This window comes from Capricornis sumatraensis, chromosome 15 (genome assembly GCF_032405125.1).
Source record: "Capricornis sumatraensis isolate serow.1 chromosome 15, serow.2, whole genome shotgun sequence".
In the NCBI taxonomy this organism is placed as follows: domain Eukaryota; kingdom Metazoa; phylum Chordata; class Mammalia; order Artiodactyla; family Bovidae; genus Capricornis; species Capricornis sumatraensis.
Window position 1 is genome coordinate 67,825,014 of NC_091083.1, and position 121,368 is coordinate 67,946,381.

Here is a 121,368-nt window from a genome sequence, read left to right on the forward strand (position 1 = left end):
TCGATCCCTGAGGGAGGAAGATCCCACATGTCGCAGAGGAACTAAGCCCATGCGCCACAACTATCGAGCCTGTGCTCGGCAGCCCGTGCTCTGCAAGGAGAGAAGCCACCGCAAGGAGAAGCCCACACACCTCCACGAAGAGCAGCCCCCACTCGCCGCAGCTAGAGAAAAGCCGGCGCGACAACGAAGACCCAGCGCAGCCCAAAATAAATAAATACAGAAAAAGAAATACTGCTAAAGGCACCGTTTTGTCTTTGAATGAAAGACAAATCATTCCCCTTCTCTGCGGAGGGTGGAGCCAGTGAGGATTCCGCAGTGGTCCTCTCACACTTCGCCTCCAGGAGAGGGGGTTTGGGAGTTCTCTCCCTTGAAGGAAACATGAATGAGGACAGGTGGGATGGGATATGTGGACAGATGGGTAGAGGGGGTGGAGGAAGGGACGTGCGGAAAGGCTGAGACCCCATCATCACAACATCCACAGTCTCGACCCAGACACAACCACCTTTCTAAAACAGAATGCCTCCAAATAAGAGGCACCTCCACCTCTTATTTCTCCAAAAAGAAATATTATCTATTAATCTCTTAAGTCTTCAACTTTTTTTTTTGCCCAACCCCACATCTTGTGGGATCTTAGTTCTTAGATCAGAGATTCAAAGCAGAGCCCTAACCACTGGACGGCTAGGGATTCCCTGCCACCTTGCCCCAACATCATTGGTCCAGCCACCTCTCCCTCCCCAGCCCAGCCCATCCCCTCACCCTCTGCCTATCCGGTCTGCCCAACACGTATTTAATGCCTACTTTAGGCCAGCACTGTGGTCCCAAAGATGAATAAGGCATGGTCTGTGCCCTGAAGGAACTGTTTGGCAAGGAAGGCAGACTCATAGGTAATTATAAGCCACAGAGTAAGCCAAGGTATGAACCCATTGCTTGGGGTTTATAGCTCATGAGCCACTCTGGAAACTGAGACGAACTACGTCCTATCCTCCATCCCCAATTAGAGTACAGCCCTCTGGCTGACTCTTTCTCGGATGGTGACTGGGAAGTGAAGGAGCTGTGTCTGGCTGCAGGGCAAGAGAAAAAGAGGGAAGAAGCAAGCCCGCACAGGTCAGGGGTTTGGTTCTTGACTGTGGAACCCTGAGTGAGCCTCTCCAGGCCCCGGCCTCCCATCTATAGAGCCAGAGGAGGCTGGGCTGGAGGTCTCCAAGTCCCTTCTAGTGCTCACATTGTGTTCTATCACTGTTTGACATTACAGGTCAGCACTTGAAGATTCTCTTCCTGGAAATTCCCCAGCCAGGATCTCTTTTCTCCCTTCAATAGAGGTACAGAGGCCCTTGACCTGGGCAGGCTCTGGGCCTGGGCTTAGCAGCGTGGCTCAAGGGAAGTCCCTTGGAAGCCACAGAAAACTTGTGAGGGGTGGTCAACACCCGGGTGGAGTGAGGGAGCAGATGATCATGCTGCTGCTGCTAAGTCGCTCCAGTCGTGTCCGATGATCATGACTAGGGCTCGTTTCACACACTAGCAAGGTGATACTCAAAATCCTTCAAACTGGGCTTCAACAGTACATGAACCGAGAACGTCCAGATGTACAAGCTGGATTTAGAACAGGCAGAGGAATCAAATCGTCGACATCCATTTGATCATAGAAAAAGCCAGGGGGTTAAAAAAAAATATCTACATATACTTCTGGTTCACAACTGTGGAAACTTCTTAAAGAGATGGGAATACCAGACCACCTTACCTGCCTCCTGAGAAACCTGTATTCAGGAGAAGAAGCAACAGTTAGAACCAGACATGGAACCACTGACTGACTGGTTCAAAATTGGGAAAGGAGTATGTCCAGGCTGTATATTGTCACCCTGCTTATGTAACTTCTATGCAGAGTACATCATGCGAAATGCCAGGCTGAATGACTCACAAACGGGGAAACAAGACTGCCTGAAGAAACATCAACAGCCTCAGATACGTAGATGATACCACTCAAATGGCAGAAAGTAAAGAGGAACTAAAGAGCCTCTTGGTGACGGTAAAAGAGAACAGTGAAGAAGCTAGCTTAAAACTCAATCTTCAAAAAACGAAGATCATGGCATCCAGATCATGGCAAAGAGATGGGGAAAAAGTGGAAACAGTGACAGATTTTTATTTCCTTGGGCTCCAAAATCACCGTGGATGATGACTGCAGCCATGAAATTAAAAGTGGGCAAGGCACGGTGGGATACAGTGGGAGAAGGCTGAAGCAGGCAGAACCAGAGCAGCGAGCAGAAGGCTGCTCCCAAGGGAAGAGCTCAAACACTTTGGGACTGTCCACAGACCTGCCTGCTCCCCTCCCTTCCCCACCCCAGCCCCAAGGGCTGATTAACTCTACGTTTCCTGGGCATCAGGAGCTCCTTTCCCTCTTGGCCCTCATCACAGACATCACTTGCCCCCCATGCGTCTTCCGGTCTCTGGTCTCAAGAAAGGGCTCCCTCCTCCTCTCCAAAGCCAGGCCCTTATTCTCAAGATCAGGCTTCCACTTTCAGAGGGATCTAACAATAATTCCTCACACTTGTGAGAAGTTTCCTACCATACTCATTGCTTCACACTTGATCAGGCTCCTCCCCAGCCCCACGCACATCTTCAGTCCTTTCCTGTCCTGAAAACACCTGCCCAATCTCCCTCCATTTCTTCTCATCAAGAGCACCTCCCAATATTTCACAACTATTGCCATAACCTGCTCCCGGAAGCCCTGACCCTGGAACAGTATAAAGCACTTAAGCTTCACCCACTTTCTCCCAGCCCCTAGGCTCTGCAACCTGCTCCATTAAGAGGCTCCTCCCTAGGGAAGCTGCCCATCCCCAACCCCCCAACCCCCCACAGCCCCATCTCAGGCTTCACCTGCCACACTGGTTCCTCCTCTTCCTACCACAGCCCCCACCCAACCTGCATCACTGTGAATGCTTTCTCCCACGCCCACCCCAGGGCCTGGTCTACCCTCATTTCATTCCTGGAAACACATCCAGTTTCATAAAGTGTCCCTTCTATATCCAAGACAAGGCCAAAGTCCTTGGCACTGAGGCCTTAACCACCCCCACCCTGAGATCCAAGCCTGCCCTATGCCCTCGCCCTCCTGTGGCATCTTCCGCAGCCCAACTCCTCTGCTAACATTTGCACCAAAGCAGCGGGGTGGGGCTCGGAAGACACAGAGGCTGTTAGCTTCACTCTGATTTCTCCTCAGTAGACCTCCCTGGCCTGTCTCATAGGATAATGTAATTAGCACTTGTAAAAAACACACACACACAAACAAAGAGGATTCAAGTTCCCCTCTTCTGCCAGGCATTGCCATCTGCCCGCTCCCAGGAAAGCTCTGGACGGCTCTTCAGGCTCCAGTTCGGTCAGGCATGAAGTCCTGACGATTTTATTCTGTGCATCTTTGGAGTTTGAACTCCTTTACGTTTCTACCATTGCCCCCAGGCCCTCAAGCCTAGATGGCCGGAATCCTTGCTGACTATGTCTGCGCACCCGGCACACTGCTGCGCATCCTCACTCCCACCAGGTCACAGTCCTGACGCAGTTACCAGGCTTTGACTCGTGGCCCCACCTGGATCTCTGCGACCTTCTCTTCCCTTAACCACCAACTCGGCTGGTCCATTCAGTCTGAAAGTTCCCAGCTCTGTGCCACAGACCCTCGCTTCCTGTTTTCCTTTCCACCTGCCTAAACCTTGCCCATCCTTTATGTCCCAACTCCCTTCAAGGCTTTCTGACTCTGGAGCCTGAACACTGTACTGACTTTTCCTGTTAATTCGCCCACAGAAACCCAAGAAGCTGGAATACTGCTCTAGGTTTCCTTTCGCTTTTCAACGGAGCACAACTGGCCTTCCCCATGCCATGTTCCTTTTCTAGAACTAAAAGCATTGCACTTGAGTGTCAGACTGCCTGAGTCCACATGCAGGATAAACTTGGACCTCTCCAAGCTGCAGTCCTCCTCAGCAGTTAAGACGAACTTATAGGTAATACTTACCTCATAGAAATGTCAGAGGATTAAATGAGATACTAAGTGAAAATACCAAGCAGCGTCTGGCGCAGAACCGAAACAGGAAAAATACTGGCTGAAGGGTGGGCTGGGCTTTAATCACAGCTTGATGTAAGAAGAGTTGACTCACTGGAAAAGACTCTGATGCTGGGAGGGATTGGGGGCAGGAGGAGAAGGGGACGACAGAGGATGAGATGGCTGGATGGCATCACGGACTCGATGGACGTGAGTCTGAGTGAACTCCAGGAGTTGGTGATGGACAGGGAGGCCTGGCGTGCTGCAATTCATGGGGTCGCAAAGAGTTGGACACGACTGAGCGACTGAACTGATGTAAGAAAGCAATACTTGCAATGTTTAAAATTTTAGGCAATACTGAAAGCTTAGGGGTACTATTTGCTACACTGTTCAGGGTTTCTCATTTTAAAACCCTACACTGTTCTCTGAGATTAAGGAAAACATTTGTTTCTTCTGATTAGTAAGCGTAATTCCTTTTATGTGACAGTGGGAACTATACAACCTTCGGCCGGCCTCATTTCTGCTGTTGGCTTCTAGGGAGCCCAGAGCAAGGTTTTTGTGTTTCTTTTAAAATTTATTTTTGGTTGTGCTTGGTCTTCACTGCTGCACGCAGACTTTCCCTGGTTGCAGTGAGGTGGGTTACTCGTTGTTGGCGGTACCCGGGCTTCTCCCTGAGGTGGCTTCTCTTATTGCAGAACACAGGCTCAGTAGTTGTGACACACAGGCTTAAGTTGCCCACCGCATGTGGGAACTTCACGGATCAGGGATCGACCCCGTGTCTCCAGCATTGGCAGGCGGATTCTTAACCACTGGACAACCAGAAGTCCCAGAGCAAGGTTTTATCCTCAATTGCAGGTTTCCTCACTGACCTGCGGGAGGCAGTGTTGGGTGGGAAGAGAGCGAGAGCCCCGGGGCTGAAGATGAAGGCTGGGTAGCCTTCCAGGCTTCCCTGAGCCATAGTCCCCTCTCTTGCGTAAAGGGAAGAAAGACCAGGAGGAAGAAAGACCTATTTAACAAGACTGCTTGAGACAACTGATAGGCTGCCCCCAAAGTCATGTGATAACATGATTATTTTCCCTCCTGATATTTGTATCTTATCTTGTAAACTTTGTTTTGCAGTTTTTACACCTGTTATCTCTTAATCTGTTGTTATCTTTTCTGGAAGTATGCAAAAGTGTTAAGTCACTCAGTCGTGTGAGGCTCTTCTGTCCATGGAATTCTCCAAGCAAGAACACTGGAATTGGTTGCCATTCCCTTCTCCAAGGATTCTTCCCAACCCAGGGCTGGAAGTATGTAGAATACAAATAAAAGACAAAATTATTCCTAGAGAGCAATATCCCTGATGGCAAGAAACCACATCTCTCACTTGTTCTGTATAACAATTTGCAATAGAAAAGCATTTAGCTATAGAAAGAATGTTTGGCTTTCATTCTTATTTGAAGGCCAAGGGAGGCACTTCATACTGAACTGTTACACAATAAGCTGTAGTACAGACTGAGAACAGTCCAGAAAGGGGCTCCTGGTTGGTGATTTGGTCATTCATTCCTTCTTTCATTTATCAAAGATCACCCGGATGCCTACCGAGGTCCAGGCATGCTGTTAGATGCTGGAGAAACAAAGTGGACTGATGCAAACCCCAGCGCCCACTCTCAAGGGGCTCACAGTGCAGGATGGAGGGCGGATATGTAAAAAAACAGTTCCACTGGAGGATACTGCCTGGGGTGGACAGGAGAGGTGGCATGGGGAATATGTGGATTTCTATAGACAGAAGAGGGGAGAGGATTCCAGGTAGAGAAAACATACAGGGTTGCCCCAAGTGGTTCAGTTTGCTCAGAGAAGAAATGGGCTAGAGACTCACAAAAATAAGAAGAGCCTGGCAGCCTCCAAGATGCCCATGGCCAGGAAGCGAGGGCTTTGGAAACATCAGAGACGTGACAGACTGACCTGGCTTTTTGAAACACGGCTCTGAATTACAAGTTGCAGTGTTTAATGATTACTCATCTTGTGGATACAGGACTTGGCCCTGCAGGTGGAGACCATCTGCTGCTGGAGGTATTCACAGAGGGCCCGTGTGGGCACAGGCCAACAGGGATGTTGAGAAAGGGAGTCCAGTTGTGGACCAGGGCTGGACTAAATGACCACTAATGTTCCTTCCAAATCAGAGATTCCATGATTCTAAAGCAAGCCCGGTAGCTGAACCAGGGCTGTGGGCTGGGCTCTGTGGTTAGGGAGCTGCCCTGGGCAGCAAATGGGTTAAGGCTCAAATAACTTTTATATATAAATTAATGTGTAGAGTTGGGAGCCAAAATCTGTTCCATTAATTTTTCCATCCATTCCAGGAGCAGTTAGGTACACACAGTAAAGTTTATTTTGGTGCATGGTATACTTCACTCCATTAAAAATAAATTAATCAGCAAATTCCTGCCTGGCTCAGCTCTGGTTTATGTAAATAGTGCCCAGCTGTAATGAGTTACAAGGTGTTATTATCTAACACACACAGAGGAGGCTTCACTCTGGAGCTCCGCGTGCAACAAAAGCATCTTAAATAAACTCAGAGAAGGCCGTTTGATTTGTAATGTTTTCACAGAAGTGGGATATACCTCATCCATATAGAGTTTCTTTATATGACTCATTTTATAGCAAGTTAAATGAAGGAAGTTTGACTGGGAGGGGGGAGGGAGGGGCGATATAGTTCTCCACCCCCTTCTTCAATTTAAAGAAAATCCCCCAAAAGATGACCCACACTCAGGGGGAGGAGACTAGTCCTCAGGGGCTCAGACCACGGGGGCTCTGCAGCACGTGCTCCAGAAGCTAGGAAGCGGGCGGAAAGCTGAGCACGGAGCGGGGCCCTGGGGTGGTGCGATGAAGCCAGGAAGCGTTCTCTTCCCCACAGTATCTCATGTAAGGGGAGCCGAGGGAGGAAAGACAGCATGACTCTACCCCAGTCCAGTGGGGGCGTGTGTGACAAAGGGAACTGTCTTGAGGCCTCAGGATGTGACAAGCCCCCTGGCCAGACAGGCCTCCTGCGTCCCCGAGGACGGGGTCAGCAGGAGACGCCTTGGCCAGAACAGTGACATCTCTGTGAACTGGAGACAGAAGCAGCAGCAGAGACCCCACCCCACCCGAACCTCCTCTGCTCCTGTCTCTAACTGAGCTGGCACTGCTTCTCAACTCATGGCCTCCACCACCTCAGGTGTGTTTCTAAAAGACCCGGGAATAAAGAAGAACCATGGCAGAGAGATGTCTCTGGGTCTTTTAATGGCCAACTCAAGCCCACGGCTCAAAGCTGGAGGACAGCGTGTGGTTACCCAGCCTGATTCAGCAGCATTACTCACTGCTTCTAGGCCACGGTGGGTCCTTGAGGGGAGGCAGCTGTCCCCTATTGAACCTACCCCCTTTCCCTTCTGTGGTCAATCACATGGTTTCTGGAGGGCACTTGGGGAGCGTGTGCAGGGAGCTCCTGCTCAGGGCTTCTCTTGACGGAGAGGACACCTTAGAAGGGCTAAGGGTTCTCCCAGCACTGTACCCCACCCGATCAGACTCCTGGGCGTACTAAAAGGAAAATCAACACAAATGGGGCCAGGTATTTGACAGATGCTGTTCAAAGGTCAGTTCAGGCCACTTCCTGCAGGATCCTGAGCCAAACAGGCACCTCTCTTCTGGCAGTTCCTCAAAGCTAGCTGTCCAGCTGTTCGGAGGGACCAGCCCATCAAAGACCCTCGTCGTTATAAGTTGGGGAATGAGGCTTCAGGACGCTCTGAGGATTCTTCTCCACTAGAGGGCGCCAGCTCACCTCCCCTGTCAGAAGCAGATCCTCACCGTTCATGGAGTCCAGGTACTGTATCTGCAACCAGACAAGAAAGTCACAAGAGCAGGACAGACGTGAAGTGGCGCGTGAGGTGGTGGAAGGAACGAGCCTCCCAAATGAGAGGACCGGAGTGGGGAATGGGGAGCGAGGGGCAGGAGGGGCTTCTGACCATCCCAGCTCCCAAGCCCAGGGATGAAGGGTGGTCTCTGATTGCCCAGATTATTTCATTTAAGGGGGTTTGAAGAAACAAGTCATTAAGGAAGCTTTCTCAGGCCTTAGGGAATTCCCTGCTGTACTTCTGAATGGACACATGTCTGACACACAAGCACTGACTTTCTGAACTGCAGGAACTTTCCATGGAGTGTGTGCTGGAGGAGACATGTCCTTGGTGTGTTTGTGTATGTGTCTGTTAATTTAAGTTCTCTTGTCTGAGAAAGGGACCCATAAATAGTGATGTGTGTGTGTCTTTTAATTTAAGTTCCCTTGTCTGAGAAAGGGACACATAAATAGTGATGTGTACCCCATAGGTCTTAATAAGCACACTGCTAGTTTGTTCTTTAGTTGCTAGGCTGTGTCTGACTCTTTTGTGACCCCATGGATTGCAGCCTGCCAGGTTCCTCTGTCCATGGGATTTCCCAGGCAAGAATACTTGAGTGGGTTGCCATTTCCTCCTCCTCCAGAGGATCTTCTCGACCCAGGATTGAACCCACATCTCCTGCATTGGTAGGCAGATTCTTTACCGCTGAGCCACCAGGGAAGTCAATAACTGCTAGTCACTAGAACTTAAAAAAAAAGGATGCTTCTACCCTCCTCTAGTAGGCTCTGACCCCAGGGTTAGTGGGCGCCAGCTTCACCCCTCTAGGATAGCTCAGGTTTATCCCTCTGAACAATGTGGAGATGGGACACTGACAGAGAACATGTGCAGCTGCAGGGAGGGGTGGTCAGGCAGTTGGCAAGAGGCAGGAGCTCTAATGAGTGGCCAGGCCTTAGGCGATAGAGGCCTCCTCTGGGAGGATTCCCAAGCTCCTGCTAGTAAGGAGAGGAGAAATGCTTTACAGGAGACAGGCAAACTCCAGGGCAAGAGCTGGATCAGGGCAGGAGTCAGCACTGGATTCAAAAGATGAGGTTCCACTGCGAGGGTGAGAAGGCAACTGGGGGGCAAGGAGAGGCGGCAGGAGTCAAGAGCCTCACCTTAGGCCTCAGATCCAACTCCCTATCCCAAGAGACCCTCCACTCCTGCTGCTTCTTATTCAGCCTTCGGACCCTCGTCCTCACCCCGTCTGTCACATATACCTCGGGCCTGGATCTCCAAATCTCCAGATATGCTCTGCTGTCTTCCAGGGCAAGAGATCAACCGACATTATTATCTTCCCTAAAACCCTGGCTCAGACGGTAAAGCATCTGTCTACAATGCAGGAGACCTGGGTTCAATCCCTGGGTCAGGAAGATTCCCTGGAGAAGGAAGCGGCAACCCACTCCAGTACTCTTGCCTAGAAAATCCCATGGATGGAGGAGCTTGGTGCAGGCTACTGTCCATGGGGTCGCAAAGAGTCGGGCACGAATGAGCCACTTCACAACCCACTCTTCTTTTCAATCACTCCATTCTGTGCCTAATGCCACCACTTTGCCCATCTCCTGGGTAGAAACTCTCAATTTAATCTCTGGTTCTTGGGTGATCTAGCAGACTAACTGGCATCACGGCCAGGACAGCCTCCTGGTCTTCCCTGATTCACTCGCTCGGACTTAGTCCCGCCTTTCTTCAGCCTTCCACAGTACTCTGTTCCTGCCTGCGCACATCGAAGACTGACTTATTCCAGGGGAGCCTTGTGCCTGACTGGCTTCCTTGTCAAATCATAAGCTGGATCCTTGAGGGCAGGACTGGGTCTTAATAATTTCTGCGCTCTCAACAGGACGGCTGGCACAATAGGTGCTCAAAAGGTTTGCTGACAGAACTGCGTCCCCAACAAAGCTCACTGCTTGCCTAAGAGCTCCCTCACTACTCTCCTATTGCCTTCTTCTCATCAGGGCACTAGGGGACTTCTTACGGGGGTACTGGTGTGGCAGTCCCTTCCTTCAGGGCCCTCAGAGAGGTCCCAGCTGTGCCCTTGTTGTGGCCCCTGGCACAAGCCCACCGCAGCCAATGGAAAAGTTGGGCTGGTCTCTCAGAAAACATAGCATTTGCTTTGCCAATTGCTGCTCCTGTCTGAGGGCGGGTCCAGTCAACAGTGTGAGCCTCAGAGTTCTCTGTGGGTGGGGTCCTCTGGCCACATTGCCTTCTTCCCGGCTCTGGCAGATTTGAAGAACGGTCAAACAGAAGTCCTGGCTTCTGGGGTTCTCTACCCTCTGGGTCTGAAGAGCCCTAGTATATAGTTTTTCCAGTGATCACCCAGCTGGGCCTGCTGGCCCTGTCTTCTCCTCGGGGCCAGAGCCTGGCATTCCCTTTCCCGGCTGTTAGAGGCTTGAAGGCCGTGGACACAGGTGAATAAGGGAATGACTGTGAGGTGAGGCTCCTTCAGGTCCAGGGGCCAGGCCCACAAAGCAAAGGTGTGACTCATGGGACAGGCTGAGCTGATGAGCTGTCTGGAGCAGCTGAGCCTCTAGTGGCCGCATGAATCACCCAGCTGTGCAGCCTGACTCACTGGGCGACCCTGGAAAAGCCTGCATGTGCCTCTTGCTTGCCACTCAGCTCCCTCGTCTCTAACATATGGATTTCTCATCAATACAGAATTAGGGGGCAGAGAGAACAGGAGTGAATTCTCCCTGGACTCAAGGGAAACTATGTAGTTAAGCAGTCCTCACTCGAGAGCTCTCTCTTAGAAGCTTTGGGAGCCCTGGGCAGCCAGAGGAGTGAGGGATGAAGCGGGGGAACCCTGCTTGACGACAGGTGGCAGCACCCAGTGGGGAGAGGATCATGGGATGCTGTCTGGAGCCCAATTCTGCTAGAAGCCAGGGGTTCAAAGTGGGCCCAGGAGGACTGCTGGGACAGAGGAGCTGCTCTGCACCCCCGGCTGTGGCTTTACAAGCAGACTGTGTGCGCCCAGGATCCAGCACAGCCCTGGGCACACGGCAGACAGCCGAGTGTGTGGTGAATGAACACCTGCAGGTTTATGAAAGCAGCAGGCCACTCTGCCCTTGTTCTTCTGTTCCTACTCCCCGCCCCCTGACCTGGCTCATGACTGGATCCAAAGAAGGGGCTCTTTTTTTTTCTGGGGAGGGGGTCAGTGAAGTAGAAAAGGAGAGCTTTATTGCTTTGCCAGGCAAAGAGAGACACGTCAGGCTTCCGCCTCGAAAACCTGTGTCTCCCAGAAGATGCTCTTTGTCCGTGCCTGCTGCTGACATGATTTGGTCAGAATTCCCTCAGACTGGAGTCTGGGAACTCAGCCTCTCATGACCCTCTGAAGTCCAGCACCCACAGACCTCAGGAAGGACCTGCTGTCCGGGAGACTCTGGAGGGGAGGGGAGGGGCTGCTCACCTGTTTCCTCACATACTCTACCAACAATTCAAGTTGCCGAGGGTCTTCACATTTCTGGTTGAAGAAGGTTCTCCAGAGGGCGGCCGCCAGCCCACGGTCATCTGAAAGGATTCCCTGGAACACACAGCACAACTGGTCTTTTGGGGTGAATGGCAGAGCCAGGAGACAGAAGCTGGGGATATCGCAAACATGCGAGCAACCCTAGGACCGGCTCAGAAGAAACAGGGCAAGTGCGTGGCAGAGCTGGGAGGGGCCTGAGAGGGCATGTGGCCTCCCCCTTCATTCAATACAGAGGAAGAATGCAGGACCCAGAGGGGCCAAGCGGCTGGATAAAAAGGTGGAGGCAGAGACGGGGTCGCGTCTGACGGGCCCTCCTGGGCCACAGCTGCCTACAGCACTGCCAGGCCCAGCCAACACCCGCAAGGAGAGGTGGGAGCAGCAGCAGTTCTAGCGCCGTCCACAAGGAATGGATTCACCGTATTGTGAGTGTACGCTTCCTCCTAAGAACAGAGTGTTACAGGTTTTCCTCTCCTGGTCCAAGGACACACATCTGCACAGCAACTAGGTCTTTGGGGATGGGAGCCCGGCACCTTGGCCTCCCTGTCACCCAGCTCTGGGGTGGCCCGGCCTCCTCCACAGCAGAGGAACAGGCTGTTCGGCAGGACTGCCACGGGCCACAGGGGAGTGCTCAGAACCTGTGTGTGCCTACCATCGGCTGTCCTGGCACAGCAGAGAGCACGCTGTTGGGAAGCCCAAATATCACAGAGGCCTGCATCATGGACTAGGGCCATGTTCTAGCTTGGAGCTCTGAGGAAGGAGAGGGGAGGGTCCTTCTTCCTGAGCAAGGGTGACTGAGGGACAGGCCCTGAGAAGTTGCTCTGTCCAGGTGCCAAGGCAGCATGTGGAACCAGAGGAAGTGCTGACTGGGCCTTGGAAGTCAGCTAGAAGGCCAGATCTTATCCTGGCCCTGTCAGTCCCCAGCTCAGAGATGGTGGGCAATTTATTAAACCCAAGTCTCAACCTTCCCATCTGTTTAAACAGAGACTAAAATCCCTGCCCTCCTTATAGCATCTTTGAATTATAAGAGAGAACATAAAGGTGTTTTGTGCAGTGTGACATGAAGATTAGGCTTCGGCGTGCAGCTGTGAACAGAACTGAAGCAACAGTGGCATCTGGGGATCGGACCGCCTGAATTCAAATGGCAGCTCCGTCACTTGGCAGCTGTGTGCCCTTTGGAAAGCCACTAGCTCTTCCTGAGCCCTGGTTTCTCATAACCTGAATGACCAAAATAACACCTGTGCCACAAATTAAGAGACAATGGTCATGAAAGGCTCTATAAGTGGTAAGGACATTACACAAAAGAGCCAGGATCACTTATTCGATGTTCTGCTGTGGTCAGGCCCCCGGGGCACTGTGGTACCTGAGGTTTGGCCTTAGGTCTGCTGCCAGAAAGGCCATGTCCAGTAGGGGGTATGGGCAGTTTGAAGGAAAGACTGTTCACCTGTCTCAAATGCCCCCTTGCTAAACACCCCTACAATTCCACAGCTTAAAAGACTGTCCTGGCACAATGGCTGAGTCGGGAAAACCAACTTCTTTTGGCAGATGGGGACAGGAGCCAAGAACAAGCTCGGGCACATCACCGTTCTCCAAGCTATTTGCTAACACAACAACCTGCCTGTGTCTGAAGTGCCCTGGGCACATGCCGGAGTGCTGCTGGCAGCAACTCATATGTGCTACACGAGAGGGAACAGGAGTGGGAGCGAGTATTATGAGGACTTAGAAAACGAGCCCAGAGCACAGGACAGCAAAAGCCCCAGGAGCCAGGGCCTGCCGCAGACAGCCTCGGCGATGGGCGAGATGGCTGGGAAGGGGCAAGTCTATAATCAACTAGGAGGAAAAGGATGACTCAGAACTCAGATTAACAATGATAGCAACGTGACTGGTCCAGACTGTCAAGAGTTTCTTGCCACACCTGGCTCTGATGACCAGGTGGAAACTGTTACCCTGGCTGGGAAGATAAGTGCACTCAGAGGTTCTTGAGCGAAGGTGGTTGATGTGAGGTCACGGGATGGCACTGACCAGCTCGAGTCAGGACGTGGTGGCTGGCACAGAGCAGGAGCACAATACAAGCAGCTGAATAGCTCAGCGAGCCCCACTTCAACCCTCTTCCCACCACAATGCTAGTAAGCTGAAGACAAATGGGAGACTGGTCTGAGGGAGGAAGCAGGAAAAAAATGGGTGCCTAGAAGGCAAAAATTAGTTTGCATAACAGTTTTCCCACAGTCTACTAGGATATCGACTTATTTTCCCTCACGACACAAAAAAAGCATCCTTCCAGAAATTGAGATGCCTAGGTCTAGAGGAACTGAGAGGAAGCCAACGGCCCTGGAGGACCCTGGAAGTAGGCTAGTGGCCCAGGGGCTGGGAGGAGCGGAGAATAGAATAGTATTTATTATTTACTAGGCACAGAGTTTCAATTTGGGAAGATCAGAGAAAGTTCTGGAGACGGCTGGTGGTCATGGCTGCTCAACAACATGAATATACTCAACGCCACTAAAATGTACACTTTAAATGGTAAATTTTATGTTATGTAAATTTTGCAATAAAAAATGAGACAGATCTAAATGTCATTAGGTAGGACATCCAAGATATATTGCTCAGTTAAAAAAAGCAAGTTACAGAATGGTGAGCGCAGAATAACTTTCATTTGCATAAAGAAAACAAATCCATAGGTGCTTGTGTATGTACAGGTAACATCTGTAAGGACACCCAATAAACTATTAACAAGGTTTTCCTCTGGGGCAGGGAGCTGGGCAGGCGAGAAAGGGGGCCTTCTATTTTCTATTTCAACCATTTAGGCAGAGTTTCATGAATTTTCAAATGAATGCGTACTGCTTTTATAACTGAAGCCCCCAAAAGTGTGTGACTTGTCTGGCAGACTGTGCTGCTGATATGGGCGTGCCTTCCTCTCTCTGGAGCATCTGGGGCTGAGATATTGACCAATCTGCCTGTGTCCCTCCATCCAGCACCCCACAGGCACTCAATAAATGCCAGCTAGTTGAATGATCTGACCATACTACGTAGTGCTTTCTTTCTCAAGTATTAGACAAACTTCTGGGCACACTCATTCTGGTTGCTGAGTCAATGAAGGTGAGGAAATAGTAAAATATGAAGTGAAACAGTAAAATAGTGGCAGGCAGTGATGACGGGCCCTGAAGCTTCTTTCAGAAGTTCTCATCAACAGCCTTTGTTGGGGGAAGGCCACTGTTCTGTCTGAGGCTTGGTAAACCATCTTACCTCATCATATCCTAAGATTGCGGCATAGAAATTATTTGTCATAAGCATCATGTTCTTCTTCAGGATATAGGAATTAACCTACAGAAACAAAATGGCAAAAACAAAAGTATAAAATAAAGGAAAAAAACTATAAAGTATGGTTTTTGGCTCCTGACTGACACAGACAGCAGAACTGAGAAAGAAGGCTCCTAACAGGTCAAACTCCTGCCCCATCCTCCTATTTCCCTGCTCTGTTGGGATTCTCCCCAATTTGACAACTTCTTTTAGACTTTGGTCCTGAATTATACAAAGCAGTACTCAGTTTTATGAACTAAGCCCCGACTATGTGTCAGGCTCTGTGCTGGATCCTATGAACACAAAGAAAAAGAAACGGCTTCTTGACTGGAGAAGCACATCGTCTATTAAAAACAGACCTGTATTAATAAAAAAAAAATAATCACACTGCAACATGTTACCTCAAATTCTATCCCCAAAGTGGGGAGTGATAAGTAAATTTTAGTACAAATGGTCTCTGCTTGGGGTAGCGGACGGGGGTGGTGCTGCTGGGAAGTTCTCTAAGGAGGTGATGTTTAACTGGACCTCAGAGGAAGAGTCTGACGAGAGAGCTAGGGGGTAGGAAAGAGGACATTCGAGACACGGGGAATAAGCTGTACAAGGTGCAGGGGCAGGAAAGAAAATGAGGAAGGGTGAACGGGCAGGAACAGAAAGGAGTCTGCTACAGCAAAAGCACAAGCAAAGTGGCCAGAGGTGGGAAGAGGAGGAAGAGAGGCCGGGCTGTGCGTGAGATGCTGAGGAGAAAGGCGAGCCCCTGAGGCTGTGAAGAGTCGGGGAGAACAGGATGGGCTGAACTAGTGAGACTGTTCATGTGAACGGACTGTTCCAGAAACGCAATGTCAGTGAGACTGTGGAGCCTCAGGTAGAATTCCTCTCAGAGAACAGCCAGGTGAGCCTGCGGAACCCAGAGTGCAGTTCACGAAACCTCTTCTACAGGAGGACACTTTGACTCCAGGAATCTGACCTCCAGGAATATGCTTAAAGAAAGGGGTCCATGTTTTACTCCTCTCTGGCATCCCAGCAGAAAACCTGGTGTCAAACGTAATACACAGAAAGGACTTGCTGACTATTTAAATTCACAAGTTTAAGAAACAACCCAGTCATTTGGAACTTTATATGGAGAATAAAATTTGTGCTTAACAACCATGACTGTTGCCCACCATCATCTTCTCCATTTACTGAGCACCTGTTATGGGCCATGTGCTTTATGGACATCATCTCTTCTGCCACTGGAGCCCAGAGAGATAGATATGCTATCATCATGCTTTTATAGACACAGAAAACTGAGACTCAGATAGGTGAGGTGATGAGCTCTAGGTCCCACAGCAAAGTAGTGATGAAGTATCCAGGTCAGTCTGAATCCCAAGTCCATGTTCCTGACATTCCAGCAGGTTCCTGCCTCCGGGAAGATGATTTTACTTTGGGTCATAAATCAAATACTGAATGATTTCATCCTGTGGTTTATCACTGGTCTCTGAAGAAGGACAGAAAGGAGTACTGAAAGGATCTGGATTTAGTCAGAAAACTTGGGTTCAAGTCATAATTCTGCTGTATACCTAGGATGTGATCTTGGGCAAGTCAAGTAACCTATCTAAGTCTATGTCCTTGTCTTTGAAATGCCCTACACAGAGGACTGGTTTGTACAGCAAATGAATTAGCATGTACTTCATTCATCTGTTCACTCATTCATTTATTCCACGATGTATGCTGAAAGCCTTGGTAAGCTGCAAAGTGCTCTGCAAATGCAAGGAATTATGAGTAATACCTTCTGGTTTGTTTATATAAAACTAAAACCAGCTCCAATACTTTATAGTCATGGACAATTTTCAAAAAGAGAGAGAGAATTGTGAGACTCAAGACTGGAAAATGTGAGACTGGATGCAGACAGTGGTGCAATCCATGACCTTTCCCACCCCACCTTCACCCCAGGCCAAAACAGCCATTCGTCTTTTGTGTTCCCAGAGCTCTCTTGTCCACACTTCTCCTGGGGACACAACACCTGTCCCACAGTTTTCGAGCAGCTGAAAGGCCATGAGGAACTCCGTCTGATGAATCTTAACGCCCCAACACCTAGGCTAGTGCCTGGCCAGAGCAGGGTTTAGGGCTGGCATGCTGAGGACTGAATCCTCACAAGGGTTGAGTGCCACACAGAGCGTGTTCTATCCAGTCACATCCTTCTGTCTGCTTCCGTTTATTGCTCCTTCCCGTTTATTGCTTCTGTTTATTGTACCTTCCGTGTTTCAGAAATTTCAGAACTGCCGAACTTCTTACTGTGCCATCTTCCAGTATGGGCTAAGGTAGCGTTGAGAAACAGGCCAGAATTGAGTTACTTCCTTCTGCAAGAAGACGGTGGGACTACCACCCATCCTCCTGCTGAGGGGCTCCTCTTCCTCCTCCCCTATGAGTCATTCTAACTGTGCAAGAAGAACCAGAGTGGGACATCCCTGAGGGTCCAGTGGTTAAGACTTTGCCTTCCAATGCAGGGGGTGCGGGTTTGATCCCCGGTTGGGGAGCTAAGATCCCACAAGCCTCGCAGCCAGAAACCAAAACATAAGACAGAAGCCAATGTTGTAACAAAGTCAATAAAGACTTTAAAAATGGTCCATATCAAAAAAAAAATCTTAAAAAAAAAAAAAAAGAATCAGGGCCACAAAGGGATGATGTCAGAGATGTCGAGCACAAAGGCAGCAACTGTCCGAGGTAAACATTCACTGAACCTGCTCAGCAGAGCTAGCTTGTGTGCTACATCAAACCAGTCAGCTTTAGAGCTGGAAGGGCCCTCGGATGTCACCTTGCTCATCCCTTTGAGGAAATGGTGAACTGAGACCCCAAAGGGGAAGGGACTCTGCCCCCCAGGTCCCACATCAACTTAGTCTCAGAGCCAAGATTAGAACTGATTTCACCATGTGCAAGGCATTTCCAGAGGTCACCAACATATTAACATACAAATTTCAATTCCTGCTTTCCAATAAAGCTCATTTACATACAGACATCCTTTCTCCTCTTGGGATGCACACCTGAGTTCTGGCCCACTATTGCCCAGAAGGAATGGAGAGGAGGAGTCCAGTTCCTTATGAGCAAGGATCCTCTACCTCCTGGTTCTCTATTCTAACTCTGGTGACCTATGAGCTGCCTCTCCCCTCACCTCCAGCTGAGAGGTGGCAAGCTGCCACAGCTAGGAATTGTTTTTAGATCTCATCACTGAAGCAGGATTAGATCATGAAAAGGGCCCTTCCTGGAAGAGGGTGGAAGCTCCATCAATGCAGACACATGATCTGCAGGCAACAGGTGAGGCTAAGTGACAGCAGCTTCTTGAACTATTGGAATCGCCCTGCAGGGCTCTTCTAACCAGCCCAGCAGCTCAAGGGGGCTGGATATTCCCTCTGGTGAACCTCTGCTGAGGCTTCTCAGGCGGCTCAGTAGTGACGACTCCACCTGCCAACGCAGATGTGGATTCAATCCCTGGGTCGGGAAGATTCCCTGGAGAAGGCAATAGCAACCCACTCCAGTATTCTTGCCTGGAGAATCCCATGGAAAGAGGAGCCTGGCGGGCTACAGTCCATGGGGTCACAGAGAGTCAGACCTGAGTGAGTGACTGAGCACAGACAACACACAGAACCTCTGCTGGGATCTTATTCCCTCACTTAAGCTTTTGTCTGCTGGTGTGCAGGTCCTCACTGCCAGATAATTCCATATGGAGCACCCTGCCCATGCATAGACAAATCAGATGAGAAACTCTCTCCAGCTAATGCTGGGTCATTGTCTTATTAAACTCTTCTCCTTTCTATAATGCTTTGCTTTTTTATAAAAACCCATACATATAGCACCACCACAAGGAAAAGGTTCCTTTTATATCAGTTACTCATATTTTCCCATTTATTTAAGCTATTAAAATTCATGCAGATATTTTATAAGCCATCAGGATTTGGTGACTGCTATTACTGAATGTTTAATAATAAACGAAACAGAAGAAATCAGAGGGTTAAATGATGACTGCAATTCCTGTAATGACTTAATTAAATTTTTATTGAGTACATAAACTATGATGTCACTTCTAGCCAACCATGGGTCTGCTTTCCTAGCATGTCACAGGGTGGGAGCACTCGATAGGAGGCTAGGCTAAATGAGCAGCAAGTCTCAGCTGAAATGGGGAGGGGAGCGAGGCTCATGTAACACACTCAATAAATTATCCGTTCATTTTTAAACAAAGTCCATGAGTTATAATATATTTGCCATGCACTTTTTATGACATAATAAAAATGTTACCTTAAGGATTACTTAACACATACTACAAATGTTACAGCAGAGGCAAGCACAAGGGGCAAAGAAAACAAACACGAGCAGGCCAGGGACGGGTCCTGGAGTTTACGTCCCGGGGGAACAGCACAGTATATTAAAAAGGCAATGCAAAAATGGTGGTGGGGCATGGGGGACAAGAGTTCAGGGTTACTAATCAGCAGATTAATGAATGAGACAACCAACAGGGAACACAAGTAAAGCAATAATGAATCTTGCAAGGCACATGCTTAATTAATGTAGTATTCTCAAGGAGGAATATTTGCTTTAAAGAGATGCCAGTTCGTCTGAGGCCAGTTTGCTGCCCTCTTTCCCCTTTTCCCTGTCGCTGCTCTTAAAGACATTTATGTGGCTGCTTAACAGAGGAACTGATGATGGAGGGACTGACGGAAGATCAAGTTGAAACTCTTCCGTGAGCTCTGTAAGGTTCCTAGTGATCTGTTCTTGGTCGTCTTTCCTCCCTCACCTCCCGTCTCCCTACTTCTATCTCACCCTCCGTCAGAGTAAACGATGTGCAATTTCCACAAACATGTCATGTTCTCTCCTGGGTCTCAAATATACTGCTGCCAGGAATCCTCCTTTCTTTATCCACAGGGATGCTAACTCCTTCTTATCTTCTAAGACTTAGCTTACAAATGATGTCTTCTAAAAAGCCTCCTCACTCCCCAGTCTACAGGTGCTACAAAAGCATCTCAGAAACAGTCCCCATAATTCACTGTTTACCACGTGCCAAGAACCACGATAAGAGCTTTATACACATAAGCTCACTAAGTCTTTCCCAGTGACTGAGATAGGTGCTATTAACTATCCCCACTTTAGAGAAGAGGAAACTGTTATCTGGGAAGGTTAAGGTTATACAGCTAGGAAACAGTGGGTCAGGATTAGAATACAGGGCAGTTCGACTTCAATGCTTACCTATGTTGGAACAAATGCCATAAATAAAGCGGCTGCCCTCCCATGTGCCCTACATCTCGGGTTATCAGTAGACGCGGGGCTAAAAGCTACCACGTGTGCGTGCTGTGTGTGCTCAGTCACTTATTGTGTCCGACTCTGCAACCCCATGGTGTGTAGCCTGCCGGGCTCCTCTTGTCCACTGAATTTTTCAACCAAAATACTGGAGCGGGTTTGCCATTTTAAATCCTCTTCCAGAGGATCTTCTTGCCCCAGGAATAAATCCCATGTCTCGTGTCTCCTGCACTGGCAAGCAAGTTCTTTACCACTAGTGCCGCTGTGGTTGTGGGTAAAAACAACTCAGATATTCCCAATTACAAAGGTAGCTAGGAGTGGGCTACCAGATGGGTGATCAGTGGCCAATTACTAATATTAATACATCAGACATCTCCAGTAAAAGCTAAGCCCCATTCCTGGGTAAACTAGGGGGAAAGGTATAATTATGGTGCAGGAGAAGAGAATGAAACAAAGTTAGCAAGGGCAACACAAGAACTGATGAGCATGAAGGTAGTAAGAAATGTTAAGGCTACTGAGGCAAAGCTGCTAACAGTAGCAGGGTAATAACAATTTATTAGAATGGAAGAATGATAAAGGGTGCCCAAAATTGCTGACTGAAGCGTAAATAACATATCAAATTCAATGTAAGGCTATAATGCAGCACAAAGGATGGCAAGTTTCAGTTGTCTTTCTAGGGATTAGTAATGACAACAGCAACACTTGGCAATGTCAACACCACAGCTATAGTCATTGCGTGGCAATAGGCTAATATGCACTGAACATCAGCCTATCTAATGTTAGAAATGAGTTCACTGTTCAATATTATAAGAAATACACAGAAACAGTGAAAACAAGGGCACATGGAGAGACCAAATACACGTGTGCATGTAACTCACTTGCATTATAAATGAAAGATCTACTGAAGATCTTTTAGCAATGATCACAAAACCCAACAAAACAACTCTGTGTGGTATGTGTGCATTCAGTAGGTCCAGAGAAAACTGTGTTAAGACCAAGAAGAAAAGGAAAAATAATAAAAGATGGACATTTTCTTTTCCTTTTTTTTAAAAGAAAATGTGAACATTTGAGTACAGCTGTGCCAGTTGTGATGAAAAACCAACCTAAACATGGCATGAGGTAATCCTTACATCTCATCTTAATAAAATTTCAAATGTTTAATGTACAAAGAGAAGCTTGCTACACTGAAATGCCTTTAAAAATATTTTTCCTTATTATTTATTTGTATGTTTTGAAAGTCCCAGTTTTACTGCTTGGGATCTGAATATTCAAGATCTGTATAGCTTGATAATGTTCTAAAAAACAAAGCTGTGAATTTCTCAATATTAAATTCTGAATGGTTACAAAGTACAGGAGCCTTTTCCTCAGACATGGAAAACAGCAAAGCAAGAGATGGCTGTCTGTGGAAGTTATAGTCATTTACTCTCTTGACAAGGCATTCAAACATATCCACAAGCCCATAATCACCCTGAAAAGAAGCTGATAAGGTACAGTAAGGTCCTGGGAAGATCAAACTATCATGCCAAGTTAATTTTCTTCCATGTCAAGACACACAAGGTGAGAGGAAGATAGCCATAATCTCTAATTTCTGAAGTTTCTGAACACGTCTCATGCATACTGATAGAGGTATCAACACTGGCTTCAAAGAGTGGCTCTTTTAACAACTGATAGCACGACATCCTAAAGGAAACAATTCGGGGGCAGGGGGTGGGCCCTCTCTGTACTGCTCATAATTATGATAGTGGAGGCAGCAATGATGAACATACATCACATTTGAACTGACAATGTTTTCATGTGTGTGATCTTATTTGCGCCTCACAACCATAATAACCTTGCCCTCCAAGATCTCAGCCTGATTGTTATCCTCAATCTATAAACAAGGAAACAGAAGCTCAAAGATGTTAAGTAACTTGCCCCAAAGTCACACCCTGCTTGTGTGTTAGCAGTCAGGGCTGGAACTTTTATCTCAGACAGCTGGTACCTAAATCTAGCATCTTCTCTCCAATTATCACACCTTTCTGCATCTGATGAGTCATATCGGAAATGGAGAATCACATAAGCACAAAGCTCCAACTGCTAATTTCAGTACTTTGGAAAACAAAAGTAAAATGGAAATGCCTCTGAAGTGTTGAAAAATCATCTTAGAAACAAGACGAGACTCAACAAGGTCAAATGCACAGGATCATATCTAGGACAAAATAACAGGATGAAGGAGGGTCTGACTATGGAGTCATAATTAAGACCCAGAACAAATTCCTGATCACGAGCTGAGAAGTGTGATAGGGATAATCATAACTGAATATATCAAAAGAAATGCAGTCTACAAAGCTCCGAAAGTTTTCCTTCCTCTATTATTGAAATAGTCGAGTCTTTTGTTTTAGCTACAGTACTTAAGAATAAACATGAGGAAACCAGATAAATTTCAATGAAGAATGTCAGATAGGAATGATCACACTGCGTTGGCACCAGTCACAAGGCAGGACAGTCGATTCTATGGCCAACAGAAATACTCAAGAGGCTATTCCGTGGGTTGGCCTCATGGCTTATATCATCAGCCTCAATGGATCAGCACATCTTGGAAGTATCTGATACTACCTGAATGAACATCACTCATTCTTTCTGTATCCCTTCCTGGAGCCTTCCTACTCCTCTCCTACTCCATGAGCTAGTAGGCTGCTGATCCTAGAACTCTGTTTCCTCATCACAGAGACGGGCCCAGAATCTAAGCTAATCTAATCAGACTGTTGTTTCTGATTAGAAACATCCAAAGATAAAAAGACAGCTAAAGCTGGATCATCCCAAAGTGAAAGTGAAGTCGCTCAGTCGTGTCTGACTCTTTGCAACCCCATGGACTGTAGCCCACCAGGCTCCTCCTTCCATGGGATTCTCCAGGCAAGAGTACTGGAGTGGGTTGCCATTTCCTTCTCCAGGGGATCTTCCTGACGCAGGGATCGAAACCGGGTCTCCTGCATTCCAGGCAGACACTTTAACCTCTGAGCCACCAGGGAAGCCCAAAGAGGATACTAACTTTCTATTGCTAACACTAGGATCCCTGAGCTCCCTTGTATCTTTCCTACCTGAGGCCTGTTGTTAAACCGTCCTTTCCATCCTGTCAGCCTCAGTTAGCCCCCAATAAGCCTTTGTTTGTTTAAATTAGCTGTGGTCTCTGTTGCGTGCAATCAATAGATATACTGTCAATCATCAACTCAATAAAACCTCTCCATAATGATAACATTTGGAAAACTCAGCAGTGGCCACAGGACTGGAAAAGATCAGTTTTCATTCCAATCCCAAAGAAAGGCAATGCCAAAGAATGCTCATACTACCGCACAATTGCACTCATCTCACACGCTAGTAAAGTATTGCTCAAAATTCTCCAAGCCAGGCTTCAGCAATACATGAACCGTGAACTCCCTGATGTTCAAGCTGGTTTTAGAAAAGGCAGAGGAACCTGAGATCAAACTGCCAACATCTGCTGGATCATCGAAAAAGCAAGAGAGTTCCAGAAAAACATCTATTTCTGCTTTATTGACTATGCCAAAGCCTTTGACTGTGTGGATCACAATAAACTGTGGAAAATTCTGAAAGAGATGGGAATACCAGACCACTTAACCTGCCTCTTGAGAAATCTGTATGCAGGTCAGGAAGCAACAGTTAGAATTGGACATGGAACAACAGACTGGTTCCAAATAGGAAAAGGAGTATGTCAAGGCTGTATATTGTCACCCTGCTTATTTAACTTATATGCAGAGTACATCATGAGAAACTCTGGACTGGAAGAAACACAAGCTGGAATCAAGATTGCCGGGAGAAATATCAATAACCTCAGATATGCAGATGACACCACCCTTATGGCACAAAGTGAAGAGGAGCTAAAGAGCCTCTTGATGAAAGTGAAAGAGGAGAGTGAAAAAGTTGGCTTAAAGCTCAACATTCAGAAAACAAAGATCATGGCATCTGGTCCCATCATTTCATGGCAAATAGATGGGGAAACAGTGGAAACAGTGTCAGACTTTTATTTCTTTGGGCTCCAAAATCACTGCAGATGGTGATTGCAGCCATGAAATTAAAAGACGCTTACTCCTTGGAAGAAAAGTTATGACCAACCTAGATAGCATATTCAAAATCAGAGACATTACTTTGCCGACTAAAGTCCGTCTAGTCAAGGCTATGGTTTTTCCTGTGGTCATGTATGGATGCGAGAGTTGGACTGTGAAGAAGGCTGAGTGCTGAAGAATTGATGCTTTTGAACTGTGGTGCTGGAGAAGACTTGAGAGTCCCTTGGACTGCAAGGAGATCCAACCAGTCCATTCTGAAGGAGATCAACCCTGCGATTTCTTTGGAAGGAATGATGCTAAAGCTGAACCTCCAGTACTTTGGCCACCTCATGAGAAGAGTTGACTCATTGGAAAAGACTCTGATGCTGGGAGGGATTGGGGGCAGGAGGAGAAGGGGATGACCGAGGATGAGATGGCTAGATGGCATCATGGACTCGATGGACGTGAGTCTGAGTGAACTCCGGTAGTTGGTGATGGACAGGGAGGCCTGGCGTGCTGCAATTCATGGGGTCGCAAAGAGTCGGACATTCTGACTGTATCTAATGCCACTGAATTGTATACCTATCTATGAGTGGTTAAAATGATAAACAACATGTGTATTTCACCACAATAAAAGATAATTCTAGTTAGAAGTGGTTCTTCCCACACAAGTATTTCAATCTGTGACTTAACCATGTATATGTATTTATTAAAACCTCTCATGGTATTTCTCGATTCTGAGCTGTAGTGTCATGAAGCAATTTATATTCCTTGCTAGACCATAAGCTGTCTGAATGCAGAATTCTTCATTGCCTTCAACATGTTTGACAAGTATATACTGAGTGCCTACCATATTTTAGGCATGCTGGGTATAGAAGATGAAACCAGGTAAAACCCAGTTACCTGTCCTCAAAAAATTCGTGATCTCCTGTGAAAGACCTGTGACAGACAGCGAACGACTGGAACAGCATACCGTCGGTTAAAAGTGGCAGTGGGGAGTCTGGGGACTCAAAGGCTTCGGAGGCAAAAGAATATTTATCACACTGGGTATTACAGCATGAAGAGGGATCTGTACTTTTCAGACAGAAAGAATAGCATGTGTAAAGTCACAGAGAGCTGAACAACTACAGCATCCTCAGAGGAAAATCTGTAACAAAGAGCTCATGATGGGAAGAAGAAGGCAGAGCTGGAAAGGCACTTTATGTCTGACTGTAAATGGCCTTGAATGGCAAATGAAGAAAAGACAAAGAGTTCTAAGCACAGGGAAGCTGCATGGAGAGATCTGTTGTTATTGTTGTTTTATTGAAGTATAGTTGATTTACAAAGCTGTGTTAGTTTCCGGTGTACAGCAAAGTGACTCATACATATATAAATATGGATAATTATATTTAATTATTTTTCGGATTCTTTTTCCATTTTATGTTATTACAAGATATCGAATATAGTTCTCTGTGCTATTGGATAGATTGGGGTTTCCTTGTTCTTTTTTGTGTTTTTAATTAATTTATTTTTATTTTTGGCTGCACTTCGTCTTTGTTGTGCGCAGGCTTTCTCTAGCTGCGGGGAGTGGGGGCTACTCTTCATGGCGGTGCACGGGCTTCTTGCAGTGGCTTCACTTGTGGCGGAGTGTGGGCTCTAGGTGGTCAGGCTTCAGTAGTTGCAGCTTGGGGGCTCAGTACTTGTGGCATACAAGGCATGTGAGATCTTCCTGCACCAGGGATCAAAACAGTGTTCCCTGTGCTGGCAGGCAGATTCTTAACCACTGGACCACCAGGGAAGCCCCTGCATAGATTTGTTTTTGAGAAGTAACCTGGCAAGTACGAACCATATACCTGGGAGAAGGATTGGAAGCAGGAATACCAGGAGGCTGCTGCAATGGCTCAGGTGAAAGCTGGCAAGAAACTAAATTAATATAAGTGACAAAGGGAATAAAGAGGAAAAAGTCCAGCAAGATCAACAGGATTTGATTATCAAGTGAATGTGGAGCAGAAGGTGAGACTTGCACAGAATCAGACCTCACTGAGTGCCAGCTGAGAAAAAGAATGCAACCATTACATGCAATCCTCAGCTGCTGACTCGGTGACCATGGCGGCACTAAGCACAGACAACCAGTCTTGCAGGGTTTTAGCAGTCACGGTGCCCTCAACGTCTCTTATGTTGTGGTAATGGAAAATCTTACTTGGACAAGATGTAATATGAGCAAGATGTGTATTTAGCTTGAGCCTGCAGGCGTCTCCAACGGAGCAGCAGTATAGCACACCAGGGCGGAGGAGCCTGGGCCCCTTTCTCCCACTAATCTGTCACTATGTGTCAGTGATTGTCATTCCTCTGGGTTCTCTTCATTCTACCTGCAGCCATGAGATCTGATTTTAGTCAGCAAGAAGATATGGACACATGGAGGTTTCCAGAGACACTTGCAGGCTCCCAATTGCCCCCTGGACCTCATGACTGCATCTGTAAGTGCAGAAAAGCTGCAGGCACAACTTAGCTTTTTTAATGTTTTTCTATTAAATTTAGGCAGACTGGGGACAGTGGAAAACTAGAGGATGCTTGTTCCCTATCAATGCTGGCCATCTCAAGTGCTTAGACATACAAGCCAAACAGCTGAAAATGAATACTTAAAAAGTTCAAGAGCTCTTTGCGAACAGAGCCTGGGCACTCTTCACTTGTCCTGGGTACTGAGGATCTAAACAAATAGAGGACCTAAAGGCAACACTGGCCCCAGCCAGAGGCCATTCCCACTCAGCGGCTCCAAGACAGACATCATGTTACCTGGACCGCCGTGGTTTTTCAGAAGATCCAAAATCTAGTCCCTTCCTGATGTTGAGATTCCTATCCCTTTTATCAGTCATGAATTCTCCTTCTCTGCAGGAATGGAGAGTGAGAGACAGGCAACCCTAATTAACTGAATCATACATGTTAACTGGTGACCCAAGCAGGGCAGAGGAAGTCAGACCGAAGTCCACAGCCCCAAACAGAAAAGCGGACATTTCCATTGTTCTGTTTGGATCACAGAATGCTTATCTGTCACTGTTCTTTCCTTACTGCTTACTGTTCAGCACCATACAACTTCCGAAATACTGACTCTGTGGTAATCTGAGAAAGTTGTTCCCTGTTGTAGAGATGAGGAAACAAAGGCTAAGAGAGGTCAGATGACTTGCCTAATTATCGCTCAGCTCATAAACGCTCAAGATGTTCACAGAAACAAGGTATTCTGACTCCTAGTCCAACATTTTGTTAAGGCTCAAAACAGATGTGCCATTCATCTGGTAGCTTATAGAACCTTGACTTCCCTGGTGGCTCAGACCGTAAAGCGTCTGTCTACAATGCGGGAGACCCAGGTTCAATCCCTGGGTTGGGAAGAGCTCGTGAAGAAGGAAATGGTAATCCACTCCAGGACTATTGCCTGGAAAATCCCATGGACAGAGGAGCCTGGTAGGCTACAGTCCATGGGGTCGCAAAGAGTCAGACACGACTGAGCGAATAATTTCATTAATTTCAGGAGTAAACTGGGAATGGCTGAGCCTGGATTCTGAGGAGGAGTGATATGATTAATCCTGCTCAAGTAATGAGGAATCCAAGGGTGAGGCAAGGAATGACATCCAAATACCCCCTGACAATAGAAAGACACTTAGCCTTATGAGCTCTGCAACCTTATCTCTTACGGTAATTCTTTTTCCTCTTTTTCCCATACAACATTCTTAAAAGGATAGGCATTTTATAAAAGAAAAACAAATACTGGAATGCTATTATCTGTTAAAGAGATGCTCTCTCTCTAGTATTCAGGCCCCACTCAAACTGAAGAAATGCTCTGAAGTCTGAGTAAATTCTGGGCCCAAGGAGCTCCATTTCCCTCCTTGTGACTCGGAAAGACAGATCTCTGGGTCTCTGTTTTTCCATTCAAACTATGCAAAATTGCCTTTCTGTTTTCTTTTTAGATTATTGCATGAGAAAAAAAATGCTTAACAGCTAAGTAATAGAGCTTATAGCATCAAACACCTATCTCAGTTCAGAGAGTCTCCCATGTGGTGACTCATTCACCCTCCACAGTGCTGGAAGGTGAGGCAGGTAACACAGCTACTCCTATTTTACAGAGAAAACGGAGGCACACAGATGAAGACCGTGCCCAGGGACACAAGCAGGGGTAGGACCTGAGCCCAAGTGCTCTCAAACTCCATGACACTGCCTTGGAAAGGAGGTGACAAGCCCGACCCACTCCGCCACGAGCCCAGGGCCTGACAGTCTCCGTCCCTCCCCTCGGCACTGGGGGCTGCCCAGTTTCCTGCACCGTCCTGTCAGCACGCTCGGCCCTGCCCTGGGCCAGCTTCTCCAGGCAACGTCCATGGCAAAAACAGCACATAAGGCAACACAGACCAGGTGAGCTCTATCTTACTTGTTCATCTATTGAGTTTGGGAATTAACCTACGAAAGATTCAACTTCATTTCTCTTCTTGGCAGAGACTAGATTGTAAACCCTGTAAGATCATTTCTCTATAATATACTCTCTACCAACAGCATTTAGGGATTAGCATGTGGTTAAAGACCAAATAAATGAATGAGCAGATAAATGAGTACTATGTGAAAACAATCTTTAACAGAGCCATACAAATTAATAATGTTGCTGGACCTCAAGGAAAAAAAAGTCAACAATACCTTCATCATTCAATAAATGTATATTTGTGCTAACCATGTACCAACCACTGTTCTAGGAGCTGAGGCGACAGCAATAAATGAGACACGACTTCTGAACTCCTGGAGCTTACATTCTAGGAAGGGAGGAGGGCTCACAATAAGCACAATAAAACACACAGGATGCTAGACAGTAATTTAGTGTTATTACTCCAATCCTGTCATTCCAGATCCCTAAGATGAGAAGCGCCTTGTGTGTGGTGTACAGATATAGGGATGGGGTGGGAGCCTGCTGTTGCTAACAGCTGGCCAGCACTGATGTGAAGAACTACTCAAGGACAGAACCCGGGATGGTTGATGGAAGCTCCATTGCAAACTCCTGGAGGATAAGGCCACGTGGTCCCAACACAGAGCAGGCACTGAGAGAACACCTGATGGTGCAGAGATCTGGGCACTGTCAGAAGGGAGAATGGGAGGCCCCAGGCCTCCATGTGTATCATGGTTACAACCCTGCCAGATGGGGAGGGGTCAGGGGAATAGCTGAGGAAAATTAATCAAGAAAATGTTATTCAGAACATACTTTACTTAGCACAGATATCTCAATACACATGTTAGTTTTTAAAAGGATTATCTTTACTTCATTCTTTTCTTCCCCTTGAAGCCCCTTACCATGCAACAAAATTACTTGTTAAATTAAATCAAATCAAGAAGCATTTCCTGTGTACTTACAATGTACCATGCTCTGCACTGTGCACTAAGGAGGTTATTTAAGGATGCCTGTGATCCTAGTACTTAAAAAATTTATAGGGCTTCCCAACTGGTCCAGTCATTAAGAATCCGCCTGCCAATGCAGGGGACACGGGTCTTCCCTGGTCCAGGAAGATCCCACATGCCCCGGAGCAATTAAGCCCATGGGCCACAATTACTGGAGCCCTACACAGCCTAGAAACCATGCTCTACAACGAGAGAAGCCACAGCAATGATACGCCCACACAACAATGAAGACCCAGTGCAGCCCAAAATAAGTAAACTCAAAAAAGAAAGGAAAAGAAATTTATAATCTCACTGGTAGAATAAGACACAAATGTAAATCTGGATGAGTTAGGAAAGATTTCAGGAGAAGACAGGAAGAGACTGGAAGAAAAGTGGGGCAGGCAGGAAAGACAGAAAAATGATGGTGAATCACAAGGAGCCTGAAGACAGGGTGAGGGGTTCGGTGCACATCTAGCAGGCCCTGAGGAGCCACTGGGCGTTGCTGTGTGATGAGTATTTGACATAAGTAGTGTTTAGGAAGAGGAACTAGGCTGTTAAATGATTTGCAGGATGGATCTGAGATGAAGAGAGTTGAGAGGCAGGGGAACCGGTGAAGCCGGCGACAGCGAATTTAGGTGAGTGTGAGGCAACGGAAGTCTGGCTAGTGGTTGTTTTTAAGAAGCACTCCTTGTAGTTCTTCCTGCTCCTCTGAGCAGATGTCACGGTTGTGGCATGTATCGCGAACATTCAAAATCAGCTCAATAGATTGCAATCGACATGGAGAAAGAAGGCCCTGCTTCCCAGCTGGGCCCCTTCAGCTCTAACCAACCCCACAGGACCATTCAGCAGGCACTTTAGGGAAGCAATCAAGAGGAGGAGTATTATATTACTAGCTGTCTCACCAAAGGATCCACAAATATTCACAGCACATCCAGGGCAGCTACAATCAATGTACAGCTCTCATGTATCCTGGGTCTGACCTCTTGGCTTCCAGAACTGTTCTCACATAGGTACCCCCATCTTAGCAGAGCCAGTGCCCTCTGGCAGTGCCCAGTGAAGGGTTAAACTCATAGGAGAAAAGAGAAGGTGGCCACCTACTCTGTGGTGTGACACGGAGTGAGGAGCACCATCCACTTGCCTGACCCAAGAGCTCCCTCCCCAGCGCTGCTGCCACCACCCCTCCAGAAGACACACGCACAGAGAGTCCCCGGGGACCAGTAAGACACCTCTGTATTAGCATTTAGGGTCAGTTAATGAGTTAGGAAGACTTGGGTAAGTTCACTCACTCATCCACTAACATCTGATAAAGGCCTATTACATGCGAGGCACTGCCCTGGACATAGAAACACTGACTTTAAAAGAATAACCAATGAGGTCTGTAAGATAGGAAGACAAAAATGGAGGGTGTGTATGGTAGTTCTAGGGATGGTAAAGGTAGCAGGATGATGGCAAAGGTGACAGGATGATGTAATGAAAAGAGCAACTGAGGGAATCAGCAGTGAGTTTTAATCTCTGCCCTGCTACTAATATGTACTGAAGAAGCCATTTTCCTGGCCAGGACTAAGTATCCTCAACTGGAAAAGGCTGAATTTGGGATTATCCCTGTGGCTGACAAGCATCTAGGAGACTGGCAGTCACTGAACCTGCACAAAATCAGTGACTGCTTTGCAAATCTGATCAGCTAGGGCTAGCCCTGACTGGGGCTTCCTACCCCCGCTAGAGCAGTCTGGACTTCCTTTACACAGTTCCTGGAGCGGGGCACTGCGGGGTGGGGGTGGGGGGTGGGTGTCACTGCCAAGTGGGAGGATTCTTCTGACATCCACATTTACCCACTGCTTCAGACCAGACAGCTCTAGCGTGTCTAAAACCCACATCTGTTCTCAAACCACTCTGGTCTCTCATGAGCCTTTGAGTTGAGGCTATTAAGAACAGGGCCAGTTCTTCCAGGGTTACAGGGCAAGAGAGGCTTAGCAAACACGCAGGAATTGTTGCAAACTACTTACTGTCCATTCTTGTAAATTCTCCCCTGGGTTGGAAAATTCTTATCTCACAGATTTTTTTTTCCCCCAAGCTGGAAAGATCTTTAGAAATGATTTGGTCCAGGGACTCTTGCTGGTGGTTCAGTGGCTAATAAGACTCTGCACTCCCAATGCAATGGGTCCAGGTTCGATCCTTGGTTAGGGAACTAGATCCCACACACCACAACTAAGCGTTCACAATACCATAAACAATATCCTGCATATTGCAACTAAGACCTGGTGCAGCCAAATAACTAAATAAAATAAGTACTAAAAACAGAAGAAAAAAATATCCTTGTCCAAGTTCTGCATCTGCTAACTAATGGTAGAACCAGGTTTAGTTCCCTGCCCTTCTAGCTCCAAGACTAGTGAATGGTTTTTCCCCTCTCCCATCCCGTTTCCTCTATAGAGAGAGGATCCTCTCTGCTAGGCAGCTCAGCTGGGGACCTAAAGTAGAGCAGATGATAAACATCTTCTGTCTTTGAAAGAGAAGAGGTACAGCCATACACAAATGTGCTCACAATCCCCAGAAAACAGAGTTCATGTGAAAACTGAAGACCCTTAGCAAAAGGGCACAGGACGCAAAGGAATGGGATTCGGGGAGACACTTAGAATACCACTGAGCTCTTAATGGGAATGGCCTCCTACTTGCCCTGTAACCAGGTACAAACCACAAGCCCGCTGATTCTTAACCCCAGAGGCTGAGCTACCCCAGGCCCAGAAAAAGGGCAACACACACAGTTTACACCTTTTATTATTTTGATAGAAATTTCTCCCCTGGGAGCAGAAAGGGGTCAAAAGTCCAAAACCAAAATTATATATCTTTATAAGTTGCAGCAAAAAAGCATTACAGCAGACAGTTATTATTATTATTTTTAAAAAGCCTCAGTGAACAGAGCAGAATAGGAGGTGTTAGAAAACTCACTCCAAGTAATTTATTCTCTGGGAACCACAAAGGGCTTTCCCAAGAACAGCAAAAACACCATTAATTTCCCCACTACCTTCCTTTCAAAGGACTCCAAACACTTCACACATATTGTTTTAAATTGTCCTCAAAGGCTCCAAAATAAGAGGTTACTATTTCCCCAGGTTCAGATGGAGAAACTAAAACAGTCATGCTGGCCCTGTCTGTTCAAGACATCCTAACAGATTCAGCTAGCAGTGACTGAGTGTCTGCTATGCCCGTGACCCAAGCCAGGCAGACATGTGATACAAAGACAAAAGATACAATCTCTATCCTCTAGCAATCAGAATCCAGCGGGGAGTGACAGGTATGTACACAAATCCTCATGAAACAAGGCAGCCCATGCCAGGTGCTATAGAAAAGGTCCGAACACAGTGACTTTATCCTATCAAGTGATTAAAATGTGCCAAGTACTGTGCTAAGTCTTTACCAGATCATACTGTTTAAATCACACACTGTGTGATACACAGAGAAAGAAATGTGAGGTTAAGTGACTTTCTCAGGGTCTCAAGGCCACACTACGGCTGAGCAGGAATTAGCACCCAGGTCTGTCTGGCTCCAAAGCCCACATGACGGGAGGTAACTGCTTGGGAAAATGGTTTCTGGACAGTTAAGCACAAAGTGCCCATACCTTACAGGGGGAGAGCAGGACACAGGGGCCCTCACGAGGTTGTTAGGAAAAGACCTGTTTCCTCTGCCCGAAATTGCATGTGACGTACTCCTCTGGATTCTCCATCATAGGCACTGCTCTTGTGGGTCAAGAAGCCAAAGGCAGTGTTTTCCAAAAGGGAAAAGAGCTCACTGAACCAAGAAGGACTGCAAGGTCCTGAGCACTTCATCTGCTGTTGGTGGGCACTGCAAGCTGATCTGGGCTAGAGGGTGCGGGATCCCTGGCTGACTGTGACAGAAAGTCTACAGCCTGTGGGAGCAGGGCATGACGGTTGTGGTACCCATGCTAGTGGAGCATCCTCTTCTTGGAGCTGGAGTGGAACTCCTGGAGAAGGAGCCGCCTGCTGCAGTTCCCTGGAGAAGGCCCTGGCCTGGAGACAGGTAGGCAGAGCTCACCTGGTGGGGGTAACCTCTGCTTCTTCTGCCAAGGCTCCAACGTGGAGGCCAAGGAACAAGGTGTCAGATTTCGAGGAAGAAAAGCTTAGGGACAGCAGGCCAGTGTTCCCAGCCCAGACAGGTTACAAAGAGCATCACCAGCCCTGGGGAACCCTGGGTCTCAGCAAGGGCCAGGCTAATACATAGCTCTATTTTAAGCCCTCAGGACACAAAGAAGATGGGGGAAGAAGAAGGTCCTCCAAACTCCGGGAGCAAAGTTGGACCTGGACCTCAGGAAGCCCAGTCACCAGTCTAGCAGTCTTCCCATCTCATATGTGGGATCCTTCTGCAGTTATTTTCAAATCTTAATTTCAACCTAACAAGACAACAACAAAAATCCTTTGATGGATAAAAGTAAAAGAAAAGAGTTAAGTAACAAAGTGTGTGTGAGAGAAAGGGGATAATGAACAATTATATCAAAATATCCAAATAAGGGAAGTGCTATACTTTCTGGCAGCCACGGCAACAGGAAAGCGGGATTGTTACACCCTTCTCATTGTTAAATAAAGGGAGGCACAGAAGTTCATCAGGGCAGACAAAGTTCTTAATTCTCAATGCAGAGAGGCTCATATATACACAAGTGAGTGTGTATCTGCACACCCACACGTATGCAGATTACACCATTTCTCTTTCCAACAGGAATGGGGCAAACGGCTCTCCAGAGTCCAGCTGCCACTCTGACACCACACCACCACTGCATGCAATGAAGCACTTCAACAGTTAAAACATTTTTGTGCCAATATTTTAAGAGTGCAGAAGGTTCCAAATTACATGTAAAATAAACAATGCCAGACTGTGAAAACTCTTGGCTGCAACGTTCTCTGATGTTAACAAGAGTTTCTTTATTACTGTAACCTTTCAGAAGTGAATAAAAATTATTTCTCTGCCCTAGTTTTGCCCTCCAGTAAAAAGGAAGAGAACAGTGACCATGGAAAGAGCTGTACAATGACCTCTCCTGAAGGCTAGGAGGCTGGGAAGGGGGCAGCTTAAAGCACAAAGCCTTCCATATATATGTTTCTAGTCAAAGGTGAGAAATTTAGTTTGTGCTACGCTGATCATATTGTAAAATTTTATGCACCTAATATTTTTATGTAGCTAAAGCCCTTAGGGGGATGAAAGGGCATTTTCAAGAGCAAACTAAGCTGGTAGGATGGAGAAAACCCAAATCTTGATCAAAGTTCCTTACCCACTCAGTGAATCTCCTGACTCAGAAATTGAGTCTGAAGTGCTCTTAGGAAAAAGGGAAGAAGACCTATAGGTGGCCAGGACTTAGACAAAATATGTTCTTCTGCAGGCCACTGAGTTGATGAGTCTGTGGATATTAGACACACAGAAGGATCTCAAAACGGAGCTAGTCTGAACAGTTTGTTTTCACCACTTCAGGAAAAGAAGGAAAAAAGCCATCTAACAAAGGCAAACATGCTCTCGTCCTCTCACACCACTCTACCTTTACCTATACCATTGCTCTAACCAAAATGTTCTTGTCTAGCAAACACTCATCCGAAAAAATACAATGCAAATGTCATCTACCCAAACTTTTCTACTCTGGCAGAGCAATTTTAAAATATCATCATCTCTTAACATTGTAATCACCTGTTTATATGTTTGTCTTCTCCTACTAGACTGGGGATTCAGGGACAATATCTTTGTCATCTTTGTATATCCAGTGCCTAGCATAGTACCTGGAAGCTAGCAGACCACAATAAAATGGATGGATGGATGGGTAAAACTTTGTTTGTGTCTGGGAACAGAAATCAGACAGAGAATGATGAACTGCTAAAAAAACAGAACATAAGCTCTGGGATTTAACACAAGGCTAGCTTTTCAGACTTTCACAGAGTTGCAAATGTTAAGTCTGGAAGAGAATTTAGAAATCATCTAGCCCTCCTCCCCAGAGAGGTGAGGTGATCTGACGTACTCAAGCTCACCCAGAGAACAGCCGGGCAGGCCAGAACTCCTTCCATTATACCACACCATCCTTTCTCTTTACTGTCAAAAACACGTAGGTATAAATATTTATTTGGCAATTAGATAAGAAATATGATTAAGATTACAGATTATGAGAATATTACTTCATTATGAACAAATGAACAATGTCACTCTAGGAACTCAAATAACCTGATATGAAATACAATACCTGAGTTGCTCAAAAAGCTAAACATAGCATACTGTATGACCCAGCAATTCCACTCTTAGATATATACCCAAGTGAACTGAAAACATATGTTCAGTTACATGAATGTTCACAGCAGCATTATTCAAATAAGCCAAAAGTGGGAACAGCCCAAATGTCAATCAACTGATGAATGGATAATAAAATGTGGTATATCCATACAATAGATTATCCATAAAAATTAATGTACTGAAACATGCTGCAACATGGATGAACCGTTGAAACATTATGCTAAGTCAAAGACACTAAAGACCACATATTATGATTCCATTTATATGGAATGCCTAGAATAGGTCAGTTCATAGAGACAGAAAGCAGTGGTTGCCAAGGGCTGAGAAAAAGGAGAGTAACTGCTAACAGGCACAGTGTTTCTTTTTGAAGTGATGAAAATGTCCTGGAATTAGACAGTGGTGATGGTTGCATAACATTGTGAATTTACAAAAAAACACATTCAAAATGGTGAATTTTATGATATATGAATTATTATTATATCTCCCTTTTTTAAAATGTGTGTGTGGGGGGTGGGAACACAAGCTCTGCCCTCTAGTAACTGAACTGAAGGAGTCAGGGCCAGAGCTGCTCAAGGATGCAGAGGTTCAGAGTTACGTGACAAGTAATATTATGCAAGTTTGGGGAAGAAGGAAACATTAAAAAAAATCTAAAGCTAATGCTAGAACCATAGTTTTTAGCAGTGACCTTTTCAGGCAGTACAGAGTAATGATTAAGAGCATGGGCTCTAGAGTCTGGCAGGCTTGGGTTTCAATCTAGGCTCTTATATTTACTGTGTTAAGTCTGGTTAAGTCACCTAACCAGTAGGCTGAATACTGGTCTCCTAAAAGATAGCTACATCCTAATTCCTAGAACCTGTGAATGTTACCTTATATGGCAAAAAAGGACTTCGGAGCTGTGATTAGATTAAGGGTCTTCAGATGGGTAGATCAGTCTGGATTATCCAGGTGGGCCTAATTGCAATCACATGCACCTTTATGAGAGAGAGGAAGAGGGTGCTTAAACCCAGACAGAAGAAAAGAATGCAACGTGACCACAGAGGCAGAGATCAGAGTGAAGTGGCCAGAAGCCAAGGGGTGCCAGCAGTTACCAAAAAGCTGAAAGGGGCAAAAGAAGAGATTCTTCCCTTGAGCACAGCCTACTGAAAATGATTTCTAGCCTCCAGAACTATGAGAGAACAAAGCTCTACTATTTTAAGCCACCAATCTGTGGTAAGTTCTTACAGCAGCTATAGGGAACTAATATATTAATGCTAACTTCTCTTCCTTAGTTTCTTCATCTGTAAAATGAGCATAGGATCTCACAGCTAAGACCGTTGTAAACATAAACTGAAATGGTGCTTAAAAAATGCACAGCTAAGAGAAAGTGCTCAGTAAACATTAGCTATTACTATTGGGAAACTCTTTCTGCATTAGTTGAAACCCTCCACTTTCACATGTCACTAGTCCATGCCCAGATCCTGCTCTTCTTCACAGGGAGATGAGTAAGAGCTGGCCATCAGGAGACCTGAGTTCTGTTCTGCAGCTGGTTTCTAACTCAAGCTTACTCAGCTCTCCCAGAGACAGTTTCTCCACCACTTAAATGACAGGATCAGACTTGAGCAGTAGCCCTCAGACTGAAGGGTTTGTTAAAATATTGATTGCTTAGAGATTCACACATTTAGAGGACGAACTTATGGTTGCTGGGCGGGGGGGGGGGGTGGGGGGGAGAAGGATGGAGGAAAGGGATTAGGGAGTTTGGGATGGACATGTACACACTGCTATAATTAAAACGGATAACCAACAAGATCCTACTGTATAGCACAGGGAACTCTGCTCAATGTTACGTGGCAGCCTGGAGGGGAGTTTAGAGAACGGATACATGTATATGTATGGTCGAGTCCCTTCGCCGTTCACCCCAAACTATCACAACATTGTTAATCCACTATACCCCAATATAACATTAAAAGTTTAAAATACAGATTGCTGGGCCCTGCCTCCAGAGTGTCTCGCTCAGCAGATCCAGAGTGGAGCCCTAAACATGCATTTATAACAAGTTCCTAAGTGGTGCTGAGGCTGCTGGTTTGGAAGCCACTTTGAGAATCCCTGGATTAGATTATTTCAAGGTTCTTTTAACAGTCTAAGATTCCCCAGGAATGTCCCATAGATGTACTACTCCAGTAATAAACATAGCTGTATCAGGCTGAAATAGCCCTTAGACTAAGTTCTTTTCCTGAACAGGACAATGGGGGATGGGAGAGTATGAGGTTATATGGTCAAGACTACTTTTAACTTTCATATGAAGCAGAATGAAAAATCTTAAGCGATGGTGGGAACAGGAAGAGGCTGTCCCCTGATCCAACATGCTGGCCCCATTTTAATTTATCTTAATCCACCTTTCTGCCTTTGCACCAGACCCCTCCCCCTCATGCCTTCCTCTAGAAACACATCTAGGTGTCTCCTGAATTCATTTATTGGCTCTGCCGTGCACAGTATAATACTGCCTTTGTTAGTTAGTCTCCCAGCCCAGCCTTTCCAAGCACGGTGTTCCTCTAGTCTTAAAAAAAAAGAAGAAATAACCAAGGAGTCTCTGAAAAATAATTGTAAAATCAACTAAGGCAAATTCAGACGATGTGGAGACATTCAGGCTCTAAAGGCTGGAAAAAGAAACAAATTCAGAACATGGTTCGCATTCTCATCTTTTTTCCCCCTCCCTTAATCTCTATCAGTCCTGTGGAGTAGGAAACCTTTGCCGTATTGGATTAGAAATTCCAAATAAAGGGGCCTCAGGCATGGGACTGCACTGGAGAAACAGCACACTTTTAGATTCAAGGAAAGCTGTCCTCTGGGTCTTTAGAAGTCTCTGGTGCAAAGGCAGGGGAGAAGGACCCTCCCATGAAGTTGATTTCCCCTCCTCCTGACAGGGGAGAAGGACCCTCCCAGGAAGTTGATTTCCCCTCCTCCTGATAGGGGAGAAGGACCCTCCCAGGAAGTTGATTTCCCCTCCTCCTGACAGGGGAGAAGGACCCTCCCAGGAAGTGGATTTCCCCTCCTCCTGACCCCCGAGAGGTGTCATCGTATAGTAAGGGAGACACTGGACTAGGAATCAGCATACCCTAGTTTTGACCCTCATTTTGCTGTCGGCTAGCTGCGTGACCTTGGGCAAATCAATGAACTCTTTGGAACTTCCTTTCCTCACCACAGAACTGAGAGGGCGGGAACAAATCTATAGTCCTTAACCTGATATGAGCATCAGAAATCTTCTGCAGAAGTTTTCCAAAATACCCACACCTGAACACCTTCAGACCAAGAGAATCTCTGAGGCTCCAAGTCTAATGTTCTAAGGTTCATCTATCGTATAAAGTGGGTTAAAAGTATAAATGGGGGACTTCCCTGGTGGTCCAGTGGCTAAGACTCAGAGCTCCCAATGCAGAGGGGCCTGGGTTCAATCCCTGGTCAGGAAACTAGATCCCACATGCTGTGACTTAAGACTTGGCACAGTCAAAAAAAACCGTATAAATGATGAGAGAGCCAGAGATTCCCTGAGGCTGGGCAGAGAGTGAAACATGAACCTTTGAGGGGGGCAGGTGGAGGATGGGTCAGAGAAACTGAATCCAGGTACAATAAGCGATCTTTAAGGCAGTATTTGGGAGACAGTAGTGGCCAGAGATTAATAATACAAGCAAGCTCATACACCCAACAAGTATCTGAAGGGTAACTACGTTAGGCACTCTGTGTTAGGCACTCGGGGTCCTGGGATCCTCATTCCATATAATGGGTATGACCTACACAAACCCGTAATTATAGTACAGCAATGACAAGCCCTATTTCAGAAGTCTGTGCAAAGTGCGGGAGGAGTACAGACAAGGGAGTGGCAAGTACACTAGTATTACTGAGGGTTGCTGGGAAAAGCTTCTTGGAAGAGGTACTATCCAGCTGTGTCTTAGAGTGCCATAAGCAGAGAGGACAGGGTTACGACCACTTCAGATAGAGAGAAGTGTGTGAATGAAGGCATAAAGGAACACAGAATGTTATAGCACCAGTGAAACTACGGCATGAGTGGAACATGCTCAGTGTGTTTGTGCACATGCTCAATCATGACCATTTGCATGTAAGAGAAGTTTGTTGGGAATTAAACTAGAAAGGTGGGCTAGAGACAGAATGTGAAGGCCCCTCCCCCAATTTTTCACTTTGAAAAGCTTCAAACTTATTTTTTTTTAAGGTGTAGAGTAATACAACAAAAACTTGCATGAACTTTAGAGTCACAGTTTTTACTATTCTGTGACATTTGCTGGACCTTTATCCATACACACATACCCTTTCTTCTTTTGCTAAATCATTTGAAGATATCAAAACATTTCACCCCTAAATACTTCAGCAGGTATCTTCTAAGAACAAGAATATCCTCTAATATAACTACAAAGGGTTCTCTATGTCACTGCTAAGAAGTTTGAATTTTGTCCCTCAGAGATTTCTAGAGAGAGGAGGGATATGATCAGATGTGGGGTTTAGAAACATCTCTGGCAGCTTACATGACAGCAGGGTTCATGAGAGGAGGAAAGTCCAGGAACTATTAATAACAGATAGGAGGCCATGCCCAGTAAAGAAGAGATGATGAGGACTGACATGAAGCAAACGAACAGAAGAAAGGATAAAATCCAGAGGTATTTGGGGTAGAAAAGTAACAAGACAACTGAATGCAGAGGACGAGGCAGGAGTTGAGGACAACTCTAAGAATTCTAGCTTGGGGGACTGGATTGGTGGTGATGACATCAGAAGTGAGACAAGAAACACAAGAAGAACAGGCAGACTGCCAGGTTCCTCTCCATGGAATTCTCCAGGCCAGAATACTGGAGTGGGTAAGCCATTCCCTTCTCCAGGGGATCTTCCTGACCCAGGAATCCAACCAGGGTTTCCTGCGTTGCAGGCGGATTCTTTACCAGCCAAGCTACCACGGAAACCCAACTAACACACAGCATTAGCGACCCCTAAAAGAGAGGTATGGAAAATGGCTTTAGCTGTGCCTGATAAACATGGCTCTAAGCAGTTTTATAACCATGGTACAAAAGACAGTGAAGGCAAAAAAAAAAAAAAAAAAAAGTGATGGATTGGAGAGGTAAACAGTTCTGAAATGATGAGCTGAGTTGGGAGTACTTAGCATGAGGAGCACTTAAGAAGGTATTAGGGAAAGGCAGGACTCTGTCAGTGCACTGAGTTAGCCAGGCCTTTGAAAAATGGAATTTTCAAATGGAAAAATTCAAATTCAAAAAATTCAAAATTCAAATGGAATTTTCAAAAAATGGTCACTTTTCTTCTACAGAAATTTCAGGAGGTAAACTGAAGATAAAAGAGTAGATATCAAATTCACTGACTCATTTATTTAGTCAAGAAACACTTACTGAATGCCTACTAAAGACAAAGCTCCGTCGAGGCACTGCAGAAATACAAACAACTAGGAATTAGACCTCAGTAAACTCACCATTTATAATTTCAAATACAGAAAGGGTTATAACTTCTTTCACAGGCCCTCTCTGAAGTGGAGTGAATCCAGCATGTCACTCAGAAGGTCAGGTACCTGAGCCATTAGACAAGCATCCTGGGTGTATACACCCAGGTATCCGATCAGTTAGAGAACTACCTAAAGGCACGTCCCTGGTGGTCCAGCGGCTAAGACTCTGCACTCCCAAAACAGGGGTCTTGCTTTCAACCTCTGGTCAGGGAGCTAGATTCCACGTGTTGCAACCAAGACCCAGTGAGGCCAAATAAATGTTAAAAAACACACCTAAGGTACTCTTGCTACCTATTAAGGCCTAAGGATAAGAAACCTGTGTCGAGAAAGGAACTTATCCACTAGAGGTACATCTTCAGTTGGTCCCTGCTTAAACTCATGAGCTAATTCCAAAATAGAATTGCTCTGCCTTCTAAGAATTTAGCCTTCCCTCCCCTAATAACTAAGTATCCATTCCAACTGCTCAGGACATTTAGGAAACATTCAAAAGAACGATTGATACTGGAAAACAAACATGTATTCTTATTTCAAACGCTTTGAGCCCAGGGGACTGCTCTGTATTTACACTCAACCATTCATATTATTGGCCACAAAAAAACTATATCTTTAAAGTGGTCCTTGCCTTTTACACAATACCTTTGGCACTGAGCTTTAACTCTGACCTAGAGATGCAAAGTATAACAAACTTTTTTACCTCATGGTAAAATAGAGGAGTTTGAATGAAGATTTTTGTGGGGGGGAGGGAGGACATGGCAATGGAAATATAGAAGCCTGGAAGGAAATTTCCAGAGAAACTAAAGTATAAGTAATTCTATTACCTTCTATAGACTCAAAACCTTTGCTGGTTTAGAGACATAAAGTACTTTGTGTATAGTTTTTTTTTTTTTTTCCAATCAAATAATCCCACTTGAAGATTGAGAAAGCATAAACAAAGAAAAAGGAAAACTGAGAATGGAGATAACTTCTTATTTCTTTCTCTTCCCACATTTAAGACTAATGAGTAAATAAATATTCTCAGAATAAAAAGGATACCTCCCCACTCCACTTTTTCCAACATTTATAATGGGCTTTCAGAACCGTCTTCTTCCATCAGAAGAAGGCATACATTCAGCCAAGGAGCAATGAGTAGCACTTCGGAGAGTACAAAGAAGGATACATGTGATCCCACCCCCCAGGAATTCACCCAGAAGGTGGTCAATATACACGAATGACAGTGATGCAAAGCAGAAGCAGTTAAGAGCCAGAAGAAGGGTATGTTGTTGTTCAGTCGTGTCCGACTCTTTGTGACGCCATGGGCTGCAGCACTCGAAGCTTCCCTATCCTTCACCATCTCCCAGAGTCTGCTCAAACCCACGTCCATTGAGTTGGTGATGCCATCCAACCATCTTGTCCTCAGTCGCTCCCTTCTCTTCCTGCTCTCAACCTTTCCCAGCATCAGGGTCTTTTCCAATGAAGGGTACAGGTAAATTAAAAAGGTACTTACAGCTAAGGGAAACCATGATTGGCTTCCAATTTGAAGTGGAGGGATGTGGAGGAATTGAGGCTGGCGTGTTAGGGCAATCGAGTATCCTCATACCACGTGAGCAAAGACAAAACACAGGAAGAGCAAGATATTCAGCTTGGCTGCAGTGAAAAGTATGTGCGGCAACGACGGAATGTCATGTTCACTGCGTGCTTACTGTGTGCCAGGCACATGTGCTAGAGGTTTCTCATATTTAAGGCTCAAGAAGAGCTAGGGGAAATGAGTTTGGAAAGGTAGTCTGGAGTATGACCACAGAGGACCTTGCAAAGCAAAATGCTGGTTCTGAAAAGCAAAGTAGAATTTTACAAAGGAGTCCAGTTCAGCCCACAGCTCCTCTACCTCCTAGGCCCTCTACACCATCCCCCATCAAGCAGCTCTGCTAGAGCGAGGAGCAGGAGAGTGTGGTCACAGGAGGTTCATCCTAATCCCAGAAGGCTGCTAGCAAGAAATCACCTGAGGCAACGGTCCTTAGCAATGTTTCTTGTCCTCAGCAAGAAATGTTGCTGAGGCAACTGTCATGCCAGGGGCCACTGGTAGAGATAAATGTGCAACTAGTTAACTAAAGCCCATCCCCACCCCCTCCACCTTGTCTCCACAGTTTGGAAAGCTGAAACCTGCTCATTGTAAGCCACAAGGTGGAGATGTCTGGCAGGGCAGAACTGAGAGGAAGTCATTTAGCCAGCCTAAGGTTACCATTAACACTTTGAGCCACTGCCTTGAGCTAATTTTTATGTTTGTTTTTTAAGTTTGGTTGAAATGTCACAAATGGAAAAATTAAGTAAAGCGCCCCTGGTTAGCCACAAGACTGGACACACCTGGCTGCAAACCCAGCAAAAGAAACTTACTTCATTAGTAGGAGAGGCAGAAAGTGAAATTTACATCTGAAATCTGCCTGCACCAGGAGAAAGCGCTGAGGCCAAAGGCGCTGTCTGTTTTTACAGCTGTGTCAAGTCTTAGCTCTCTACTCTTACCAACACTCAGGAGTGAGGCAAGGGCCCAAGGAAAAATGGTCTCCAACCTCTTCAGCTGCAACTCAGCTCACAAAGGTTTTTAAGAACCAGTTAATGAAATAAAACAAGACCAGATGAGGTGATATAATGAACTTTATTTCCACAGCTAATTTATATGTTTAAATCCCAAATAATGTTTTTTTAAAAGTGAGAACTCTCTAAATTATTGATGTGATTTTTGTAACCTCAAATTTAACACTTGCTTTTTATATACCAGCTTCACTGATGATATATGAGGCTGCCTTATTTTTCACAATAGTTGGGCTCCTAAACAGCTGGTAAAAAGCAAATTTTTGGAAAGTGAAAATTTTCCCACCAAATGAGACTGGAACTCTAATTCAAAGGATTTCTTGACCCAGATTTCTAATGTGTCATTAATTCACATTCTCAATCTTCCTTATACCAGTCCACTCAAGTAATGTAATGGTTCTAAGAATTCTTTGGCAGAAGAAAAATCACCACTACATTGATCAGTCTTATAAATTCTACTTTTCATATGAGTTTTCTTAAAGATGCCAAATAACACAGAAATAGATTTGCAAATTACCACCTTCACATCATAGATTTTCAAAGCTTGGAAAAGAAACTTGGAAACCACGTAGCCACCTGCCCCGCCCCCCAAGTTTTTTTTTTTTTTAAACCAAGAAACTGAAGTAAGGGGAGGAGAAAAGATTTGCCAGCCAAGGTCAGAACCAGGCCAGACTGGCTCCCTCTGCCTGCTACTTTTCTCCAGCCACATGCCATTCTTGTCCAGCCTAATCTTCCCATTTCTTTAGGCCATACACACACCAAAGACTGAGGCCCCCTCTACACACACACAATCACACTCACAACTTAGAATTGGCTAATATATAATTGTCTTGCCTGTATAAAGGGTGTCTATTTATAGCATGACATTGGAAAGGGAGGAGCAAATCAGTTATAATGGAAATACAAAAATAGTAATTCCCCAACTCTTTCAAGTCTCCATTATGTTTCAATCATCATCTTTTATAGTCTTTGTAACTAAACTGGAGCTTGGCAATTCTCTCATGAAGACAAATTTAACAGTCTATACTTGGGGAGCATTATGGATCATCTAAAACCCTGCTATTCAAAGTGTGCTTGCTCCTTCCCCATCCTGCCCTACCAGTGCTACTGCCATCACCTTGAAGATTTCTAGAAAAGCAAAGAGACTCTCTGCCTCACCCCAAACCTACTGAATCAGAATCTGTATTTTAACAGGATCCCCAGGTAAACTACAGGTACATTAAAGTTTGAGAAATCCTGATCTAACATACTTCTCTCTAAGACAGCATAATATCTGGAACAATTCAGACAAAAAATGGTTGGATAAAATGGGGGGTGGAAAAAAAGGAAAGGCTAATTCCTGCAGGACTGCATAGACAGACAATTGAACCAAAGACTAACAAACCAAGTATGATCTATCTGACAAATAAGTTGGCTTTAAAACAATTTCAGAATAAATTTCAATTTATTAATTCATCCAACAAGTATTTATTCAACCACTGTTCACTGTGTAAACAAAAAACTGTGGATAAGATAGGTTTCCTGCCTTTATGAAGCATACAGTCAAGTAGAAGGGATATTATAAAGTAACATGGGAGAAGGTTCAAAGTGCTGAAAATTGTGATGGAGATAAATATACGTGTGTGTGCATGCGTGCTTAGCTGTTCAGTCGTGTCTGACTCTGTGACTCCTCTGTCCATGGGATTTTTCAGGCATTGCAGGTGGATTCTTAGCCTGCTAAGCCATCAGGGAAGCCCCATTTATATGTAGATCCAAAAAGAAATTCATTTGGGGGTAGAAGTTGGGTAGAGTAAAAGGTTCCTGTGGTCTAGGAGTCAGCAATCTATGGCTCATAAGGCTATTCAAGCTGGGGACAGCTATGGCCCACATGGTTCCAGTGGTTCAACTCCCAGAAGAGTTTAGTCAACAGTGATAAGAAAACAGACTAACTACTGTGTAACTGCATGGCAGTCGTCAGAGACTTTAGCTGGCTAGGGGGGTATCACTGGTCATCCTTAAAAGGGATGATTTGAGACCACCAGCACTACGGTATGTCCACTGTGTACTGCCACAGAGTTGGCTAGTAAGTACTTGAAGGAATGTGGAACACTCAGCAGGATGAATAGCTTAAAGGCTGTTGATCCCACTCTGGGCAGCTAACAGCAGTAAGGCATGACAGTGAGAAAAATGAAGCAAACAGTACCTTACAAAGACAGGGGGATAAGGACTCCCCTGGATGATGATGACGACAGCAGTGGAAACTGTGAAATATACTATCATCTTTTTAGAACGAGTAGAAATGCTGATGGTCTGTTTTCCCAGATATAGTGTCAATGAAGCTCTCTAAAGGTGAACCCATGTCTCCTGTGCTTTCTGTATACCCAATTCCTTCAAAGACAAGAGAATCTGAAAATACCCTCAATCCAAATTCTCCAAAGGAAACCATCATTTCCATCATTCAGTCTCAAAGACTACAATTTTACACATAGATTTAGCACATGATACCACTAGACAATAACATAGGAAGTGTGTGAAAATAATTACAGTAGATAAAAATGAAAAAAGGGAGATCTCCCACTTAAATCCCATGCAGCATGCAAAGATCTCCAAGACACATTGTTCAGTTTAAAAAAAAGAAAGTTGCAAGTAAGTGCACAGAGAATGATACCATATATAATAAAATACATACACACAAAACCACAGAACTCTCCTCTGTAATGAAAGAAACCAGGTCACCCCATTGCATGACCCTGTCTGATGGTCTGGCTTTAGATACTCCCAAGTTGTGAGGCAATGACATGGGAAAAACCATAGGAACTACGATCTATTAAAACATGGTGTAGATACACAAAATACATAATATACACAAAGGAAGAGATTGGTACTTATATAATCTATTGTATTCTAATGTTTTGGTTCTGGCTTTCTATTGTCATCATATTCTATGTTATACATACATAGGTTCTCCTTTCTCAGGTTATTAAATATACTAATGGACCTTGGTACATACCTTGCCAAAGTATTCTAGGTTGTCAGCGATCAAGGAGCTTGTTTTTAAGTTCCTGAGGACAGTGCTGGCCCCCAGTCAGGATCTTTCTATCCAAACTAATTGTGAACTGAACAATGAACTGGTATCACAGGTACAGTATCCTAAAACTGGATTATCATTTGATTTCATCTATTCACCAAATCCATCCCTCCTATCACCATGATTTGCTTTTTAATAATCCCATCTCTGAACACAGGATGTCCTCACACTGACAAACCATGATAACGTGTGCAAACACAGAAAGCATCCGGAGCTTGTCAGAAGCCACAGAGGCAAAAGTGAGTAGAGTTGAATTACCACTTGACATCAGAACTTCAACTCAAGTCAGGCAGTCGCTCAATGGAGTTTTCCAAGACAAGAACCTGATAGTAGTCACTTACCCCCATGATTCTGCCACGCTGCTCAACATCCTCCCACATAAAATGAACTATGATACGACACATGTATTTCCCACTCCGGCCTTCCTGCTTCATTCGGACTAGACACATCCTGATGGGAAGAAGACATAAAGAGTCACTGGCTGCTGGCATTTTTCATATCACATGTTTCCACTGAAGATCAGTTCATCTGAGAAATTTTACTCAAGGGCCCAGAATCAAAATAATTAGAAGTGATTTTTTAAAAAAACTTTTATTGAGCGATAACATGGATACTGAAAAGTATAGGTATCTTAAGTATACAGCTTGATGAATCTTTACATATATACCCATGCAAGTACCACTCATGAAGACATAGATTATTATAGCACCTTGGATGACTCCCTCATACATGAAAAGGACCACTTTTAGCTGTTTAAAGGTAAGTCTTAATCCTTCATTCTACTGATGAAAACAGGAGTTCTAAATAAGGAAAGTGATTTTCCCAATACCATAGAGCAGTCTATAAAGGTGGGGATAGTATTTTGCTGTCCAATATGAAGGCCACTAGCTACACATGGCTATTGAGCACTTTAAACAGGCTAGTTCAAACTGAGATGTGGTATAAGTTTAAGATTTCAATGATTTAGTTCAAGAAAAAAGAATATAAATATCTCAAATTTTTTATATTGCTTACATGTTGAAATATCAGGTATACTGAGTTAAAGAAAACCCATTATTAAAATTAGTTTCATTTTTTTCTTTTCACTTTTTAAAATGGAGCTACTAGAAACTTTTGAGTATGTGACTTGTATTATATTTCTGTTGGAGAGTACTTGTCTAGAAGATAGATCACAGAAAGTATTATGATTTCATCTGTATAATTATCAAACTGTTTCCCCATCTGAATGTACATTCCATTGATGGCAAACACAAAGTCTCAGTTGGTTTTTTTTTTTTAATCACTGTATATCTAAGGCTTAAGTATAGTATGCACACAATATATATTTGCTGAATAAATAAATGAATAAAACTTTTCAGGGCCAAGTTTAGGGCTCTTTCCCCTATACCACATTGCCTCTCATCAGTCCAGAATGTTCTCTGCTTAATACCTTACATAAGAATAGAAGAAAGAAAGCATCAGTAGCTCAGTCATGTCCAACTCTTTCTGACCCCATGAACTGTGGCCCACCAGGCTCCTCTGTCCATGGAATTATTTAGGCAAGAACACTGCAGTGGGTTGCTATGCCCCTCTCCAATGGATCTTCCTGACCCAGGAATCGAACTTGGGTCTCCCACATTGCAGGCAGATTCTTTACTGTCTGAGACACCAGGAAAGCCCCAAGAATGTAAGAATTATGTTTTATTAATTAATAAATGTAATATTATATTTAATCATATATAAGAATATAAGCAGGGTCATTAACTTTCCAAGCTAGTTCCTAATCTCACTCTTATGACCATATATAGTTCTATTATCTCTTGTTAAACATAACTAAGCAGCTACAATAAGACTACTTACCTAAAAGACAATTTCTATTTCAATTATGGAGTATTTGATCTAAACTGACAATCCTATCTCCATACACAATTAATGCCCATTTAAACCTACTAGCAATAGTATGGATAAGGCAATGGCACCCCACTCCAGTACTTTTGCCTGGAAAATCCCATGGATGGAGAAGCCTGGTAGGCTGCAGTCCATGGGGTCGCTAGAGTCAGACATGACTGAGTGACTTCACTTTCACTTTTCACTTTCATGCATTGGAGAAGGAAATGACAACCCACTCCAGTGTTCTTGCCTGGAGAATCCCAGGGACGGGGAAACCTGGTGGGCTGCCATCTATGGGGTTGCACAACACGACTGAAGCGACTTAGCAGCAGCAGCAGCAGCAGCAGCAGCAGCACCAATAGTATGGTCCAATGGAATGATTCCATCCTGGCCTGCCTCAACATCTCCATGAATGACTAAGATGGAGAAGAGAAAACAAACTTATCAGATTTGTAGATTGCAAGAAGTGGGGCAGGAAGACTAATATGTCAGATGACCTTAGCACGAACCAAAAGTACTTAATAGACTCTTTCAATGGGTTGACTCTAATAGGGATAAATCTAAGATCCTGCAGTTGGGCCTAAAAAAACAGCTGTAGAGGTACAGGATAGGTGTGTCACTCCTATCTGGGTATGAGAAAGCCTTACAGGCTTATGATGACAGTATACATTCAAGGGAAGTCAAGAGGATAAGGTTGCCCACTGCAATTAATGTGATTTTTAGATACAGTAATGCAAATATAATATCTTCATGTACAAAGTGAGATTTTTGTTCTGTTCAGCAGAGGTCAGACTCCACTTGGAATATGTCCACAGTTTTGAACATTATATTTTAAGAGACACAAGGAAGCAAAGGAAGATCAGAAGATATTTCACCTGGAGAAAAACAGGACAGTTGCCTTAAATATTACAGAAAAGTGATTAGACTGTCCAAAAGGTAGAATCAGAACCCATGGGTAGGTCACAGAAGGAGAAAGAATTACTCAACACTGAATGCTGGAAGTAAAAACTTTCTAACAGGAGAGTTTCTGAAGATTCAAATAACAGAACGGATGACCTCAAAAAGTAGAGAATTCACAACTTGGCTATCTATCTGACAGAAGGCTGACTACATGATCTTTAAAGTCCGTTGCGACCTTGGGATTTGCTGATGCTGTGATTCTAAATTTATAACCTCAGTACCCTGTTAAGCGCATAAAAAGTAACATTTTGTGACAACAGAAACAGGTCACGGAAAAAGATGTGGCCACTTTATATGATATAGAGTATATTCCAAGGCAGAAACAAACCAGGGAAAGTTCAACAGTCCTTTTTTCATAAGATTTTTCTTAAAGTTAACCAAATCTCTCATGTCAGCCTCTCCACCTGAAAAGACGCTATGCGTTTTGATGCTTAAGTGTTGTCAGAGGCCAATTCATCAACAGCAATAGTGAGGTAATGGAATTCATTTATATGAAAATTCTGTAGTTTGTTAATACACCTGCCCTCTGAGGTTTAAAAGGCACAGATTTTCTCAGATCATAAACTTACTAACTGTATCAACACGGAGTGAAGTGGTTTTTGTTCCAGAGCAGTTTGTTCTATAGCCTTTACAGATAACAGTCAAATTGTTATCTGGGTTGAAAAAGTAAAGCAAATTAAAGATGCTTTCAAGATGCTGGTTGACATTTAATTCACTCAGTGAACATAAACTGAGTTTCTACTGTGTGGAGATTAAAGTGATGGTTAACAAGAGCCCAGCTTCCAAGGATCAAGAGCTCTGAGAAAGAACTTAGTAAGTGTCATAAAAGGAACACAAGGCTGTGAGAGGATTACTTTTGGCTAAGCGGGGTCAGAGAAAACATCATGGAAAATGAAACACTGTATATTCGCTGCAGCATTGTTTACAATAGCCAAGACATGAAAGCAACCTAAATGTCCATTGACAAAGGAATGGTTAAAGAAGATGTGGTGTATAAATACATATATATATATATATATATATATATATGAATATTACTCAACCATTAAAAAGAGTGAAATAATGCCATTTGTACCAACAGGGATGGACCTAGAGACTGTCATACTAACTGAAGTCAGTTAGACAGAGGAAGAGAAACACTGTATGGCATTCCTTATATGTAGAATCTAAAAAGATGATACAAATGAACTTACACAACAGAAAGAGACTCACAGACTTAGAGAAGGAACTTATGGTTGCTGGGGGGAGAGATGGAGAGAAGGGATAGTTAGGGAGTATGGGATGGACATGTACACATTGCTATATTTAAAATGGATAACCAACAAGGACCTACTGTATAGTACATGGAACTCTGCTCAATGTTATGTGGCAGCCTGAATGGGAGGGGAGGCTGGGGGGGGGGGATGGATACATGTATAGGCATGGCTGAGTCCCTTTGCTGTTCACCTGAAACTATCACAACATTGTTAATCAGCTATATCCCAATACAAAATAAAAAGTTAAAAAAAAAAAAGAAAATGAAACTCTGCACCTGGGGCTTGGAAAGGTGAGCTGAAGTTGGACAGGTAAAAGATTAATAAGATCATTTCTAGCAGGTAGAACATTATGAGCAAAATCAGGGCCGTGGGAAGCTCAGCACTTGTAAGGAAACAATACCTAAATTTTGTGGAGGGACAAGTATAGGAAACAGAAAAATATGCCAGAAAGGTCATGAAGGGCTTTGAAATGTCCGGCTAAACAGTCTGGGCTTTACCAAGTAGACAAAGGAGAGCCACTGAGTGTTTTTCAGGAAGAAGGGGCATAGTAAGATTAGCACCTTGGCTTTAAGAACAGATGAGTCTCTCAAAAGTTAACCCTTTCTTCCCAGCTGGAAACCCTTTCTTTCCAAGCCTGGAAAATGACAAGAATGTTTACTTCAGGAGAACTATGGTATTCACAACAGCCTGATGTAGAAATTTCAGCCAAATGTATACCTGCCTTTTGAGAGAAATACAACAGCAAAGTTTGCTGCCACTTCCACCTAATTTTGCTGGTAACTAAGAGTTTAAAAAATATAGATTCAAGCACGGTAAATGGAAGAAGGGCAAATTCCAATTACTCCTAAAACACTGAACCTAATTAGTTCAGTAGACAATTGAGGACAATTTGAAAACACTATCAAATATAAAGTTCTACAGTAAATTTCAGCACATATAGTCACAAGAATAAAACAAGCAGTCTTCTCATCAACAGGAAATGTGCTGAAAATAACCATGAGTTCTACTGGGAAAATAAGATTCTAATCCACAGGGCTGTCCATTCATCTACCATCACCAAATTCAGCTAACTAAAGGTGCAACTGATTTTTGCCCCAAATTTGTGAATCAAATTCTCTAGACAGTTTAGAACAGAAAAGTTGTCTTGTTATGAAGAACTCTTGTGTTTGTCCTCTTCAAGGAAAAAGCACAGTTGAAGGCTGGGGCCCACAACTTAGACAAGTCAGCTGCCTGGAATGTCCAGACCAAGATGAAGGTCAATTCTTAGGACACTTAACCTTGAAGCTTACACATTCAGTCTACTCCTTTCTTTGTTTAGTAACTGTTTTGAATAGATAATACACGCACATGTTAAAAACAAACAAACATAAGTTCCATCCCAACCTACATCTCCTAACCACCAAGTTCCTTTCCAACTAAGGCAACCAAAGTTAGCATCTTCTTAAGAAACCTTCCAGCTGTAATCTATACACACACAAGCTTATATGTATATGTACTCTTTTTACATAAATAGTAGCTTCCCTTTTCTCTCCATTTTCCATAGTGATAGCATTCTATACATACTTTTCTTATATTGAAAAAACAATCTGTTACAGAAGGATAGAGGTGAAGATATCTCAACTCCAGCTCTATGTTTCATCCATAGACACTACAGTTATCCCAGTGAAACTCATTAGGATAATAGTGCTGTGGTCATTTACTCAGCAATTATTACGCTAACATCTGATCTAGGCTGAATTCAGTTTATCTGGCAACTTTTTCCTATTCTAATATGACTAAGAAATAGGAAGAAAGCAAAAAAAAAAAATCCTTTAACGGCAAAAATGGACAAATGGTATAATTAAGAGAGCTAACATCAGCATATGCCACGCACTGTGCTAAGTGATTCAGATACATTATTTCATTTAATCCTTGTAACAACTGTAATAAGAGACTGGTATTCTTCTGTCCCCACTTAATAGCTGAGGAAACTGAGTCTTAGAGAAAAGTAACTTGCCCAGAGTTACAAAACTAATTGTCAAAACTAAGATCTGAACCCTGATTATCTGATCCCAGAGTTACACTGTTTTTCTGCCACTTTAATGATTAGAACAAACCTTCCAGAATCCACCTCTGTTTTTCATTTACTCCTCACAAGGGCAATAATTTAAGTTTCAAAACTAGCATCATATTAGAAATAAAACACCAGAAGGGGAAAGACTGGCTGCTGCTGCTGCTGCTAAGTCACTTCAGTTGTGTCCGACTCTGTGCGACCCCATAGACAGCAGCCCACCAGGCTCCCCCGTCCCTGGGATTCTCCAGGCAGGAACACTGGAGTGGGTTGCCATTTACTTCTCCAATGCATGAAAGTGAAAAGTGAAAGTGAAGTCGCTCAGTTGTGTCTGACTCTAGCGACCCCATGGACTGCAGCCTACCAGGCTCCTCCATCCATGGGATTTTCCAGGCAAGAGTACTGGAGTGGGGTGCCATTGTCTTCTCCGCTAACCCAAGGCAAACATACCTACAACGCAAACAGGAACTCCTGGCAGCCTAAAAGAACCTAAAAATGTATTTAGAACAAACACAACAGCAGTTCAACAAGGAAGGTATAGCTACCCAGTGCAAGTTAAAAGACAGCCTAGCAAAATACAGTTATCAGGACCTCCTGAATGATTAAAGAGGTTAAAGTTTGTCGGAAGGTAAGAAGAAAATAAGTAAAATAAGTTCAAAATGGTAAACAAGAACAAAAAAAGATTTGATGGTCATGGTACCCACTACCAAACAAAGCCAACACACGTCATAGGCTCTGCCTATACAACAGTAATGTTCGAGTCATTAAGTCAACTATTCCACAATTGAGAATAGTAGGTTTAAATAAAAGATCAGGACAGCTTTACTTCAATTTATATCATGGATGCATTCCTTACAATAAAGCTTAAATGTTGAGAGGTCAAATTACATTTTGCTACTGATTAAATGTCATAATTTCAGAGCTGTTCTGGACGGGGAGGGGAGACTTCAACGCTAAAACATAGTAAAAATTGCCCTTAAGAATGCAATAGACACTTTAAAAAGTGACAGTATTTCGCTCAAATCTAAAACTGCCCCCCAAAATAGTCTTTTTAAAAAATTCTTTTTTTAAAAAAAAACTTTTTAAAAAGAAACAATCTCGTAATCTTTATATTCCTGTGTTAAATAATTTAATCATTCATTCAACAAGTATTTACAAAGTACCTAACTCTGAGTAAAGACTTAATCTATGCATAAACTACTCTCTGTTTAGGAGCGATTCCAGTTGCCCCCTCCCAAGTTTGATGATGTTCTTAAACCCACAATTTATTATTGAGGTTTTAAGCTTCACAGTACTATCCTTGTCTCTCAGTGATTCCAGTGCCTCATAAATAATACTGATCTCTTTTACACATAAGGAAAGCAAATAATCCAGCTAGCAAAATAAAGGAAAAAAAAAAGTGTTCAAACCCTAGTCTGATGGTTCTCTAATATCTCTAAAAGATGGGTTGTTGTTGTTGGTTCACTAAGTCAAAAAGACGGGGTGGTGGGGTGGACCTCACTCACTAGTGAGTCTCAAAATATAAAGAGCTAAGATGTAAATTTTGCCTTATGGCAAACAGTAATGATGATTATTACCATTTATTAAGTCCTCTGAGACTCATCACTGTAAGATACCTTTGCATTCACTGTCTCACAATGTACCTAGTATAACTGGCCATCTACCTAGTATAACTGTCCCCATCTCCCAGGAAAGAAAACTGACACTCTGAGGAGGTGAAACTTCAGGTTGCTCAGTGGAGGAGAGGGGAGCTGGAGTGAGGCCTGAGCTCTCTGTTGCTCCCTCCAGCCACAGTGCCTCCCAGGGCAGAGTCAGTGCTAACTGGTCCCGCAGCCTGGGACAGCACAGCTCCAAGGGCCCCCTCCTGCTAGATCAGACCCAGAGGAAGACAACAGCACTGCCTGGAGAGTTCAGAGGAAGGAGGGTTTCCTCGCCACACTTTCCTCCTCTGCCTAATCTGGGAGGGAAGAATTCTTGTTATTCCTGACGCTGACCTCCTGCCATGTCCTGGCAGCTCTAGCATCCTGTCTTGCTTGCTCTGTTTGGGCCTCCTGACAATGCCAGTTGTGTTTTGGCCTTGTTTCTCCCTCATGGTAGTTTATAAGCTGCTCAAAGAGGATCTGATTTTGAATTCAATGAAGATTAGTGGGCACTTGGGCGGGTTTGTCACTCTGGCTGCTAGGAAGGAATCCCAAAGGGACCTTCACGTAGCCTGTCTCCCCGACTCCGCCACCAGTCGAGGCCAAGAAAACAGGGCTTACATGGCCACACTCAAGCCTCCGCAGTGCGCTAATGAATGAGTTTATTTATTAGCGAGCTGGCATGCTGGCCCTTTCCTGGGGCTGTATGCATGGCTATCTCCACCTGGTTTCCTAAATTCCCTCCCCACCAAGCCTGCCCTTTATGTGGGGAGCATGAGGGCCAGACGACAGTCTGTGGGCAGACAGACAAGTGGGGCGAGGCATTTCCTGAAGCCATCTCACCTGACAGAGAACCTCCTCTAAGAGCTACACCTGGCCTGCGGCCTGCCTGTCAGATCCACTGTAAAGAACAAGCTCCTGGGTAGCAGGTACCAATGTGCGGAGATTATGCAATGTTGGTAAAATGATGCTGCCTAGGCCTTTCCTTTGGGCACAAAGCTACATGTGTGGGTGTTTGAACAGAGTGACTTTGGCTGGGGGAGGCAGAGAGAGGATGTGCACATGGCCAGGGCTCACCATATATAGCAGGTCTGGAGCTGCTGGAATCCAGCATGAGCTCGAAAGCCCTACAGCTACATCAAAACTGCTGTGGTGGTTTTAAAGAGCCCTCTTGCAAAGGCCAGGAGTGCCTGCCAGGGCAGTTCTCTGGCTGGACTGAGACTGGAACTAGTCTGTTTTCCAACCCGTTCCACCTCCACACTTTACTTCTTTCACTTCTTTCCCAGAGGCTTCTTCCTTTAGGCTTATAAAAATTTTCCAGTATTCCCCCATCTTAAAATAAAAAACAAATAACAAAATGCTTCCCCTCTTCTTCCTGCTTTCTCCCTCTAGTGACCATCCTCTCATCTTTCTTTCTCACTTGGAACATCTTACAATTAATTCTTCCTCTCCTAATAATTTCTCAAGACTCCATGTCCTTTAGGTCTAGACCCCAGAAGGCTCCTTGACTATCCCAGGCTGCCCCACTGCCCCAAGCTTCCATAAGATCGGTATGTCTATCAACAAACAGATCCTATCAAACACAGCACCTGGCACCGTATACGATTCCCAGGTTTACTTGTTGCCTCTCTCAGGACACAGATAGTGAGTGCTAAGAAACACAATTTCAGAGAGTTGGTGGTCAGTGCTGTGCAGCTCAAATTCAGGACAAGAGACTCCCATCCCATGACTACCAAAAGGGGACACGCAGACAGGAAGCATAGTGTTAGCACAAAGAGCAATTCACACAGTCAGTTTTGGATTTGAGTCTCAAATCTTCCATTAATGATAAAGAAGCCTATGACAAATCCTTTAAAATGGCCAAAATATCTCCCCATTTGTAAAAAGAGGAAGCTGGACTAGATCTGTGGTTTATAAACTGTGCTCTGAGTTTCTATGGACCTACATAAGAGTCCCCTACCGCTGGCCATGTGGCGAACACCTGAAGTGAGCACACCATTCGCACTTCTTCAACTCGGAGCAGCGGTCCTTTTATTTATTCATACACTGTGGATGAGCATAAAACCTCATCTGTGAAAAGGGCTCTCCTGGTAAGATGATTGAAAACAATGAGGCCCTTCTGCCTGTAATGGCTTTTCATTCACTCTTTGACTTGCTAACTTCCACTCCTCATTCAGGTTGTCAGTTTAAATGCCATCTCTTCAACAAAGCCCTCCCTGAGTGACCCACCCACCTCCAACTAAATTCTGGATCCCTCTTCTTCCACAGAGCCCTATCACCGACTCCCACAGCATCCATCCCAGTTCTATTTTATTAATGATTTGTTTAACGTGTCTCTCCCACACCCTTAGCCCCATGAGGGCAGGGAATAAATCTGCTGCATATAGTAGGTTCAATTAGAAAATAAATGCTGTAATTTTATGGATTTATATTTAAGAATAAGCAGGTACTGGGACTGCCCTGGTGGTCCAGTGGTTAAGACTGTGCTTCCAATGCAGGGAGTATAATAGGTACAAGCCTTGGCTAAGGAACCATCGCACATGTCATGCAGCCAAGAAAACAAATAAAATTAAAATAAATAATAAAAGCACAGTCTTAAAAAAAGAATAAGCAAATACCTATATCAGTTATAAATAGTATTAGTCAAGTCACTCAGTCGTGTCCAACTCTGCGACCCTGGAATTCTCTAGGCCAGAATACTAGAGTGGGTAGCCTTTCCCTTCTCCAGGGGATCTTCCCAGCCCAAGGATCGAACCCAGGTTTCCTGCACTGCAGGCAGATTCTTTACCAGCTGAGCCACAAGGGAAGCCAAAGAATACTGGAGTGGGTAGGCTATCCCTTCTCCAGCAGATTTTCCCAACCCAGGAATTGAACCCGGGGCCTCCTGCACTGAAGGTGGATTCTTTACCAACTGAGCTATTGGGGAAGCCCCTATAAATAGTATTAATTAATATTAAATATTACTAGTACTAATTAGTCATAATTATTTAATTAGCTACTTTGATAGTTTCAGTTACCAGTGAGGAAAGGAACTTAACACTCTGAGTTAGACCCATATTTGAATTTCCTCTCTACCATGTACTAATTAGTTCTGTGGGTAAGCTCTCTGACTTTTCTGTCTCTGAGCCCTCATATGTAATAGGAATAAAGTAGCTATAAAAATGTGTGAGACAATATATGTAAATAAATTTTAAAACAATACTGTTAAGGACCTAATAGTTACTGTATCTATGATATACCTGACTTTGATAATTTTAAAAAATACAGTCTGTATTTTCCTCTCCACCCCACCTCCATTCTAGGCATATTCTAATTTTATTTGTTCCACTTCTTTTTTTTTGGCTTGCAGGATCTTAGTTCCCTGACCAGGGATTGAACTGGGGGACCCTGCAGTGGAAGGCTGGAGTCCTAACCATTGAACCATCAGCGAATTCCCCATTTCCTTTTCTAAAATAAATTTCTGTATCTATGGAGTACTGGTAGGGTTTCATGACAAATTTTAAAATCAGGGTCTCTACAAATCTATTAATACTTTGAACACTAAGATGAATCCCATCTATATACATCTCACCACCCAGGGAAACTTAAGTAGGAGCAGAGCTTTGTCTCTCTCATATGACCAAGAGGCAGTGGCCAGGACCCTTCCAATTGCCACAGGAGCCAAGAGAGATTTCGGGCCACAGATTATTTAATCAACATCCATCAATGTGAACTTAAGTAAGATATGGGACTGAGGGAAAAAAGTATCTCATTTTTCCAAAAGAATAATAAAACTAATTCTTGCTCTCAATAAATGCACCAGCCACAAAGAAGATAGATAGTATTATGATAAAATTTTAAAATGCCATGTGATAAGTGCTATAATAGAGGTGTCCAAAAGACTTAAGGGAACTCAGAAGAGGAACTAACTCTGCCTTTGAAGGGAAGGGAAGGCTTCAAAGAAGAGATGATATCTGTTGGCTATTGAATGAAAAACTGGAGTTTGTCAGGTGGAGAGGAAGGAGAAGGGCTTTCTAGGCAGAAGAAAGGTTTGTGCAGAAGACTTGATATTTCTATCATACATAAACATTTCTACTTATTTTTTCTTGCAGGGGAGGGAGTATGGTGGTAGTGATACCTAGAATGGCACCAGATGAGTGTGGTAAAGGTAGCGTATTTGGTGGACTATGAATGCCATGCTAGGAAACACACTGCATCCCAAGAACAACAGAAAATACTAAGGAGGGTGTGTGTGTGTGTGTGAGACTCCAATCTGTATTGAGAAGATCTATGGCACAGGAAGATGAAAGTTGAAGTCCAAATACCTGTTGCTTGTAATTCAGTGAAATCAATTAGCGGGTGATATCTTACATTTCTGTTTTAAATGAATTCAAATGAAACAGAAAATATCAGATTATTTCATGCTGTAAGGATAAGTTTTATAAAATTTTTGCATCATATATCTGTTTGTTCTGGACTACAAGGTAAAATACATTTGTTACTATGGGTCATGGTCAAAAGAGGTTGAGGTGAGTGCCTGGTGCCTGACCAGATAAAGGGAATGAGGGAAAAGGTGGCCTTCCAGGTTTCTGGCGTGGGCACCTGAATGGATCTCAACACCACTGCCCCAGACAGGGAACAGAGAAGGAAGCCTGTTTTTATCAAATCCATGTGGAGATGCTAGAAAGCACCCCCAGCAACCTCTGCCAGCATTTTTTCAGCAGCTGTAGTGAATACTAACCTTGTTCAGCAGAGACAAAGGACACATAGTCACCACAGCTGCATGTTACAAGAAAACACAACTGATAAGGGCTGTCTGGGAACTGAAGGGTTCCCAGTCCTAAATCCCAATACACACAAAAATTGGGGACCTAGAGAAAGCAGAATGGATAAGGGGGACATCAACACCTCCTCCAGGGAACTAACAGGATATCGGAAATCCTATCCCTATTCTGAGGGCCAACAGGGCATCATCACCCTCGGGAACTTAAGCAAGAGTATTCTAGTGTTTGTGGGGGCTTTTTCGGAAGTGGGGAATTCTTTCTATTTTTATGACTGCTTTCTAAGCCTCCCCACTTCTCCCTCATAGTACCACTCACAGGAGGTATTTGATTCCTACCCATCCCCAGCAAGTCCACTGAGCCTGGTAACATTGGACTTGGTGACCCCTTAGTTAACCTCCTAGAGTTTCAAGCTAATAGAACAGGACTAGAAGAACACAGCTTTCCCACAGTCCTTGGGTGAATCCCTTACTTCCTCTAAGAACCCTAATCCTTAGAAGAAAGTTTCCTAATTCTTCTTGGGTCATAACACACTGGATCCTAAACTACTCTTCTGGTGACCCTTTTCCACTACATTCCTAGATGCTACAGACAACGTGGCTGCCCTCAAATGTGCCATGTTCTTGTACATGTTCTATGTCTTGCCCCTAATACTCCCACACCTTAAGAGTGCCTTCCTTTCTCTGACAGAAATGCTACTCACCCTTCAAGGTGCATCTCATATGTCACCTCTGCTGCTGCTGCTAAGTCGCTTCAGTCGTGTCTGACTCTGTGTGACCCTATAGACGGCAGCCCACCAGGCTCCCCCATCCCTGGGATTCTCCAGGCAAGAATACTAGAGTGGGTTGCCATTTCCTTCTCTAATACATGAAAGTGAAAAGTCAAAGTGAAGTTGCTCAGTCATGTCTGACTCTTAGCGACCCCATGGACTGCAGCCTACCAGGCTCCTCCATCCATGGGATTTTCCAGGCAAGAGTACTGGAGTGGGGTGCCATTGCCTTCTCCGATGTCACCTCTACCACACAGCAACTCTTTACCCAATACTCCCCTCATCCACCAAATGTGGACTCAGTCACACCTTCGTGTCCTTTCACAGTACCTGTGTGTGCCTTGGACATAGCACTTCTTTCATCGTCATCCATTACAGGCAATTGTACTGGGCTGCTTTCCACTCAACTAAGTTTCTTGAAGGTGCATACCATGTCACATCCTTCTCTCCAGTGCCTGCCAGTCCTTAACACAGAGTTTGCTGATTCAAACTGAAAAGCTACTGATTGATCTCAACAAAGCTGCGGATCATGAGAACCAAGGACGAAGGATGGAAGAGAGACGAAATGTAGACAAGCCTCCCTCCCTCTACTTACCTGGTGATGGTACTCCCCACACCTCTGAGAAATTAAATCAATCTCAGCAAGGGGGACTCAGCAGGCACATTTGGAAATCATGGCTAACTTGAAAGAACTACAAGTAGTTACAAGGTTGCCCCAGCTGCTATTAGTCAGGTACTGACCTTGGGATGTGGTCACAAGGATTATATTTTTTATTTTGCCATCCACTCCCTCTAACATGCTGATACCTCTGGCTATTGGGCAAGAAAGAGTCTTTCATACTGGCTTTGAATATTATCTTTGAGCTCCTCTGGGAACAGCCTAGCCTCCTCTCAACCCTCCCACCTTTGCAGTGGGTAATTCCCCAGGGCCACCTCTGCAGTGCCCTCCTCTTGAAAAAGTTGTTTTCCTCTCAGTACATCCAGCTTCCCCCCCCAAACTTCTCCTAACCTTCACCATTCAGACTGAAGGTAGTCTGCCTTCGCAGCTACCTGACTAAGATACGGCACATTTCAAAAGCCAGGTAAGGGTTTTGAGAGTTGCTGCCTCCTCTGTGATCCCACAGGCACTACTTACTCAGATTTATTACAGAACTTGGCCATTCCGATTTATAACCAACTATTACGCATGTCTTATCTCCCTGACTAGACTGGGAGCTTCCTGACATAGCTTATTGACTGCCCAGGACACAGTGTACACTCAATAAACTACTGGTTTAGGAAAAAACAACATAAACTGCCACCTTAGACCCCTGAGCCAATCTCACTGACTATGCGAGTTCAGAAGAAATATTTCAGAGGTGATCAAAACCAAAAAATCTTTATATAGCAGTCAGTCCTGTGATGCAAAGCTCAGCCTCAAACAAGGGTCCTTTTGACAAGGCAACCATTCCCCACGTTCCTCAGATGCTCACTATGGTCAAAGTAGTAAACTTAGTTCTCCAGAATTTACTTTCCCAAGATCTGGCAGTTCAATAAATACATTCCCCAGCCCCCACTTCCAACGCCTCTCCTATATCCTTCTGACCTTTAATACTGTGTAACGTTAGATGAAAAACTGATTTTTTTTGGCTACGTAATTTGCAGCTGAAGAAAAAATATACTGTTTAAGGTGTTAAATATTTTTACATGCAACAAACCTGGCATGAATCTAACTTGTATGCACATTTTAGAGGTACAGGCGTAAATGTCAGTGCTATAATTTGTTATAGGTTTCTGATGACCAGCAATGAAAATGACCACGGATGCTCACAATTCAAACCACTTTTACGTAAATGTGAACTTTCCTAAAACAGCCAAGGGAAAGAACTTTCCACCCAAGCCCATAGGGTCTCTTAGAGATACTGATAGCATTGTTCACTGGATTAGGTGTTCTTTGAGAAACTCCTACAAATATTAGTTTCTTTCTGGGACTATGCTTTGACCTTTAATAAAAAATGTGCCATAAGACACCAGCTATTAAAATGAAAGGAACAGTTTTTAATGCCTGAACAACTGCCATTTCATATAATCAGCTCTACTGAAGGCTATACCTTAACAAGTCTGCAGTGTTAAAAAAAAAAAAATATATATATATATATATATGGTGACTTCACTTAAATTTCTCACTTACCAGACATGAAGCAGAGTTATAAGAAACCATGAATTGAATGTATCAGGCATCTGACACCCTAGAAAATAATAATGAAGTATAAATATGTGAGGGTTTAGAAGAGGAATATGGACTCTATTTGAAATATTGGTAGGGATTTGTTCAATCAAAATATACGGCAGTCACAGCACTCTCTGAGAGAAGGCCAATGGAACCACAAGGTAAGCCTATGGGTTGAAAGAACATTAAATGTAGTCAGACAACTAAGCCTCTAGTTCCAGCCCCATCACCACCCTGCTGCGTGACCTTTGGAAAATCACTTCTCTGGGCCTCAGTTTTCTCACTTTGTATCGTGCAGCCTGGACAATCTGTAATTCCTTCTAACTTCCATATGAGTCAATGTTATTTTCCCTTCCTGGTCTCAGTTCTTTTGGAAAGCTAGGCAGACACCACTTGCCTACCCCCACTTAAGTATAGGCTTTTTTTTTTTTTTTAACATATTCTTTAAAAAATGTGTTAATTTATTTGGCTTCCTTGCATCACAGGTGCGGCACATGGGATCTCCCTTGCATCATTCAGTATCTTTCATGGTGGCGCGCAGACTCTCTAGCTGTGTGAGGGCTCAATAGCTGCAGTACGTGGGCTTAGTTAAGCTCCTCGGCATGTGGGATCTTCATTCCCTGACCAGGGTTCAAACCCACATCCCCTGAACTGCAAGGTGGATTCTTAACCACTGGACTACTAGGGAAGTCCCATGTAGAAGGTTTTTTTTTTTTTTTTTTACTTGAGCTCTGCCAAGAAATTAAGTTCTTCTTGTATCCCTTTCCTGTTTTATTTCTTTAAGGTAACCCAATGTGCTACAAACATGAGTACGCTAAATGATGCAACCAAAATAAATGACTGGGAGAAAGAAGGAGAGCTCTAGGGAACTGCAGTTGAATAGAAAGCAGATGATATCTAACAAAACGCCGTTCACCACCCCCAGGAATGATAAACCAGGCAGGACTTCTCCTTGGTTTAAGATACCAAAAATCAGGTCAGTGCTTAGATATCCAAGCCTCTCAATTCTCAGATCCTTAAGAAATGCCTCTGGCTTGGTGAAGGGCCCCCCAGTGAGTATGTCCTCCTTATTACATAATGGGGAGAAATGGTGGAACAAGAAGATAAAAAGAGAATCAGTGGGAATCTGATTCTGTCCCTTGGATTAATGACTCAAGAAACAAGTAGCATCTTCTGCCCTTCAGCAAACAATGAAGTATACTATGAACTAAATGATCACAAACAGGGGCCACTAAGATAGAAAACACAGAGCAGGACCCCTGCTCTGTTAGTGAGGCACACTAACAACGTCAAGAATAATGAAGAGCTAGAATTCATTCTGGGCTTACTATGTATGTGCCAGACTCAATGAAAGGTACACGCATTAGCTCAATGAACCCTTCCAACATTCCTATGAGGTAGGTATTGATATTATCCCTATTTGACAGGTGAGAAAACTGATGGAGAGATCGTGACAACTGCCCAAGGTCACACAGCCGTGAAATCAGACATCTGGGATCAAATTTATATCTGCTTGATTCCATATACTATGGCCTAATCGCTAACGGCCTAATATTAGGATCAGAAACTAACATTCACTAACGGTTCAAACTTCCTGCCAAGCCCACTGTTGGTCATGTCAGTATATTATCTCACTTAATCCTCACTTCAACCCTGAAGGAAGGCATTAGAAGCCTCGTTCTAGAGATGAGGAAACGGGCTCCAAAGAGCTAAGGAACTTGTGGGCAGCCACAATATTAACAAGCTAGTGGCTAGGATAGCGTTTAAGTCCAGGTCTGTCACAAACTGACACCAAAATACTCTGGTGAGCTTACTGGGAGGTGCCCAGCAGCTGTCAAGTGGACTTCCTCTTGGAGCCCGGCAGGAGGGAGGTGAAGGCTGGCCTGGCCAGTCATTCAGCTATTAAGACACATGCCATCTGAGAGTGGGCCAACCATCCTCCACCTAGAACAAGAATAGCCATGAGAAACTCTCGAGCCCGGATCTGAAGTTGGGTCTTTTTTGGATGCTAGAACAAAACATTAAAAAGAAAAGTTTTCTTGGAAGTCTGTCTTTCAATCTGGAAAATGAAATTTGGCTGCTTCTAAAGGACAATCTGTTCAATTGCTACCTCTACATCAAAGCTTCTCAGCAGCCTCCAGGAGCCTTTCCAATTTTCTCAAAGAGGGAATCAGTTCTTGAGCTGGAAAGCGCAGACAGACAGACAGGCCAGCAACTGGACTTGGGTCACAATTTTCCCTCTGGGGGACAGCTCAGAGCTGAGGATGGGAAAAGAGCTGGCATATGACTGACTCCCTGTACCCACTGGGGTCAGAACAGAAAAGCACGGGCTAAAGCCCTGAAAAACAAGACCACTGAAAGTTTGTGAGCAACTCAACAAACAGCAGATTCTTTAGCTTTATGAAATGTCTTTAAGCACTTCAAAGTTAAAACCTGCTATAGGTCTTCCCATGATCACAAGGTCTTCCCATAATCACACTTAGCTCCAGTATACATTCAGTGCACTATTATGTGAGGCTAGATACTTTTTTCCTCAACGTCAGTTGAGAAAATTAAATTAATTCATTATTGTTATGAGGCAGCAGTACTAACATAGTTGCATGTTTAATGAAGACACTGGGGTCAGACATCCTGATTCAAAACCTTAACTCTACTTCTTTCTTGCTATGTGACTCTGGGCAAAGTTACCTGTCAGTACCTGTTTTCTTCTCTATAAAAATGGGAGAATAAGAGAACCTACCTTAGAGGGTTTTTGTGAAGAATAAATGAGATAAGGCCTATAGAATATTTAACAAAGTGGTTAATGTTTAATAGGTACTCAATAAACATTCACTTTTGTGAACATTTTTTGAATTCTGTGAATTCACCAGAGTTCCCTGGTGGCTCAGTTGGTAAGGAATCTACCTGCACTGAGGGAAACCTAGGTTCAATCCCTGAGTAGGGAAGATCACCAGAGGAGGGCATGGCAACCCACTCTAGTATTCTTGCCTGGAGAATCCCCATGGACAGAGGAGCCTGATGGGCTACAGTCCATGGGGTCGCAAAGAGTCAGACACAACTGAGCAACTAAGCACAGCACACATTCACTATTGTTTTTTAGTGAATTGTTTAAACAGTAGTGTTTAAACTATCTTTGAAAAAACTCATTAAGATTTCATCTATTGATGATGAACCTCAATCTTTTTTTCTTCAAGTTTAAAAAAAAAAGACATCGCAAACTTTTACAAAATTGATATATTTGATAGCTGAGTATTAGCAGCAGAAAGAGATAAAGGTAGAACCTCAATTTTATTAACTCAAAATTGACTCATTAAGGAATCTCCTCTCCAAGGTACAGGGCTCTTAGGGCTATAAACAAAGCAGTTTGCAGACAACAGTGTGGTTTTAAACACAAGCTTTACTGACTGACTGACCACCTCTGCCCCAAAAGAGCTCTTTATAATGGAACTGATCTCCAAAACTCCAGTTAGCAAACACTGCCTGCTCACAGAGGGTACACTCATTCATGCCACAGTGACATCATCAGAACATCTTGGAAACAACAGTGGACTATTAAGGTATCTCCCCAGTCAGAATCCTCAGCATCTAGGCCTCTAGATCAACACCTCTGAACACTTTGGCTCTGACATGACAGAGTATTTGTAGCTTTGGCATTTTATGAGGACTTGTCCGAGAGGCTGACAGGCATACATTTACTGAGTAAAGAACTCAACCTTCATGACATACAACTGGCCTCACTTTTGTTGGAAGAGTGAAAATGACACCTACCACTACCTAAGGCTCTAAAAGTAAAGTAAAGTAAAGACTCTACAAGTAAAGCCCTAAAATACCAAAAATCCAAGGGAGCAATATCCACTTTACAGATGTAATCCTGGGAAGCAACACAGACACACACACACACAGACACACACACACAGACAAGACACACACACACACATTCTCTTCTTTTACCACACACACACACACGTTCTCTTTTACCACACACACACACACACACACACACACACACACGTTCTCTTCTTTTACCACACACACACGCGCGCACACACACACACGTTCTCTTCTTTTACCACACACACACACGCGTGCACACACACACACGTTCTCTTCTTTTACCACACACACACACACACACACGTTCTCTTCTTTTACCACACACACACACACACACACACACACACATTCTCTTCTTTTACCCCAAACTTGTCTGGCCTACTCTTTAGAATCCAAAATGCAAGAAAGTCAATCTCATTACTTTATAAATACTCTTTGTCTGCCTCTAAGTGGTACTCTTCAGATTTTCTCCCTTTGTACTCACTGGCCACAATTTGGAACCACTTTGGTCTGATTCTGAAATTTAACCACAAATGTCAAAAATGGACTACAACGGAGCATAATACAAATGAACATAAGTCTAAAAGGTAATTCTCAAAGTGAGTCTCAGAAAACCTGAAGTAACAGTGCTATCACTGAAAAATGTACTGCCTCCCCAGAAAACTAATTCGAAGGGTAAAGTTAGGGTGTACACATTTTAATAATATATAAACAGCAGCTCACAAAATTAATAGAACACATCATGGAGGTAGTTCTCAATTAAAAATTATAAAATACAAAGAATTATAAAACAAAATGTTAAAATGGACTATAATTCTATCTTGCAATTATATTCATTCACAGGCAATAGGTTATAGCAGAAAAATTCCTGGATTTTAAGCCAGATGACATAGGATCACGGCTTGAGTAGTAAGCAACTTTGGGTAAATCACTTAGCCTCTTTAAGTTTCAATTGTTTCTGAAAACAAAATAAAAATTAAAATAAGAATGTAAGCCCTCCCGTCTTGCAAGGTTTTATAACTCCAAAAGGAAACAAACGTAAAAGCATTTAAGTGTGAATTATTAAAATGTAATGGATACTCATTTTAATAAACTTCTATTTTTATAAGTAGTCTACAACAGATTATAAATTGAAACATGATACATTAAGCATGAAATAATAGTCTCATTATTTAACATTATAATATTAACTCAAGAATATTTAATAAGGATTAGCTAAACAAAGACAGCTAGTAAACATCCTTCAAAATAAAGTTTATGAGATATTTAATATTGAATAGATGTCTAGGAGGAAATTTTAAAAAGATCTAAAGAAAAATACTTTAGCACACAGACTCAGACTACTTAAGAAAAATCCAGCTTCTAAAATTAACAGTTTCTTCATCATGTAGAGAAAGAATATTTTCTCCTTTCAGACTAGTTTCTCCTAAAATAAAAAATTGCTAGAGGTGAAAAAGCAGCAGGAAGGTTTTCTTTCTTCACTATGAGTAAATAGGAAATGGAAAGCAGATACTAAATTAGGATTACAACTCAGCATAGTATTTTAAGTTTCTAATATAATATCTGCTGAAAGTAAACTCAACAAAACACCTTGCACCTAACTTTAAAAAATAGTAAATAAAGCGGCATCTCTTTCTTCATTGTTGTTAACATAATTATATACTAATTATTTGCTGTCCATGAAAAATATCAAGAACATATAGTTCAGTGTTTTTTGCTTTGAGGATAATGGCTATTACCACAAGAGGTACACAGCACACATTTCCTTCCAAAATCTGTGGAACTGGAAACAGTTTAAACTTTCCCAATGACTTTATAAGTATCTGCTTTAAATGACTTGTTTATAACTACAACAGTTTACAGCAACAAAATGAGTATTGTATTGATACAATCAACTGCTAGTGATGATCATCTACTGGTTTAGAAAGCAATTTATCAATGGGATAAAAATAATAAAATTATACGTACCTTTTGACCCAACAGTCCTTTTACAGAAAGAAGAAAAATCATGAGGCATATTCCAGGATTAACTAAAACCATTATAAACTAGAAATAAAAGAGGAATCACTGGATAAAAGTTCATGTCAAAACTGCTAAGTAAAACATACAGAATGTAAAACGGTATGTTGACTCTGAATACGCTTATGTAAAACATGCATGTGTGGACAAAGGGGATGATAATGCTGAAGTACTGGACAAATTTTTACTTTTTTTTTTTCCCCAAATGCTTTATTTTTCCCAAATAAAACATCTTATTTATAAGGATCTTTTGGCCTCTGTTTATTCTATTAGGAGAAAAATAGGAAGCTTTTATTATATATCCTGTGCAAGAAAACCTGTTTCACTATTACTTTAAAAAACAAAACTATCTGAACAAGACACAAACATGAAAATGAACAGTAGATTCATTTTTCCTTTTCAGAACTTTCAAAAACAGTAACTTACTTAAAAAGAATTCCTCGAAGTCAGTTTTCTCCACACAGCTAGTATACATGCGCAGGGCTGCAATCTTAATTTTCTAGACAAAGAGAATAAAACAAACTCAAGACATGACCAAGTGAATGTTCTGGTACCATTAGATGTGGGTCACAGAATTTTATACTTTTCAACTAGAAGGATGGGTCCAAACCTGTCTCTAGGCAAATTTAATAGCTAAACAATATAGATAGCTTTATTTTATTAAATCAAGACATTTGGACTTCAAAAAATTCTAGATTTTATGATTTTAGCATCAAAATGTCAAAAAGATTTTTCTAATATTTAGAGGAAATATATCCTTTAATTCAAACCCATTTTACCACATTTGAGCCTCTAAACCATAGTTCAGAACCATCCACATTAACTATTTATGATCTGAAACCCTTTATATTAAAAAATTACCCATTCTCCTGACCAAAATCAAACAAAACCCTCAATCATTTGATCTTCCCTCAGAAGCACTATTATCTATTCCATAAGTCTTTTTTTTACCCTGAAAGAGGGGGTCATTTTTTCCTGTATTTTCCCTAGTTTTATAGTTTGCTGATCCTAACAGAATACTATGTTTATAAATTTGTTGGATCATGGAGAAAGCAAGAGAATTTCAGAAAAACATTTACTTCTGCTTCATTGACTGCACTAAAGCCTCTGACTGTGTGGATCACAAAAATTGTGGGAAATTCTTAAAGAGATGGGAGTACCAGACCATCTTACCTGTCTCCTGAGAAATCTGTATGCAGGTAAAGAAGCAACAGTTAGAACCAGACATGGAACAACAGTGGGAAAGGAGTACGTCAAGGCTATATACTGTTGCCTTGCTTATTTAACTTCCATGAAGAGTACATGTGAAATGCCTGGCTGGATGAATCACCAGCTGGAATCAAGACTGCTGGAAGAAATATCAACAACCTCATATACACAGATGATACCACTGTAATGGTAGAAAGTGAAGAAGAACTAAACAGCCTCTTGATGAGGGCGAAAGAGGAGAGTGAAAAAGCCGGCTTGAAACTCAACTTTCAAAAAACTAAGATCATGGTATCTGGTTCCATCACTTCATGACAAATACAAGGGGAAAAAGTGGAAGCAGTGACAGATTTTATTTTCTTGGGCTCCAAAATCACTGTGCATGGTGACCACAGTCACGAAATTAAAAGACACTTGCTCCTTGGAAGGAAAGCTACGACAAACCTAGACAGTGTACTTAAAAGCAGAGACATCACTTTGCCGACAAAGGGCCATATAGTCAAAGATATGGAGAGCAGTTAAGTATGGGTGTGAGAGTTGGACCATAAAGAAGGCTGAGTGCTGAAGAATTGTGGTGCTGGAGAAGACTCTTAAGAGTCCCTTGGACAGCAAGAAGATCAAACCAGTCAATCCTAAAGAAAATCAACACTGAATATTCATCGGAAGGACTGTTGCTGAAGCTCCAATACTCTTGCCACTTGATGCAAAGAGGTGACTCATTGGAAAAGACCCTGATGCTGGGAAAGACTGAAGGCAAAAGGAGAAGGGGGTGACAGAGAATGAAACAGTTAGATAGTATTACTGACTCAACAGACATGAATTTGAGCAAACTCCAGGAGATAGTGGAGGACAGAGGAGTCTTTGGAGAAGGCAATGGTACCCCACCCCAGTACTCTTGCCTGGAAAATCCCATGGATGGAGGAGCCTGGTAGGCTGCAGTCCATGGGGTCGCTAAGAGTCAGACACGACTGAGCGACTTCACTTTCACTTTTCACTTTCATGCACTGGAGAAGGAAATGGCAACCCACTCCAGTGTTCTTGCCTGGAGAATCCCAGGGACGGGGGAGCATGGTGGGCTGCTGTCACTGGGGTTGCACAGAGTAGGACGCAACTGAAGCGACTTAGCAGCAGCAGAGGAGTCTTATGTGCTACAGTCCATGAGGTCACAAAGAGTTGGACACAACTTAGCAACTGAACAATAACAATAAACACAGCAACTCTTTTTAAATAAGAGTTTCTAATGAATATAAAATATAGTAAAAGGATCAGCTGTTTACTATTCCCCAAAACACCAAGAATTCTCATAGAATCTTAATCTGAGTGATTTTAATTTATTCATGAGCTGTATACTGAAGATTTGTATATTTTACTGTATGTACATTATGTCTTCAAATAAATAAAACTAAAAATGAAAAGTAAATTTTTATGAACTGTAGGTCTGAAGACCAACTCAGCGCTGAAGGAACAAGAATTTCTAAGGACTTTCAAAATATTTCCTTAAGGATATAATTAGTGTATCAACAAAAGGCTTGTAGAAGCTTACTCTTCTTTAAAATGACAGAGAAATTTACTCAAATATGCACAGACCAAAACTATATATATATGCAAATGATGGAGCAACTGAGGAAAAACCAACCTAGAATTTTAGCAGAGCAGTTTTGTTATTAAGGTTCAATGTCACCAAGGATAGACTATATCCACTACTACATAATATTCATATCTCAGTTTCTCATGGGTAGAAATACCTGTTATAAAATAAAGTATTATGTCTTTGATTGCAATTAAGATTTTTTCATTTGCTAATTTGAAATGTTATATTTTCAATGTTTTTAGCCTAAAGTTCATATGGGGGAAAACAAAACAACATATAACCAATGGAAATCAGGTATATTTTTATGGGCAATATATCAGTGTTAAGAAGCCCACATTTAAACAAAACTCTTGGTGAGACACTAAAAGGGAAGAGCAATTTAAACTTAAAAGCAAGCAGCATGATACATAAAGATAAGAGCAGAAATTAATGAAACTGAAAACAAAAATAATACAGAAAGTCATAGGCCAAAGCTGGTTCTTGGAAAACAACAAAAAAATTGACAAGGAATAAAAAGAAAAAATAGGGACTTCCCTGATGGTCTAGTAGTTAAGACTTTGAGCTCCCAATGCAGGGTTCCTGGGTTCAATCCCTGACCAGGGCACTAGATCCCACATCCGCAACTAAGAGTTTGCCTGCTGCGATGAGAAGATCCTGCGTGCCGCAGCTAAGATCAGAGATCCCTTGTGCTGCAACTAAGACCCAATAAATAGATAAATACATTTTTTTTTTAATAAAAGAAAGAGAAAACAGAGAAGACATGAGTTACCAATATCGTAAATCAGAGACTAGAGGGAACATCACTATATCTCCTAAAGATAGTAATAGGATAATATTATGAACAACTTTAAGTAAATAAATGTCATTATTTTAGATGAAGTGGACAAACTCACCGAAAGATACAAGCTACCAAAGCTCACGAGAATAAATAAATAACATGAATAGTCCCATCTCTTCTGTTTTTTGGCCTCTACGTGTAGCATGTGAGATCTTAGTTTCCCAACAGGGAACCCTGAGCTCCTTGCAGTGGAAGCATGGAGTCTTAACCACTGGACCACCAGGGAAGTCTTCCTACCACTATTTTAAAAACTGGATTTGTTGTTAAAAATCTTCCCAGAAAGCTCCAGGCTTGAGGGCATCACTAGAGAATTCTATCAAATATCTAAAGAAATGGTATCAAATCTACATAAACTCTTGTAGATAAAAAGCAAGGAACACATCCCAGCTCATTCTATGATCCAATATTACCCTGGTATCAAAACCAAAGACATCAGAGGAAAACAAAACAGTAAAACCATAGTCTTCATGAACACAGATCCAAACTCCTTAATAAAATACTAACAAATCAAATCCATCAGTATTTTTAAAAGAGAACATATCATGATCAACTGGAATTTATCCCAGGAATTTCAAGTTGATTCGACATTCACAAATCAGTGTAATTCACCATATCAGCAACCTAAAAAAGCAGCATGTTTCACTTTTAACACCTTCAGTTTGGGGGAGTATTTTACATAGAACACATTTAGAGAAGTACTGGTCTATACCATTGCCAAACTAATGATATCCTAATGATACCATTATCCAAATGACTTGGCCTTGACAGGCCTATTATTATCCTTGAAACAGAGTGTTTAGGACATCTGTAAGCTCTTCATTTCAGTCAACAAATAATTTATTGAGCACCTAACTCAGTGCCTAACACTAATTTGGACACTAGGAAATACAGCAATAAACAAAGCAGTTAAAAACTCCTTTCATGGAACTTAAGGCCTAGTTTAACTATCATGACACATTTAAAATTTTTCTTTTTTATTTTAGGCCTCACCTTGTGGCACGCGCCCCCTGCATTGGGAGCAAAGAGTCTTAACCAGTGGATGGATGCCCAGGGAAGTCCCAACACAGTTATAGTTTCAAGTAAAATTCCTAATGGCCCATGTCAAAACTTTTTTTAAATCTGCAGTTTCCTTTCAATTCTTATATACAATCTTCTGGTTCATAATTAATCACTTTGCCTAAGGAAAGGCACACTTGCCTGCAAGGCCCCACATCATTCCTTGAGAAAGAGGTTTTTCCCCACCACACGTTCATGAAGCAAGCATTCATTACAAATAATGAAGACCTCACCAGATTGGCCAGTGTATTTATACAGTGCTCATACTGTGGCAATGAGGAGCATTTTATAGTTCCTCACTTTTCCTGCAGCAAAGCCAAGCCTTTATACTTGGGTGAGCCATTTTCCTGGACAAATCTCTAAAGCAAGTCCCTTAAGACCATCACACAGGGACTGGAAATAGCAACTCGGGGAAAGAACCTCTTCAAGCCTCATGTGTTAATATAAGTTAAGGAAGTAGGTGGACTAAATTTCCATCCAGTCAATACAAATTGTTCTGGTCCTCGGATGACTTCATGTTTATTTCATTCTAACTTTGGAAGACTCCATCAGTCTAATTGACTAAAACACAAGCACCTAAGACAGCTTTGGGAAATGAAAATCAGCTTTCCCAATAACTGATGCCATTTGTACCATCCTACAAGATGAAAAACGAATCTAGTAAAAGGCTTGCACTCACAGCTGTGTGAGTTGGAAGGGGCTTTGAAGTAATTTGAACTTTCTCTTCTGTACTGGAATTCCTTCTCCAGCATTCTTGATTCCTGGTCAACTATCTGGGCCCCTGTTCAAACAAGCCCAATGACCCTGTGAGGCTACCTAGTCCACTGGAGGACAATTCTTGTTAGATTTTTGTTATACTGAACATAAATCTGCTTTGTGTAACATTCATTAAACATGATCTGCACACTGGAATACCTCAGAGTAAGTCTCTCCTTTTTTTTAGTATATTTATTTATGTATTTAGGAGAAGGCAATGGCAACCCACTCCAGTACTCTTGCCTGGAAAATCCCATGGACAGAGGAGCCTGGTAGGCTGCAGTCCATGGGGTCGCTAAGAGTCAGACACGACTGAGCGACTTCACTTTCACTTTTCACTTTTCATGCATTGGAGAAGGAAATGGCAACCCACTCCAGTGTTCTTGCCTGGAGAATCCCAGGGACGGGGGAGCCTGGTGGGCTGCTGTCTCTGGGGTTGCACAGAGTCGGACACGACTGAAGCGACTTAGCAGCAGCAGCATTTATGTATTTGGCTGCACCGGATTCCAGTTGTGGCACATGGGATCTTCAGTTGTGACACCTGAATTCCTAGTCATGCCATGTGGGATCCAGTTCCCTGACCAGGGACTGAACCCGGGCACCCTGTACTGGGAGCAAACAGTCTCAACCACTGGACCACGAGAGGGAAGTCCCTCTCCTTTTTTTTTTTTTTAACATTTCTTCCTCAAATATCTGAGAAGAACCATTAGTCACCTCTTTCCAGGCAAAGCATCCCTATTTCCTTCAACCACTCTTCATTCAAGTTTCTGAAGGCTTCACAAGGCTCACTGCCCATTTCTGAATGCATTCCAGTTTGTCAGTGTCCTTCAGAACAGGAATAACTTTTGGCTTAATGCTAATCTGGAAACTACCTATTCAATGACATGTGGCTAAATCTGTTAAATGTTATCCTTATCTTAACCTGATACTGTTCCATAAAGATAATGAAAAAAAAAAAAGGTTATTTAGCGATAGTCAAGTAGGTAAGGAAAAGCCACATTTAAATTCCTGAATACGCATCTAGAAGAAAAATGGAACCACACTTGAAAACATTACATAAAAAGATGGAGGAAAGACGGCTGACGCTGCTGATGTGGAGAGACAAGCAGACATTTCACTCCCTAATGAAAGCCATGTGAAAAGACAAAATTCAAAGATTCTTGCCAGTGCAGCCCCAATACAAGTGTCTGCCATAGACTTCTGAGTCAACATTTGCTGAAAAAGGCTCTTTCAAAATGGAAAGTTGTACCTACATTTTCCCACCCAAATTATAATAGAATGTCATACTTTGATGTTTTGATGTCACAAAAATGAAGGTTATATAGCAACAGATGCTGCCACATCACAAAAGATTTTTTAAATGCAATTAGAGACTTAGTTGAGGTCACAAGGGAACCAAGAAAAATTAGAGACTAACTTAAACTAAAACGGTGAAGAAATTTTCCTGATGATTTAGTAATCCTCCAAATGGTAGCCAACTTTCCCTCTGGAATCATAAAAATACAGACGAGACAAAGCATATGGAAGCAACCAAGTGGAACTCAACCATCAAGAAATTAATAAAACAGTCCATTTTTTCTCTTCTCTTTTTTTCTTTCTGCTCTTATTTCCCTTTTAATTTCTTACTTTCAAACAAAACACTAAGCTTTTAAATCCAAATGCTATGATTGCAAATCTTTTTTTTTTTGCAATTTTTTTTTAAATAGAGGAGAAGATCCTGCTTAATATTACCAAATATACCAATGATTATCATTTGTCAAGGAATTATGATGTAAAAAGAGATAACTTTAAGGACCATAAGTAGTACTTCATTAATGATTAAGAAGGCATTTGATAACCTTAGGGTCTCAAGAACATTATTATAACCGAGTATATGAGTCTTATCTTCTACACTTTTCAAAGCCCCTTACAGACAAAATGCTGGTAGACTCACTGTTCAATTTATGTAAAAGGGCAGGTGTAAAAAAAAGCCTATATGTGTTGCAGTTAGAACTGTTAGGAAGACAGCCAGACATTTCAAGAGAAAACTAAAAGTAGAGTCCACAATAAAACTGAAGTTCTAAATAATCTGACTACAACTTGTTAAAATGGTGTAAGTGAAATAATTTAGTCATTTGGGGCAAAGCTATGGTGTTTTCTAGAAAAGTCTTCTCTACTGCTTTGTATTGGTTTGCTTTGATTATGACATGACTATAATTTATGACTGATCAGGCTTAACCAACATTCTAGCAACCTTGAAAAGTATTAAAAGCTACTTTTGCCATAACTGTAGGAAAAAAACGGTAGTACTAGAAGATAACTGGGCTGAGAAAAATCCAGTGACTTTAATTGGTCAGAGGCATTTCTATAAAAGTCCAGAGGCAGTAGCACCTGAAGCAAAGAGGACATTCACTCATTTATAGCAAGTACTATATAACAGATAATGTGTGAGGCCAAGATCTCATGAGGAATGACACAGCAGACAGCCCTCCGTAATATGAATTATAATAAATCACAGAACTGTTTAATTTTAAAAATGCTCATTAACAAAATTTTAAAGAAAATCACTACCATGACCTACAGAAAATCACTTATAAATCATGGAAAGTAATGTTTCCTTAAGAACACTGCCCATCAGAACATTTGGCCCATCTAACTCCTTAGAACTTATCTACATGGCATTCACGTGGCAAAGATCTGGAAAGACCAGTCTTATTTGTTTGCTGGCTACTGAGATACTTCTAAGGAAACAAGTTAAGGGAGTAGAGGCAGTATTTCAGCCCCACATGCTGTATAGACCTGACTTAGAATGGGAGACAAGGGGATACAACATGTTTTAAAGCTCTCAAAATAATACATAATTTCACAAAAAACAAAGCAGGAGCTTTAAAAAAAAAAAACTTCTGCATGGAGAAGAAAGCACAAAGCTCAAAAAGAAAAATGAGAAAAACTTAGACTTTACCCATTTACTGTATTTCAGAGGTCCCGTGAATCCCATGGCTTCTATTATCTTTGTGAAAGCACCAACCTTCTCAACAGGCTGTGGCGAATCCTTGGCAGAAGAAAGCTATTTAATAAAAAAGAAGGAATCAAAAATCAGTTGCAAGAAAAATTTTCTTAAAAGAATGTTTTTATTTCTCATTAGGTCTAAGGGGAATTTTTATTGCTTGGATTTTTTTCACCCAGAATTTTTAATTCTCATTTTTCTGAGTACTTCTTCACTCAGTACAAACGTATCTGGAATCTTAACCGATGTCCTCCAAATTTCAGAGCAGACATACCCACCCCATTTAAGTTCTATAGAAAAGAGTGTTTTAAAAAAGAAACCTTGACCCCTCCACCTCCCAAGAACAATTCTGAGAAGAGGAATGTTCTTTTTTTTTTTTTTAAGAGGAATGTTCTGTTTATTGACATTATAGGAAAAGGAAAGAAAAATATTATCTGAAAGCAGACAAAATCATAGACATAATCAACCAAAGCAAGCACTGAAAACATGTTTTTAAACTCCTGTATTCTTAGTATAACAAATTTTATTAATGACTATAGATACATTTTGTAGTTCACAAATAAACTCCATGGAAAACCTTGCTAATGCTAAGCCTCTCTAAATGAAGCCAGGCTATCTAACTAATAAGAAATTCTCCAGAAATTAAAGATTACTTTATTAAAAAAAAAAAACTATGACTTTTCCTCTAAAGTGCTTTTTAAGCTAGAGAGTACAATGGAAGAAATACAAGACATGGGATCAGAAGCCTTAGGTCCCAATATTCAGTTGGTCTGTCTCCTCCCATCCTTGTGACCCTGGGCAAGTTACTTTACTTCCCTAAACTTCATCTTCTGCATTCAATAAAATTTCTTGCCTCATCCAGGTAACAATTTTGCTGAGTTTCAAATAAGAACACTTGTGTGAAAGCATGCTACAGACATAGAAAGAACTCATTAAGTCTCACCTTACTTGTGGTATGATACTTCCTCCTCAGCTCAATATCTACTCCAGGAATTTGTACTGATCCACCACATGCTAGGGCCTGGCTCATCTGGAGCCCCAGGAGATTTAAGGGCAAAAAAAAAAAAAAAAAAAAACAGATGTAAGCAACACTGTGCACACACTTAGAAGGTTAATGTGAGCAGAGGTACTTCGAAGTAAAAAATATAAAATCTTTCCAACCTTCCTTAAACCAGTTCCTAATGGTATCTGGTACATACTCAACAAACATCTGGTGAATACCTGAATAAATAAAAGAACATAAAATACCTTTCACAAAATATGTACACAGTAAGTAGTAGAAGTTTTCATCATCATTGTCAACATCACTGTTGTCCAGATCAAAACTGTCTTCCTTCTACGTTTACACTGCATTTGAAAGCACTTTGGCAATGTAAGTCACTGAAAGTGAAGCCACTGAAAGTGAAAGTCGCCCAGTCGTGTCTGACTCTTCTCAACCCCACAGCCTATGCAGGCCATGGAATTCTCCAGGCCAGAATACTGGAGAGGCCTTTCCCTTCTCCAGGGTATCTTCCCAAATCCAGGGATTGAACCCAGGTCTCCCGCATTGCGGGCGGATTCTTAACCAGCTGAACCAGAAGGGAAACCCAAGAATACGGGAGTGGGTAGCCTATCCCTTCCCCAGCAGATATTCCTAACCCAGGAACTGAACCGGGGTCTCCTGCACTGCAGGCGGATTCTTTACCAACTGAGCTACCAGGGAAGCCATTAGTTAAAACTGTTATGTGCCAGGCACTATGTAAGCGCCTTACAATGAATGTGCCTCGTACATAAGTGCCTTATGGAATCCTCACCATAATCCTACCAATATTGGTAATGTTATAATCAAGACCAATAAATATAGTTTTGAAAATAAATTCCTATGGAAAAAATAATATGCAAGCGATCCTCATCATACCATTATTCACAAGAGTGAAAACTTAGGAATAAGTCCAATGAGAAATGAGGTGGTTAACTAAATTAAGGTTCAGTCACTCAATGGAAAAATCATATGATCAGATTTTTAATAGGCTTTATTTCTAAAGGCAGTTTTAGGCTCACACCAAAGTGCAGACAGCTCCCACATACCCCTTCCCACACATTTACAATATCTGCCACTATCAACATCCCTCAACAGAGTGATACATTTGTTACAATGGATGAACCTATACTGATACGACACTATCACCTAAAATCCAGTTTACAAGAGATTATTATTTTTAGCAATGCGAAAACACATTTATGTATACAATTATAGGTAGACGCACAAATGCATATGTTCAAGTCTAAAATGGAATACACAGAAATGAGTTATTGCACTATGCTGGTAAAACACGTAAGAGTTTAGGAACCTAGTTTCCAAACTGTCAGTACTATTATATTTTCTTTACAATATAAAGTGGTGGGGAAGAAGTAGCAGGAGGATTCCTTTCTGTTTTATTCCGAGAGAAGGGACACACTGAAATGAAAATGATTTTTCCTTTAATACTAATGAAGGAAAAAATGGAATTTCTAAATGTGGAGAGTTACTATTTACTTTTCTTTCCAAACAAGAATATTAAAAGATCAGTCAGGATTCTTCTGGTCAGTGCCAAGGACTTACACTTAAATTCACAGGTATCAAGAAGGCTGTGTAACATTAAACACAGAACAACTCCTATTATATCACATATATCAGTGTAATGGCCCACTAGAACATGAAACACTTAAACAGGTTCAAGGAACACAACCAACAGTCTCAACAAGCTGTGCTTTGGGGCAAGTTATATTAAATGACATGATCTTTTTCTTCCCCAGAAAACATCTAGTTTCCCCATACCTAAACATACCTATAAACACATACATTTACTTTTTTGTACTACCCATTCTTGCCCTTGCCCCCTAAAAAAGATTCCCTTGACCTTTAAAAACATTAATTTTTCCTCTGTTTAAACCAAAAAGATACCAAGTAACTTTTTGTAAAGAAAAAAAGAGAGAGAAAATACCCCAAAATACTCACTGTCACTTTTTCAAAGAGGCCTTCTCTGACTGTTGTATCTAAAACAGTTTTTTTGTCATCTCATGATTCTCTATCATAGCAGTAGCCTGTTCATTTCATTCATAGTACTCATTACAATGTACAAGTATATTTTTATTACACACATATTTATTTTCTATCACCACCACCAAAAATATCCATGAGGGTAGGAACTAGCTGTATTACCAGAATCAAGTACAGTGCATTATACACAGCAAACACTTAAATCTTTGTTGAATGAACAAACCTAGCCACTGGTAAGGTTATTTCTTATTATATGCTTCTCCATAAATGTATTTATTTATGTTTTAGCTGCGCTGTGTCTTCCTTGCTGCACAGGGGCTACTCTTTGTTGCAGTACGCAGGCTTCTCATACATGTGGCTTCTCTTGTTGCGAAGCACAGGCTCCAAGCCTGTGGGTTCAGTAGTTGGGGCACACAAGCTTAGCTGCCCCTCGGCATTGTGGGATCTTCCCCATCCAGGGATGAAAGGGATCGAACCTGCATCCTCTGCATTGGCAGGCAGATTTTTATCCGCTGAACCACCAGGGAAGCCCTTACTATATATCCTTCTTCTTCTTATCTATACATATATCATGCATACATGTTTCCTCCAACTTTTATTAAATACCCATAATATGCCAGCCTTTGTGCTAGGTTTTAAGATAAAACAATCCTTACCCTATGGAACTCATAACCTTGTGAAGAAGAGAAAGAAAACTCACTTTACTTTCATATTTTAAAATGTTTAAAGACTACCCACCAAACACGCACACGCACACGCACACACACACACACACACACACACACACAAAGCATCAGAAAGGATATAGAGCAACTAGAACTCTCTCATACTCTGCTGATGGGAGTATAAAATGATACAATCACTTTGAAAAATTATTTGGCAGGATCTATGATGCTGAATGTATACACATTCTGTAAGATTCAACAATTCCATTTCTAAGTATATACCCCAATAGAAATGTGTATATATCCTCACAAAAACATATACAAGAATGCTCATAAGAGCCCTATTTATAAAAGCCCAACTAGAAACAATCTAAATACCCATCAATAAATAAGTGCAAAATCAATTGTGGTAGTCAGACAACAAAATACTATACAACAATGAGAATGGATAACCTATTAGGACACAGAGTAACATAGGTGAATTTCTAAAACAGAGCTGAATGAACGCAGACAAACAAAAGAGAGTACATATCATATGTTTGAAAGGCAAAACTACTCTGGTGTTCAAAGAGAAGACTGCTCAACTTTGGTTAGGGATAGAGACTAGAAGGGGATCAAGGAACTTCTGGGAACTTCTGGGGTTCTATTTCTTGATGTGGGAGCTGGTTATGTTTACTTTGGGATAATCCATTGAGTCACATACTTATGACTTATGCCTTTTTGTATTTTTATTATACTTCAATAAAAAATAGAAATTGAGAGATCAAAAAGATCTGGAGTCATCAGAAAAGAGATCATGGATAAGCCTTAAGATGACAGCAGCATAGAGAAGGTGAGTGAAAAGACAAAGGTGAGAAGCATGGGGTAGTGGAAGATAAAAAAACAGGGTTAGAAGCTCCAGCTTTGCCTATCTCATATGTTTGTTTTAGAACCAAATAAAATTATCTATGTAAAAGAGATGGGTAAACTTCAATGCATAAAACAAATATGAAGACCTGTTCCAGACAAATCCAATGGCAAACTTTGCAAGGAGCCCCTCATTAAGTGAAATGCTAAAATTTCACTCTCTTTTGCTTCCAAAAAGGTTCTAAAAATGAAAAGACCTTCCTGATCTGAAAGAAATAGAGAAAGAGAGGAGGGAAAGAAGGAAGTAATGAACGGAAGGAGGGAAGGAAAAAGGAAAGAAAGACTCAGCAACTCTTGAATATCTGGTCCTTTTAGCAAAACTATAAGCTCCACCAGGGCGCAGTATATCTTGTACTTCTTTTATTTTCTGTCCCACTGCTCAACACCATTCTGGGTGTGGAGTCAGCACTCAATAAAAACTAGGTGGGTTTTTTTTTTTTTTTTTTCAAATAGAAGGACAATCTGGAGAAGGTCCAGAAAAGAACCACAGGAATGATCAAAGAGATGAATAAAAGGTCCTAGTGGAAAGGTTAAAACGAATTGAGGCTGTTTAGCTTGGAGAAAAAGCAATTAAAGAACTAAGGAGTAACTTAGAATAACAACACTTGAGCTGGAAGGAATCTCAGAGATCTTCTAAGTCCAACCTTTTCCTTTCACAGATGAGGAAACTAAGACCCAGGAGAGGTTGCAACTTAAGGTAGTTTTAGGACAAAAAAAATTTTTTTAAGTTTCCATTTACAAGATGAGGAGAAAATTTACCCAAGGAGCATGAACATAAATAGCAACAAAAACTATAGTTACAATTTACTAAAGATCTCCCATATGCCCAGCATCTGTATGCTTGCTGTTTTACTTTTGTTATCTCACAGCAATCTTGCAAAGTTGATACTATTTTTTCCCATTTTAGAAATAAGGACTCTAAGGCTCAAAAAAGTAAAGTTCCTTAAGAGGTAAAACATATTCAGAGCTCTCTTCTCTCCCCTAGCTGATTTCAAAAACCTAAGTAGAGTTCAACATTGGCTAATGTACACGCAGCACCAGATCTTAATTTCTAAATATTCCTAATATTATTCACCAATAAAAGGAACCAGGGCTCCCCTGGGAAACTGTTGACTCTAGGACTAGAGCAAATTAAATACAGCATGAACCTGAAACATCTTGTGGTGCCCAAGAAATAAAGAAGTGTTCAAAAACTGAAGGAACGTAGAAAAGAACTTGAAGCGGCTCTCAACAGCCAAACATGGGACAATTTGATCGACAAAATAAATAATGAGAATAGATTATAACTCACAGAATAAATATCCATTACCTCATACTGATACAAACAAAATAATTGAATAAACAAATAAATGGAGAGGAAATGACAGCTCATCCTTACAGTAGAATTCCAGTAAACAAATGGAGTAGGTATTGATGGAATTAGAAAATGACCATCAAGCAAACACCACAGTAATGACTACTGCAGTCAAGAACCATAAATAGAATTATCACATGATACAGCAACACCACTTGTAGCTAAATATTAAAAACTAGAAAAATTTAAAGCAGGAGCTTGAAGAGATATTTTCACACTTATCTTCACTGAAGCATTTTTCACAATAGCCAAGATGTGGAAGCAACCCAAATGCCCACTGACAGAACAATGGATAAAGAAACTGTAATATATAAATACAATGGAATATTATACAGCTTTTAAAAAAGAAAAAAAATCTTGTCACATGCTATAACACAAATGAACTTTGAAGACTTCATGCCAAGCAAAATAAGTAACAGAAAGACAAATACTGTATGATTCCACTCATATGTAGCACTGTACTCAGTTGCTCAGTCATGTCTGACTCTTTTGTGACCCATGGAATTTTCCAGGCAAGAATACTGGAGTGGGTTGCCATTTCCTACTCCAGGGCCCACCCAGGGATCAAACCCACATCTCTTGTGTCTCTTGTACTGGCAGCAGGTTCTTTAGCACTAGTGACACCTGGGAAGCGCCATACGTAGCATTAAAGTTGTCAAAATCATAGAAACAGAAAGCTGGAAAGGTAGTTGCCAATGGCAGGCGGGGGTATACATTTTCAGTTTTGGAAGATGAAAAATCTCTAGATATATACTGTTTAACACTGTGACTATATTTTACACTACTGAATTGCATACTTAAAAATGATGGTAACTTTGTTATGTGTATTTTATCATAATTTTTAAAGTAATTATTACATACCATTAAAAAAAAGAACCATCAATGGACGCTAAAAGTAATGAGCAAAAGTATGATGAGAAATCTGTACCATCTCAAAGTATCTTCTCACAAGATACTAATTACAAAGGGGAAAACAGTAACTTTAATTAATAACCAAGTGACCAAGGTTAACATCACCAGTAATAAGACATATTGGCATCATGTATCCCCTGATAAGACACACTGAGAAGGAAACAATGTCACTTTTTCCAAAAACGCATAGCCTTAGTCTAATTTTAAGAAAATATTAGACAAACCCAAACCGAGAACCAACAAAGGAATTAATGGGAGGAAAAAACTGGAATAGGTATACAGATTATTTAACAGCATTACATCAGTGTTGACTTCCTGGTTTCAATAACTGCACTATGGTCACATAAGATGTTAACATTAAAGGAAGCTAGATGAAGGATATATGGGAACACTACTATTTTTATCACATTTTTATGTTTAATTTATTTCAAAATTTAAAAAAATTTTAAAGTAGACTCATCAAAGTATGATAGAACTTCAAGAGGTTATTTAGAGAAGATAGTTGAGAATTCAATGTCCCTAGCCTTTTGAAAACAATAGAAGGATTATAGCAATGGACATTACCTTAGAGATCTTCTGATACTACCATTCACCCAGTGAAAGATACTTTTATGTCATGCCCCAACACAGTCTTCCAATCATTGCTTGAATATTTCCAGTAAGAGTAAATTTACTTTGCCAAATATAGCCAACACATTCCATTACACCACAATTTTAGTTAACACAAGGTTCTTCCTCATTCTGAGCCAAATCTGCCTCCCTCTCGGACATGCGCCTGAGGATGTCATTCTGAGGCAGAGTTTTCCAACCAGAACTCAAAACTGGGAAGATGTACCAGGGAGGTATGGTCAACGTGACAAAATGTCCAGTTTATTTACAATGGCTGAAATCACATCTTGTCAGTATGAGATAAACAACTCCAAGTTATTTACATGGATGCCTTGCTATAATGCTATCTGAGAACCTAGTACAGTACCTGGTACATATTAGGTACCCAAGAAATGTTTATTGATTCAAAGAATGAGGCCCAAGTCAGAGACTGATAAAATGAGCTCCCCCTTTCACCTCCTATGCACACCTTATTTACAAATGATTTAAAGCTACAGGATAAATTCTATTAAAATTTTCTAGGACTTCCCTGGTGGTCCAGTGGTTAAAAAATCTGCCTGTCAATGCAGGGAACACAGGTTCCGTCCCTGGTCTAGGAAGATTCCACATGCCTCAGGGGAACTAAGCCCATGCGCCACAACTACTGAGCCCCAGCGCCATAACTAATGAAGCTGCCCGCTCTAGAACCTGCACTCTGCAACTAAGAGAAGCCCAGGCTCCCCAGCTAGAGAGTAGCCCCTGGTCTCTGCAACTAGATAAAAGCCCAGGCAGCAATGAAGACCAGGCACAGCCAAAAATAAATAATTTTTCAATGCATACACAGACAAAAGCAGAACACAGCCCAAAAACTTCTGAAAAGAAATAGCTACCTGACTATCTAAAATAGATCCCTCTTCCGCACAAATATATTCTTCATTCATTCATTTATTGCCTCCTCTGTGCCAGACTCAGTTAGAAGCCCAGGAAATACAGGGACAAACAAGACATTCTCAGAAGGGCAGGACTTATATACTAATTGAAGAGAATTGCCCTGCATTTTAAATATGTTAACATATTTATATAAATAAATTACATAGTATATAATTTACACATCAAAAATAAATTTTCATTGCATTAAATATGAAAAGATCAATGGCTACAAAAGGAATTTACATAAATTGGTAATAAAAATAAATTCCCAGTAGATAAATGAAGAAATGATAAAAGCATACAGTTTTTACAAACCAGAATACAACTGATAAACACAGAAAAATGTTTAACCCTGATAAAGAAATGCTAAGCAAAACAAGATAATATTTTCTACCCAATTAGTTTAAATTTTTAAAAAACATCCAGTTTAGGGACTTCCCTGGTGGTCCAGTGGTTCTGCCTTTCAATGCAGGGGACGTGGGTTCGAACCCTGGTCAGGAAACTAAGATCCCACATGCCTCAGGGCAACTAAGCCCACAAGCCACAACCGGAGGGGTCTATGCACAGCAACAAAGATCCTGCATGATGCAACTAAGACCCGAGACAGAAGATAAATAAATTTTTAAAAAAAATACAATTTAGGGGAAGTAATGATGAAAAACTAGTTATATAAACACTGCTGGTGGCAGTATAAATTAAAACAACTTTTTGGAGAGGAAAATTGCTCACACCCTTTGACCTAGGGTGTACTTTCCTAGTTTATCCTTAATAAATAATTTAAAATAAGAAAAACTATACAGCAAGAAAATGGTAACCACATTAAAGTCTACTATGGCAAAAAAATTAGAAATAATTTTAACATAAATAAAGGCTAAATAAATAGAATAACATGTAGTCATTTCAAAATTTAATTATGGAATATGTCTAAAACATGAATAATGTCTGCTCTAATACGTGAAAAAGCACCAGAAAATAAAATTCTGTAGATATTTGTTCAAGTACCTAAGGAAAAAATTAGCACACACACACATACTCAAAGACTGGAAAAGGACCAGCAGATGTTTTCAGATTTGAAATCATGGGTGATTTTTATTACCTTTATTATTGAATTATTTGTATAATTAGCAAAAATCAGGAAAAGAAATCCTCAACGAGGGTCCAAAGTAGACTACATTATAATGGATCAGGTGATCAGTGGTAAACTAAGGCCTCAAATAATTGTTCCTCTAATTTTATGTTCATAAAAAGGAAAAAAAGAAACATTTTCTTACTCCAGGTAAAAGTGGCTACAAGAAGAAAACCAAAGAAAGGTTAACTCTCAGATGAATATCTGGAAACACTCCCAACAGTAAAAATCATCAGACTGGACCATGGTATCCTAGGCTAAGTTCCACCACTGGGGTATTTAGAAGCCACGCCCTAGACACCATACAGTAAGGATCAGTCCTGAGCTGGCACCACAGAGACCCAGAAGTGGTCTCATGAGGTTTTTCCATCACACAATTTGGTTGGTTAATCTATAAATACATGACATTTGCACATTAACACTAAGGTTTTTTCATAGCAAGCAAAGGAACAACAAATCTTACCTGGAAAGTACCAGACAGAGTCCTGCCCTGCTGTCCCTGTGTACGAGACACAAGTAGCAATCGGCTGCATCCTGGAACCCACTGGGAGATGCTAATCTGGTTCCTCTAGAGAAAGAAAAACATAGTCAGGAATCTATATCAGACTCCATGTGTAGAAGGCAAAGAGTGTATCTAAGTCTAGAAATCCTTCTAGAACAGGGCAAATGAAAGGAGAACTTCCAAAACAGGACCAGGACCAAGGCTGCCCATGCTCATCTCTCCAAAGATAAAATGCACCCTTGCCTACCACAGACTAAAAGGATTCTGGTAAGAGCTGACTTGAACTGTAGGACATGAGCTTCCTCTTAGAACAGTAACAAAATAAACCTAATTCAGGCATTTTACAGTTAGCTTATCATTTTCATAAATACTGATTTATCTGCTCTTCATAAAATCCCTTTACACAAAATAGTGCTGGCATTACCATTATCCCAAAAAGGATGAAGAAACTAGGGCTTAAATTTTTAGGGTGGGAAAATATACTTGGGCAACTTGACTTCCAAGACAAAGGGATACTAAATGGCTGTTAGAGCTATGAGTGAGGTCCAATTTTCCCCTCTGGCATTAACTGACCTCAAAAAGGTCTCTGGACGAAAGTGAAAGGTTCGACTGGAGACAGGAGGAGCTCTATCTTGCTCAATGAGAAGAATACTTTATTTTACGAATCTGAAATGCAATCCACTGTATAAATGGCATCCCTGTACACAGTACTGGAAATCTCTATCCTAGGAACCAACTCTGGGGAATCCAAGGGTTTCTCTCTGTAGACCTGATAGGGTCATAATGAAGAGTAGACATACAAACTGTCTGAAAACACCTTACCAAGCATCAGTTGCAATGTGTGTGCATGTGTGTGTGAGCTTAGTCGTTCAGTCATTCAGCTCTTTGCGATCCCATGGACTATAGCCAGCCAGGCTCCTGTCTATGGAATTTTCCAGGCAAGAAAACTGGAATGAGTTGCCATTTCCTACTCCAGGGGATCTTCTCAACCCAGGGATCAAACCCACGTCCCCTGCATTGGCAGGCGGATTCTTTACCTTTGTGTCACCTGTGAAGCCCCATCAACTACAATACTAGGAGTCAAAGATCCAGATTCTAGTTTAAACTCAGCTACTTTAATATAATCTTTAGAAGTAGCACGCCAGGAAGCAACAGTTAGAACTGGACATGGAACAACAGACTGGTTCCAAATAGGAAAAGGAGTACGTCAAGGCTGTATATTGTCACTCTGCTTATTTAACTTCTATGCAGAGTACATCATGAGAAACACTGGGCTGGAAGCAGCACAAGCTGGAATCAAGATTGCTGGGAGAAATATCAATAACCTCAGATATACAGATGATACCACCCTTATGAAGCGGAACTAAAAATCCTCTTGATAAAAGTGAAAGTGGAGAGTGAAAAAGTTGGCTTAAAGCTCAACATTCAGAAAACTTAAGATCATGGCATCTGGTCCCATCACTTCATGGCAAATGGATGGGGAAACAGTGGAAACAGTGTCAGACTTTATTTTTCTGGGCTCCAAAATCACTGCAGATGGTGACTGCAGCCATGAAATTTTTAAGACACTTACTCTTTGGAAGGAAAGTTATGACCAACCTAGATAGCATATTCAAAAGCAGAGATATTACTTTGCCGACTAAGGTCCATCTAGTCAAGGCTATGGTTTTTCCAGTGGTCATGCACAGATGTGAGAGTTGGACTGTGAAGAAAGCTGAGCACCGAAGAATTGATGCTTTTGAACTGTGGTGTTGGAGAAGACTCTTGAGAGTCCCTTGGACTGCAAGGAGAGCCAACCAGTCCATCCTAAAGGAGATCAGTCCTGGGTGTTCATTGGAAGGACTGATGCTGAAGCTGAAACTCCCAATACTTTGGCCACCTCATGCGAAGAGTTGACTCATTTGAGAAGACCCTGATGCTGGGAGGGATTGGGGGCAGGAGGAGAAGGGGACGACAGAAGATGATATGGCTGGATGGCATCACCGACTCAATGGACATGAGTCTGGGTAAGCTCTGGGAGTTGGTGATGGACAGGGTGGCCTGGTGTGCTGCAATTCATGGGGTCGCAAAGAGTTGGACACGACTGAGCAACCGAACTGAACTGACTGAAACCTCTATGATGCTCATTTTCCTCTTAACAATCATTAGTAATATTTATTGTTGCTGTTTAGTCTCTGAGTTGTATCTGATTCTTTTGCAACCCCATGAACTGTAGCCTGTCAGGCTCATCTGACCATGGGATTTCCCAGGCAAGAATATTGGAGTGGGTTGCCATTTCCTTCTCCAGGGATGTTCCTGGACTAGGGATCAAATCCACGTTACTACTGTTACTATCCCACGTATATGGATAAAGAAATGGAAGTAAGGATAGGATAAGTAACTTCCCAAAATCATATGGTTAATACATGCTGGGATTAAGATTTGAATCCAAGCAGCCCAATTCCTGGATCCAAGCTCATTTACGGAATGAAAAGGTAAAGGAAATATCTCCAAAGTCCTAGCTCTAACACTCTGTGACCTAGTCCTGAACCAATTAAAATACAGCATAATACTATGGGACGAGTCCTGTACTTAGAAAGCACTGATCTGACTCACAGCTCCACTGTCAGTGAACTATGAGTCTTCACTGCCTCTTCTATAAAATAAATGAAAATCCCTAACCTTTCAAGATTTTAAGGGGAAAAATATACTTTGCAGTATGTCCAACTCAATAAAATATTACCTTGAAGCTGAATCTCCATTTCCTCATAGTAGGCAGGAAGGGCCAGGGGAAACTGGGAAAGAGGTGTTAAGAATTTTAAACCTAGAGATGCTTTCCAAAGTATCTCATTTCTAAAACTGTGTAACTGTTTCTAATAGGCTACTCATAGCAACGTATGTTCCAAATGAAAATTAAAGCTTAAAAACAGGATTTTATTTCAGCAGAGGTTTTACCTGCTGGGATTGTTTTCAAATGATATACAATTATTGGCTTCTTGTTTACTAACAGCTGACACATTTAGCAGATCAGTGTCAGACAGTTCCTTTCCTAAAAATGTAAATATATGGTAAGATGAAACTTCAGCAGATTCAGGCCCAAACACGGTGGCGGGGAGGGGCGGTTGGTAAAGGGTAAGAGGAAATTACAAGCAGGAACAATGCAAACTTTGGAGGTTTCTGAAGAATTTCATCATATGTTTTCCAACGTCAACAAAATTTTCTCTAATATTTGATCCTATTTGGTCTCATGCCAATACTACTTCTTATTAAAAGAAAGGAGCAATTAGCTCTGTCCTTTCCTTCTCTAATCCTATAACAATAGTTGTGTGTCCAACTCCTTAATTGAAACTGAGGTGTTTAAATTGCAAGCCTACCATTAAACAGCTGTGTGACCATGAAACTGTGACTCAACACTCTGGACACTCCGTTTCCCCTATGTAAAAGTGAAAATAGGGACTTCCCTGGTGGTCCTGTGGTTAAGAATCTGTCTTGCAATGCAGGGGACTTGGGTTCGATCCCTGGTTGGGGAACTAAGGATCCAAATACCATGGGGCAAATAAGCCCAAATACTGAGCCCATGCAACCCTGCAGGCTGCAACTAGAGAGAAGCCTGCCTACATGCAGAATGAAAGATCCCACATGCCACAACTAAGATCTGACACAGCCAAATATATACTTTTTCTTTTAAAGTGGTAATAATAAAAGCTACCTCACAGGAGTATCCCAAGGACCACTTGTGAAAGCACTTAAGTAACACTAAAACACACACACAAACGCTTCATTTCTGCTATTAACAACTGTTACTGACTTATGTAAGAAACTCCTCTTTCCCCAGCAAATTACCACAGCAGCAAGAACCATTTTCTCAAAATACTGTTTTGAACCTGGAATTCCCATTCTCAAAAGCCTGCAGTCCCTCCAAGTACCTCTGTAGTCAAACACCTGATCTTTACCAACTGGACTCTTCTAGACCCATCAATATATTTACATATCCTGCCCTGCATTCTCCACTCAGCAGTTCCAAAACCTGACTCATATTCCCTGCTTTGAGAATTACTGCTCCTCTCCACACAAGCTAATCCCTGTGCAGTCAATTCCTCTGAGACTCTCTTCTTCACTTCTACCCAACCCATGAGCTCATTTGCTTCGACCTAGACGCCAAATTCTGGTTCTACTGGGAAAAGGACTCTACTAAGTCCTTTTCCCTTCCCATCTCTCCCAACACTTCATTTATAAATATATAAATCTGTGGAAGTACTGATCATTCTCTTATAGGTACTAATATATTAGGTCTACAACAATTAGCAAACTTCAATTCTCCTAAGTTCAGAAAAAAGTTCCAGTGGTTTAAAATTATTATTTTAACTTAGGATACTATAAACACCATTATAAGTGGGAACTGGTTTTATCATCCTTTTGTGTCATCAACATTTCAAAACCAAAATTTTAAAGATAGGTTTTCTGTTTGCATTTCTTGGGCATTTCCAATTTGCAGGTGATTTTACATTGTATTTCAAAATATTCTGACACATTAGCTCTTTTTCTGACTACACTTTAATCAACCCACAGACTGTTTCTTCATGTGGTTTTAAAGACACACAATATTTTACTTTGCTCACTCATGAGCTGTGAAAAGACTTTACAGATAGTCGATTCTCCTATTCCCCATAGTTACATTTTACAAAGTGACCACAAACAAGAGTTCACAAACAATGAAACACTGCTCCTAGGAGAAATAGAGAATTAGGTTCCTGCAAGCCTCTGGTCACACGTTTTCATCAGCCAATCAATATATGATCTTGTTTTGTGTGTTTCTGTTTAAAGACACCTTATTTAATACATGTTAATTCATTATGTCAAATACGTTGGTTCACTAACATTGAACTCACAGCGAACAGAACTATAACTCACTCCTGAAAAAACTTCTCTAACATATGAATTTTCTCCATAAGAAACATCACAGCCTTATTGCACTTAGCAATACTAGACAGCACTTTAGCACTACATGTGGGATGCATTTTACACAGGCAAGTCAGGAACAAAAGCACAAAAATGCAAAACAAAAAAAAAAAAGTCACTAAATAGACTATGAAAAGGATATCTGTTTACAATATAAGAGCTGAAACAGAAAGTCAAAGTATCACCTCAGCTAGTAATATGAAAGTTAGAGTCAAATTTTTCACCCCTCTGCACATGTCCACAAATAACTGCAAAAGCACAAGTATTGATTTGGGTTACAAATAAATTTTAGTGAGTAAATTCACAAATGCAAGATTTGAGCAAATTAGTAAATATGTTAAGGATGAGGGGTTGGGTTTCTATCAGAGAAAGGAGTTAACCAATATGAAAAGGCAAAAGGATAGAATAAACCCTGTGCTACTGGGCTGGATTTAGAGTAACTGCTATGAGTTTTTAATATAGAGAGATAAATAAAGAAATCAATATATATGTGTATTTATGTATATGTATATTGTTGTTGTTTAGCTGCTAAGCCAAGTCTGACTCTTCTGTGATCCCATGGACCACATCCCACCAGGCTGCTCTGTCCATGGGATTTCCAGGCAAGAATACTGGAGTGGGTTGCCATTTGCTTCTCCAGGGGATGTCCCCAACCCAGGGATCACAGCCGTGTCTCCTGCATTGGTCAGCGGGTTCTTTACCACTGAGCCACCAGGGAAGCACGTGTATATGTACACACATACGTGTATTTCCTACCCCTGTACTGATAAAGCCTGGAAGCAATGAAACCCCAGTTGCAATGACTACATGGAGCATCCAAACTTGGCTTCCAAACAGCAATATTTATTAAAAGGAGCCAGTCTTCTCTGGAGAAAAGTTGAATCCTGAATGGGCTTGAAGCTCCTCAAACCTTATTCACAAATGTCTGGAATTATTTGATCTGTCTAGCAGTTCCCTGGAAGATTCCATCTGTCCAAGAGGAACTCTCCCAGTATGAAAACCATTTTCCCCAGGAGCTATTCGTTTGTTGTTGTTCAGTCGCTCAGTCACGTCCGACTCTCTGCGACCTCGTGGACTGCAGCATGCTAGGCTCTCCTGTCCTTCACTATCTCCTGGAGTTTGCTCAAACTCCTGTTCATTGAGTCGATGATGCCATCCAACCATCAAAACAGAGGCAACTGTTAAACTCTGTGACTGCCTGAGGCAGTAGATAATACTTGGGAAAATAAAAGGCTAACCAAAAGTTTAAAGGAGAATCAAGGGAATGAGATAGGAGCCTTGAAAAGCTCTGACACATTCCTGGGAATCTGAAGGCCATGTGGATGCTCAGGTCTGTGTCCACCCCCAGAAAAGGAAAGATCTGAAACTGCCCTAAAGCTCTCATCTCTGGTTGGCCCTGAGTTACTGCACAAGCAGGAAGTGAGGGTTAAGGCAGAACAGTCAAATGACCGGCAGAATACTGAAAGCATGCACCTAAATGCATGCAGAGCCCCTCAACAAATACTGAGAGACTTACTGGTTCCAGGCATTTAAGGAAATCTCCATCCAGTCATTACTTGACCACTAAGCTAAATGAGCAGAGAGCACAAAACAAAGAATACAGACTTGACAGAATTAATTCAGAGAAGTCACTAAACAGAAAAGTAACAGCAAACTCTGGGAAAAGTCCTGATCTCCAGAGCTGCCGCATTAGTTCAGTTCAGTTCAGTTCAGTCGCTCAGTCATGTCCGACTCTTTGCGACCCCATGAATCACAGCACGCCAGGCCTCCCTGTCCATCACCATCTCCCGGAATTCACTCAGACTCACGTCCATCGAGTCCGTGATGCCATCCAGCCATCTCATCCTCGGTCATCCCCTTCTCCTCCTGCCCCCAATCCCTCCCAGCATCAGAGTCTTTTCCAATGAGTCAACTCTTCTCATGAGGTGTCCAAAGTACTGGAGCTTCAGCTTTAGCATCATTCCTTCCAAAGAAATCCCAGGGTTGATCTCCTTGCAGTCCAAGGGACCTTCAAGAGTCTTCTCCAACACGGCATAATATTATTTAAAATGTTCAGTTTTCAACAAAAAGTTATGAAAGACAATAAAACAAAAAGTATGATTCATACAAGGGGAAAAAAAATCAACAGAAACTGCCCCTGAAGAACCCTCGACATCAGACCAACTAAACAAAGACTTTGAATCAGCTATTTAAAAAATTTAACATCTAAAGGAAATCATGTCTAAAGAACTAAAATGAAGTATGAGAACAGTATCTCACCAAATAAAGAATATCAATAAAGAGAAATTTTAACAGAAAGCCAAATAAAAATTCGAGTTGAAAAAAACAATAAAGAAAATGAACATGTCACTAGAAAAGTTTAACAGCAGATTTGAGCAAAAGAAAGAATCAGTGACCTTAAAAATAGATTGAGATTATCCACCCAAGAAACAGAAAGAAAAAAAAACCAAGAAAATTTAACAGCGCCTCAGAGAGCTACCATCAAATGTACCTATACCATCAAACATACCAACATTAAGTATAAAAGGAGTGTCAGCTGGAGAGGAGAGAAATTTCAAGAACAGGAAAAAAAAATATGTGAATAATGGCAGAAAATATGCAAAATTTGATGGAAAACAAGCTATAAATTCAAGAAGCTCAACTAACTCCAAATAGGACAAATGCAGAGAGATTCACACATTAAAATATCACAATCAAGTTGTGGAAAGATATAAATCTTGGAAGCAGTAAGAGAAGGGACTCATTGTGTGTGAGATCCTCAATAATATTAATAGCTATATTTCTCAAAAAACATGGGAGCCAAAAGGCAGTGGGATGAAATACTCAAAATGTTGGAACTAGCAGAGGGGAGAATGTCAAACAAGAATTCTATACCCAACAAAACTATCATTCACATGTGAAGGAAAAATTAAGAATTTCTATATAAACAAAAACTAAGAGAATCTGTCAACAACAGACCTGGCCTACAACAAATACTAAAGGGAGAACTGCAGGCTGAAATGATACCTTTGACAGTACAGAAACTCAAACCCACATGAAGAAATAAATTGCACTAATAAAGGTAAATATTTGGATACATTTTAAAACAGTATAAATATTTTGCCCATAATTTTCTTACTTTCATTTTTAATTTAAAAGACACTGCATAAAACAATAACTATAAATCTGTACTGAAGCGCACACAATGTATAAAGATGTAATCTGAATGACAATACTGACACAAAGGTGGAAGGAAATTATGAAGCAATATCGAAACATAATTTTTATATATTACTGAAATCACACTGGTATTTAATTTAGATTATTAGAAATTAAGTTATTAGTTGTAATTCCCAGAGCAAACACTAAGAAAATAACTAAAAATATAGTAAAACCTTACATCATATATAAAAATTAACTCAAAATGGATCTAAGACCTAAACATAAGGCCTAAAACTATGAAACTCTTAGAGGAAAACATAAGGGAAACATTTCATGACCTTAGATTGGGCAATGATTTCATAGATATAGTACCAAAAGCAGAGGCAATAAAAAAGTTAAGTTGGACTTCATTAAAATTAAAAGCTTCTGTGCATCAAATACTATCAGTAAACTGAAAAGGCAACCCATGGACTGGGAGAAAATATTTGCAAATCATATATCTGATAATGGACTGACTTAAAAACATAGAGAATTCAGACAATTCAAAAACAAAAAAATAACCTGATTTAAAAAAACAGGCACAGGGCTCCCCTGGTGGCTCAGTGGTAAAGAATCCACCTGCCAATGCAGGAGACAGGTTTGATCCCTAATCTAGGATGATCCCACATGCCAAGGAGTAACTAAGTCCATGAGCCACAACCACTGAGCGTGTGCTCTAGACCCTGGCAACTACCGAAGCCCCTGTACCCTAGAGCCCATACTCAGCAACAAAAAGCCACCACAATGAGAAGCCTGTGCACTGCAACTAGAGTGGTCCCCGCTTGCCACAACTACAGAAAGACCATGCAAAGCAGTGAAGACCCAGGCAAAAATAAGTAAAATTTTAAAACATTAAGAAAAAAAAGAATCCGCCAGCCAATGCAGGAACACAGGTTTGATCTCTGATCCAGGAAGACCCCACATGCCTTGGAACAACTAAGTCCACGCACCATAAATATCAAGCCTGTGTTCTAGAACCTGGGAACCACAACTACTGAGGCCATGTGCCGCAACTACTGAAGCCTGTGCACCTAGAGCCCACGCTCCACAAGAGAAACCACTGCAATAAGAAGCCCATGCTCTGCAACAGAGTAGCCCCCACCCACCACAACCAAAGTCCACATGCAGCAATGAAGACCCTGAACAGCCAGAAATAACTAATCATTTTTTTAAATGGGCACAGAACTTGAATAGACATTTCTCCAATGATATACATAAAGGCCAATAAGCATAAAAGAAATATGCTTAACAGCAGTAATCACTAAAGAAATACAAATCAAAACTATAAGAAGGTATCATCTCATACCCACTATGATGGCCACCATGATTTAAAAAAAAAGAGTGAAAAAGCTGGCTTAAAACTCAACGTTCAAAAACTAAAATCATGACATCCAGTCCCATCACTCCATGGCAAACAGATGGAGAAACAATGGAAACAGTGACTTTATTTTTTCAGGCTCCAAAATCACGGCAGATGGTGACTGCAGCCATGAAATTAAGACGCTTGCTCCTTGGAAGAAAAACTATGACACACCTAGACAGCATATTAAAAAGCAGACATTACACTGCCAACAAAGGTCCATATAGTCAAAGTTACAATTTTTCCAATAGTCATGTACGAATGTAAGAGCTGGACCATAAAGAAGGCTGAGCACCAAAGAATTGATGCTTTTGAACTGTGGTGTTGAAGACTCTTGAGAGTCCCTCGGACTGCAAGGAGATCAAACCAGCCAATCCTAAAGGAATCAATCCTGAATATTCACTGTAAGGACTGATGCTGAAGCTCCAATACTTTAGCCACCTGATTCGAAGAACCGACTCATTGGAAAAGACCCTGATGCTGGGAAACATTGAAGGCAGGAGAAGGGGGTGACAGAGGATAAGATGGTTGGATGGCATTACCAACTTGATGGAAATGAGTGTGAGCAAGCTCAGGGAGTTGATGATGGACAGGGAAGCCTGGCATGCCGCAGTCCATGGGATTGCAAATAGTTGGACACGACTCAGCAACTGAACTGAACTAAAAAAAAAAAAATAACAATGTCAGCAAAGATGTGGAGAAATTTAAACCCTTGTGCTTTGCTGATATAAATGTAAAATAGTGTAGTTTCTGCAATTTCTACTATTGTCAAAGAAAAGTAAAAATTACTACCAATGCCCAGAATAGCTCATAAAACCATAAAGTCCCAGTACACTACTTAAATGTTCAGTTCCTCTGCTCGAGCAACTCAGCAATAGCAGTGCTTCAGTTTACTCCTCCTTCCCAAACCCACTGGCGAAGAAGGGTAAAAACTGGTCAAAAAGGCAGAAAGAGGAAAAAGAAAGGTGAGACTAATGAGAATGTTCCAGGAACACTACCTTTCAGTGGTTCGATTTTTTTAATCTGCAAAATGAGGAGATAATAGTGCCTACCTTTTCAAAGGGCTGTCATAAGGATTTAGTTAAGTTCACATATATAAAGCATTTAAGAGTGATTATGGCATAGTAAACACCCTATTAGCTATCAATATTCTTGCTCGAGAAATCACAACTTCTTGTTTCAACTACAACCTATATTTCAATTCTCTCTCCTGAACACCAGATCTCCAACTGCAAAAAAGAAAAAAAAAAAAATTTCCAGCTAGATTTTCTGAGTGAAGAACACTGCTATGAAATCACTCATCCTAGGCTGACTTGGAACTCACTGTTAGACTCTTCCCTCTTCTTCATCCTTTACATCTAACTCTCACCAAGCACTGCAAGACTCTCTCTCCTCAGTATCTCTTGAAACCACCCCTTCTTCTTTAACCACATTGTCCCTGGCCCCTTAGTACAGGGGCCACTTCTTCCAGGATTACTTCGGAGAAGGCAATGGCAACCCACTCCAGTACTCTTGCCTGGAAAATCCCATGGATGGAGGAGCCTGTTAGGCTGCAGTCCATGGGGTTGCAAAGAGTCGGACACGACTGAGCGACTTCACTTTCACTTTTCACTTTCATGCACTGGAGAAGGAAATGGCAACCCACTCCAGTGTTCTTACCTGGAGAATCCCAGGGACGGGGGGAGCCTAATGGGCTGCCGTCTATGGGGTCACACAGAGTCGGACATGACTGAAGCAACTTAGCAGCAGCAGCAGCAGGATTACTTAAGTAGTTTCTCACTGACCATCGGGACTCTAATCTCAGCTCTCTCTGACTGATCCATCTATTATATTCATCCCTGTTACAAGGATCTATTAAAACAAAAATCTAGTAGTAAATATATGAGTGTTTACTATGTCGAATTTTTTTCTTACTTTTTTGGACTTTCAAAATAAAATTTTAATTTCAATTTAAAAATGAGAGGAGAAACAAAGTGTTCCCCCTGATCAAGGGTGGTTGGAAATAGGCAGACAAATACAAGAAAAGGACTGAAAAAGGCACAAAGAAATTTGGGGGAGTGACAGATATGTTCATTAATTTTATTATGATTATGACTTTTCAGGTATATACTGTATCAAAACTTATCAAATTATACAATTAAATAAATGTGATTTACTGTATGTCAATTATTCCTCAATTTCAAATTTTTAAATAAGAAAAAAGAGTAAATATATTTAAAAAAAAAAACCTTTAAAAATAAATCCTCCCTTTGTTTAAAATATTTCAATGGCTTCCCTCTGCCTTAAGATAAATCTCCAACTCCTAACACTGACATGGAAGGTAATGCCTCCTCTCCTGCCATTTCCCCACAAGGGCCCCTATGCTTCAGTCGTGTCCGACTCTGTGTGACCCCATAGACGGCAGCCAAAGAGATTTACTTACAGCTCCTTGACTGTCTAGCACAGTAACACAAGCTAATGCTTCTGCTCTATGCCCTTTCCTCTATTCCCCAGCTAATGCTCTCTCATTAAGTATCTAAATGTTCATCCTCAGTGTGGGCTAGCTGCCTTTCTACTCTGCTACCAGAGCACCTAGCTCAGACTTCTATCACAGCATTTCAAGAATTGTATTAGTAGTTTTCTTTTTTGTCTCTATTAGATTACAAGCATGAGAATAAGGTCTATGTTTGCCATTTTGGGTCCACTGGAGAGTTCCCAGGACATAGTAAACACTCAAAATAGTTGCTGAATAAAAGGGAAGAAAAGCAATTAAAATATCACTTGTATCAACTGATTCTCTGATCATCCCTATCAAATTTACCCTTCAGAAAACCTGAAGCTCAGAGAAATTAGTTGACTTGCTCAGGGCCATACCCACAGTTGGTAATGGGGCCAAGCTTTCAAACAAGGCCCTTCCGACTCCCAGACAGGTGCATTTTCCTTTTATTTGTGAATTCCTCGCCATGCCTAACCCAAATGCCTCTTCAGCATAAGGGATCAATAAATATCTGCTACTTTCCTGTTTATTGTCACTCTCTAGTCCCAAGTTGCTTTGTCACATACTGCACTTTAACACATGATAAGACTTCAAAGAATTACAGTATACAGCATAAAGTGAAAGAGACGTTCCTTATCCACTCTTGGTTTTTTGCTTAAAAAGACGACTAGAAAGAGATAAATGGGGCGAGGGGAGATTCAACTAATAGAAGCAGTTAGAGAGGTGGTTTCAATGGATGCTACCAACGAAGAAGGAATGAACCTGCAACTGTCCACAAGCTCAGTGGCGGGCTCAGCTGGGGCAGCCACTAACTTCCAAGAGGAGTCAAGGTATTCATTCACATCTACAGCCCAACAAAATTCTCATCTGCCCCCCTCCCCAATATCCATCTTAAAAACACTTTTGACATCCTAGTTGCCATTTCCTCAGCAGTCCTCAGATCCAAATCAATTTCTGCCCTGGCATCAACAATTACTTCAGTGAGTGACTTTCTGTTTGAAGGAGCTACATTTCAAACAAACATTTACTACACAACAATAGAAGGCACTGTACTTTGCTAGACTGACAAGAAATACAAGAAGTAAAATGTGGTCCATACAAGCCACATATAAAAAGATTAGAAACAAGTGTCCCTAATACCGTAACTCAAAGGAAAGCTAGAGGTAGGAATGCAAAGAAATAGAGGAAAACAACAGAATGGGAAAGACTAGAGATCTGCTACAAAAAATAATGCCCTTGACCTAGTTTTTTAAAGACTTGCTGAAAGTATAAACTCTCCCATCCTTCCATAACTAGAAACCAAGCTCTGTATCCTCCTAATGTTTGTTCTATTTAATTCCTAGAAGTAAGAATCCACTAGGACAGGACTGAAGCACAAGAGGTGCAGCAGCTTCCCATATGGGCGTTAATTAGTCAAGCGTATAATAGTTCTTCCAAACTTATTTCATTCATTCCTTCAACAAATATTTAACACTTATGATGTGCCACACACTGCGCCAGGCAGAGTAAAAACAACGGATATGACCCAAGTTCTCCTTCAGCTTTCACTCCAACAGCCTGTAACAGTATTCCACTTGGCTTTAAGGTTAAGAATGAACCTACTGATCTCTCTGATAAAGCAAGTGAAAGTGAAGTAGCTCAGTAGTGTCCGAATCTTTGCGACCCCCGTGGACTGTAGCCTACCAGGCTCCTCCGTCCATGGGATTCTCCAGGCAAGGATACTGGAGTGGGCTGCCATTTCCTTCTCCACGATAAAGCCAGAGGACCTCAGAATTCAAAGTACTTGCAGATTTACGTCCTCCCTTTGCGCCTAGGGATTCTGAAGCCCTAAAGTGACTTGCCCAAGGTTACCCTGTGCATTAGTGACAGAACAGGAATTAGAACCCGGATCTCTCTCTCCCTGAAGGGAAGGAGTTACAGGTGGTGACCGAGGAAAAGCAAGTTTCATCAAATTTCGGTCTGAAGTCACTCTCCTCCCTTCTCCAAAGACGGGGAAGGCACGGAAAAATCGAGGGCCGGGGGAGTGGGAAGCTGCCTCAGTTTCCCCACAGAAAGGCGGCCGAGTAGCCCCGCTACCGCACAGGCTCCGCTCCTGCACTTCTGTCCAGTTGTTCCCGTCCCGCCCTCTCCAACTCCAACCCGGGAGTCCGGCGGGCGACCGCACATAATTACTCCTTCACTCACAAGGACTCGCACCAGCAACGCCATGTTTCTCGACAACCATTTCCGGGTGAAGGATGGGCTTCCGGAATCTCCACTGCCGCCACCCCTCCACTAGGTTGTCTTTTCGCCGGTTGGTGCCCGGCAACCGCAGCGCAGGCGCACAGAGGCCGCTGGGCGCACGAGCGCGCGCTTTCCCCGCTGTGCACGAGAAGATAGGGCCCGGGCGCGCGGCTGGACAGTCGGAACGCGAGCGCGCGCCTCCCACTCTGTCTAGTTTCGGTCAGGAGCGTCACGGAGGCCCGTGTCGTCTCCACAACACCAGTCCTCTGTGACATCTGCCTCGGGCTTTTCGTAGCTTTCTCCTTAACCCGCCTGACTCCTCGGCACTTCCTTGTCGGAGTTCCTCTTTCCCAGACTCTGTCCCCACTAGGATTACCGCCTTTTCACCAGCGGTTGAAAAGTACAGGATCTTTGGGGGAAATCCCAACACTTTTAAGACTCCCTGAAACGAGCCGGAGGAGAAGGAGGGACATAGGACACGGCTGAGTTCTGAAATTCAGGGGAAGAGGGTGATCACATGCTGACTTGAAACCTGAGAACGGGACGTTAGGGGTTTCTGGTTGGTTGGTTGCAATTGGGAGCATCTTTGAGTATTGATAGGAAATTATTATAAAGTTAAAGAAGATATAGAAGATGCAAGGATGCAAGACGTTTCCTCCGGAGGTGAGAGAGAATGGCTTTAGCCAGAAGACCCCTGACATTCATTGTACCCAGGAACATTAGGGGAGAGAAGGTGTGGGTGTTCCTGGGGTTATGGGGGGCAGAGGGGCAGAATGTTGAAGGACTTCCTTACTTTTCATTCAGTCAACATATAGACCCATTGACTATAGGCCTGTGACCAGTTCAGTGTGTGCTGGACCTAAGGTGTGGATACTGGCTTCCTGGAGCTCATAGATGTGGTGAGAGAGCTGGGCACACAAAAGTAAGCCAATGAGAAAGATAAAATAGTTTAAAATTGCGTTAAGTGCTATGAAGGAAACAACAAGGAGCTTAATTAGAGAATAACATGGGAAACTACCCTTGATATGCTTTCTCCGCTCAAGTGAGCGGTTTATGTGTTTGGAATTGAAAACAGTGGTACAGTGCTCCTACGGGCTTCCCTAGTGGCTCAATGGTAAAGAATCTACCTGCCAGTGCAGGAGCCTCCAGTTCAATCCCTGGGTCAGAAACATTCGCTAGAAAAGGAAATTACAGCCCACTCCAGTATTCTTGCTTAGGAAATGCCATGGACAGAGAAGCCTGGCAGGCTACAGTCCGTGGGATCGCAGAGAGTCAGACACGACTTGGTGACTAAACAACAACAAAGTGCTCCTACAGGGAAGTTAGGACAAGTGGCATCACATATTATAAATGATAAAAGCAATATTCTTGTTAATCAGTTTAAAGATGCAAATGTGATACAAAAACTATACAGGTTTGAAAAGTGAAAGTGTTAGTCACTCAGTTGTGTGCGACTCTTTGTAACCACATAGACTGTAGCTCATCAGGCTCCTTTGACTATGGAATTCTCCAGGCAAGAATACTGGAGTGGGTAGTCTTTCCTTCTCCAAGGGATCTTCGCCACCCGGGGATCGAACCCAGATCTCCAGTATAGCAGGCAGATTTTTTACTGTCTGAGCCACCAGGTTTAAGAGCAAGTAAATAATTCACATAAGGTTAATGAACTAAGATGTAGAAGACAGGAGAAAAGGCTTATTTAATTTCCTTTCTTAAGGCTTCTATTTTCTCTTGGCAGGAGAATTTTCTGTTCAAAGGATGGCAGATGGTATGAGACTGTCATTCAGAAGAAGAAAAGTTTAACAGAGACTGAAAGAAAAAGGGGCTAGTGAAATATGGAGGATCTAGTTGAAGTTCGTAACTCTGCTTTATAAATTTTATTACTTTTAAATTAAAAGTCAGATTTATACTTATACTCTTTTCTTAAAATTAGCATGTTACAGATAAAGCTACAGTCCCTTTTTACCACCACCTTAGATCCCAACTTTCCACCCTCTCTAAAATTGAATTCCCTTCCAGATTTTTTTTAATGCTTGTTTTCACGTCCTTAGAAAATATTAGGTTGGGGCAAACATAATTGTGATTTCTGACCGTGATTTTTAAATCGTTATAACTAGACTCAAACACAGCTTTATTAATCAAAGTTGGGACCATTACAATCAATACATTTTTGCCAACAAGAAATAGGTTTATTTATTCCTATAGAGTAAAAATCTGTGCCTTGGGATTCAGTGAACTCTTGGAAAGCATTTTCTGCCTCCTGCTGGTTATGGAAGCATTTTCCATGCAAAAAGTTGTCAAGATAGTTGAAAAAGTGGTAGTCAGTTGGTGAGAGGTCAGATGAATACGGTGGATGAGGCAAAACTTCATAGCACAATTGGTTCAACTTTTGAAGTGTTGGTTGTATGACATGCAGTTGATGTTGTCATGGAAAAGAATTGGGCCCATTCTGTTGACCAATGCTGGCTGCAGGCATTGCAGTTTTTGGTACATTGCATCGATTTGCTGAGCATGCTTCTCAAATGTAATGGTTTCAGTGGGATTCAGCAAACTGTAGTGGATCAGACTAGGAGCAGACCACCCAAAAGTGACTGTGACTTTTTTTTGGGGGGGGTGCAATTTGGCTTTGGAAAATGCTTTGGAGCTGCTTCTTGGTCCAGCCACTGAGCTGGTTGGTCATCACCAGTTGTCATATAAAATCCACTTTTCATCAATCATCACAATCCGATCAAGAAATGATTCTTTGTTGTTGTGTAAGAGTAAGAGAAGACAACACTTAAAAACAAAGATTTTTTTGATTTGCAGTCAGCTCATGAAATACTCACTTACCAAGGGTGCTTTTTCACCTTTCCAATTTGCTTCAAATGCTGAACAATGACAGAATGTTTGACACTGAGTTCTTCGGCAATTTATCATGTAGTTATAAGAGGATCAGCTTCAATGATGCTCTTAGCTGGTTGTTGTCAACTTCTGATGACTGTCCACTACACTCCTCATCTTCAAGTCTCTCGTCTCCTTTGCAAAACTTCTTGAAGCACCACTGCACTGTATGTTCGTTAGCAGTTCCTGGGCCAATGTGTTAATGCTGAGAATTGTGTCTGCTGCTTTACGACAGATTTTGAACTCAAATAAGGAAATCCCAATGCAGGGGGCCCAGGTTCAATCCCTGGTCAGGGAACTTGATCCCTAATGCCACAACTAAAGATCTCTTTTGCCACAACAAAGACCCAGGGCAGCCAAATAAATACATATTTTTTTAAAATCATACATTACAAATATATATGTGCTGAGCATTTACCATGATCCAGGCTCAGATCTAGATTCTGAAGATACAAAAGAGAATAAAACAAAGTTCCTGCCCTCATGGAGATTATATTTCAGTGGAGAAGACAAGCAATAAGCAAATAAATATAATATCAGGTATGGTAACTGCTAAGAAGGGTAAGAACAAAATATAATAGGGTGCTATTTTAGATAGAATGATCCAGTAAGGCCGTACTGAATTTGATCAAAAATATGAATGAAATGATAGAGTGACCCATGTAAAAGAACATGCTGGGCAGAGAGAACAGCAAGTACAAAGTTCCCAACATGAGAGAATGCTTGATGTTTCCAAGAAAGACAAAGGAGCTTATCATTGGGTGGAGCCAAATGAATAAGGAAGAGTATGATAAGAGATGAAGTTGACAAGACGGTCCTAGGAGCCAGATCCTGGGGAACCTTGTTAACCATGATAAAGACTTTAGATTCTATTCTGTGTGTTATTATAGCTGCAGAAAAATCACTGGAAGGATACACAAGAAACTGGTGCTGGTAGTTATAGTGCCTGATTCTGAGGAAGAGGGTTAGGGGACTAGGGTGTTAGGTCTGGAAGGGAGACATATTTTTTCTACCTATATCCTTTTGTCTTGTTTGAACTTTGTACTGTATCTATATAATTCCGTTTAACACTGAAAGAAAAACATCCAAACCACTCTTAAAATCTTCTGCCAAAAAAAAAAAAAGAATTTACTTGTTGGTTTTATGGGAAATACAAAGAAGTGAAACTTGGTCCTTGCCCTTAGCATATTATGATTGTGAAAGTATAATACATACAACAGTTTTTAAAGACAATGCTAAAGGATGACATTTTATTCCTATCTCACACCATATGGAAAATTAACTCAAAATGAATCATAGATCTAAATGTAAAAACTAAACAATAAAGCATAAGAGTAAGTCTTTGTGACTTTGTTTTAGGCAAAACCTCCTTAAATACAACGTCAAAAGCACACAAAAGAAAAACTAGGTAAATTGGACTACATGAAAATTTAAACTATTCATTTGCAAAAGATACCATCAAGAAAGTGAAAAGATACAAATTAGGAGAAAGTGTTTGCAAATCACCTATCTGATAAAGGATTTGTATCCATAATATACGAAGAGCTATACAACTCAGTAATTAAAAAAAAAAACACCCAGTCAAAAATGAGTAAAAGATTTGAATAGACATTTCTGCAAGGAAGATACACAAATGGTCAATAAGCTAATGAAAAGATGATCAACATCATTAGTCATTAGGGAAACACACAACATAATGAGATACCACTTCACATTGCACTGAGTGGCTATAATCAGGCAGATATGTAATACAGGTACTGGCAAGGATGTGAACAACTGGATAACTCATGCATGGGATTGTAAAACTATACAGCTACTTTGGAAAATAGTCTTGCAGTTCCTGTAAATTACAAACATAGACTTATGATACTGGGGCATATATTTAAGAGAAATTAAAACGATGCCGGTGGTAAAGAACCCACCTGCCTGTGCAGGAGACATAAGAGACTTGGGTTCAATCCCTGGGTCAGGAAGATCCCCTGGAGAGAGAAATGGCAACCCACTCCAGTATTCTTGTCCTCCCATGGACAGAGGAACCTGGCGTGCTGCGGTCCATTGGGCTGCAAAGAGTTAGACACGACTGAAGCGATTTAGGACAGATGGGATGGAAAACATATGTCCACATGATAACTTGCATATTTATGTTCATCACAAAATTATTCAAAGTAGCCAAAAACAACCTAAATATCCTTCAACTGATGAAATGGATAAATAAAATGTGGTATATCCAGAAAATGGATTATTACTCAGCAACGACAAGGAGTGAACTACTGATACACTTCAATATAGATGACCCTTGAAAACATTATGCTAAGTGAAAGAAGTCAGTCACTAAAGGGTATTGTATGAGTATGATCCATTTCTGTGAAATGTCCAGCTGCCCAATGCCATGGCCAATTCCTGAACTTTACCACCAGAATTAGTTATGAAATTTTTGATTTATTCCATTCTGGATTCTCACCACTATTTTTCTGGCCATGCCATGTGGTTTGTGGGATCTTAGTTCCCTGACCAGATATTGAACCTATGTCCCCTGGAGTAGAAGTACAGAGTTCTAACCATTGTACCACCTAGGAATTCTCTCATCATCCTATTCTTTAAGCATCCGTTCATTCCTAGTACATTTGTCATTCTACCCCACTGAGACCTCCAGGCTTTTTATCTCTCCTCTTTACACAGTTGTCTGTCAGCTTTCTCCCCTTTCCTCCTATCTGGCTTACATCATACAGTCTGTCACTTTAATTGCCTAATTGTCTCTTGCCAGTGTAACTCCCTTCTTCAAAAGTCTTTCTCCCCACCCCACCTAGAGAGACTTCCTGCCTCTAATTGTCCATTTGTTCCATGCCTGCATCTAGATTATTAAGTTCTACTGGAGAAAACCATGCAAAGAGCCTATTGATACCACCAAATATGGATACCAACCTTTATTATGCTTATCTCTGCTCTCTTCTCCAAAACTACTGTTTATTAATAACACTATGTTAGATTCCTAAGGCTGCCATAGCAAACAACACACACACCAGGTGGCTTAAAACAATGGAAATGTATTGTCTCCCAGTTCTGGAGCCTTGAAGTCGAAAATCAAGGTCACATTCTATCTGAAAGCTCTAGGGGATCTTTCCTTGCCTCTTCCTAGCTGCTGGTCATTGCTATAAATCCCTGGTGGGGGTTTTTTTTGGGGGGTGGTATTTGTTTTTATATTTTGGCTGCACTGCACTGCATGCCTGACGGTCTCCAACCAGGGGTCCAATGAACCTAAGCCTCTTCAGTGAAAGCACCAAATCCTAACCACCAGGCCATCAGGGAACTCTTGATCCTTGGTGTTTCTTGGTTTACAGCTTGCAAAACTCTAATCTCTGCCCCTGTCATCACATGGCTTTCTTCTTCTGTTCCTGTCTCTGTGACTCTTCTCATCTTGTAAATGCGTGCATGCCTGTTCAGTTGTCTCCAACTCTTGTGACCCATATGGACTGTAGCCCTCCAAGCTCCATTGTCCACGGGATTTTCCAGGCAAGAATACTGGAGCGGGTTGGCATTTCCTCCTCCAGGGGATCTTCCCGACCCAGGGATAGAATCCGCATCTGCATTGCAGGAGGATTCTTTTATCACTGAGCCACCAGGGAAGCCCCACATCTTATAAGTATGCCAGTCGTATTGGATTAGAGCCCTCCCCCCGATGATCTTAACTTGACTGTACCTGTGAAGACCCTTTTTCCAGATAAGGTTATATTCACATATTAGGAGCAGGGAGGTTGGACTTTAACATATATTTAAAATTTTTTTCAGTCTTGGCTCATGACACGTGGGATCTTAGTTCCCCAACCAGGGGTCAGACCCGAGCTCCCTGCATTGGAGGTGTGCAGTCTTAACCACTGGACCACTGGGAAGTCCCACTTAACATATTTTTTAGAGGGATACCATTTAACCCATACCAGGAACTTGTTTCACATTCCTTGACTCTGACCCCTTCCTACTGTCTGTAAACAACTGGCCTCATCTCCTGCTTCACAGAGAAAATAGAAATTAGAAACCAACAAAAAGAAACTCAGCTTCCCACCACCCAGCTCACAAACCTGCATGTATCACATGCATGTGTTCTTTCTTCTACATATCATTTCATGGAAGAATTGCTCTTTTTCTAATGGCTATTTTAAAGCCAACCTCGTAAAATTTCTTCAAACTTGACATGTTCAAAACTGACCCCATTATCTTCCTCTCAAAATCTGTTCCTCCTTCCATATTCTTTCTTTTCTTTGTTGTTGAGGGGCACACCATCCCCTCAGTTTCCCAAGCTAAAAACCACAAGATTCATCCTTGACTCTGCTTCTCCCTCACACTAACGATCCCAACACTCCCCAAGTCCTGCTAACAGAGCAGAACCACAGTTCCCTTGGGTTTTGTACAGTGCATGTCTTTTAATGAAACCCACCCTTGTATTTGCACTTAGGCACCCATATTATATTCAACTGATTCTACTGAATTCATGGCTACCTACCGCACTGTCTCTTTCCCATCAGAAACTGTGAGATCACATTTCAACTCTTGTGCATGTATAGTTGGTTTCATGCATTCTGATGCGTAACTTGACTTTTCCCCCTATTTCATTTCCTGTGATTCAGTATATTATCTTACCATTCTAGCATCCTTTGGGATCTTTATTTTCTCTTTCATTCATGCATGGAACTTGAGGGCATGAGCATTGTAAGATAAGAGATTTCATGTAAAGTGCTAAGGACAGTACTTGGTACATAATAAACCCTCAATAAACATTGTAGTTGTTATTATTACCCAACACTGAGCACAGTTTTGGGTCACAGCAGACCCTCAATAAATATTTACTGGTTAATAAGTGAATAGATGGATCAAAGATGTATGGAATGAATGAATAGCCCCTTTCCTGAAGCCAAGGCCCATTAAATTTGATATTTTTTTAAATGATTTTATTTTTGGCTGTCCTGGGTCTTCACTGCTGCACGAGCTTTTCTCTAGTTGCAGCAAGTGGAGGCTACTCTCTAGCTATGATGCCCGGGCTTCTCATTGTGGTGGTGTCTCTTATTTCAGAGTACAGACTTCAGAGTGCGAGGGCTTCAATAGTTGTAGCTCCCAGGCTACAGAGTGCAGACTCAATAGCTGTGGTGTACAGGCTTAGTTGCTCCACAGCATGTGGGATCCTCCTGGACCAGGGATCAAACCAGTGTCTTCTATATTGACAGACAGATTCTTTACCACTGAGCCACTAGGGAAGCCCCCTAAACTTGATATTATTATCCCTCTTTTACAGTTAGAAAAACTGAGACTCAGAGAAGTTAAATAACTTGCTCAAAGTCACTCAGCTGGAAAGTGGTAAAACTAGAACTGGAGCCCAGATCTGCCTGACTCCTACTGTATATGACTACTCTGCTTCCTCACATCCATATTCAGATCAGAAGAACCAATTGTGAAGCTGAGTGAAGTCTCAGAGACTTCCCAAGGTCGTGTGTTCCAAGCCCTAGAAAAGCTGATTCCCTAGCTTATTGTGGCCCCGGGGCACAGGGATGTGGAAAGAGCCAAGAGATGGCATCAGAGGGCTGGTGGTCTCATCTCTTTCCTCCACTATGGGCTTTCCATTTTCCGTGTCCTAAGCTATATGCTTAGCTATTTCTCCCTGGGAGCTAACAACAAGCTATGTCCCTAAGGAGATACTTTTAAGACCAGGAAGCCAAATCCCAGGAAGATAATTCAATTAATTTCCAAGACTGGGGTCAGTGGAACTGGATGTCCAGAAAAGTAGCAAGAATGATGCAAAGTATACAAAGACCTACAGTTACTTCTCTGATTTGTCAGTTTCTCCTCTGTAAAAATGGAGGTGGCTAAGATCAAGTGTAGTACGGGGGGTTCCCAGGTGGCGCAATGATAAAGAATCCGCCTGCCAATGTAGGAGCCACAAGAGATGCAGGTTTGATCCTTGGGTAGAAAATGGCAACCTGCTCTAGTGTTCTTGCCTGAAAAATCCCATGGACAGAAGAGCCTGGCAGGCTACAGTCTATGGGGTTGCGAAGAGCCAGACACGACTGAACAACTGAGCATAAGGAGTGATATTCTTTGCCCTGCCTGCTTCACTAGACTGTCTGAGGCACACTAATGATAACAGCTGATATTTGTGGCATCCCACCTCAGTGCCAGCTACTGTGTTGAGTGTCTTTCGTATCCTAACAGTTAGCCCTATGAAACAGGTATATTGTTTTACCCTTCCCCTCTCTTTTCTTTTTCACCAAAGAGGAAACCAAAGTTGGTGGAATTAGGCTACTTGCCCAAGGCCTGTAACTAGAAGTGACAAAATCTTGAAATTTGAAACTGGGCTGCCCTTTGAGCCCATCAGTGCTGCCACAGAATGACTCAGAGTATTTGTGAACTCTAAAGAATGATATAATTCTTGTACCCTTTGGCTCAAGAATATCCTATACAAGTATGCAGCCTGTTATGACTGGGACTGGAGGTGGGTGCCTGGCGGCCATAAATGTCCAAGGAGGCAGTTCAATAAATCAGATGGTTAGGATGGAAGTGCTGTTCCCATCCACAGTTATCGCTGATTAGCTCCTCATAACATTCAGTCCCATCAATACATGGCGAATAGATGGGGAAACAATGGAAACAGTGACAGACTTTATTTTCTCAGGCTCCAAAATCACGGCAGATGGTGACTGCAGCCATGAGATTAAAAGACACTTGCTTCTTGGAAGAAAAACTATGACATACCTAGACAGCATATTAAAAAGCAGAGATATTACTTTGCCAACAAAGGTCCATATAGTCAAAGTTACGGTTTTTCCAATAGTCATGTATGGATATGAGAGCTGGACCATAAAGAAGGCTGAGCGTCGAAGAACTGATGCTTTTGAACTGTGGTGTTGAAGACTCTTGAGAGTCCCTTGGACTGCAAGGAGATCAAACCAGTCAATCCTAAAGGAATCAGTCCTGAATATTCATTGGAAGGACTGATGCTGAAGCTGAAGCTCCAATACTTTGGCCACCTGATGCGAAGACCTGACTTATTGGAAAAGACCCTGATGCTGGGAAAAGTTGAAGGCAGGAGGAGAAGGGAGAAACAGAGGATGAGATGGTTGGATGGCATTATCGACTCAATGGACATGAGTTTGTGCAAGCTCTGGGAGATGATGAAGCCTGGTATGCTGCTGTCCATGGGGTTGCAGAGTCAGACACGACTGAGCGACTGAACAACAGTCTAGTTGGGAAATGTACACAGGCTGAATGGTTCTTTTGTGGAAGAGAATTCTAAGATAGGTAGAGGTGGGAGAGGAAGCTCCCAAGGTATCAAGCCAGGGCCACAACAGTCAAATCAGTGCCCAGGCCTTCAGCAGGAAGAGCACCATGGCTGAGATGTCATGAGCCTCTCTGATAGGAGTAAGGCAGGAAGACCTCTGATCTGTTAGACTTTCCAAGAAACTAGGGATGTACCATCCTGGAAATCAGGGCCCTGCCTCTCTGCCCTTGAATCTCCAGCCACCCTGCTCCTACACTGCCCTCTCTGTGTCCCCAGCCCACCGCGTGGCCTCCCTGGCACCTCCTTTCCAGGCTCACTCTCCTCTCACATACACCAGAACTCTGTCTGCCGTGGCAGCTCATTTGTTTACTTCCAGAGCTTACAGGCCTGCCCCCCAGCCAAACACAACGAAACCCAGCCAGGGAGGGCTAGGCTCCAGGCTCAGGCTGGCCTCTCAGGGACAGGGAATGGCCTCCAAGCCAGGGAGGCAGCTCAAAGATACATTACCCACCCCTTATCCCCTGCCCTGGACTCTTGCTTCAGGATCTGTCAACCCAGGTTTCAGGCCTTGAGGGAAGGGACACAGGATCTGCCCAGAGCTGGGCAAGCATCCTTACTGTTGAAACAGCTTTGGCTAGGAGCCCTGGGAATCAAAGCCCCAGCTGGAGAGGGGTGGGGAAAATTTTGAGGCCCCCTGGGTGGGAAGCAGAAGCCTAGGTTCTCCTCTTTTGGTCCTCCCTCCTCAGCCAGGCAGAACCTGGTCCCAAGCCCTTAGAATGAGGACTCAGGTGCCCACAATTCCCTACCGGAGGGCCCTGCTCCCCTCCCAAGAGTTCATGCCTTGCTCCTCCCCAAAGGCTCTAGTGGAGGAGGGAAGTGGGTCTTGACTCTGGGCCAGGCCCCATAAGGAAACACTGTCAGGCTGTGTCTGGCATTGGTCTGTCTAAGGTCAGTAAGGTCAATGGGGAGCTTACTTGTATAATGGATAATTATGTATCTATATCCTGTATAGTGGAAAGGGGAGGGGCTCCAGTTGTTTCCAGAGTTGGGGTAAGGGGGTAGAAGGGGTGCCAAGCTGGAGGGTAGCAGGGCCACAGGCAAGACTGCATGAGGAATAGTGATCAGTGACAAAGGAGATGCCCCAATAGGTGAAGAGGAGGTCGAGGACCCCTTTAACTGGTGACCAGTGGATTCTGTGAGTATAAGCTGGGGGTGAGTATGAAATGGGGGTGATTTTAGTGGAAATTAAATCCTCAAGTTCTCTCCCACTTACGGATTCATTTTGGAGACACAAACTTGACTAAGGAATGTCGAAAAGGAAACCGACCTCTGTTGCCAGGCCCCAGCAGAGTGGACAGAGCTCTCAGCGAAAATCGGGAATAGGGTGAGAGGTGAAACCCTGGCCCAGCTCAGCCTGTGCTCTCTGTCCCATTCCGCTTCAGGCAGCCCACATCCCTCTCTGGGTCAGTCTTCTTTGAAGGGTCACTGGGTCCCCCGGGGTAGACAAGAAATCTGCCACAGTTTTAGGCACAGTTTTGCTTTTTATCTCATCAGTGTACATTTAAATCTAACAGTCTAACAGCCTCCCACTCCTCACCCTGCCCAAGCCCGCTCCCCTTCTTTCCCACCCCTACCCAATTAGCATCCATCTGCCTCCAGGGGCAGAAAGTCACCAGATACGAGGGGGAGATGGCACCTGTGGGTCTCCCAAGGAGAGGCCTCCCTAGAGAGTGCCAAGGTTGAGAAGGCCCAGGTAAGGAGAGGTCATGGGCTGAGTCTCATTGGAAAGCAAGGTCCCCTGGGTCTCAGTCCCATTCCAAGTCTGTCTCCCTGGGCCTGTGTCTGCCAATCAGAGAAGCAGAAGGCAAAAATCCCCAGACAGGGGGACTTGTGGATAGAAAGGGATCTTTAGCAACTGAGCAAGGCTGTTGGCATCCCCTTTCATGGGGGCTGCGTAGATGCTCCTGGCTGTAGGTTCTGGATCCCCCTGTGATTCCAGGAGTACAGGGAGGGACTCTGGTGACCAGCATCCTGGGGACGTGGCACCCGGAAAGACAGAGGCCAGTGTTGCTACCTGCAGCCACAGGACTCCACGACCATGTCCTCATACTGCTTATAGACCACATTGTTGGCCGAGTCGATGAAGAGGATACTGATGGGACTCAGCCTTGTGGGCACACAGCAGGTGGGCGGCGTGGACTCGGGGTCCATGGAGTTCATCAGGGTCTGGATGACCGCATGGTTCGTGGGCTCCAGGTGGGAGCGCAAGGGGAACTCGCACAGCCCCTCGCAGTGGAAAGCCTCGTACTCCAGGGGCGCGATAATCCAGTCATCCCAGCCCATGTCCTTGAAGTTGACGTGCAGCGCCTTCCGACTGCAGCGGGCCTTGGGGTTCTTGCTGGGTCGCTTGCCCTGGCGCGTGGCCAGGGGGGCCCGCCGCTTTCGCCGCTGGCTAAACAGGTACTCATACACAGTCTTATCATCCTGGCCAGAGCGGGCCTTGATCTCATTGAAGAACAGGTCCCGTTTCTTGGTGCGGCCAAACACCAGGAACAGGGCTTTCTCGTGGACCTGCCTGGCGGTGCGGTCAAAGCCCAGGCTACGGAGGTCCATGGCCCGGCCCCGTTCCCAGGCCTCCAGCTCCAAGCACAGCTGGGCTGAGTTCTTAAAGCTTCGGAAGAGCTTCCAGATGTCGAACACCTCCCAGCCAGAGCCGTCCAGGCCTGGCACGGAACGCACATCCAACAAGGCTGCCGGCTGCCGGCCACTGGGGCAACTGGACAGCTTCAGCTGGGCAGCCCGCCCGCTGCTGGGGGCCACTGGCTTGGCCGCGTCCAAGGGCTTCTTCCGCAAGATCCGCAGCTCAGCCCCTAGTAGCCCATCCTTCTCCAGGGCACTAATGTCAAACACGTACCTCTGCTTCCTGACCGCGGGACCTCGGTCATCTAGAGAGAACACCCAGAAGTCATTGTCCGCAGGCTCACCAAGGGAGCCAGTCACCACGCAGCCTAGGGGAGGGCCATGGCTCTTTTCCCCCAAGAGAGCTCTCTTTAACCTCTTCCCCACTCCAACAAAGGCCAAGACCCAAATCATGGAGAGCGTTTTCCAAAATAAGGGAGCTTCCCACACAGTCAAGTAGGGCTATTGATCTATAGATGTGACTGTGGGGGATATGAGTGATTCTGGGTGTCTGTGTCAATGACACGCATAGCAGAGGTCCCTCAGCCTTAGAACTGCCTTCTGTCTGTCTCTCTCCCATCTGCTATCCAGTATGGTATCTCTTTGGTAAGAGAGGCAGGGTGATCATTATAATCACCTCTTCTGTTTTTCCAGAGGAGGAACCTGAGGCTCAGAGAAGTTAGGTATCTTGCTCAAGGTCACCCAGCTGGCAAAAAGCACGGTTGGAACTCCAGCCTAGAACTTGTTATGCCTGATCCTGAGCTGCTTCTACTGTACTATGCCTTAAAGAAGATCTTAGTGCTCTTGTTTCACAGATGAAGCACAGAGAGGGAGAGTGACTTGCCTAAGGTCACACAGCAAGTTAATGACCAAACTGGTCTATGATCCAATTTTCCTGGCTAGTCTAATGATTTGTGGTGTATGTTTCTTACTCTGCTTGGTATGTGAGTGTGTGTGTGTGAATGACAGTTTGTGTATATATATGTATGACTGGGTCCACATGTGAGTATGGAAAGTAATGCATATTTGAGTGACAGGTTATATGCATGTATGATTGGGCTTGTGTGACTATTTGAAGGGTATGTATGTATTGGGTTGGCCAAAAAGTTCTTTTGATTTCTTCTATTAAATGGTACAGAAAACCCCAAAAAAACTCTTTGGCCAACCCAATATATGTGTCTGTATATGTGTAAGAAAGTTCTGTGTGTATATGTCAGGCGTGCGTGTGCACATTGTGTATGTGTGTGTGTGAGTGTGATTCACCATGTATGTACAAACATAAGGCTCTGCATGAGTACAGGAAGCTCAGTGGTATGTCCAAATCAACACGCCCTCCTTCCTAAATACCAATTTGCCATTGGGAAGCACTCATAATATTGCTCTAGAAGGTGACTAATTAGGCCTTTAAACTCCCCATCTCTCCCCCTCCAAGCTCCCTTAGAGCTGGGGGGCACAAGGACTTACTTTATGATTCCCCAAGGGGTCACAGCTTTCTCTGGCTGGGCAGGCAGCCAGACCACCTCCCCCACCTCAGCAGACCCGCTGCCTCTGAGCCTCCCCCGCCCTCTGTCACGCCCCCACCGGCCAGCTCTAATGAGGAGCCTCTTCCCCTCTCTGACCCCTCCCCCACCCTGCCAGCCAAAGTCCCGAGACTCCCAGAACCAACGCACACGAGCTGCCAGCAACCCTAGCCATCAGGTCAACCTCCTTCTTCACTCTTATGGATAAACTCAGGCCCTGAGAGGGGAAAGGACTTGCTGAAATCACATGGCAAGTTGAGGGGACAAGCCAAGACAGTGATGCTAGGAGGGCAGAAATGTGAAATGAGGGGAGCAGATTGTCTCCTGGGTTCATGATAAAAAGTGATCTGTGTCTAGGACAGGACATAAAGTTTTCATATTGGAAGGGCTCTCAGAAGTCACCCCATCCAACCTCCACAGAGTTGTACTGATGGGGAAACTGAGACCCCAGAGGGAGAAGGGGCTTTCCCAAGGTCACACTGTGAGTTAGAGCCCAGGTCTGTTGTTCACCCCACCCCATATATCTGAAGATAATTCCCTGACTCCAAGGATGCCTCATTTCCTGCCTTCACCTGTCTTACCTTCTCTGCCCCCTTGCCTGAAGGGAAAGTGGCAGAACCATGGACTTCTGAGATTCGTTTCTCTCTCTGCCATCCAAGAAAACCTACAACCCCATGCAGCCTAGAAAGTCTGACCAACTCAGTAAGAACAGAGTGTGGCCTGGTAATGAAGAGTTTAAGAGGCTGGTCCTCAATTCTGCCACCAACCGGCAGGGCTTGTCTCCTTCCCAGGCTTCAGGAACCCCCTCCACATCTTGCAGGAATTGCACTTGGGGATCCCCAGGTGCCATCTGGCTCTGACATGGCAGCAGCCTGGGACCTGGTGTGGGTGAGGTTAATCCCAGATACCGCCCCAGGCAAGAAGCACACACCATCTCCCCCCAGTGCAGTGTCTGGCCTCTAAAACCCCCTCCATGCATGCAGATGCCCCTCCCTCTGAGCCATGCCCCGGCCACCCCGCCCCCTCACCTTGCCCTTTGTCAATAAAGCTGGTGATGGTGTTGGCCAGGCCAGCCTCCAACTTCACGCTGCTGTTGCCTCCCTTTCTGTCAGCATCGGACAGCGTCCTGTACAGCGAGAGCATGTACTCGTGGGGCGTGATGGGGGGCGGGCGGAACGGCTCCTTGGGCTCACGCGGGGACCCAGGCTCCCTGGCCTTCTTCAGCAGGAAGGGACTGGGGACAGAGCCTGCCTTTGAGGGTGCCTTCCCCCCAGGAAGCTGTCCTTTTGGGGTCACCGTCCGCGTGGTCCCCTGCCTTGTCTGGGGAGGGTGTCCTGGCTTGGGTTCAGGGCCACCCGATCTGGAGGGCAGCTTTTTGGGTTCATCCTTCTTGGGCTGTGTCAGGCCTCCTGTCTGCCCAGTGCCCCCCTTGGCCCTGGCATTGGTGGCCCCCCCACCGTAGCTGTGACCCCCTGGCCTGAAGATGTTCTGGGCCAAAGGGGGTCTCTCCTTGGCTTCTGCTTTGGCCAGTCCTGGCCTGGCCCCCTGGGGTCTCTGGCCCAAGTCAGGGGAACCCAACACAGTGCAGATGAATTCCAGGTCCAGCCAAGCCAGGTGCCAAAGCAAGAGTGTGAGGAGTTTGGGGAGTCTCATCCTCTGGCCAGCCGCTGAATGATGCCCAAGAGAACAGCGGCAGCAGCGAAGGTGCCTCTGGTTTGGCAGGAAAAACCATGAAAGGAGCGGACCCTCAAAAGCAGCGGCAGCAGCAGTAGCAGCAGAAGGAAGGGCTTTCTCCTCAGTCTGAGACTCTTGAAGTCTGCCGGGTGTGTGTTTGTATCCAGTCCCATAGTGGAAATGCTCTCCTATCCAGACGTGCACCGTCTCCAGTCAGCAGCTGAAAATAACTCGTTCTTGAAAGGAGAAAGCCGACCGCCCCCTTTCTCCTGCACAACTGACTGAGGGCCTGAAGGAGGCTTGTATAAGGCTCAGGGATTTTTCCAAGAAGGAAGAATGGCGTAATGCTGCTAACTTTTGAATCCTTTCCAGTGAAAATACACACACTCGCACGCGCGCGCGCACACACACACACACACACACACACACACACACAAGCCTGCAGGTGCTCAGAAAAATCTTTTACAAACCTGAACTCAGGAATTGGAAACGGAATTCCAACCCAAACCAATTTAATTACTCTCTGATGTCATGCTGTCTAAACTCATTTAAGTGCGATATATTTATGTGAAAAAAATCACCGCTGCCCTCTGAGGCCATGGCTCACGGGGGCTCTTGGCACAGAGCCCCGTGGGGGGATTCTAGAATGGAGCGGGGTGGTGGGGGGAGACTTTCAATCCCATGGAGCAGACTCTGGGGTCTTCACCTCCACGTCACGGCCCACCCCACCTTCCCAAGGAGAGATGCTAAGGAATAGATTCAAAGATCTTAAACCCCAGAGGCATGAGAGTGTGGGTTTTCAGTTAAGTCCTTGGGGTGTTTTTAAAGCAACCTTCACATCTAGTCTGCGACCTGTTCTGTTGTTGGTGTCGGGGGTGGGGGGGAGGGCAGCACAGATGGCAGAATTCACCCACAGTTTCTTTTATTTTAATAAACTTGTGGTGACCCAGAGCCAGAAAAATATCGGTACCCACTACACCCCTCCCCCAAATGCCATTGACTGAGCTCAGATGGTTTCTCCAGGCTTTGGGGGGCTTCCCCGAGCCCACTCCTTGGATGGAGACACGTCCAGAGTGTCTATACCTCACCGCCACCCCAGCAAAGACAGGCTCAGTTTTGTTGTGAGGGACTGGCTGAGTCCCAGATGTGGCAGCCCCAGCCTGGGGCAGCAGCGGCCCCTGCAGGAGGCAGAAAAAATGATTCCCACACAGTGCTTTTTTGGTATTAGTAGCTCTGGAAGAAGTCTGAACTCCAGCTGGCTCAAGCGGGGAAACTGTTTCCTTTACCTAGAACATCCTCCTTTTACTCCCACGACAGGAGGAAGCTCTTATCCTGAGAGCTTCAGCTGAAAATTCACCTCCACCAGGAAGCCTTCCCAGATCCCCAAACAGAACCAATTACCCCTTTTTGAATATTTCACTGCAACAGACTGTGAGAGAAATAGAAGTGGCAGAAGCAGTCATCAGGTAGGCTTCCTTCTTTCTTTCATTTTTATTTTTAGCCCTGCCTTGTGGCATGCGGGATCTCTGTTCCCCTACCAGGAATCAAACCTGTGCCCCCAGCAGTGGAGGCACAGTCTTAACCATTGGACCCCCAGAGAAGTCCCTTTATTTTATTTATTTTTTAGGCTTCCTTCTTAACCCTAGATTCTCTGAGCCTGCCTGATAGAGATCTGTTTGTACTCTGAGGTCACCAGATTGGTTTCCTAGCACATCTGGCACAGAATAGAAGCTCAGTAAGCATTCGATGAATGAAGGAAGATAAAACTCACTGCTGGGGTGTCCAGGTGCCCAGCCAACGTTTTCATTGTTATATGTCCAGATCCTCACTGATCCTCAGAGCACAGCTACATAATTTGGCTTCTTGAAGCTTCATCTGGTGCTCCTAGGTCAGAAACCCCAGGAGAGCTCTACCTCCCCTTCTCAAAAAATCAACGCACCGCTGGACACTCCTTTGCAGGAGCTTTAAGGAAGAGCTGAGATGGTCAAGTAAGTGGCAACCCGCTCCAGTATTCTTGCCTGGGAAATCCCATGGACAGAGGAGACTGGTGGGCTACAGTCCGTGGGGCTGCAAAGAGTTGGACACGACTGAGCGTGCACACGTAAGCTCTAAGTTAAATACTGTAGGAAATGATTATTTCTTAAAATCTTATAAGAATTAAGGGTAATGATTCCATTCAGATAAAATTGAGTGATAAAAATTTTTGAAAAAAGGAAAAGCTGAGGGCTTCCCAGGTGGTTCAAATGGTAAAGAATCTGCCTGCCATGCAGGAGACCGGGGGTCAGTTCCTGGGTCAGGAAGATCCCTTGGAGAAGGAAATGGCAACCCACTCCAGTATTCTTAACTGAAGAATTCCATGCACAGAGCTTGGCAGGCTACAGTCCAGGAGATTGGAAAGAGCTGGACACAACTCAGGAACTAACACTTTCACCTGAAGAAGAGCTGAATCCCTTCCTGTCCCTCCAGTCGCCCAACACTTGGCTTCCCTTTTGACTTGTCCCACTTAAGCCATCATCTCTGGCATTCCTTTCTGCTTTTCACCCCCACATCCTTGCAGTCCTTCACAACCTGTCCTTAGAGAATTCCCTTAGAACTGGCTTCCAGACTGCTCTCCCACCTCCCTCCCCAAAAACTGCCCATCAAAAAGTGCCAACTTGTTTGCCCTCTCCTCCATGAAGCCTTCCCTCTTCCACCAGAAAATACACACTTCTGAATTGCCATCACACATTTTGTGCACCCTTTCCACTTTGGCACACAAAATTATCCAGCTCTGCCTCTAAACCATTCCCATCTCAGACACAGGTCATTTCTTCTACTCTGTGTCCTTTTTTCATATTTTAAAAATCATAGCCTAATTCCTTAGGGCAGTAATAATTTATTTACATACATGCCTACCCCATTAGATTATGACTAGATGACACCATATTTATCTTTCAATTATTCCTGGGCCTGGGTATAGGGCCCAGCACATAGCAGGTTCTCAATGTGTCATATGGATGAATGGATTTCTAACCAGCCCTTATATACCAAAGTCACAATTTTCTACTTTCAGGTATAGTTAGTTTTAGACATATTGTGCTTTCCCTGCCAGACTCCTGAGTTCCCTAAAGGGAAGGATTCTGTCTCACCACTTATTAAGTACTTTGTAAGCTTGAGGGAGTGAATAAATGAAGGGATGAATAAAACAAACCATCAGGGCATCCCTGGGACTTCCCTGGCAGTCCAGTGGTTAAAATTCCATGTTTCCCATGTAAGGGGTGCAGGTTTGATCCCTGGTCAGGGAATCCCACATACCATGCAGTGCAGCAAGAAAAAGGAAAAAAAAAAAAGATGTCTCTAAATATGGCTTGATAAGGGCTCAGGGCTCTGGAGATAAACACCAGAGGCCTGATTTTGAATTCTGCTTCTGGTTTATGGTTTAGTGCATTATGTGATCTCTGGAAGCCCCTAAACCTCTCTAAACCTCTGATCAGGGATCATGACAGTGCCTACCTCACAGGGTGTTTGTGGGGATTCAATTACATAAATTTAAAAAAGTGATTAGCCTGGTACCTAGAAAATCATAATAGCTGCTATTTGTTGAGCATGTACTAGAGTAACCTAGACTCTGGCCTTTGTATCCTACTGTATTTTTATCTTATTTATCTTCACAATAACCTGTGATGAAGGCACTCTCAGTACCCTGATTTTGCAGATAAGGAAATTGAAGTTTTGAAACATTAAATTGCCTTTAACATCTAATTGCCAATATCCGCTGGATCATCAAAAATGCAAGAGAGTTCCAGAGAAACATCTATTTCTGCCTTGTTGACTATGCCAAAGCCTTTGACTGTGTGGATCACAATAAACTGTGGAAAATTCTGAAAGAGATGGGAATACCAGACCACCTGACCTGCCTCTCGAGAAACCTGTATGCAGGTCAGGAATCAACAGTTAGAACTGGACATGGAACAACAGACTGGTTCCAAATAGGAAAAGGAGTACGTCAAGGCTGTATATTATCACCCTGCTTATTTAACTTCTATGCAGAGTACATCATGAGAAACGCTGGGCTGGAAGAAGCACAAGCTGGAATCAAGATTGCCGGGAGAAATATCAACAACCTCAGATATGCAGATAACACCACCCTTATGGCAGAAAGTGAAGAAGAATTAAAGAGCCTCTTGATGAAAGTGAAAGAGGAGAGTGAAAAAGTTGGCTTAAAGCTCAACATTCAGAAAATGAAGATCAAGGCATCTGGTCCCATCACTTCATGGGAAATAGATGGGGAAACAGTGGAAACAGTGTCAGACTTTATTTTTCTGGGCTCCAAAATCACTGCAGATGGTGACTACAGCCATGAAATTAAAAGACGCTTACTCCTTGGAAGGAAAGTTATGACCAACCTAGATAGCATATTGAAAAGCAGAGACATTACTTTGCCAACAAAGGTCCGTCTAGTCAAGGCTACGATTTTTCCAGTGGTCATGTATGGATGTGAGAGTTGGACTATAAGGAAAGCTGAGCACTGAAGAATTGATGCCTTTGAACTGTGGTGTTGGAGAAGACTCTTGAGAGTCCCCTGGACTGCAAGGAGATCCAACCAGTCCATCCTAAAGGAGATCAGTCCTGGGTGTTCACTGGAAGGACTGATGCTGAAGATGAATTCCAATTCTTTGGCC

General features: G+C 43.0%; 2 protein-coding genes across 3 annotated transcripts; both read right to left on the reverse strand.

The window, feature by feature from the left end:
• Positions 1-6,455: 6,455 nt before the first annotated feature.
• UQCC1 (ubiquinol-cytochrome c reductase complex assembly factor 1) lies at positions 6,456-100,688 on the reverse strand. 2 transcript variants are annotated; one of them, XM_068987297.1, is made up of 11 exons: positions 100,658-100,688; positions 86,481-86,585; positions 77,679-77,738; positions 77,461-77,547; positions 76,473-76,577; positions 68,511-68,583; positions 62,193-62,250; positions 47,060-47,168; positions 14,600-14,677; positions 11,303-11,416; positions 6,456-7,865 (listed from the first exon to the last, which is right to left on the reverse strand). In XM_068987297.1, exons 1-11 carry the CDS (start codon positions 100,679-100,681, stop codon positions 7,731-7,733), a joined length of 948 nt encoding a protein of 315 aa, XP_068843398.1. In that variant the 5' UTR covers positions 100,682-100,688; the 3' UTR covers positions 6,456-7,730. The 2 variants fall into 2 exon arrangements, with proteins under 2 accessions (XP_068843398.1, XP_068843399.1); XM_068987298.1 differs by lacking the exon at positions 77,679-77,738.
• Positions 100,689-112,904: 12,216 nt separating this feature from the next.
• Positions 112,905-116,686, reverse strand: GDF5 (growth differentiation factor 5). The gene is made up of 2 exons (XM_068987710.1): positions 116,062-116,686; positions 112,905-113,779 (listed from the first exon to the last, which is right to left on the reverse strand). The coding sequence occupies exons 1-2, from the start codon at positions 116,684-116,686 to the stop codon at positions 112,905-112,907; spliced, it is 1,500 nt and encodes a 499-aa protein (XP_068843811.1).
• Between the last annotated feature and the right edge of the window lie 4,682 nt (positions 116,687-121,368).

What these genes read in the sequence shown, in the direction of transcription:
- UQCC1 (XM_068987297.1), bottom strand. Translation starts at nt 100,681, where the DNA reads ATGGCGTTGCTGGTGCGAGTCCTT. An exon ending in CTTCGAGGAATTCTTTTTAA is followed by an intron (nt 62,251 to 68,510) that starts GTAAGTTACTGT and finishes ATTATTTTCTAG; the next exon opens with GGTGTCAGATGCCTGATACA. An exon ending in TAGAGTATGTGAGGAAACAG is followed by an intron (nt 7,866 to 11,302) that starts GTGAGCAGCCCC and finishes GTCTGGTTGCAG; the next exon opens with ATACAGTACCTGGACTCCAT.
- GDF5 (XM_068987710.1), bottom strand. Translation starts at nt 116,686, where the DNA reads ATGAGACTCCCCAAACTCCTCACACTCTTGCTTTGGCACCTGGCTTGG. An exon ending in CTTTATTGACAAAGGGCAAG is followed by an intron (nt 113,780 to 116,061) that starts GTGAGGGGGCGG and finishes TGTTCTCTCTAG; the next exon opens with ATGACCGAGGTCCCGCGGTC.